The following is a 144,179-nucleotide window of genomic DNA, read 5'->3' on the forward strand; positions in this document are numbered from 1 at the left end:
AGCCTCATTTTAAATTACTATTGGTGAAGCTCAGAAATGGTGTTTCTAAATGCCAAGTAATAACATGTCACCTGTGCACATTTAGGTATTCTTAAAATAGGCTCATGCTTCTGGGTGGTTTCTATTTGAGTTCAATTTTCTGGGTCCCATCATACCAATGTCTTATACTATAATATTTTGGAGACCTTCATCTTGCATTGACTGAATCTTTAAGGAATATAAACAACAACGATGCCATGATTAAGTGGCATTAGTGTGGTCATCTAAGCCAATCAGCCAAAACAGGGTTATTTTTTACCTGACTCACAAGTTTACAAGAAAAAATCTAAGTGGGTACCATTTTATTTGAAACTCTATCAGGCAAAAGCTTAAGCACAATGTTCTCCTAGAAGAAATTATTTCTCTTAAGAAAACTGAGATTTAAAAAATAATTTAATGAAAATTAAAGTAGAAAATCTGAATTTAAATGTGTGTACCAGTTATAGAGATATTTACAAAAAAAAGGATATTAAAAAATTAAGATAAAGAAAAAAAGGACACACTTCAGCACCATGCCATATAGACGATAGATTTGTTTTTGGACAGGTTTAGAGAGTTCTAACCTTCTGTCTTCTAAATTTCCAATTAAAATGTGAGCACGGGGAGCAGGGGAATGTGTTTGTTTACACTTGGCAAAAACCGATTTCCTGTTTCTAAGAAAAAAAGCTTTCAAAGCTTTTTTGGACTTCAAATAGCTCTTGCAAAACAATATTTTGATGAGCTAAGTGTAAATGAATCAGAAACATATGGATTGGATTTCTATTGAGATACACATGGGTTTAAACATAAGCTGAAGAGAATGCCTGGTAAGTTATACTTGGAATTGATGAAAACCAAAATGTGGTAAATTTCTCAAAACTTATTTTGAGATACCTTATGTCCTTATACCCCCCCGGTCCAAACACTGGAGGTTTGCTCTCTTTTTAGGAAATCTTTTCTGAAAGGTAGAAGTTACTTGTTCTTTAATGGCGAATAGTTAAGTTTTAGCAAGAAGGCTTCAAAGCGATGTTATCACATACATTTACCTATCTGAGGAGTGAAGAATCCCTCAGGGCCACAAACACGAATAAACTTCCGTTTTCAATAATTTTTTTTGCCCTTGCTTATCTCCATTTCCTTGACTTCAGAACAGAAATACCTAAGGATGGAGAGGATAATGAAGTCTCATGCTGAAAGTTTTGTTAAAACATGTATGCCTGACTACATCTATCTTATAAAGCTGGTTCCACAGTAATTCTAAAATGTTTTCTTTATAGTGAATAACCTCAGATATATATTGTCCTTTATTCTACGTGATATTTAAAACTGCACTGGGATCCATCTTGATCAGAACACCTTGATATAATATAGTATGTATTTCATAGAGTTATAGGGGAATTGTATTGTTATGACAATAACTAATTTAGGCCTATAAATTCTCATCCACAAAGAAATGATTACGTGATTGATGCTTTTCACACAACCCAATCTTTTCAGGGTCTCTGGGGTATGTGAAACAGTGGTATGAGAGAAATCTTTCTTAGTCACTCACCAACAAACTTGCATCAGATATTATTATTGGCTGAATCATGTCCCCTTAAATTCATATATTAAATTCCTAATCTCCAGCATCTCAGAATGTGCCTCTATTTGGAGGTAGGGTCTTTAAACAAATAAGAAACTTACAATGAGATCATTGAGGTAGACTCTAATCCAAGATGACTGGTATCTTCATAAGAAGAAGAGATTAGGACACACACGCAGAAGGAAGGCCATGTGGAGACATCTATATATAAACCTGAGAAAGAAGCCTTAGAAGAAACTAATTCTACCAACACCTTGATCTTGGACCTTCAGCCTCCAGAACTGTGAGACAATAAATTTTTGTTGCTTAAGCCAGCCATTCTGTGGTCCTTTGTTATGGCAGCCCAAGCACAGTAACACACAGTTGTGAAGATATTTGCTCTCCACCATTTACAAATCATTATGACTGGTAACGACAGGTCAGAGTCTAATGTTTTCTTCTGTTGAACCCGGAAGATCTCCTCCTAGATCCTAACATTTTTTTCCATAATAGAAGTCATCAGGCTAAAATGCTGAGTCCTCTGAGATGACCAGCACACATGAAGAAAGTTACTTAAGCCAATGCACAAGTCCGTGCTCCAGGCCCTATCATAATCTGTCCTTGGCATTCCTCTAGAAGTACCTGAATCCTATCCCTTTCCATAGCCAGATTCTATTATTTGCCCAATTCCCTTGTGCTCAGTCATATTAAACTTTCACCTTCATTCCTTTCTGCTTAAGTTAGAACTCCGCTCCTAGTCTTTTCTCTCAGGTATGGCCTGACACCTCTATTGTAACCTCATAGTGAAGCATTGGATTTATGGCAAGTTGTACGCCCATCTGATTGTACCAATCAAGAACATGGTGGCGTTCTTGCCATGTTGTAGCTTAACTGCCACACTTTGTAGGCACATCTCCTTCATCTTCCTTTATTAGCTTGGCTGTATCTATCCATTCAGGGTGCCTGCTGCCTTTTCTAAACTGATCCGGATTTCCTTGCCAGCCAGTGTCACCTCTACTGCATATCAATGGCAGCCTAGACTACTGGCTCTGGTATCAGATTGCCTGTGTTCTTGTTCTAACCTCTTCCATAATTATTCTGTGCCAAAGTTCCTCCATCTGAAAATGAGGATAATAATAGTAGTTAGTTCATAGCATTGTTGGGGATTTGAATAGGATGGTATATGTGAAGGAATTTGAACAGAGTCTAGTATATTATAGAAGCCAAGTGAATGTTAGCTAAATTCTTAAAAATTATAATGGCTACTCTAAGATGTAGAAACATATTTGATCTTTACAACAATCCTAGAAGGAGGAAATTATTTTAATCTTTTACAGATGGACTGAACAGAATCTAGTTGGATTTAAAACCCAAGGTTTTTATGTTCTTTCCAGCATAGTTCCACCTTACAAGGACCAAGGAATTTGAGCCAAATCTAAGGACTCACTGCCACCTGATGGTTATAGCCATCAGAGCCATTGGGGAGAAAGATTCATTTTGGAGAGGGGATTAACATAATTATAACCACCACAATAGAGAAGCTTCTATACTGTTCCTACAAGGATAGCTGAACCAAGTTTCCTATATTTAGAAGTAAACTCATATATATCATGGAGGTCCAAATCATAATCTGAGTAACAGATTTGCAAAAAAAAAAAAAAAAAATTCTTATCCATATTACACACTGAATTAACTGACCAGGACACTGAGGATATATCAAAGGCTTTGAGTCTTTGACTGAGTGATCTCACAATCGCAGCATTCTGAAGAGGTTCATTGGTACACTCATATCACATGTGGGAGCCTTGAACTGAGAAGCACAGCAGTACATTAAATTATCAAGGCCCTAAGCAAGCTGTGTTTGGGGTTCATTCTTCTTAGTTCATGCTTCTTACTCCCTCCTCATTGTAGTTGGCTAACCACAGTATCATCTCTGTTGGGATTGGGTGTGGGGCCAATAAGCCACAAAGAGTATAAGTAGGGGTTGATGTTTCTTGGGGTTAGAGTGATTGGAACTGTACCTATGAAGTGCAACTTCTTGTGCTGTTGTCACTTGTTTTACAAAGTTCTAACATACAAAATCATGTAGAAACTCAGTCAAAGACAGGTAGTACTATATCACAAGAAACTATAAGATAGGAGGAACTGTCTTCTCAAGAGCTAAGTGTAGGACAACATAGAAAGCTGATTTTATTTTATTATTTTATTTTATTTTATTTTATTTATTTTATTTTAGATTTACCTTATCTATTTTGGAGAGAGAGAGAAAGAAAGCAGGGAGAGGGAGAGAGGAATATAAGTAGACTCCATGCTGAGTGTGGGCCTGATGTGGGGGTAGGGTAGGGGTTCGAGCTCATGACCCTAAGATCAGACCTGAGCTGAAACTAAAAGTCAGCTGCTCAATGGACTGGGCCACCCAGGTACCTCTAGAAAGCTGATTTTAAATATCTTCTTCATCTATTTTCATCTTCTTATCTAACTGATCTTTATTGTTCTTCAAAATTGTAAGGGGTAAGGTTGGTAGCAATTTCCATATATTTCTCTAAGAAGGACACTCTCACAATGCAAAAATAAAAAGAAAGAGAAAGAGAGAGAGAGAGAGAGAGAGATTGTATTGAGCTATCTATCATTCAATAAGACCAAAATAAGAATTATTTGCAAGAAGGTGTGTCTGTGTTGGATGGAAGGGGAAGGAGGCTGACAGGCAGGGACTCACCTTCAGGAAAAATAGATATATAATCAAGTGTATGTTTATTCAAAAGAATTTACTAACTGACTTCAACAATTTGCACATGAAGGTCACAAGACCTTGTGCTGATGATTTAGTTTCAGCTCAAAGTTACCACATACAGAGGCTGTCTTGTCCCTGAGCTTCTCAGTTAAAATAGCCTATATCTCTGACCTAACAATACTCTTTTCCATTGCTTATTTAAATTTTTTCATAGTACTTGCCATCATCTGCAAGTGGCTTGTGTGTCTGAGTACAGTCATCCCCCCTTGCCTTTCCAAAACCACCAGTGAATGCCTGAAACCCCAGAGAGTACCACACCTTATATACACCATGTTTTTTCTTAGACATACAAGCCTCTGATAGAGTGTAATTTATAAATTAGTCACAGTAAGAGATACACAACATAACTAATAATAAAATAGAACAATTGTTATAATATATATTCACATGATGAGATGAAGTGAGGGGTATGATGCAGGCATGTGACATAGTGTTAGGCTACTATTGACCTGCTGACATATGTCAGAAGGAGGACCATCTGCTTCCAGACTGTGGCTGACTGTTGGGTAACTGAGACCACAGAAAGCAAAACTGCAGATAAGGAAGGCTTTGTACTTATCATCTGATTTTCCCCACTAGAACATTGTGGGCTGCATGATCCAGGTACTCAGTTCATTGTACTTATGACTGTGCCCTTAACACATAGAACACCATCTACCACCAAGGAGATCAACCTAATGGTTGCAAAATAATCAATAAATGATTGAATATCCACATCAAGAGAAATGTTTTCAAAGCAAAACACAAACCCGTATTTAATGAGATCCACCATTGGAATTGAAGCTAGTTCTGTAAATTAACACACAGAATATCAGATAAAATGCATGGCTTTTTACTTACTCCATTGATTCATTCAACAAACATTTCCACAGCTCTTTTTGTGGGCCAAATGAGTACTTTGGAATTGGGATAGCAACATGTTAAGATACAGTTCCAGCTCAGAAGTAGGAGCTATATACTCATTATAAAATTTAAAAAAGGAAAAAAAAAAAACCTTACGTAGAAAATGTATGCACCTAGTAAAAGCTCTTTGCTAGCACACTGTCATCTTAACCACTACCAAGGCATGTGAGAAAGCAATTTTTAACATACGCAAAAAAATTACTGCCAAAAACATGACAAGCTTGAGTATATAATGAAGTTCTAGAATACAAATGGTTTTTATTGACTGATAGTTGAGTATCAGATCAGATATGATCCAATTCCAATTATGTTTTTTAATGTTACTAAGAAGATACTTATTTCATATGGCAGGAAGTTTTGGTAGGAAAATTATGTGAATTTCTTGGCACTCAGAAAAGTTTCACAGAACCAAAGATATCTTTTGTTAATTGAAATATTATTCATATTAGTGGTTTTTCTATATATTTTTTAAATCTCATGGAATACAAAATGATATTTTCTAAAATGGGAAGTAAATTTCCTGGTTTGAATTGTGTCCCTCAAAAAAGATATGTTTGGGTCCAGTACATCAGAATGTGACCTGTTTTAGAGATAGGATCTTCCAGGGGTAATCAAATTAAATGAGGTCATGAAGGTGGGCCTATGATAAAAAGAAAATCTGGACACAGACATGCACTCGGACACAATGCCATGTGAGGTTTAGAGTTATGCTACTACAAGCCAAGGAACCACCAGAAGCTAGGAGATAGGCTACAAGAAATCCTTCCCCAGAGCCTTCAAAGAAGCATGGAATGGGATGCCTGGGTGGCTCAGCAATTGAGAGTCTGCCTTCGTCCCAGAAGGTGATCCTGGAGATCCGGGATCCAGTTCCCCTTCAGGCTCCCTGCGGGGAGCCTGCTTCTCCCTCTGCTTGTGTCTCTGCCTCTCTTTGTCTCTCATGAGTAAATAAATAAAATCTTAAAAAAAATAAAATAAAATAAAAATAAAAATAAAAAGAAGCATGGACCTTTGATTTTGGACTTAAGTCTCCAGAACTGTGAGACAATAAATTTCTGGTGTTGAAGCCACGGAGTCTGAGGAACTTTGTTACATTAGCCCTACCAAATCAATACAATAAGCTAGATTGGAATTAAGACAACTGATACAATTAATTCCTTATTGAATGGTTTTTCTAGCCTTAGTAACCATTTATTTTTCAATTGGAAAAGACTAAATTGCTGAAATTTCATAAAATGCTTTCAAGATAAAATATACTATTGCATTAGAGTATTACTATTATTTGAGAGACTCAGTGAATGTAACTTCAAAACAAGCGGGTCATGTAAACAGCAAAAGAGTTACTTAATTATTACCACAGATGCCAAAAATGTATTTTTAACATCTCAAAATTCTGTTCTGATTATTTAAAAATTCTGAACACAAGCCAAATAAACACGCAGCAATCAAAGAGTAAAACTTCAACACATAGACTAAATCTAATATAAAATATTTAAAGTAACAGAATATTTTCCTTAAAATCATGAGAAAGTAATCATTCAAACATAACTGACATTATTTAACATTGCTTTATGATCAGAATCAATGTAAGAAGGTAAAGAAAATAAATAGGGTGTGTAGGTATTATAGAGGAGAAACCAAAAGTCATCACTTTTTCTAAATAGACTTTTCTATGTGAAGACTGAAGAAAATCAACTGAAACACTATTAGAAGTAGCAACAAAACTATCACTATTATATCACTATTATATTTAAAATAAGTAAGCCTATATTGTATATACATATAAAATACCTATTATATACAACAAATATAAATATATAAATTAAAGTAAAAACAGCAAAGTAATTCATTTCATAAGAAATATACATGGCCTGGGGCACCTGGGTGACTCAGTCAGTTGAGCATCTGACTTTAGCTCAGGTCATGGTCTCAGGGTCCTGGGATCCAGCCCCATGTTAGGCTCTGCACTCAGCAGGGAGTCTGCTTCTCCCTCTCCCTCTGACCCACCCCCCTCCCACCCCAGTAGCTCCTGCTCTCTTCCACATTTATTTGTCTCAAATAAATAAATAAATAAAATCTTTTAAGAAAAGATGCTGGTTTCTTAACTCATTTTCCCCATATTTAAACAACTATACAGTCGAATAACTGGATATGTAGATAAAGTAAAGTAAGACAAATATTATTTTTCTAATTATCTGAAGTCTTACAAACTCCAATAATCTAACCCACTACTACATGTCCTTTCAAATATTTGTCTAGAATTTATTTAAATATGTATCTTCTTTCCAAATAGGATTACACTACATATGCTTTTGAAATCTGCTTTATAAGAAGAAATTCTGCTTTATATTTAATATAACAAGGATGTTCATGTATACTATCATTTTCATGCTTTCATGGTATTTTACCACATGAATGCACCATTGCTTATTAAGTTTATCCCTTCATTTTAGTTATTCAAGGTAGTTATTTTTTAATCATTGCAAACAAGTTTCAAAAAGCAACCATATGCGGATACATGTGTATCCTAACAGGAAAAACACATCTATCTTAGTTCCTAAAGATAGATTTTTGGGAGTGAAGTTAAGGAACCAATAGAACAAAATCCAAATTCCAGAATTCCCCTAACACACTCACCTGCACAGACATTTACAAGCCTACAAAGATTTATCTATAATGCAGACTCAGGGAAGCATTTGTATAACAGCAAAAATTGCTAATGTATAAAATACACAATAATGCTTTTTTTTGCTTTACTAAATAGCACTGTTACTGAATACTGCATTATAGTATCATGGTGTAGAAAGCAATTATATGAGATGGTTGTGATGTTCTTAGTGTCAAATCAGGTTACAAAGAAAAGTAGCAATATCGACTGTGAGGGATTTTGCTCGGAGAGATGATGAATACCTTATTTCATGGATTGTGCTTTCTTCATTTGCAGCAGTTGCTTCAATGGACCTTTACCTAGTTACGCCATTCTTTTATGTGTGGTGGCCAGTTCAAGGTCTTGAACACCCTCTTCTCCCTCTCTCTTCATGCAGTGGACTTTCCAAACCCTTCTTTTCCTCAAAATCCAGACTTATCCCTACCAGCTTGATGAAGTCCTTTCCGTGTACTGCAGCCCCAGCCAAGCAACCGCATCCCTGGGTTTTTCATCACTGACTCCACGCTGCCCTTTGCAGATGTGCTGATTGTCACTTCCAGTCAGTCCCCCAATGCTTCCACATCAGTACTTGCACACTGCGGAAGGCAGAGGCCCAGCAGAGAGGATGGGCAGGAAACATGTAACGCAATCAGAAATCTCAATGTCTTGTTGATTTTAATATCCGTATGAATTTTATTAAGACACCCAGCTACAGTCTGAAAGGCAACTTCTGCCTTTTTTAGTAAACCTTTGGAATAGAGGAAGAGAGAAAGAGATGATAGTTTGTCATGTGAGGCGTAACTTCATTTCCTGTTCTCTTGCCTTGGGGGTTCACATATCTAAAGGCTATAAGTGACAGAACTAGAGAGCCAGTGTAGAATTATCATTGAGATGTCAACTACTTATGGTACAGGATGACATGTGAATGGCAATTCCAACTGCAGCCTCTTCTCACCTTTTTAAAATGCCAACAAGTTCATCAAAAGGATAAGTGCCATCAAGACTATCACTTTAATTTGTAAAGAATTGATGCAAATTATAAGGCAGATAGAACATGACTGGGAGACTATCCAGAGTTTTTAAAAAGATGACAGTGGGTTCTATTTAATTTTTTAAAAAATACCATACAAAAAAGAAGAAAAAAAAATGGAAAGACCTTTTGTGCTCATCCTGTACCTGTCTCAGTTCTTGTTTGTATGGCAAGCATCAATCTGAGCACATATGTCCCATTCCCTTTGATCATTCTGGGCTCTGCAGTAATGATTCTTTTTCTCACTTTCCATCATCCCACTTATTCCATATCTAGGTTGAAACCATAGACGTTGGAAACAGTGGGGTAGGAAGTAGAGGAGTGCGGATGGTGGTGCAATACTATCCTAGGCTTTTCTTCCTATGGTTTAGGGGCTGGGTGTCCATTCTTTTATTTTATGTGAATTAGTAACTGATTGCTGATTTGCTTAAAGGGGCGTTGTTACATAAACAATGCCCTCTTCATTGAACTGTTACCCCTTTATAATTTGGAAAATTAAGGAAGGGTGTTGAAGAGGATGTGAGTGGGTGAGAAAGAAATGTGACAGGGTGAAAAACACATCAATTCCTGAATTTCATAACATATGATAAAAGTTGGTATGTTGTTCATTTCAATAAAACATGAGCCAAACGTTAAGCTGCTTCTGAGTTACAGAAAGGTAATCTGTCTTTTAGTATTTAAAGAGAAATGGCAGACTTTTGGAGAGACACATCAGCACTAGAATGCAGAATTCATCCTGTTGAAACCTCCTATCAGTGTACCATTCTCCAGGGAAATTTTCGACAATAATTTAATACATCTATAATAAAATGTAAAGAAGAGGCAAGAAATGTTCAAACCTGTATGCATAACATCTCATAATTTAATCATAAATGTACGATGCCAGAGCTACACTGATAATAAATTTGTACTTGACTTAAAATGTTCTGATGTATCTCATGAAAGATAGTGCATGAAGCATGTAGTTTATGTGTATCCAAAATAAAAGTTTACACTGCACATTCTTTTATTCTGAGGCATTGGAAAAAAGTGATGTATTTTTAGTTTTATCTCTTAGCTATAATTATGTATAAATAGTACTTTTTATTTCTATAATTTGGTATAACTAACTGTAAAAATGATCACAAGAGATCCCAGAATATGAACACTTGAAAGTTGAAAAGATAAAAATAATATAGAGTTTCCCTACAAATTTTAGGAAACATGTGAAAGAGTGATGATTGGTTTCAATTTAACACCATAAAAAAAACTAAGAAAAGGAGAATTAATTTCCATTATATTCTGAAGTTAAATTCTATAAACATCACCCAGTGGATAAAAGAGCCATTTAATGGTCAGGAAGAAAAACAAAACAAAAAACCCTCAACATTTGGCATGAAAAGTTCTTTCATAATTTTGAACTAAATTGGAAGATTCTTGACTTTATTCCTAAATGACTCTGTCTCTTTCTCTTCTCTATGTCTCTCTATTACACACACACACATACACACACACAGAGTCATTTTATAAAGGCAAATAAAGTTATCATGTGTAGCACGTTAATAAAGACAGAAGTACATTGTGAGTATCCCCAAGCTAACGGAGTTAGGATGCAACCCCCTGTACTCTTTGTTAGGTAAGCATCTCTGCTATTTTGGCAAAAGTAATGTAACACCATTTAACAACTACCTAAAAAGAGAGTGAGTAAACTGATCAATGAGTATATGAGATCCACAGTTGGTCTTAGAGCAAAGTTATAATGAGAGCTAAATTGTAAAGGTAATTCTTAATTAATATGGTACAGAAACTCCCTAGAATCTGGATAATTTCAGGGCCTGGCAACATTACTGTAGAGAAGTTGGCACACTTGTATCCCGAAATACAAATAGTCATTGTTGTAAAACTCCTAGGCAACACCAACCCAAATGTCAACCATTGTTGAAATGGGTAAATAAATTGTGATCTACTCATAAGATGATAATGAATTTCAGCTCAACACAACATAACCTCCCAACTCACTATCCTGAGGGACTCTTTTTCTTTTTCTTTTCTTTTTTTTTTTTTTTTTGTTTTCTGGCCAAAAGTTGAGCTCTTCTCAAAGATAACACTGTCCACGGGTGTGATGGGGCTATGGAGGTAACCCTCTGGTCAAAGATGGAAAATGAAGTGTGAAGGGAATAAATAGGAGACTCACTACCTATTGGTCATTCTCTGAATTTTAACTTCTGCTCAATTTGCCTTCTACTGGTTTACTTTCCAGGGTCCTCAAGTGTGCCCAGAGGTTGATTTTTCTTCATTGAGAGATAGTGGGCTTCTTCCTTCTTGGCTGATGATAGAACTGATTTTCCTTTAAGTGCATGCAGATTCTGATGTGATGTTCTCATTTTTATTTCTGTCACCGTTCTGTGAATTTGAGGCATCTTTGTCTCTCTTTGTTTTTTTTTTTTTAAATCAGTCTTGTTAGAAATATATCAGCTTAATTAATCTTTTCAAAGAACTGACTTTGATTTTGTGATTTTCTTTGTTGTGTGCCAGATTTTTTATTTTTATTATACTTATTTTTATACTTTCTTACATTTAGGGAAAAAAATGTTTCCAGCTTTATTGAGGCACAATGAACAAACAAAAATTGTATTCATTTAAGGTGTACAATGTGATGATTTGATAAGTGTATACATTGTGAAACGATTACCACTATCAAAATAATGAAACAACCATAACCTCACACAGTTACCATTTGTGTGTGTGTGTGTGTGTGTGTGTGTGTATGGTAAAAAACATACAAAATTTACTCTTTTAAACAAATTTTAAGTGTAGAATACTGTGCTATTAACTATTATCACTATACTGCATGCATGTTAACCCCCTCAGAGCTTATCCATCCTGTAAGTGAAAGTTTGATTGACATCTCTCTCCCCATTTTCCTACTCCCTGGCCCTTAGCAACACTATTCTACTCTCTGTTTCTGTGAGTTCAATTGTTTTGGGTTCATGTCCACTTTAAGTGAGATCATTAAATATTTGTCCTTCTGTCTCTGGCTTATTTAACTTAGCATAATGTCCTCTAAGTTCATCCATGTTGTTAAAAATGGCAGAATTGTTTCTTTCTTTCTTTCTTGGTGACTGAGTAATATTCCAGTGTGTGTGTGTGTGTGTGTGTGTGTGTGTGTTACATTTTCTTTATCCATTCGTCTCTTGATGGACAGTAAAGTTGTTTCCATATCTTGGCTATTATAAATAATACTGCAATGAATATTGCAATGAGATAATGATTTCATTTCCTTCAATATATACCCAAAAGTGGAATTGCTGGATTATATGGTAGTTATACTTTTATTTTTTTGAGAGATATCCATGCTATTTCCATATTGGCTGTACCAATTTATATTCCCACCAACAGTGCACACAAGTTCCCTTTACTCCACATCTTCAGCATACTATTATCTCTTGTCTTTTTGGCAATAGCCATCCTAACAGGTGTGAGGTGATATCTCATTATGATTTTGATTTTGATTTCCCTGGTTAGTGATGTTGAGCACATTTTCATGTACCTATTAGACATTTGACATGCCTCACATGATACACAAAATTAACTCAGAACGAGCTAAAGTTACTTACCTAGCATTCTAAAAGAACATAGGATAAAAATCTTTGTGATTTTCAGTTAGGCAAAAATGTCCTCAACTAGACATAACAAGTCCAAACATAGTGAAAAACATAATAAAATTAGACCCCATCCGTATTACAAGTTTTGCTCTTCAAAAGATATAGTTAAGAAAACAATAAGGCATGTCATAGACTGGCACGATATTTTTGCAAAACCCTTGTACAAAGTACTTTTTTACCAGAGCGTATATGGAATTCTTACAACACAATAAGAGAAATAACACAAAAAAGGTTAAATGATGGGAATACACACTTGCAAAATAAAGTGTTTGTCAATAAACACAAGGAAAGATGTTCAGCATTGCTAGTCATCAGAAAAAAACACAGAAGAAAGACATAATGACATATCACTGTATACACACCAGAATGGCTCATGTTAAATCTGACCATACCAAGTCATGTTAAATCTGACCATAGCAAGCACTGGTAAGGATGTGGAACACCTGGAAATCTCATTAATGCTCATGGGAATGCACAATGGGACCCAGCAATTCCACTTTTAAGTAGATACCCAAAAGAAATAAAACCTAGTCCCACAAAAAGAAGTCTTTGCAAATCTTCTTAGAAATATGATCATAAAAGTCCAAACTGTAAGCAACTCAAATAGCCATCAGCTGGTGAATGGATAGACAAATTGTGGTAAGTTCATACTGCGAATGCTGTTCAGTGATGGAACAAGAGAAATATTGACATATGTAAGAATGTGGATAGCTCTCAAACAAGCATGTTAGGTGGGGGAAGACAATCACACACAGACACACAAAAACATATTGTATAGTTATATATCAATGATACTCTAGAAGACATAAATATTGTTACAAAAAATCAGTGTAGAAGACATAAATATTGTTACAAAAAATCAGTGTTGATGCTGGGTTTGGTGGGTGTAGTATAGCAAGTATTCCATAAAGATATAGGAAAAACAAACCATCCTGTATTTTGATTATGGTGATGACTGTGGGATATAATTACTAATATTCTTCTGATTGTACACTTAAGATTGGTAAATTATGCTGTATATAAATGATGCCATAACAACAACAAATATGTCACAGTGACTGCTGATGTAGAAAGAACTATGCTAGTACATGCAAACAAGTGTCTTTGCTTGGATTTTAGGGTACATCTGTCTACAGGAATAGGGCTGTCATAACAAAGACTACAGATGAGATGTCTTAAACAAAAGAAATTTATTTTCTCATGGTTCAGGAGGTTGGAAGTCCAAGGGCAAGTTGTAAGCCAGTTTGGTTTTTCCCAAGGCCTCTTACCTTGGCTTAGAGCTCATTGCCTTTTCTCTATGTGCTTGCATCCCTGGTGTCCCGTCCTCTTCTTGTAAGGACTCTGGTCATATCGGATTATAGTCTCACTCATATAACCTCAGTTAACCTTAATTACCTATTGAAAGACTCAATCTGGGGAGGAGCAAGATGGCGGAAGAGTAGGGTCTCCAAATCACTGTCTCCACCAAACTACCTAGAAAACCTTCAAATTATCCTGAAAATCTATGATTTCGGCCTGAGATTTAAAGAGAGACCAGCTGGAATGCTACAGTGAGAAGAGTTCGCGCATCTATCAAGGTAGGAAGACGGGGAAAAAGAAATAAAGGAACAAAGGCCTCCAAGGGGGAGGGGCCCGCGAGGAGCCGGGCTGAGGCCGGGGCGAGTGTCCCCAGGACAGGAGAGCCCCGTCCCGGAGAAGCAGGAGCTGCACCGACCTTCCCGGGGGAAAGGGGCTCGCGGGGAGGTGGAGCAGGACCCAGGAGGGCGGGGATGCCCTCGGGCTCCCGGGGACAGTAACAGCAACTGCGCCCCGGGAGAGTGCGCCGAGCTCCCTAAGGGCTGCAGCGCGCACGGCGGGACCCGGCGGGACCCGGAGCAGCTCGGAGGGGCTCCGGCAGAGGAAGAGGCTCCGCGGAGGGGGCTGCGCGGCCCGGGAGCGCGAATCCAACAGCGCAGGCCCCGGAGCACAGGGCGCCGGGACACAGCCCAGGATCCGGCCTCCCCCGGGACAGGCAGAGGCCGGGAGGGCCCAGGACAGCGAGGACGCTCCTGCCCCGAGCTGAGCACATCAGCGGCCCCGCCCCGGAGCCTCCAGGCCCTGCAGACGGAGTTCCTGCCGGAGCTGAATCCAGGTTTCCAGAGCTGCCCCGCTACTGGGGCTGTTCCTCCTGCGGCCTCACGGGGTAAACACCCCCCACTGAGCCCTGCACCAGGCGGGGGCACAGCAGCTCCCCCAACTGCTAACACCTGAAAATCAGCACAACAGGCCCCTCCCCCAGAACACCAGCTAGACTGACAACTTCCAGGAGAAGCCAAGGGACTTAAAGAACACAGAATCAGAAGATACTCCCCGCTGGTTCTTTTTTTGTTTGTTTGTTTTTGTTTTTGTTTTTGTTTTGTTTTGCTTTTTGATTTGTTTCCTTCCCCCACCCCCTTTTTTTCTCCTTTCTTTTTCTTTCTCTTTTTCTTCTTCTTTTTTTTTTTTTCTTTTTTTTTTTCTTTTTCTTCCCTTTTTTTTTCTCTTTCTCTTTTCTTTCCTTCTTTTTCTCCTCTCTTTTTCTCTTTTTCCCAATACAACTTGCTTTTGGCCACTCTGCACTGAGCAAAATGACTAGAAGGAAAACCTCACCTCAAAAGAAAGAATCAGAAACAGTCCTCTCTCCCACAGAGTTACAAAATCTGGATTACAATTCAATGTCAGAAAGCCAATTCAGAAGCACTATTATACACCTACTGGTGGCTCTAGAAAAAAGTATAAAGGACTCAAGAGACTTCATGACTGCAGAATTTAGAGCTAATCAGGCAGAAATTAAAAATCAATTGAATGAGATGCAATCCAAAATAGAAGTCCTCACAACGAGGGTTAACGAGGTGGAAGAACGAGTGAGTGACCTAGAAGACAAGTTGATAGCAAAGAGGGAAACTGAGGAAAAAAGAGACAAACAATTAAAAGACCATGAAGATAGATTAAGGGAAATAAACGACAGCCTGAGGAAGAAAAACCTACGTTTAATTGGGGTTCCCGAGGGCGCCGAAAGGGACAGAGGGCCAGAATATGTATTTGAACAAATTCTAGCTGAAAACTTTCCTAATCTGGGAAGGGAAACAGGCATTCAGATCCAGGAAATAGAGAGATCCCCCCCTAAAATCAATAAAAACCGTTCAACACCTCGACATTTAATTGTGAAGCTTGCAAATTCCAAAGATAAAGAGAAGATCCTCAAAGCAGCAAGAGACAAGAAATCCCTGACTTTTATGGGGAGGAGTATTAGGGTAACAGCAGACCTCTCCACAGAGACCTGGCAGGCCAGAAAGGGCTGGCAGGATCTATTCAGGGTCCTAAATGAGAAGAACATGCAACCAAGAATACTTTATCCAGCAAGGCTCTCATTCAAAATGGAAGGAGAGATAAAGAGCTTCCAAGACAGGCAGCAACTAAAAGAATATGTGACCTCCAAACCAGCTCTGCAAGAAATTTTAAGGGGGCCTCTTAAAATTCCCCTTTAAGAAGAAGTTCAGTGGAACAGTCCACAAAAACAAAGACTGAATAGATATCATGATGACACTAAACTCATATCTCTCAATAGTAACTCTGAATGTGAACGGGCTTAATGACCCCATCAAAAGGCGCAGGGTTTCAGACTGGATAAAAAAGCAGGACCCATCTATTTGCTGTCTACAAGAGACTCATTTTAGACAGAAGGACACCTACAGCCTGAAAATAAAAGGTTGGAGAACCATTTACCATTCGAATGGTCCTCAAAAGAAAGCAGGGGTAGCCATCCTTATATCCAATAAACTAAAATTTACCCCAAAGACTGTAGTGAGAGATGAAGAGGGACACTATATCATACTTAAAGGATCTATTCAACAAGAGGACTTAACAATCCTCAATATATATGCTCCGAATGTGGGAGCTGCCAAATATATAAATCAATTATTAACCAAAGTGAAGAAATACTTAGATAATAATACACTTATACTTGGTGACTTCAATCTAGCTCTTTCTATACTCGATAGGTCTTCTAAGCAAAACATCTCCAAAGAAACGAGAGCTTTAAATGATACACTGGACCAGATGGATTTCACAGATATCTACAGAACTTTACATCCAAACTCAACTGAATACACATTCTTCTCAAGCGCACATGGAACTTTCTCCAGAATAGACCACATATTGGGTCACAAATCGGGTCTGAACCGATACCAAAAGATTGGGATTGTCCCCTGCATATTCTCGGACCATAATGCCTTGAAATTAGAACTAAATCACAACAAGAAGTTTGGAAGGACCTCAAACACATGGAGGTTAAGGACCATCCTGCTAAAAGATAAAAGGGTCAACCAGGAAATTAAGGAAGAATTAAAAAGATTCATGGAAACTAATGAGAATGAAGATACAACCGTTCAAAATCTTTGGGATGCAGCAAAAGCAGTCCTAAGGGGGAAATACATCGCAATACAAGCATCCATTCAAAAACTGGAAAGAACTCAAATACAAAAGCTAACCTTACACATAAAGGAGCTAGAGAAAAAACAGCAAATAGATCCTACACCCAAGAGAAGAAGGGAGCTAATAAAGATTCGAGCAGAACTCAACGAAATCGAGACCAGAAGAACTGTGGAACAGATCAACAGAACCAGGAGTTGGTTCTTTGAAAGAATTAATAAGATAGATAAACCATTAGCCAGCCTTATTAAAAAGAAGAGAGAGAAGACTCAAATTAATAAAATCATGAATGAGAAAGGAGAGATCACTACCAACACCAAGGAAATACAAACGATTTTAAAAACATATTATGAACAGCTATACGCCAATAAATTAGGCAATCTAGAAGAAATGGACGCATTCCTGGAAAGCCACAAACTACCAAAACTGGAACAGGAAGAAATAGAAAACCTGAACAGGCCAATAACCAGGGAGGAAATTGAAGCAGTCATCAAAAACCTCCCAAGACACAAGAGTCCAGGGCCAGATGGCTTCCCAGGAGAATTTTATCAAACGTTTAAAGAAGAAATCATACCTATTCTCCTAAAGCTGTTTGGAAAGATAGAAAGAGATGGAGTACTTCCAAATTCGTTCTATGAAGCCAGCATCACCTTAATTCCAAAGCCAGACAAAGACCCCGCCAAAAGGAGAATTACAGACCAATATCCCTGATGAACATGGATGCAAAAATTCTCAACAAGATACTGGCCAATAGGATCCAACAGTACATTAAGAAAATTATTCACCATGACCAAGTAGGATTTATCCCTGGGACACAAGGCTGGTTCAACACCCGTAAAACAATCAATGTGATTCATCATATCAGCAAGAGAAAAACCAAGAACCATATGATCCTCTCATTGGATGCAGAGAAAACATTTGACAAAATACAGCATCCATTCCTGATCAAAACTCTTCAGAGTGTAGGGATAGAGGGAACATTCCTCGACATCTTAAAAGCCATCTATGAAAAGCCCACAGCAAATATCATTCTCAATGGGGAAGCACTGGGAGCCTTTCCCCTAAGATCAGGAACAAGACAGGGATGTCCACTCTCACCACTGCTGTTCAACATAGTACTGGAAGTCCTAGCCTCAGCAATCAGACAACAAAAAGACATTAAAGGCATTCAAATTGGCAAAGAAGAAGTCAAACTCTCCCTCTTCGCCGATGACATGATACTCTACATAGAAAACCCAAAAGTCTCCACCCCAAGATTGCTAGAACTCATACAGCAATTCGGTAGCGTGGCAGGATACAAAATCAATGCCCAGAAGTCAGTGGCATTTCTATACACTAACAATGAGACTGAAGAAAGAGAAATTAAGGAGTCAATCCCATTTACAATTGCACCCAAAAGCATAAGATACCTAGGAATAAACCTCACCAAAGATGTAAAGGATCTATACCCTCAAAACTATAGAACACTTCTGAAAGAAATTGAGGAAGACACAAAGAGATGGAAAAATATTCCATGCTCATGGATTGGCAGAATTAATATTGTGAAAATGTCAATGTTACCCAGGGCAATATACACGTTTAATGCAATCCCTATCAAAATACCATGGACTTTCTTCAGGGAGTTAGAACAAATTATTTTAAGATTTGTGTGGAATCAGAAAAGACCCCGAATAGCCAGGGGAATTTTAAAAAAGAAAACCATATCTGGGGGCATCACAATGCCAGATTTCAGGTTGTACTACAAAGCTGTGGTCATCAAGACAGTGTGGTACTGGCACAAAAACAGACACATAGATCAGTGGAACAGAATAGAGAATCCAGAAGTGGACCCTGAACTTTATGGGCAACTAATATTCGATAAAGGAGGAAAGACTATCCATTGGAAGAAAGACAGTCTCTTCAATAAATGGTGCTGGGAAAATTGGACATCCACATGCAGAAGAATGAAACTAGACCACTCTCTTTCACCATACACAAAGATAAACTCAAAATGGATGAAAGATCTAAATGTGAGACAAGATTCCATCAAAATCCTAGAGAAGAACACAGGCAACACCCTTTTTGAACTCGGCCATAGTAACTTCTTGCAAGATACATCCACGAAGGCAAAAGAAACAAAAGCAAAAATGAACTATTGGGACTTCATCAAGATAAGAAGCTTTTGCACAGCAAAGGATACAGTCAACAAAACTCAAAGACAACCTACAGAATGGGAGAAGATATTTGCAAATGACATATCAGATAAAGGGCTAGTTTCCAAGATCTATAAAGAACTTCTTAAACTCAACACCAAAGAAACAAACAATCCAATCATGAAATGGGCAAAAGACATGAACAGAAATCTCACAGAGGAAGACATAGACATGGCCAACATGCATATGAGAAAATGCTCTGCATCACTTGCCATCAGGGAAATACAAATCAAAACCACAATGAGATACCACCTCACACCAGTGAGAATGGGGAAAATTAACAAGGCAGGAAACAACAAATGTTGGAGAGGATGTGGAGAAAAGGGAACCCTCTTACACTGTTGGTGGGAATGTGAACTGGTGCAGCCACTCTGGAAAACTGTGTGGAGGTTCCTCAAACAGTTAAAAATATACCTGCCCTACGACCCAGCAATTGCACTGTTGGGGATTTACCCCAAAGATACAAATGCAATGAAACGCCGGGACACCTGCACCCCGATGTTTCTAGCAGCAATGGCCACGATAGCCAAACTGTGGAAGGAGCCTCGGTGTCCAACGAAAGATGAATGGATAAAGAAGATGTGGTTTATGTATACAATGGAATATTACTCAGCTATTAGAAATGACAAATACCCACCATTTGCTTCAACGTGGATGGAACTGGAGGGTATTATGCTGAGTGAAGTAAGTCAGTCGGAGAAGGACAAACATTATATGTTCTCATTCATTTGGGGAATATAAATAATAGTGAAAGGGAAAATAAGGGAAGGGAGAAGAAATGTGTGGGAAATATCAGAAAGGGAGACAGAACGTAAAGACTGCTAACTCTGGGAAACGAACTAGGGGTGGTAGAAGGAGAGGAGGGCGGGGGGTGGGAGTGAATGGGTGACGGGCACTGGGTGTTATTCTGTATGTTAGTAAATTGAAAAAAAAAAAAATAAACATACTTCAATCCTAAAAAAAAAAAAAAAAAAAAAAAAAAAAAAAACAAAGAAAGACTCAATCTCCAAATACACATTAGGGGTTAGAGCTTCAAGATGAATTTTGAGGGGCCAGTAAATCTTCAGAAATATATTTGAGAAAAAAAGTCTGTACTTTCTAGTACTTGCATAATGGGTGCATCAAAAAAAAAAATGCAGATGCTAACCTGGTAATTACATTCCAGCTAGTATATAAATTCTGTAACTCTGGAAGTCACTTGAGAAGTCATCATGGAACCACATATTTCAAAAGATAAGATGAAAGCTAAATTTGAGATTTTATAATGAGGAATCTTGAAAGTTAACCTAATTATATGGTCTCATTTGACAAAAATGAAAAAAAAAAAGCAAATAAAATCGTTGAGTAAAGGCTCATAACCTCTTGAACTCAAAGCAGGATCTAGGAGAGTATACTTAATAGTATTATCACTATGAGATTAGACATAGATTTTGGTCTGTTCTTCTAAATATTTAATTTAGTAACCATAAAATTAGTATTAATGAAAGAAAATAATGTCTTATATTTTCATATTTTTCATACTGATTCCCGACTTTACAAAATAATACTTTCCCAAGACATGTAACATCATTCTAAACCTATGAGAAAAAGATTTTCAAGGAATTACTCTTCGGATTACTTAGGAAAACCAATCAATCTTTTCAGGAAACAACTATACAGTAAAAAAGGAAATGAAATTCCAGATAGCATATTTATGATGACATTACAGAAGTTTCAAACAATTAAAAATATGAATTAATTGAGTGTCAATGGTGAATAGCAAAGGTAAACAGAATTCTTGCTGGGCTAAGATAATGAGTTTGATGATATGAATACACACTGCATGTATTATTATATTGTGGAATTTTAGCATTAAAATTTGACATTTACAAACTCCAGAGAAATATTAGAATAGTAGTAGTGATGCTTTGAAAGATACCTGTAGACATTATATTCTGATCTAAACACATTAGTCAAATGATAATATTCCACTGGCAAGTTTCTCAGCAAAAAGAAAAAAAAATGGTTTCATATGTGTTATAGACTGAACACACAGGATGATTAAATTTACTTTTCACTCCAACTACTTCATATTGGAAGGACACATTTACTATATCTCTTAACTTCTGCACATTAATATCGAAACAAATGTAAAGGTCAATTTAGTCACATGATACATCTCATTTATAGCATCTCTTCTTTATTAGGAAGATTAATTTTATACAAAATTCATTGAATTCCAAGAAGATTTAGTACTGCTTTTTTGCAACTACGTTTGTTTTCCAACTGAAGCTGAGAAAGAAAGGAAAGATGAAAAAGGCAAAGCAACTTTTTTTTTAAACCTTATGAATACTAGTAGAACTTACTTAGCTTGATAATCCACTTTTGTGCTGTCCAATAAAGTAGCTATCAGGCACACATGGCTATTGTGCACTTGAAGTGTGCCTCAACCTAATGGGGATGTCCTGTAAGTGTAAAGTTCACACTCAAATTTGAAAACTTCTATAAAAAGAGTGTAGTCTATTAATCAATTTTTTTTCATTTTGTGTTAAAGTGAATATTTTGGACATATTTGGATATATGTGTATATAGCACATACATTGGATTAAGTAATGTATATTACAAATTGGTTTCTTTTTAGTTTTTTTCTTTTAATTTAGCTACTAGAAAATTTTAAATTACACATTAAGTTTTTTTTTTTTTAAACATCTTAAAACCAATTAGTTATCTGATAAATGAGTTTGAGAAAGGAACTGGCATGTGGAGTTAAGGGACTGTATCATTTGGAGCATAAGATACCTGCAAGAAGGCTATATCCTTTCTTCCCATCTGGACACCTCACAGGCTCACTGACCCGGGTTCAACACTGTATGCCTAATTCTGGAGGTCAGTAGGAGGCTCCTTCTGCTCTCTCTAATTTAGATTTTTTTCTATTATAAATCTGTATTTTGGTTTGTCAAAATAGGTGAAAAAGAAAAGAAAGTCCATATAAAGAAATATAAATGCTTTTAATATTTAATATTTATAGGAATGAGCCATAATGTATTCCTAAGTTTTGTACATATTTGCATATAAAATGCTTCTGATATGTAGAAAAATTTTTCTCTATTCTGTACTAATTCCATTTGGAACCATAGCCATTTTCCCAATTTTCAAAGACTTCTTAACTGAAAAGCTTTAGCACTGCTTTGCTACATTGAGTTTTTTATTTTCTTTATCCCAAGTATTGTGATCATCTGCTAGGGTTTCAGAGAATGGAGAGCTTGTTAGGATATATGACAAGATATGCTGAAAGCAAATGACTCAGATGTTGAAAAATAAGATTAGTGCAAGCCTATTCCACTCTTAGTAAATTATGTATATTTTTTGCCCACTGGCATAACTACCTCTTTTTCATACCTGATTTGACACATACAGAGAGCATATTATTCATTGAGCTTCAGTATCTGTCATCTCCAATTATGTGAAATTGAGTGGTGCGTTTGCAGCCAAGTCTCCCAAGCATTTTCTTGATCTTTACATTCTTGTAATTCTAGCTCAAATTATAGACAGATTTCCCCAAAACATAAATGGTAAGGTGTTTAAATAGATAATAGTGATTCTTAAAAATATAAGAATGGACATGATTAAGCAGTAGGCTTTTTTTAAGTATATTAAATAGGTATTTCCTTAGTCTACGGAAGTTTTTTGACCTATTGTCAAAAAGCAATAATGTTTTATGTTTCCAGAGTATATTACACTAGATACTGAGTCCTGTAGTTAGAACAGAGTCAGAGTTTCTACTGAAATATATTATTTGATGGGTGAGGATAAATCATGGTCTCACTACATCTGTGATATCTGTTGGCTTAAGAACATGTGACACTAATAATGAAAAATGCTAAGATCTGACAAAAGATTTGGTTCATTATTATCCTTTATGTTCTTCTGTATGCTAGATATATTTCATTTAGCAATCCTATTTAGAGGTTTGCAATGTGGCCATAAAATTTGTTCTGAATTGGATTTTCAACACCATTTACTATATACAAATATGAAATATATATTTTCCTTAAATGTCTCATGCTATTAATTCAGCTCAATTAGTGATTATGTCTTCCAAAGCACTACAATTAAGCAAATGAATATTTCTATAAGGAGGTAAGACATATTACATTTCATGGGGCCTGCTGAGATCCACGTGGGCAGCAAGAAAGTCAGAAATCTCAAAGCATATACTATAATATCATTGGTCTTCTTGTCCCACATATCTCCTCTGTCACAAAAATGCTAAGACTAACTGACTATACAGGGCTTTACAACATAGATCTGGGTGTACTTGTCCATCCCACAAAGCTTAAACTAAATTAGACAAATATACATTACTTATCGCCTGAACTAAGTACTAGGCACTACATTAGGAATGAATGGAAACGTCAATATGAGACATTCCAACAATGAAGTAGGCGATGAGTGGAACAATGATAAAGAAAGAAATGCAGAAATAAATAATAAAAGTCAGGACTATTTGTAATTGCAAAACAGGAGTCAGGATGCTATAGATTTTCAGTGGAGGGATGGTTGATAGATGTCTGGGACACTCAGAGCATATATTCTGCATATAGCTGTCCTTTGGAATTTGTTGAAATGTGCTTTATAGCCCAATATATGGTCAATATTCATTGATATTCTATGTGGGTTTGAAAAGAATGTATATCTCTCAAATGTTGGATAAAACTTTTCACACATGTATATCAGATGAAGCTTGGTAATTGTGTTCAAATATTGTATACCCTTCTCCTCTCGGGGCTTTCTTTCCCTTTTCCGTTGCTCTATTGATCAGCCACTGAAAGAGGTGCATCCGTTCATTTGTCATTACAGTGTTGTGAATTTTTGCTTTAAATATTTTGAATTCCTGGCAGGAACAGAATAAGACTGAAGATAGAGAGACACTGCAGGAAGGTTTGCAAGATTTAATGCAAGGCTGACCCAAGGGATTGTTGATGACAGTAAAGTGGAGGGAATTCAGGAGAGGAGGGTGCTTGGAGAGGTCTGGCTTCTCTAGAGGAATTTAATCAATGAAAACACTTGATTGGTGCTGTTTTTTTTATTATACCTGCTTTATCCTGGACCATGGAAGAATTCTGTGAAAAGGCCCAACAATTTAGAGAGACATTTGATCAGACACAGGTATTCACAGGAAACATTCTGTATAGTTAATGATACCATGTGTATGTCTGAGACCTAAAGGGTCCTGCATATTAACATGTTTCTAAGAAAATCAAAGTTTATTACATGTAATAATTAAGTAGTGGAATGAAGGTACTGAATTTATGTATTGTGATTATACTATTCGATGTAAGCTATGAAAAAGATTCCAAAGATCTATTGCTGTAACATCATTCATAAGCTATAGTTTATAATGTGTGAGCCAGATATATGTGGGCATTTATTCACATACACAGGTGTACATATATTTAAATTACATTAACATGTATAGATTTTATATATACACAATAGGTAAGCTTTTCATCTACAGTAAATCCTAACCACTTGAGGCATCCAGTCATCTCCTTATTCTGGGAAAATGGCAGATTAGAAGAACCAGCCTATTACTAGATTCGTGTTTAATGATCCCTTAATACAGTTCGGATAAAATACAGAGTTTAGAGACCTAGTCTTTGCCCTCAAGAGATTTGTAGGTTACAGAAAGGAAGCTTCATACCAGTTTCCCATGTAGATATTCATACTAAATCACTTAATAGGATTTTTATTCTCAAGTGATTATGTTTGTCTCATAGAAAGTAGGCCATATTTTGCTTTCTTCTTAAGGATCATTCGCTTTTTGATATGAATGGTAGACAATGAAGTCCGTCTCCTATATTCTCTTAAGAGAAGGATCATTGCTCTTGTTGTGGTGCTGATCACCAGTAGCCTTTAGCTGTCAACTGTTTCAGGGTCCCCCACAGTGACAGGGATCCCTGGCTGACATAATGCCTTTCCTGGGGTAGCCCAAATCCAGGGACTGACCTCTGGGGGGTGCCAAAGGCTAGTCATTTTTTCTCACTGAGGGACAAGTCTGACAGACTCGTCACCTGTACTCCAGAGCTCTCTACATGCTTGGTCAAGGCTTTGCTGAGGTTGCCCCAAAGGCTGACTTCTCTTTTTCAGCCCAACCAACCTGCTAGCCCCTCCACTTCTTAGGCATTGATGGCCTGATAAAAACCCTTCCCACCACACTCTGCTTGCCTTCTATTCCTAAAGATTATAATCTGCAGCAATCTAAAAATTGAAAGTAGAAAATGCTTATAAAATGGGAAAAGAAATGGTTTCTCTGTGACATCTGTTTTTCTGGGTTTCAGGTTATGAGGATGTAAATAATTCGTTAAAAGTCTCTCTCATGCTTTTAGATGTTTATTTCTTTAAAGCTACACAACTGAACATAACCTCTGTTGGCTTTTGCAGCCCCAGGTGCAAATTTGCAAGTGACATTTCACCCCTTGCTGCTACTGTGGCAACCTCTTCTCTAGTAAATCAGAATAAGGGGAGTGGAGTGCATCCTCTGTAACTGTCAAGTTGGCTCTGCTGGTATTATCTCCTTTGAAATTCTTGCAAGAAGAAGATCAAAGGTAGCTCAGATCTTCATCTTAAACCAGAGATTATGAGTCAACCAGGGCTGGCCCTAGACAAATATCTGGTGTGTATTGAGTCATACAGTCATACAGTGAGTCAGTGTTCTAATCAGGGGCAGAGTAAATCAGTCGAAGTTCCTTGCTCACCATGGCAAATTTGCAAGTGCTCTTTTCAGAAAGCACACAGATGTGCACTCTTTTGGCATATTTGGTTTTGTTTGTACATTATTATGTTTTTCTTCCCATTACCACAAGACAGAAATATTAATTGTAGTCAAAAATAAAGTTATAATGGGGACCCTGAGTGACTCAGTTGGTTTAGTGTCTGACTTCAGCCCAGATCATGATCTCAGGTTCCTGGGATGGATCCTTAATGTCCTTGGGCTCCGTGCTCAGCAGGGAGTCTGCTTCTCCCTCTCCCTCTGCCATTGCCCACCCTCCTTCTCTCTCTCTCTCTTTCTCTCTCTCCCCCAAATAAATAAAATCCTTAAAAAAAAAAAAAGGTTGTAAGCCCCCTGGCAGGCTAAAATTGAGAACAAGACATCAAAGGGATGTCTGTCTCTCTACTTTTAGAGGTAAAAGTGGCTATTTCATAGCTAGGGAAGGAGAGAAACAGGCACATGAAGTGCTTTACCTCAGATCATAAACCAAGGAGGTGGCAAAACTTGGGCTAGAATCCAAATATAGTGGCTAATGTTTAACCACATCATACTGCTTTCATTCAGACTTCTTTGGTTGGTTGGTATTGATGTAACCAAAAAAGACTTTTCTTCAAAATTCAACATTCCACTGATATTTATCAAGAACTTACCACGTGCCTGGTACTGTTTCAGGCAGTGTGTAGAATAGTAGATTAGATGGACAAGTTTTTGTTGTCAAGGAGTTTACTTTCTAGCAAAGATCAATTTTCCTTCCTGCTGAAAGCCACTTACAACATATCAATTTTAAAAAGGTGCTTAAATACAAAAGATAATGACAGAGACAACTTTGGCTACTTTTCTATTGGCTCTTGCTCTACCAGGCTAGCATAAGGACTTGCCACTGATGGTTAGCAATGGGCGCAGGATGCCTGGTCACCATTTTTGATAACTGTACTTAAAGGTATTGTGCCATCCCGTTCCAAAACAAACAAACAAACAAAAACAAAAAACAAAAACAACAGCAACAACAACAAAAAAATTTTTTTTTTTTTTTGTTTTTTTTCAAAAAATGTTTTTATTAAACGCGATTTGAGGTAGAAGAATGGCAATGGACTGGGCCATGTTTTTTTTCTAAATTTAGGCAAAATTTGCATTATAATACTTAAAAAGTAACTTCTTGTTTTTTTCTTTGCAGAAGACCTCACAGTTCATTTGTCAGAGCAGCTGATGGCCAGTTCCAGTGCATAATGAATTGTCAATGGTGAGAAGTATTTGGTAAGGAGGCTCAAAAATTCATGGACTCTATGGAATATAGAAAATAATGGGTCCTCAGAAAGGTCATCCGTTGACCGATTTTGCTCTTCTCGTTTTACAGCACCCTGTGTATCTCCTCTTTTTCATATCACTTATTACAATTAATATTCATCATATTCAATTACTTATTTAAAAGATTTTTAAAGCACAGTTACATAGTTTCCAGTGAGGACTCAGGGCCAATCTATTATGGCTCATATCCTGCTGGCATAACCGACTAGCAGTGCAGACCTGGAATACCACTAACCTCCTCTGCATCAATTCCTCATATGTAAAATAAGAACACCACCTCACTCATAAAGCTATTTGAGATTCAGATGAGTTAATACCTGTAAAATGCTTAAAACAGTGCTTAGTATATAATAAGGATTATATAACTATTTATAAAATTAATAAAAATAGAATATTTTCTTTGAATAATAGGAAGAGGAAAATTTATATGTTAGTGACTGCTAATATTTTCCTTTCCTATAACTATGGTTGCATGTTGAGTTGTTCAATACATCACTGTCTAATAAATTAATGAATGAAAATTTTGAGGCCAGAAATGGTAAAACAATCTACTCAAGATCACTCATCTTAGTGCTATAGGTTCTTCGGTGATATAATAGGGCCAGTGCTACTACTGATTCAATGTATCTCCCTCGGTGCAGCACAAATATTTCATTTGACATGAGAGCAGTCCTAAAATTTAGGAATCTACTCTCTAATTCACAGATTAGCCAAAGACATTTGAAGATGTTAAATAACTTACCCAAAGGAAAGAGTTCAAACAGAGTCTAGGATCAAATCTGAGACATTGTGATGCCAAGTCCATGTTCTTGCCCTGCAACACAGTTGTATGTTGAGAGAACATTTGGTGATAACAGGTAGGGAAGATTGAAATCTGCAGGGGAAACTTGCAGAGGCATAAGAAAAAAATATATATATATAACAACAGGACATATGCTAGAAGGATTTGTCTTTCAAAAGACATCTCATCTCCTGGATTCCTTTCTAAGCCAATGTCAAGCCCAGTGATTTTAGCAATATTCCACATGATTTGCTGATATCTTTTACTAATGTCAATTTATTGCAAAACTAGAGACAAAGTCAGTGTAGCTCAGTCTGTAAAACATACTTAAGCAAACTATTAGTACTTTTAAAGTCCAGGATTCACAAAAAAATATATGCTATCTTCTCAATGAGAAATTTAAGAGGAATAACTTTAATTTGATATTGCATAAATGTATTAAAATCAAGTAAAAAATCATTACATTCGTAGTCATAAATCATGGTGTATAAATCATAATCCATAAGCCATGTTCTCAGATCTACAAATTTGGAAAGTAGAGTAAAATTGGGAAAAGAGCCTTTTGGACAACTGTCGACAATGATGCTAAGCTAATCAAGGAATCCTCTGATAAGGCTAGGATAGGAATTCTGTGCCTGAAGAATGAAAGCAGCAAAATTTCTAGAAGGATGGAATTAACTTGTGTGAGCACATTATCTATTCTTCCTAAGGTACTGGGTACTGTTAGACTCCATTTTCCATTAAAAAACAACAACAAAAAATATTTTATTTATTCATTTGACAGAGAGAAAGAGCATGAGCAGGGAGTGGGGAGATGCAGAGTGAGCAGGAAAAGCAAACACCCTCGTCCCCACAGCTGAGCAAGTTGCCTAACGGGGGGCTCGATCCCAGGACCCTGAGATCATGACCTCAGCCAAATTCAGCCACTTAACCAACTGAGCCACCCAGGCGCCCCTGTAATTGGATTATTGCAAGGCATATGGAGCAATAATAAATATGATGCAATATAATCATAACGAACTATTCCTGAAAAGCACAGAAAGTTGCTCTTATTTCTAACCAAGATCCTGGACATAGAGACACAGGATTTTGAGAAAGATCAATGTGCCGGTTATGGCAATCACTTGAGCTTTCATATCATCTCACTGAATAACACTGATCTACTCTATCATTTCATAAGATATCTCCAAGCAAATAATTTGTGTTTAGCTGATCACACCCGGAGCTTGAATGCAATCTTCTGTGTTTAAAAACACTATTTTGGATCCTTTACATGGGACACTCACTCCCTAAAACCTGAAACAAACAAGAGACCATACAAGAGGCAAACCCATAACCCTTGTTTCTTGTTTGTCTTATTTACAGCTGGATCCACTTTTTTGTCTTGTTTGTCTGCCTAGCTCCTATATCTTAATGGGGGATAAATTTAAGCTCACTGACTATGGTATCAAAATACATTTCATATTATCACTGTATAAAATCAACCCTTCACAGTAACCAAATTGCACAAAGAAAATTTCAAATTTAGTTACAGCAATTAACCAAGAATTTTTTTTTTTTTTCAGTTCCACAAAGTTCCACTCTTATTTATTCATAAGTCCTCTGGTAGGTCTTTGAAATAGAAACACGATTATACAGAGGAATGAAAGGCCTAAGACTGGGTCTGGTCTAGAGGATGGGATTTTTGTCTCGCCTGCTTCACTAATTATTCCTGAACATTAACGGGAAGACGGTGAAATTTGACTAAATCTCCATTCCTTCAGCCATAGAAGAGGGAGCCTGAACCAGATGATAGAAAGGACACTTTCCAGGTTTTGCCTTTTATGGCAACACAGAAGGCTGATGCATTGTGTGGTTAGAGCTGATAAATGTAAGAGCGACTCCACTTGCGAATGACCTAGAACTTGCTGTAAAACCCGAGAAGATAAACAGACTTAGCAGGGAAGGGCAGTGGAAACGGCAGCTGTAATTGAGATATTTTAATCAGGAAACCATCAGGGATGGACCTACATGGAGTTTCTTCTATCCAGAGAGCATTTGGTCAGAGTGTTTCAAACCCTTACGCTGCAGCCCTGCGAGGAGGTAGGCGCTGGCCCATTTTACACACGAGGACAGTATTTTTTAACAATGTCAAAGTCACATTACTGGAAAAGACAGATTGAACCCAGGGTCTGTCCAATGTCAAAGCAGATGGAGTGCCTAGGAGTCAGACACTGCATCCTGAAAAACAAGGAGGCGAATTCAAACAAACGAAAAACAGACCCTCACTCATAATGTTTTATCAAAAATCAGCAAGACCCTCTTCCACAGGACGAAGAGCACATACTTAAGCCTTTTTGGAAACTCTTCTGAGCAAACAAAAGTACGTGTGAGCTCCCTGGGGCTGAATAGTGCGGCCACGGTGGAATGTTGTGGCAATATAAATTACAGAGAAGATGCTTGGCTTTTCATCTCGTGCCCTCACCCGCAGATGTCTGTGGGATGAAAGCAGAATCCCTGCCAGCCACCCCGGTCCTGCAGTTCTGACACCCTGTAATCGGCCCGCTAGTCGCAGCCTCCCTCCTCATCCACCAAGCCTCCTCCTAGGGCTGCTTTATTGTACACATTTCACTTGAAAAACCTAAGTCACATCACAATTAATTTCGGGCCTCGAGGATTTCACAACATCCTTTGCGATCACAATAACCCCCGAGCATATTGTGCAATGGGGACTGGAATCTCTTGCCTAAGTTACAACTTTGTGAAAGAAAGAGGGTAAAAGTGGGGAAATGATCTTGCTTAAAACAATCAGGTTGGGCTTAAGTGGGCCGGAGGAAGTTTAAAAGTGACCAGTAACCCTGGTAAAAAATGTATCTCACCCGAGTTATCATGTTCAATGTAATCATATCTCCTTACAGACTTTTTCCAGGCAGTGCGCTTTTGCCTGCTATTTTGTGTGTCCCCCCCCCCCGCCGGGACATGCCTTTTGTACACTATTCTGACTCATCATTGTTCATTTAATATAATATAAATAAGCAAATACATGACTTAATAAATGTGATGAGTAAGGAGAAAAGGGTGTTTGACTAGCCAGCTCAGTCCCACATTTTAATTAAAAAGCACGTCTCACACACCATCAATAAGTTTTCGAGTGACCTGTCATGACCGGTTCTAATAGCAAGCATGTCATTCACTCTTTCCTAATAAATTGGCAGATTATGCTAATATAAAATAAGGGAAGCTATCAATTTTATGTGTGCCAGACAAGCTATGCCATTGATTTCATAATTTATGATACGCGCTTGGAAGAGGAAGACTGCTAGGGACAGGGTTTCACAAACAGAATAAAATGTTACAGGAGGGTAATCAATTAGATGTAGTTGACAAATAGGTGGAGAAAAACATTGCAAAATATTATGCTTTCCTAATGGCCAAACACTCATATATTCAGTGTCACTTTCTATCTGTATTCACCTTTCAACAGAGGGTCTATGATAAAGCAGATCCTTGTCAATTATTAAGATTAGGTAATTGACATTGTCTTAAAAGTATTTAACCTAAAAAGCCATAACGATTTAGTTAATTGGGGGCCAAATTTTCTTCCACCAAGAAATAGAGAAAACAGCATTAAATAGGGTAATATTAATTCTACCAGTAAAGTTTTAAAAATCACTACATGACTTCTTGTATATCATTCCTACATAGGATCTTCTATAGAAAAATCATTTAGGTTATTTCACACTCTTATAAAAATGAGAATTTGCAATAGCTGTGGGAATTTAGGGGCTCATAAGAAAATCTGGGCATCGATGTGTGGTCAGATAGGACAAGATGATTGCTTAGTATACACAAAATATACATTATATCTCACATTTAGAGTCAAATTAGTTGCTTCTTGGGATCCCTGGGTGGCGCAGCGGTTTGGCGCCTGCCTTTGGCCCAGGGCGCGATCTTGGAGACCCAGGATCGAATCCCACATCGGGCTCCCGGTGCATGGAGCCTGCTTCTCCCTCTGCCTGTGTCTCTGCCTCTCTCTCTTTCTCTCTTTGTGACTATCATAAATAAATAAAAATTTAAAAAAAATCAAATTAGTTGCTTCTTGTTAGTTAATAGATTTTGTCCTTAATTTTCAAAAACATGAAAATCCTTCCATAAAACTGGAAAGTATATTTGTGCTATATTATTTATGAACACAAGCAGAAATCATCAATTTATCTAGAGGCATTCCTCACCAATCTGAAAGCAGAAATATATAGCAGAAAAAGCAAAGTAAACATTTAAACCTTGTATTTGTTTTGCCTATGTCAACCTATGGGATTCAGGTGATGGGTAAAGATGAGTAGTATTGCTCCATCTGTTGTCCATTGATTTTCTCTTCTTTTTTCATAAGCGAAACAATAGTTTAGAATAAAATGCAAGTCAGGGCGCCTGGGTGGCTCAGTCAATGGAGTGACACTCCTGGTTTCTGCTCAGGTTGTGATCTCAGGGTTGTAAAATTGAACCCTGCATCAGGCTCCATGCTTATCATGGAGTCTGCTTGAGATTCTTTCTTCTGTTCCTTTTGCCTCTCCCCACTTCACTCTCTCTCAAATAAATAGATAGATAAATCTTTAAAAATCAAATAAAATACCAGTCAATAATATGTTATCTGTAACTATTACCAAGTAGATTCACATCCCTCAAAGCCACCTCTTATTGGCTTTACTGGCTTCCCAGTGGGGGATATTTGTAATTTTGGATCAAAGGACCTTTTACGAAAGAACCATTCTTAAATGGTCACCTCTTAAGTTAGTTCATGGAAATGCATCCTGTCTGCATAACACCTTTTAATGCTCTCTTATGGTTGGAAGTTTTAAACAACCCCTTCCAGATACATCTAGAGTCTAAAACTGGGTTTCTTTTTCTTTTTTTTTTTTCTCTCTCTCTTTTTCAACTTTGAAAAGAGTAAGTAATACTACTAATTGACTGTGATGTGAGCCTTTAAAAAATATGTGGCATTAACCTGGTCTTATGGAGGAAAAGTAAAAAGAAGGTTAAAAGAACAAGCGCACAGGAGAACAATCACATTTGCTCGGGTCTTGAGTTACATTGAACTTTGGTGGAATGAGTCCAAGACAGAATTAAATCCAAATGTTTCCTGCTTTCTTCCGTCTTAATAGCTTCATATTTCCTTCATTTCATGTCTTCCACAGTTTTCACATTTAAAATTGTCATCTTTGAAGACACTGAGCATATTTATGGCATGTCTTTTTCGTGATACATATTCCTGCCTATTGGATTGTAGCAGTTACTAGACAACAAAAGAGATTTGGGGTTTCTGTATAATAGAGGAATTTAAATTAGGGAGGAAAGGGGACTATATCATGCCAGCTTCAAAATAAATCTTCCCTCTTACCCTCAAATATATGACAATATTGGTAAAGAATTTCCCATGCCTTTATAATACACTTACCCATTAGATTGCAGAAACAAATCAAATAGTCCAAGTTCATGCTACAGAGACAATGAAAACACAGGGTAAAATGACAAAAATAGAAAAGAAGAAAATACTATGACTATGGTGATGGTTAAGATTTCCATGGCTAGGAGTCACAGTAAGATCTTCACTTATACCGATCATTTAAGTCTTTCATAATATGAGGCGACGGGTACTCTCAGCCCCTGCAGGTCACATATGTTAAATAACTGGCCCAAGGTTACATGACTAGTAAGTAATAGAATCAGAATTAAGTTCAAGCAACTGGATTCCCAGAATCACATTTTTCCTTTCTTCTTTGGGTGATCTCTGCAAATGCTATACCTCCGTGCTGTTGCAAAAGAACACGTAGAAAGGAAGAAGCAAAAGAGGAGGAGGAAGATGAAGAGAAGAAGGAGAAGGGAGAGGAGGAGTAAGAAGGGGAGAGGCAGTTGGCATTCACTACCATTTGTGTGCAGCTTCTCACTAGAACCAAGTCAGACTGGCACTCTCCGATTTAATCACTATTATTTTGAATACATGGCTTCCCAGCAGGTTTCTGTACAAAGACGAGAAAAAAAAAAAAAGTGGAATGAAAAAGTGGAAGAGAAGGAAGAGCAGCAGAAGAGAAATGACCATTTTATCTAAATAAACACATCTACCTAAATCATACATTATTAGCAAGAGGATGTTTATAACCTCAGTACATTTCTTTTACTGCAGTGCGGAGACAATTGTCCCTTCTGTCTCAAATTCAAATGCCAGTGTAATGGCTAACTGAAGTCAAGTCTTTGTTTCCCAGTGATGAGCCAGCCAAACAATAAAATTAAAATGAAAAAAAGCTTCATGATGTTCATTTGTGGTACTTTAAGTAGTGCCAACTGCTTCAACAGATGAATCACATAGAGTAGTAAGAGTAAGAAATCAATTGGGTACAATATTCTCATTCGTTTTCTCTTTGAGAAATATTATTTTGCCTTGATGTGAGCTCCCTCCTTCACCCTTGACTTACTTTGTCGATCTCCCCCCAACCCCCCATTTCTTCTCATACCTACCAAGAATGGAGAAGGGACTGTCTATGCCTTGGCATTAAGTTTTTCTGCAATGAGAGTAGTAATTACTTTCACACTTGTCTCATCAGTGATGGAATTCTCGAGAGCTTTTGGACCACTCCTGGCATACGAAGAGGGACTCTTTCTGCCAAAAGTTAAACTCTAATCCAAGGCAGGTAAAATGGCTATAGACCAGATTCCACAGGATAGTCCCTATTTCCAGACTGTAAAATGTCCTTCCTTATCAGTCAGCCTTTGTTTGGGCATATCTGTTCAGACTTGAGAAGTGCTATTTTTCTCCAGCCTAATTTTGTTATTATAGTGTATGGGTTCAAATACTTTGTGAAACTACATCCAAATAAATATGTGGCAAAAAATAGAGATTTTTCTTTACAGGACAATTACCACATTTTACATTGCTTCTGAAGATTACTCACCAAAGATAATATTCAGTCATTTGCTAAATTATCATAAAAGGAAAATTATATTAATGTTAATTGAAGCATAGGTTTCTCTGAGGAATGAAACATGTGTTAGTCTAATAATCTAGTAATCCATCCTTAGGGTTTGACAAAGATTTTCGTCTCTAGAATATCAATTCCTTTATTTTTAAAAAATATTTTTTAAAGATTTTATTTATTAAAAAAAAAAAGATCTTATTTATTTATTTATTGAGAGAGTGGGAGCAAGCACAAGCAGGGGGAAGGACAGAGAGGAGCAGAGTCCCAGCTGAGTTGGGAGCCCAACAAGGGGCTGGATCCCAGGACCCTGAAATCATGACCTGAGCAGAAGGCAGATGCTTAATGGACTGAGCCACCCAAGCACCCCATCCAATTCCTTCATTGACATAATATTTTCTCAGCTACTCTGTTTAATCTACATGGCCCCTCTCTTAATGTTACTATTATCAGGAATATATAAATTTGTATTTGAATCTAATCTGTACTCTGGAATAAAATTGTATTTATAGCAGACCTGTGAGAATTATACATTCTCAGGGTAATTAAATAAGCAGGGTTGCCTGAGTGACTCAGGTAGTGAAGCATCTGACTCTTGAAGTTGGATAATAATCTCAGGGACCTGGGCTCGAGCCCGACGTCAGGCTCCTCACTGAGTGTGAAGCCTGCTTAAGATTTTCTCTTTCCCTCTCCCTTTCTCCTCCCTCTAAAAAAAAAAAAAAAAAAAAAAGACAGATTTACATCACTAATTGCCTTCATGAGATATCTCCATCTATATTCAAGCTTTGCGAGGACTAGGAAAATACAGTCAATATTACTTCTTTATGGTTGAGTGTCCTTCTTTGTTCTTACTACATCTCTGTTCCCATTTCATGGATTGTGACAAAGCTTTCCCTGAGAGTTCTGAAGTAACTTAACTTCAAAGATCTGGTGGAAATGTCACCACTTCCTGAACTACCCAGGAAACCCCTCTGAGCCCGAGCAGCCCTTTCATTGTGGAAAAAGCAGGGGGTGAATGGCATTCAGATGAAATTTAAAGAAACCTGCTGCTAGGTCCCACAAATCTCATTACAGATGTTGGATGGAGGCCCTGTACTGAATCTATCAGCCCTCACATTCTTCTTTCCCTTTTTAAAAAGGATGTTCCAGATGGTCTGTATTAATGTGTGTTTGCAATACTTTTGGCACAGCGTAGTGGCTAGATAAGACAATGCGAAGTAAACAGAGACGAAAAAGACAGCTATCAATGACACAAAACTGGAAGCATTTAGGTTCCTAACTAGTTTCAGAGAATCAGATACACAAAAGGCTAATTCATTTGTCTATAGCAGGGTCCCCCAGCTAAGAAACAAAGTGAAATGCCACAGGACGCAGACTTCTGCTTTTTATAGTGGAGTGGTTTAATAAACTTAATTTGGTCAACTTTGCAAGGACACGTTCCTTCTGTCATTGGTCTTAATTACTTCTGATTCTGTACTGCCATCCATCATTTTATTTCAGAACTTTGCACGACGTAACTTAGTTCCAGGCAGTTTGTAGATGGTACACTGAATTGTCAGGCCACTGCTGCAGACCTACCTGTCTCCCAAACCTGAGACAAAGGTCGACTTGCAAGATAGTTAGCTTTGACTTTCCTTCTATCGTAACTTTTGCTCATTTGGAGGTCAGAGCAGTAGGAACCAAATACATTATCAGGAGTTCTGTATACAAATTTTTCAACTTATTGAGCTTAAACATAATCCATATCTGGCCCAGTCGCCTGCAAAAAAATAAAAACAAAAAACAAAAACCCTAAGCATTTGCTGCTTTGTCTTCAAACTTCCCATTTTTTTTTCTTTTCTTTTTTTTTTTTTTCCCATTTTCTTTTTTCTTTGAAGCTTTATTTAGTTATTCCTCCTGAAATATCATCATCCAGCTTGTTGGGAGACGTTTCTCTGTGGATGTCCTGTGTTTCCACACATCTTAAGAGCAGAGACGCAGACTGGTTTTGTTCCAGACTATCTTCAAGGACATGTGTCCGTATAGCCAACAGCCCGGGAAGGCAGAGGTAATGTCTCCTGGAGCAAGATCGGGGATTTTCTGTAACATAACCTACTACCTGTACAAGCATCACATGGTTCTCATTGTATTGCTCTATGCAAATTGGAGCTCAAGGAACTAGCAGAAGAAAATTCTGACCCTTTTAGTACTGCTGTTGCTGTGAATAATAAACCACCCTTTGTCTCTGGGCGAGTTGTCTTGTGTTTGCTGCTAACACCCATGAAAGTGTGAAGCTTAACTTGTGAGCTTCAAGCAGGATTCAATCACAGTTCCTGACACGGTTTCCATTCTTTTTTTCCTTATAAGAAATTTTCTCTGATCTATTTTGGTGCACATATTAAGAATGATAATTCAATGGTTCCCCAACTTTCTCTGGAAACAGCTCCCCCTAGAACTGTATTTTTGTTAAATAATAGACTAGTAGGGCCTCTCCCAGGATATTTGATTCAGAGTTCTGAACTGGGACATGGATTTTTTTTTTAAAACAGTGCTTGAAATAATTATTATTTATGGGAAGATGATTTATCTAAAACACGTTATCACCAGGCGCCTGGGTGGCTCAGGCTGTTAAGTATCTGCCTTTGGCTCAGGTCATGATCTCTGTGTCCTGGGACTGAGCCCTGCGTTGGGTTCCCTGCTCAGTGGGAAGTCTGCTTCTCTTTCTTTTCTCTCCCTCTGCCCCTCCCTACCACTCATTCTCTCTCTCTCTCTCTCTAATAAGTAAATAAAATCTTAAAATACAACACAATACATTATCACCAATACAGGAAAATAGTAAACACTCAGGAAATGGCAGCTCTTGTTGGGGTTTTCAAAAAGTTCTCAATACGTACTACTGCTTTTCCTCACCTCACATCTGAAAAAGGTGAAAAATTTTAAAGAGAAACCAAAATATCACTTTCATTACCAACAAAGACCAGACTAGAAAATAGAGCTTTGGTCTACTGCCCAGGAGGGGCTGCCAATTAAATCTGAAAAGCAGATAGATTTATATCTTCGGTTTCAGGCAGATCTTCAGAAACACAGAGAGCTTCCCATGTGGAAGAGTTTCACTCAGATAAGACTTCAGACACTGAGGGTTTGGGAAGTTTCATCATGAATTTTGACACAAACAGTAAATGGTAGAAAAAAAACTAGGTGAGTGTTTGAAAGTGTTTAAAGTAAGAAATGGAATAATCTGATCACATTGCCAGTATTTCTTTGTCATTCTCTGATAAGTATCTAGGTTTTTAAAATCTCCTCTTCCAACAATCTTATGACTCAGAGAGGTCAAGGGATTTGCTAATGATCACATAGTTAATCAATGTCAGAGCTAAAATTCCAACTTCCAATTCTAAAGCTCAGCTACCTTGTACAATGACACTTAGGGGTGATGAGAGGCGGTGAGGCTGGAGGAGGGAGAGTCAGGGAAAACAGGTAGGAAGTTGCTGCAATAGTTGAGCTGAAAAAGAACAGAGCATATTGTGAGGTTCAGTCAACAGAGTAAAAACAAGAGAATTTGATTCTACAGAGAATTTGATTTTCATCCTTTTTCATTTTGATTTATTGAAACCTCAGCATATCCTGGCCTGATGGTATCCACCAGAGTAAAAATACAATAAAACATGCATCATACATTGAAAGACTTTATAATTTAGTGAGGGACACAAGGCAATATAAGGCCACAATAAACTTGCTCATTGTCATCCCGAATTGCACATTACATATACAATGGGGACTCCTAAGGGCAATCAATTATTCAGACATGGGAGAGAAGGAAGATATGTTCAGAAGTAGATATCAGGGATTAGTGAGTCACTTGATACACAAAACTCTATTCTAACATAGAACTGATATATTTTAAAGTTTAATATATATGATAGATTATAATTATATAAAATAAAGAATGGAGATGAAATGAAATTCATATAAGTCACCAACAACATATTCTAAGCCATCAATAGCTATCGTTAACATTTGGTATGGGTTTTACCAATGTTTTTTAATCAGTAGCAGATCTTGAGTGGGAATCGTTAAGGGGAAGCCATCTTTCCCTAGCCATCTCTTTGGTTCTTACCTGTGGCTTGATGACACGCTTTCCTAGTAGTGGACCCTGGCGACCTGAATAAACCTTCTCAGGGACTGAGTTTTCTTCTCCTTTTTCTTCTTCTTCTCCTTCTCCTTCTCTTCTCCTTCTCCTCTCCTTCTCCTTCTCCTTCTTCTTCTTCTTCTTTCTTCTTCTTCTTCTTCTTCTTTTTAAGATTTATTTGCTTATTTTAGAGAGAGAGAAAGAGCATGCAAGTAGGGAGAGGGCCAGAGGGAGAGAATCTTCAGGTAGACTCCCCACTGAGTGTGGAAAACAACTAGGGGTTCAATCCCATGACCCACGAGATCATGACCTGAGCAGAAAGCAAGAGTTGGACGCTCAACCAACTGAGCCACCCAGGCTCCTTATGGGACTTTGAGTTTTCTATAAGCTATCAGTCATTATCAGATGGATGAGATACCTAGGAGTTTTCATTCATTAATTTCTTTACCCTGCATTGAACTTTCCAATGTCCACATTCTGAGTTGGCTGCTTGGAGAACTGGACAATTGGAGAATAATACTATTAAGGAGTAATCCAGTAAAGTAAAAGGTAGCCAGTCTAGTAAAGGATAATCTAGTAAATTCTAGTGTCTGGAGATGTGCATTCTAGGAGATATTAGAATTCTTACCAAGGAATCAATATAAAAGGTTTACCATGGTTCCAGACTTACCAAATTGAATGTTCTAACAGAAAAAGTATGTGAGTATACTCGCCTAGCAGTACAGTCTATAATTTTTATTATCCCTCTTTCTGGAATGATCTATGCCTCATTCTCCCATGGTTAACTTTTTTTCAAGTCCCAGCTGCAATGCCTGTCCTCCTCAGAAAAGTGAGCATCCTGATTAAAGAAGAACTTGTTAATCAAATAAATCACTCAATCATGCCATTCTATTTATATCTATTAAAAGATTAATTATAATCTAATATATTATATCTAATATATTTATTATTTCACTATTTATTACTTGTCACATCACTGGAATGTAAACCATCGAGGGCATATATTATTTATTTTTTCACAGCTTCCCAACATTTGGAACCTCACATGTAATCATCACTTACTTCACATTTTATTGAATAAACTAGTCATAGTCTCAGTGTTTGCACCAAAATATAAGATGGTAGTCACATCACTTAGAATTTATTTAGCTTCAAAAAACTGAAACCAAGAAGCCAAGTAGCTTAGTCACAAACTATTCTATCACATCAAGAAATTCAGAGGCAACACCAGAGTAAGTTGGTAACTCAGTGACATCATTAAGAAGCCAGATCCATTCAAGCTTTCAGCCTTGTTGTGCCTAACAGGTTGGCTCTTCCACGGGCCAGCTCATCTCATGATTGCAAGATTCTGCAGCAGGTCCAGCTTAGCATTTCCATGCATGCGTGAAAACATACAGAGGAAGAAATGAGATTCTCTCTTATCTTGAGATTCTTGCAATCCAAGAACAAACTTTTCTGGATGACACTTAGAAAGCTTCCTCTCAAAGCTTATTGTTCAAAATTCTGTTGCTCACCCACAAATAAGTCATAAGGGAAATAGCATCATGATGATCAGTTCACACCAAAGGTTTTCAAACTTTCTGACTGTGACTCACAATAAAAAATATGTCTTCATATCAAGGTACATGAGTATGCATAATTGTTAAAAGATACTTTTATTGATCCTGGAGTCCCAGGATCAAGTCCCACATCAGGCTCCCTGCATGAAGCCTGCTTCTCTCTCTGCCTGCGTCTCTGCCTCTCTCTCTCTCTGTGTATCTCTCATGAATAAATAAATAAAATCTTTAAAAAAATACTTTTATGAGATTTTTATTGCCCTTAATTTGTATGAAACACTTCCATGTGTCCTATTCTGTGTTATTTGAAATAAAGATAATGTAAGCCATTAATTTAATTTTATTATTGATGAGTGCTTGCAACAAACAAAATAACACTGTTATACCAACTGAGACCAACTTTTAAAGTTAGGTTCTAAATCAAATGAAGGAAAAGTGGATCCTCAAACTAAACTGTGATTAAGAGAAAATGGAAGATGCCCTTGACATAGGCAAATGGTATCTGCTAAATATTTACTGAGTTATTTTTAATATGCACAGTTAATCAGAATCTTCATATTACATTGTTATAAATATTGAATGATATAATTAATATTAACTCGAAGAGAGACTCTAACTACATATAGCTACCAAAAATAACACATCAGGAATCAAATTAGTTCTGAGAGCCATATCAAAAGGGAAAATATGTAAGGATTTGTCTTATAATTGTTTGTTTAGGAGAGGTGATTTGTAAATGACAAAAAGTGCAATTTATTTATCAGACCAGCCTAAAACACCACATAAGTGGGACCTTTAAAATTCTTTGGAGGTTTTCATAAAGCATCCCAACTTTTTCAGGATTTCTCTGAAATCCCTCCAGTTGGCTCTCTTGTCCATAATGAAGTGCCCTCCATTGACGTTCGCTGTCCAAGGTATTCTCACCAGAATGCTACTGAGAATGGCCACCTACCCAGCATCTCTAAAATACAGACACTCAAGTCTGGCTGCTTCTCTGAACTAGAAGCTGCCTTGCTCTATGTACTCTCTCAGTCTTCTCTTGATTTACTTCTGGAATATGTATCTGTATTCTCTTCTAATGGTAATTTTTTTTTTGAATCCTGTGATTCAGTTATAGTATTGTCTCATCTATCTGTCATGGAATAGAATCAAAATGTGCTACAAAATTGGATTTTCTAGATAACTGAGTGTGATTACTTTAAACCCCTACACTTTATCTAATTTTTATCATTTCGATGAGGAATATCCTAAGCTGTATTATAAAACAACCTGTCCTAAGAGAATTACTGAGGATCTAAATGTTTGTTGATAATTCAAGATGATTATTAGGAACAAGATTCATTCTCAAAAATATACTACAGAGAAGACCTTAGATGTGTTCTACCTATAAAAAAAAGTAGGGGAAAAGATTACTAAAATAAGAAAATAAATGCAGAACTCCATACAAAAAAAGGTGTGACTTGAGGAGAAGAAAATAAAAGAAAGGGCGAAGAAGCCAGAGGGAAATTTAGAGGATTGGCACCATCTCCAAGGAGATCTAGGACTTCTAATTTCCAATCCTCAAATTGTTCCCAATCTCCATCAGTAGACATGTATGTTGCATGCAATATTATAGTACATACATAATTATGGTATACATAATCATACTATAACACAGTGTTTTTCTATGTTCTTGTAGCCTTCACTGTAAAATGGGTAAACTGAGGCATGGCTTATTTAAACAATAATGTCCTAAAGCCAGTGACAGTTTGGAAATTCAAAAAAGTATCTTACATCCAAATCTACTTTTTGTGTCCTTGTATATTCCCTTTGAATCAGGTCTAAGAATAGTCTGGAAATCATAGAGAACACCCTCTCTGCCCACGTGATAACTGGAACAAGGAAAAACCAGGCTCACCTTGAGAGGAATGTGGCTCCACACCAGGCAGTCAGGGTCACATAGCAGGAGTATTTTTGCTATTCCTCTGGCTTTCCTCCCTGGCCATGGCCCAGAGTGCTCTGGGCTCTGTCATCGCTCTGCCTGCACAGGACAGCTATGCTCTCACTGCCCCCATTGGCATTATTACCCAAAGGCATAACTTCACTATAGGATCTTCCAAGATCAACCTAAGATTTTATGGGCATCATTTTTGTTTTTGTTTTTGTTTTTGTCTTTTTCTCTCTACCATTCACATAAGGTTACAGAAGGCATCCTCATATCACCTTCTGCTTTTGAAGACAGTGTGATGAGCTATGTAATGATCTCAATCAGAGCTCAAGAAAGCAATGGGTTAGACCTTCAGAGATGGACTGTCCAATTTTCTAGAAGGAAAAACAGAACTTATTCTAAGACAGCTGGCCCTGGGGAGGTAAAGGGATTTGGCATTCTTCTAAGACAAGAGGACGGTGTAAAGCTCAAATTTCTGGTGCTATAGAATGAGGTAATAAATACTAGTAAACATAGATGAATAATACAGTGGTTCATATTGAGGATAATTTTAAATGATAATTTTAAATGCTACAATGATATGAATAAGAATACAAGATTCATAAGTTCATGGTGCCAAAGCTCCATCATTTTACATGAAGATAGATGCATTTTCAGGGCAGGAGTTGCAAATCTTCAAATTACAACATTTTTTGTATTATAATGTACCTTATATATAATAATGTGTCTTGTATAATTGAAACAAAAATTGGGCTGAGATCAGAAAATGTGAATTTTAATCCTGGCTTTGCCACTAGACAGATATTTGGCCTTTGGCAAAAATCAGTTCTCTTTCTTGATCATTCAGTATCTTTGCTACAAAATGGGGAAGGAGACTTCATACTGGGTGATGCAGGAGGTCCCTTCTAGCTCTGGAGTTCTTAGAACTGTAACCTGTAAGGTTTCACCATCTGCACATATATATGAGGTCATGTTTGCACTAAGCTGCCCTCACAGCTTTACTATCCTTGCCTGCAAGACTACAGACCTCAGGCTCCATATTAATTTCTCCAATGTCAGCCCTAGCTATTTCTTGGGAAGATGGCATAACAAACACTGGTAAGGCTCAATCTGGATCCTCTCAAGTCCCTCTTATTATTTCTTTATGTACCACTCCGGCTCACCACTGCTCCCCCAGTTTCCAAGAGCCTTGCTTCTAAGGACTCCCAACTGCAACTTTCTTCAGAGGGCTATCCTTGGCCTAGCCAAGCTGCCTGACTGCCCACCAAGTGCCAAGAGGCCCTTAGACAATGGCTGATATGACAGACAAATGAAGGTATCCCTGAGCTCCACTTCTTGGCCTCAGGCAGTACAGACCAGAGCCATGTAAGGTATGATCTGTGACTGTCATTGCTTGAGATGTCAACTTGCCAGACCGGCTCTTCCCACTCCCTGGGTACTTCACATATGCTTAGGAGTAAGCCCAATCCTGCTCTTTTGAGCTAGCCTTTTTTGGACATTCACTGCCTGCCAACCACATGAGGGATGTGCCTCGCCAGGATGTGGCTGTAGGTGACCTCACTGGGCACACTGTTCCCCTTTGGGGATGCAGTCTTCTGGGGCATCCTCGAACTGCAATATGCAAAATGTCAATGTCTCATCTCTAGTCTTTCTGCACCACCTGGATCCCAGGGGTTTGTCAGAGGTGTGGGGATGTGTTCCTCTCCGACCATGCTGAGCTTTGTGCCTACACTACAGAGCTGAGCTGCTGGCACCCAGGACGTTGGAAAGCCTATGGTGCAACCAGGATCTTCCTCTTCACTGTGATTCTTTCAGTGGTCGGTCTTAGTCACTGAGGTGAGGCAGATAAAAGAAACATCAACCTGGTATCTCCATTCCCTCTCCCCTCTACTCCTCTGCACATCAAGTGTCACAAGTAGATTCCTAGAGAACCACTGGCATCATGCTCACAAATTCATGTTGCTGACATCTGGAATTGCGCACTAGCTATAGATCGATCCCAACTCCAAATCCAGCACTTTGTGACCCCTCCAAGTCTTTCTTTCTCCAAGATCATCAACTTGATGAAATCGGTCCTACCAAAACAAGTGAGGAGCAGAACTGCTTATTGTAAAATAGCTATTTACTAAAATTCCATTAACAGAAAGTGATTAGTAACTAATTTGTTTTCATAGGTTTTTAACTAAGATTCCCATCCAGGTGTGCATTTTCCTTCTTCTTATCTTCAGCAAGAATCTCAAAGTAATAATGTTGGTTAATTTTCATATTTTTTATTTGATAATCACCAGCAACTGTTTTGTTTAATCACTCCATAAGAGAAAAGGCTTTACTTAATCTGGTAGTGAAATCATAACAATAGTCTTACTTGTCCTGGGATTCTTCAGGCAAATTTGGGCCTAGGAGAAGCTGTCCAGGGCAGTGGAGTAAAATCTAGGTTAAGAACAGTCTCATTGGCATGCAATAAGCACAAAAGACATGTCTTAAATCACCATACTTGACCCTCCTTTTAAATAGGCCACCGTACGTAGGGATGAAAGAATTATCATATTTGCCTCTTGTTCCAATGTGCAATACATCCATCACATAAAATTGGCTTCCTTATTTAAGTCAATAACATCTTATCAGTTGTTTCCTCTCATCCATCGTTTTGTCTTCCTGCATCTAAAATAATTACACATGTCTGTCAAAGTTTATTAACTAGGCAGTGGCATAGAAAATTCAATTTTTATTTCTAGTATTGCTATTGACTTCTGAGTGAACTTGATTAGACACTTCATCACCAGGAACCAATCACATTTTTAAAAAAATTTCTCTCTCCTGCCTGGGAGCTGGTTTGGGGCATTCTGACAGAAGAAGATTTCCAAGAAAGAAAGACATGGTTTCTGTTTTAATCAAGCTTATAATCCAAAAAAGCAACGTAAGAGACAGACAGAACCAGCATTGTTCAAACACATTGTTCAAACACACTTTTAAAAATACATCCTTCATCTGGCTTTTATAAAATTTCCCCTGGGTAATAAGTCTTAAGGAAGACTTTTAAGGAGGTGAAAAAAATTGGCAAGAGCAGGACTAAATCAAAATGCCCCAAATAACATGACCAAAGTAACTTTAGAGAGATTCGTTCTTAAACTTTTGAGGGGTCTTGAATTGCAGAAAAATATGTGTGTGTGTGTGTGTGTGCGCAAGGATTGAAATTTTGTGGAAAATGTTCAATAAATCAAAACCTCTGGAGCTCCTTTTTGAACCCCAAGTAAACAGCCTTCCATTTTGGGGCTTTTCAGAAAGAGTTCATGAAATGTTCGATCTTGCTAAAATAGAGCAATATTTACCCAAACTGTCTGACCTTTCCCTTCCCTTTCTCTTCCCCCACCACTTCCCTGCTCCCCCTTTGGATCTTCTGTGAGTCAGTTCAAAATACTAAACCACCCACATTCCCCTGCATCATGAGAGTTTTGTAGTGAGGAAATAGGGGGAGAAAAATGAGAACTTACAAGGCTTTTCGTTCTTTTCCTCCCTCGTGATGACATGGCAAAGCTGGACACAGGGAAGTCCCCAACTCAAAGTCATACCATTTTATCCCCTCTCTCTCTTTGCCTTACCCTAAGAGGCCACACCTCCCTGGGATACCCTGGCTATTGCTCTGCAATATGCATGCTTTTGATTTTGGATTTTAGACCTTGCCAGACGTGTGGACAGTCTCCATGTGGAGTGTGTCTCGTCTCAGGGTTTTAAACTATGCTCCTGTATCCTTGTATTATTTAGAGTAACGCTAGCTGCTGTAACAAAAACTGCAGGCCCCAACATTTTAGTGGCTTAACCCATTAAAAGTTCATTTCGTGTCCAGAACAGATGTTGGGTTTATAATAATTGAGAACAAATGTTTCTGTCCTCTGAGTAAGCCAGCACTGCTCTTCAGACTCCTTTGGGAATTCAGCTGGGCACATGCAGCGAGACGGTCCACACACACATCTGTGTCCACCTCGAGGCCTAGAAGGGCCACACCTACCATTCCCACGCATGTCCCAGGGTGAGAACGAGTCACATGGCCCCACATATGTGTGGAAGGGTGGAGGTGGTGCTGGAAAATGTAGTCTCTGGCTTGGCGGCCGCTTCCAGCAACGATCCTACCCTAGAGGAGACGGTGGTGGATGTGGGTGGGACCCCAGCCATCTTTGCTTTAGCACCTTTTTGGTAAGCAGAGCGTTCCTCACCCTACCCTGCTTGAGAATTACTGATATCCACTGTCTGGGGGTGCAGGAGTAATCCACTGCTGTGAAGGAAAACTTCCCAAGTCCTAGTGGCTTTACACAGCGAATGCTTCTTTTCTCACAATTTCTGGGGGGTAGGGACACAGGTGTGGTTTAGTTTGGTGCTTGTGTAGGCATCAGCAGGGCTGCCGGGAGCATCCGTTTCCAAGCTCAATCTTCTGCTACTGGCAGCCTCACTTCCTTACTGGCATTTGGCTGGTGGTAGACACTGGCTCCCTGCCACACACGTGGCCCTCTCCATAGCGCAGCTCATGGCTGGGCAGCTGCTTCCTCCATCACGAGGTAGCAAGAGAGTGAGATAGGGAGCTTAGGACTGAAGTCACGTTCTTTCTGTGGCTTAACCTTGAAGTTCCATCTCCGCACTTTTGCTTGCTTGCTTGATTTATCGATTGATTGATTGATTGATTGATTGATTCATGAAACAGAGAGAGAGAGAGAGAGAGATAGGCAGAGATGTAGACAGAGGGAGAAGCAGGCTCTCCCTGTGGGGAGCCTGATGTGGGACTCGATCCCAAGACCCCAATCACGACCTGAGCCAAAGGCAGATGCTCAACCACTGAGCCACCCAGGTGCTCCCATATTTTATCTATTTGGAGCAAGTCATAGGTCCAGCTCCTGCTCAAGGGGAGAGAAATTACACAAGGATGTGAGAACTGGGGTGCGGGGTGGGGGGGTCAGTCATCAGGAGCCGTTGTAAAGGCTGCCTAGCAAAGGTATGAACAGAGAAGGGGAAGGGCGACCCGATGTGCTTCCTTTTGCCTGTGTCTCTTCGTCTGTAGTCTCTAGCATTTATAATTACACAAACAAGCATCTCCGCGCTCGCTCTGGTAGCCAGAGCGTAGGGAGATGGCTATACATCATTTTTCTGACCAAAAGGTAGGAGGCAGCAGGTGGATCAAGGGTGGCCAGTTCCTACCTTTGCTCACAGCCTGTACAGAGCAGATCCTCTCCTGAAGCATGTGCCCTGAACAGGGGTCCCTGCCACTCTCCTGAGCATCCCAATCTCACAGGGTTGGGTTTTTTTTTCTCTATATTATTTGATTGCTGTTATCATTTTACCTGTTTTAATTTCCACAGTGAAAATTTCAAGAGCCAAGAATTGGTCTCAGACACGAGTACACTGGCAAAATATGTACGTTCATCATCAACAAGTTTCCCAAAGCTGCATTCTTTTCGCTCACTGACTGTAACAATTGACAGACACAAATATGTAAGACACGCGCCGTGATTGCTTACGTCTTTGTTAAATTTTTAAAAAATTGTTTTTACTTTGATCAAATAGATGTACCACAAAATTTGCCATTCTATTTCTTTAAGGTGCGGTTCTGCAGCATTAAATGTATGCACATCGTCGTGCAACCATTACTGCCATCTGTGTCCAGAACTTTTTTATCTTCCCAAACTGAAACTTTGTACCCATTGCTCTACCCTCCACACGTACTGTCATATTTGGTCCACACCAAAACTGAGAAGGAACAGAGATTCCCCATGCCCCCTGTCCCCACACTTGCATAACCTCTCCCATCCACTTGCTCACCAAAGTGTAAAATATGGTATGACCAGTGCACCTACAGTGATATAATATAATCACCCAGTGGCCATACTTTTTATTACTGTTCATTATTGGTTTTGTACATTATATGGGTTTGGATAAATATATAATGATGTTTGTCTGCCATTATGGTATCATACGGGGTATTTTTACATCCCTAAAAGTCCTCTGTGCTCTCTCTATTCATCTCTTCTTTCCTCCAACCCTGAGCAATGACTTATCAGTTTACTGTCTCTAAAGTTTTACCTCTTCTAGAAAGACATGTAAGTGGAATCATAGAGAATGTAACCTTTTCGGGTTGGCCTCTTTCACTTAGTAAAAGGCCTGTAATTTCTCCATGTATTTTCGTGGCTTGATGGCTCATTTTTTTTTCTTTTTCTTTTAATTTATTTTTTATTGGTGTTCAATTTGCCAACATACAGAATAACATCCAGTGGTCATCCCATCAAGTGCCCCCCTCAGTGCCCGTCACCCAGTCACCCCCACCCCACCCCCCGCCCACCTCCCCTTCCCCCACCCCTAGTTCATTTCCCAGAGTTAGGAGTCTCTCATGTTCCATCTCCCTTTCTGATATTTCCCACTCATTTTTTTTCTCCTTTTTCTTAGCACTGAATAACATCCCATTATGCGCACGTACCACTGTTTTATTTACCTGCTTATCAATGGAAGGACAGCGTGGCTGCTTCCAAGATTTGTCAGTTATGAAAAAGCTGCTATAAACATTCATATGCAGGTTTTTGTGTGGACATGGGCTTTCAGTCCATTTGGGTAAACACCAACGGGCATAACTGCTGAATCATTTGGTAGAAGTATGCTTAGCTTTGTAAGAAACTGACCAACTATCTTCCAAAGTGGTTTTTCCATTTTGCGTTCCCATCAGCAATGAATGAGTCTCATTTTCCACACCCGCAATAGCATTTGGTATTGTCAGTGTTTTGAATTTTGATCATTCCAATGGGTCGGTAGGGGTATCTCATTGTTGTTTTAATTTTTATTGCCCTGATGACATTTGATGCAGAACATCTTTTCATATGCTTACTTACCATCTGTATATCTTGTTTGGTGAAGTGAAGTGTCTGCTAAGGTCTTTGGTCCAATTTTTAATCAGGTTTTAAATTTTCTTGTTGAGTGTTAAGAGTTCTTTGTATATTTTGAACAACAGTCCTTCAATCAGATAGGCCTTTTGCAAATATTTTGTCCAAGTCTGTGGCTTGTCTTCTCATTGTCTTGAGATTATCTTTCACAGTGCAGAGTTTTTCATCTCAATGAAGTCTGGTTTATCGATTATTTCTTTCATGGACTGCGTCTTTGTTGTATCTACAAAATAATCACCATGCCCAAGGTTATCTGTGTTCTCCCATGTTATTTTCTAGGAGGTTTATAGTTTTACTTTTAAAATTTGGGTCTATGATCCACTTCGAGTTAATTTTTGTAAAGGATATAAGGTCTGTGTCTAGAATCACTTTTTTTTTTTCACGTGAATGTCCAGTTGCTTTAGTACCATTTGTTGCTCAGAAATGTTTTTTAATTGATTCTTTTCTTCATTTATACCCTTTGCCTACCTGTCTGAAAAACAACAATCCAGTCTTCAAAATAACCCAGAGATTGGAGTTTTATTTAAGAAGCTGAGATGGGTTAGCTTCTTGGCCCCTTATCGTTCCTTAAATCTGCAGCTGGGCTTATTTCAATGACACTTGCAGGTTTAACTCACCTTAGCCTGTGGGACTTTATTAAGCCCCTAAGAATAAAAGCTAACAAGAACCTACATAGTTAGCAGGGCCATGCTGCGTTCATCTCCTTTGTAGGTGATCTAAGTCTTTCTTTTCATCCTGATTGCAGTAAATTGACTCTGGGCAGTCATGTGTCAGGGTTCTGACAGCCAAGCATTATTTTCCAGAGGTAGGTTTCAGCCTGTTGCCCTGGTTGTCAGCTCCAGTTCCCTGCCTGCCCTTCCCAGATTTCGTAGGAGCTATCACGATGTGAACCTCAGCTCTGGGCTTCATGCCTGTAATTCCTACTGTTCTCTATCAGAGCCCTCTCTTACCCTCTCTACTACCTTGTGCCTGTATCTTCCATGATCACCTAATTGTCCGAATGGGACTGACTTATCTCTGGGTCCTGATCATTCTCTTTTGTCTATTCTGCTGAAACCCAAACCCATGTTCTGTTAATTTCTTTAAGTGGCTTTCACATTCTTCTCAGACAATGAGGCTATTTTGAATTTACAGTACTCGAGATTACTGAATGCCTCCAGAAGGAAGAGAAACAAAGAATCCATTTATCAAGTCCCAAAAGTAGTTGGTTTTGCCCAATTTTGATGTGTGTGTCTAAATCCCAATTCTGCATAGCCAACAGAGGTTGTTACATCTCACCCAAAATCTTTTCTGCTCTTTTAGGATAATATAGTGTATCTGGGTGCAGAGCTACTCAGGCATACTATGTCTTCCTGCTTTTTGGTAGCTAGGTATAGACGTGTCACTAAGTTTTCATCAGTGGAGTATGAGCGGAAGTAAAATGTGCAACTTCTCTCACTTGCTTAGAAAATACTTGCTCTGAAGTTGTTTTTCACTTTTCTAGCTGCTGGCTGACAACAAGAATGAAAAAGCACCCTTAGAAGCTACATGTTGAGGATGTCAGAGCTTTCCTACTGTCAAGGGCATGACTTCTGGAAAGGGAAAGCTTCTCATGTTCTGTGCTTTTAGGAGACACAAATTTAACCTGTATTTTGCTGAACTATTGTCTTTTGGGTCTGTTTCTCAGCCTTTAGTCTAATTAATACAATATAATTAATAGGAATCTTGTATTTGAGCATTTTCTTAAAAAAAATCCAAAAGTTTTTCATTATTTTATAGATTTAAATAGCCAATAAAAGGTCAAATGCATTTACATAGAAAATAATGAAAATACTGCATATTCTAGGAAGCAGTCAAACTTTTTTGCTACTTTACCACTCCTGAGAGGTGAGGTGGGGAAGAGGGAAGACCTTAGATGACATTTATGCTTCATCAGTCAGACAAATAACAGGTTACAGGTAATTTGAATTTTGTAGATATAATAATGATTAATTATCTCTCAATTGAAAAGACTGATTATATGCTGACATAAGAACCAAATAAGTTGTTAAAGGAATCTGGTTAACCATACTGTGGGCTCATGGGCATATATTGCATATGTAATGTTCACAGAAAGTGTTTGCATTTCTTTAGGCAGCAGATATTGGACAGATTTGAAGAATCAAAGATAGAAGGAGGCCAGTCTTAGATATTAGGCACATTTAATCTGGGGCTATTATCATTTTAAAAGACTAATGACTTTTTTAAATAATGTTCATAGAAAAAATATAAGGAGATTCTATATTAATAGTTCCCAAGCTATTTAGGGCCACAAGCTGCCCTGGAAAGTTGATGAAACTACAGAGCCCTTTTCTGGCAAAATTCACAATCATAATTAATTTTTCATACAGTGTGAGATGATTCACAAATTTCCTGTGCACAGGCACATCCACTGATCACAGATTAAGAATATAATTTTGTAGGAGAAAATACGAAGAATAAATGTTTTTCTTCCATTCAATAATAACTAATTAAGCCAGAATTTATTGCTTATTTATTTGCCAACAAAACCTGGGCCCAATACTATGAGCTCTAAAAGAATACATAGTTTTGCGGTTTTTTTTGGTCATTGCATAGCTAACTGTCCAGTGAAGAAGATAAATATGACAACTGATACTTTACAATGAAATGTGATAGAATGGGTGTCTGAATACCATGTAGAGAAGACAGAAGAAAGATAAAATCTGCATCAGAAAGAGCTAGAGAGGGATGTCTGAGTGTCTCAGTGGTTGAGCCTCTACTCTGGCTCAGTGTGTGATCCCAGGGTCCTGGGATTGAGTCCTGCATCGGGCTCCCCAGAGGGAGCCAGCTTCTCCCTCTGCTTATGTCTCTGCCTCTCTCTCTGTGTCTCTCATGAATAAATAAGTAAAATCTTTTTAAAATAAAAAGAAGGAGGGCAGCCCGGGTGGCTCAGTGGTTTAGCCCCACCTTCGGCCCAGAGTGCGATCCAGAGACCCGGAATCGAGTCCCACATCAGGCTCTCTGGATGGAGCCTGCTTCTCTTTCTGCCTGTGTCTCTACCGCTCTCTCTCTCTCTCTGTGTCTCTCATGAATAAATAAATAAAACCTTTAAAAAAATAAAATAAAATAAAAAGAAGGAGCTAGAGCCAAGATTTGTGGTTCTTGCTTCATTTTGCCTGGGTAATATTGGAGGGAGACCCAAATAAACAAAGAGTGACCAGTCCTATGGAAGTAGGATTTCTAAGTCTGCATCGATACATGGTGATAATAATACTGATTATGGATTACATATTACATATCAGATATTATTCTAATAGATGTTTAATCCTCACAACAGTTCCGAGGCACAAGGTAGATATAGTTCTCATCTCCATGGTAGGCTCAAATTCACTGCCTTGTTCTCATTACCCAGCTAGTGGGGCCAGATTTAGTCAGGTGTCTGCCACACTGTTGGCTACCATGTTATATGAACTATGAAACCACCATGCTGTCTTAGATCTATACTTAAAAGAGTGTATTGGAGGACAATCGAGGGTATGTGACTTATTTGCCAACTGATCATAAAGGTTTAAGTAAGGTAGTTTGTGGACCAAGCATTTTCAGGCACAATAACCCAATGGGATGAACATGACTTCATAAATTTTGTAGGTGAAACACAGGGTTTAAATTGGTGGTTGGAAGCCACACAGCAATGGCAGAGAAGGCTGATTTGTGAACACCAGCCTCTGACACCTGTATACTACATCTCTACTACATCCCACTGCTCTCTTGTCCCTGGAGAACCAGATACCATCTGAGGTTCAAAATTTTTATGACTGATGCGAGAATCAAAATGGCTACACCAATCGCAGATCCAGAAAATTTGGCTCCAGGTCGATATAATACAGTTCAAACCCAAACACAGTCGTTTGACCAAATGAAGAAAGCAGCAAACTTCTAGCAACCTTCTCATCCTAGCCTCCCTCAGCAAACAGAACTGGAAATAGGAGGTAGGGAGGAGATATGGCATAAGATAATGGTCACCCTAGCTGATTGACTAAAAGCAGACATTGAATATCACATGAAGTAAAGCAAGTTACAAGTGCCAAGTTTGCAAAATCAGTTCCCGAAACGACATATCAAAAATATGCACAAATATTTTCTGCATAAACAATCGTTCTGCATAAAGTCTCTATAATATGTACTCTAATGTTTGAAGGACATGGTCAAGTTCTATAGGAAAAGATGGTATAAATAAAGGTTGATGATGCAGCATAAAACATAGGAGACACAATCCTTTCTTTTGCATTTGCGCTCTCAGACCTACTGAGATGATCCTGCCAATGTCAATGCATAGTTTAAGAAGTTCACGTGGAAATTACAGATTTCTAGTTATCAAACCAACCACCTCTTGACAAATACTTTTAGATTTCCACTCATTTAACTCACAGTTTAGGTTTTAGGCCAAACACACTATGCCCACACTGTTAAATGTACATTAACACTTGCAATAAAGAAACAAACATTAGTTGGTCCCATCATCTCCCATTGACAGACCGTCATCATTCTGGTACACAGAGAAACATATATTTCAGAAGCTCATGGCACATGGCGCATTTCTCCCCCGATTCAGGTTTCTTGTTTATTACCACATGCACATTTCTCTGGTATATTTTTAGTACAACGTGTTATCCTAGACTGATCATATGTTCACAGATTGTGGGGAGCCTGTGAAAGACTTTCCACTGTACTTGCTATTGGGCAAAACCGCGTCTGCTACCTGGTACTCATGCAGAGTAAACTGTAATGTGGAGACAGATGGTATGACCAAGTGGGAGAGAGACTCTGTCTGCAAAATCAGGAGAGCTTTGCTCTAGCAGGGGATGAAAGAGGAATGATCAAGTCCACCCCAGCGTGAAAATAAGATGAAAATATAAAAGAATGTCAGTATTGAAGGTCATTCCTTTTAATTTTGCCAAGATCTCAGCACCAAGTGAGCATGTGAACATTCCAAGGAAGGCGATAACTCCAGGTTCTCCACATGGTGAATGGGGCCTGACTGTTTGAGCCACGGGGGGTTAATATAGGGTTCAATACATGATACGTTGCATGAGCTGATTTGACAAACACAGTCACTCAAGGACACGTTGCCCAATATACTCTGTTCTGCATTAGACAATACAAAGAACTAATGTTTTTGCCCGAGGTTGTTTGTCAAATTGTAAATGAGACCTCACTAGTTTTATATACTGTGTGTTGCTCATGATGTTCTCATTTTCATCTGATCACTAAAACCAAGATCAAATTGGTTTTCTTCTTTCGAATTAGAAAAAAAATCAAATCAGTTTTTCCTGTCTCGTTTTACTGTGGTTTAAGTACCTTCCATGGAGTGAGAAGAGGTTAGCCAAATTGGATTTTGTTTACCTTTCCCACATAAACTGCTCAAGGCGCTTTTCCCCAAGACACTTACTTATTTTTACAGTTACAACGCACATGCTTATGCTCATGAAACAGGCATACGGGTTGGATTTTCAAAACACAAAAACATCTCTCTGATATAAACCAGCCCAATTCCAAGGAAGTCTCTGTTATATTTATGCATTTTCCATTCCCCCAATTATACACCCAGGTCACTAATTTGACGAAATATGGGTCATCGACCAGAGCACTGTCAATGGGTGCAAACAGATCAAGGGTGAAAAAGAAATGTTTGTTTTGGTTATAGGGCATTCTAAATGAACGCTTACTGCTGAAACAATTTACACTTAATTAAATGTTGTTTCTTACACTCTCCAAAGGCATATACTACATTATGCTGGGCAACAAGAGGCTGCTAAACTTTCAGCCTTAGCTGGTGGGCTGATGCTTCTAGAACAGGCATGGCATACTGAAAGCAGCTCCAGGGGCTGCTGGAGTGGCTCAACCTGGTCATTCTGGAAGCAGCTCTACTTGTTGCTGGTTCCACCAGTGCCAACTTCGTTCATGAACCCCCAACGATCTTACATAACAGCTTCTATAGAGATTAAATAAACGTGTGCGTTCTGATTGCATGCCACAAAGTCCTAAATTCTGTCAAATTATTACATTAAGATGAAACAAATTTGTAGGTACAAGATAACATTAACTTCTGCTATTCTGTGGGGTCAAACAGAATAGCAGGGAGTTTTAAAGAACTGTTAACCATCTGTTATTTGATATGGCCATCCTGGTTGGGTGAATGGACTGGTTATTTGGGAACTGTCCAAAGATGCAGTGTTGAAGAGTAGAAGAGCCCAGACAAAGAGGCAAGACCCCATGTCCTTAACTGGGATCTTCCTCACATAGCTTTCTTAGGGCTGGATCCATTTCCAATGCACCCAATTCCTTCATCAGTAATGACCTGTTCTATTTTTCAGAGATATTACGAGGATGTGTGTTCTCCCAGCATTTTGTTATACTTCTTAAACCAACAAATTTTTTAAAGAATTTTTATATTGCTTAATTATAAAGTAAGTATCCATTGTTAGGATATACAAGGACAGAAAATCATAAACTAAATAATCAAATTCATCCTGAATCTTATTGTCTCAAAGTACTGGATATTAAATAACCATTAAAAAAAACAGTTAAATTCTTAAAATATTTCTTTCCAGTTCTTTTTTGCCCCACATGTACAAATATTTTTAGGAAGTTAGGATTGCATTTCCCATATTGAGCCTTTCCCTATACCTATGAATATTTCTCAAAAGCCTGATTTTTTTTAATGTTAGAATGATATTTGGCATTATTTGATGTACAGCTTCTGAAGTAACCATTCCTCTATTTTATTTACTCATTTATTTTAAATATTTTATTTATTTCTTCATTAGAGAGACACAGAGAGAGGCAGAGACATAGGCAGAGGGAGAAGGAGGCTCCTCCGGGGAGCCTGACATGGGACTCGATCCCAGAATCCCAGGATCATGACCTGAACCAAAGGCAGATACTCAACCACTGAGCCACCCAGGTGCACTCTATTTCTCTATTTTGAATGGGTACATTGCTCCTTCTTTTCCAAAATTAGGAAAATCTTCTAAGTGCTGGGGTTTGTGAATTACTCTCCACCTTACTGCAGGGTTGTCCAAAAGACATAATATTTTTATCAAAAGGCAAGATTTTTTTTTGTTTTTTTGCAAGTTTTATATACACACCACAATATTATATCCAGATAAATGACATTGAGTTTTTTCCCAAATGAGCTGTGTATATATTCTATCAACATTGAATATAATCATTAAAAATATTGCCATTTTGGAATAGTGAAGTACTACCTCAATCATTTTGGTCACATTCGTGTGTATTAGTTAAGTGGATGTGATGTGTTTTTTTTTTTTTATTTGTTAACCCCTTTTGCAAACTTAATGGGTTTTAAATCGGAAGAAATATTTATATTACATGAACATGACTCCTTCATCATATTATTTTCCATATATATTTTTGACTAATGATTTGCTTAAAAGTCTTTTATTCCGTATCATTTCAAGACTTACTATAAGAATACACTAATAAAGATAGTGTGGTACTGGCAAATGCTCAACAATTAAATCAGTGAAATAAATACAGAGGACAGAAATAGACTCATACATTACGATCGTTTGATATTCAACAAAGGTGACAAGACAATTCAAGAGGGAAAAGAAAGGAAAAGGTTTTCAACGAATGATATCAGAACATCTAGATATTCAAATAAAAAAAATAAATCTTAACCTCTAACTCACTACAAACATTAATTTGAGATGGATCCTATACCTAAACATAAATTCTGAAACCATGAAACTTTCAAGACAAAATGTCAGGGGTGCCTGGGTGGCCCAGTCAGTTGAGAGTCCGACTCTTGGTTTCAGCTCAGGTTATGATCTCAGGGTTATGGGATCAAGCAACTCATTGGCCTCTGTGATCAGCAAGGAATCTGCTTGAGATTCTTGCTCTTCCTCTGCCCTTCTTGTTCATGTTCTATCTCTTTAAAATAAAGAAGTAAATCTTTTTAAAAAATGAGAGAGAAAGCATAAGGTATTTTTGTGGCTTGAAGATAATTAAAGGCTTTAAAAAAACAGAAAGTAAAATCCATTTTTTAAAAAAATTGATAGATTATACTTCAAAAAAAGGAACAGTGATTCATCCAAAGACGCCCTTAAGTAAACTCATAGACAAGCTATAGACAGTGGGAAAATATTGGCAACTGACATAGGACTGGTAACCTGAGTACTTTAAAACACAAAACACAAAAACAAAATTAAAAAACTTTTATAAGACAATCATAAGAAGACAAACTACCCATAAGGAAATGAGAAGATGTAAACATATGCCTCACAAAGGATAATATGTAAATGGACAATTAATACATAAATAAGCACTGGATATCATTGAACATCAGGACAATTCCGCACCACTATACACCCACTAAAATAGCTAAATCAAATGATAGATACTGTTGAATGCTGGGAAGGATGTGCAGCTACTGGAGCTTTCATACACTGTGGGGGGAGTATAAAAATGCTATAATTTTAGAGAAATCTCTCCTACTTTCTTAAGAAAGTGGGAAAATACCAAGCCTATAACTCAGTGATTCAAAAAAATATGTCCCCCCAAAAAACTTGCACAAAATTGTTCATTGCAGCTTTATTCATAACAACTCAAAAAAGTACACAACTTATACATCCAGCCATAGAAAGATTGATAAATAAACCATGTTATATTTCAACAGCATGTTGCTGCTCAGCAATAAAAAGAAAAAACTACCGATGTACAATGTTAACAGGATGAATCTCAAAAACTGTATGCTGAGTGAAAGAAGTCTGACACAATAAAGTACATATTCTAAGATTCCATTTATATAAAGTTCCATATAGACAAAACTAATTAATGGTGGACATGGAGGAGAGGATTTACTGGCAAGGAACATTATGAACTCTCTGGAATGAGAGTCATGCTCTGCTTATTAATAGGAGGTTGGTTTGCTCAGGTCATCAAATCATCATTTATTATTTGTACATTTTATTGTATATAAATATTCCTGAAAAGAAGAAAAAAGAGCCATCAATAAGCATCAAATCCTAGTTAACAATAGGCATACTAATGACATGTGTACAGTGACATGTAAGTCCGCAACTTAGTTTGAAATTCATTTTAAAAATAAGAAAGCCCAAATAAATATATGTGTAATAAAAATGAGTATAGTGAAATGCCAATTGTAGGATTTAGTTGGTGGGTGTATGGGTGTTCATTCTGAAGTCCTTTCAGAGTTTCTGTATGTTTGCAAACTTTCACTATAAAATGTTGCTGGAGGAGGGGGTACCAGCAGAATAGGGCAGAGGAACCATTCCTATCCTTTTTTTTTTTTTTTGGTGGACCCTTTGACAGGTTGAAATCAAAGACATGAACCAAATAGGAAGGACTATTTTATATACTAAAAACTTTGTGATTCTTTTAAAACATATCATATTTTAGTTTTTTAATGAATAAGCTGTATTTTTAGATCAGTTTTAGGTTCATAGCAACATTGGATCAAAAGTATAGAGAAATCCCACCTATTGCCTGTTGTCAAGCAAGTATAACCTTCCTCTATCAACACCTCAAACCGGAGAGGTACGTTTTTTACAACTGGTCAACCTCATCATTATCACCAAGATCCATAGTTTATGTTAGGGTTCACTCTTGCTGGTATACGTTCTATGAGTTTTGACAAATGTATAATAATAATATGTATCCACCATTACAGAATCGTACAGAGTATTTTTGCTGCCTTAAAAATCCTCTGGGCTCTGCTTATTCATCCCTTCTCCACCCAAACACCAACAAGCATCGATTTTTATTTTTATTTTTATTTTTATTTTTATTTTTATTTTTATTTTTTTTTAGTACTCTATAGCTTTACCTTTTAAAGAGTGTCATATACACAGAATTCTATAGTATGTAGCTTTTCAGATCAGCTTCTTTCACTTAGTAATAGGCATTTAAGTTTCCTCCGTGTCTTTTCACGGCTTGATAGCTCATTTCTTTTTAGTGCCTAATAATACTCTATAGTTCGGATCCACCACAATTTATTTATCCGCTCATTCACTGGAGGTTTCAAGGAATTTTGGTATTTGAATCACTGGGAGTATCAGCTATTACTTCTGGTAATCTGTACTGGAATAAGCCCTCAAGGTAGGCCTTTATCTTTCTACTGTACATATAGAGAGGGGAGGGGATGTGTCCCAGGGCAGAGAGACCCAAGCCCCACAGAATTACGTTACCTGGTATGTAAGTTTTCTAATCCAAGATTCACTTTTAAACTATTTTATTTATTTATCTATCTATTTATTTATTTATTTATTTATTTATTTATTTATTTAAGAGAGAGAGAGATTGAAAGCAAGTGAGCATGAGTGCAGGGGAAGGGCAGAAGGAGACCAAGAAACAGAATAGGGAGCCTGACCTGGGGCTCTATCTCAGGAACCCAGGTTCATGATCTGAGTGGAAGGCCCATGCTTAATCGACTAAGCCATCCAGGCACGTCCAGTTTTAAACTATTTTAAATAAGAAGAAAGAAAGTTTGGGAAAAGGCCTCTTATTTAGTTTATAAATCTGGCCTAGAGGTTCAGAGGAAGAGAACTACAGAGGGAATGTCCAGGGGCAGCAGCAAGCCAAACATTAATTTATTTATTTGAGAGAAAGAGGAAGAGAACAGAGTGAGGGGCAGGAGCAGAGGGAGAAGCAGACGCCCCGCTGAGCAGGGAACCCAATGTGGGACTCGATCCCAGGACCCCGGGATCATGACCTAAGTTCAAGGCAGATGCTCAACCGCTCCTCCTCCCCCTACAATCCTACTAATCCACAGCACCAGGGGCCTACACTGACCCAACATCTCTCTGAGCAATGGGACAGATAACCTCCTGATAAGGTAATGCATCCAAAAGTCAAAGCAGAACTGAGAAGCTTTCCTCCAACCTATTCTCTCTGCCATATGCCCTGACACAAAAGTATCAAGACCCTCCCCACATAAGCACTGCTTCTTGGTGATATTCACTCTCAACATTTTTTTTTCTCAATTTCTGTTGCTTTCCCTTATGCATACCTTCCATGTGCTTCTGTAGTTTGTCTAGAATTGATTCTAGGAGAACACAGCCAGCAGCCTAGCCAAGGTCACTGTTGTAACAGGTCCTAGATGCTCCTGTTTCACATTCTATGTCTGGCTATATACATTATTTTTTTAACTTCTAACTGATTTTTTTTTAATGAAAATTTAAGGTATTTGTCCAAGTGAAAATTTAAGGTATTTCTCCAAATTTGGACAAATAAATAAATAATTATAGGATTTATTAGACCCAGTATTTCCCTTTTGTAAAATACATTCATTTTTACTTCGATCCTTATTTCTCTTGTCATTTTTCTTGTCATTTGGAAAGATTTGGAAAAGATTCTTAAGTTACAGGTTAAGGTCATTATTTTCTGTTTTTCTATATGGTTAGATTAACATATAGAATTTTACGAAGTGAATTTTCCTTTTAATCCCTCTTTGAACAGATTTCTTGGGTTTTAATATCTGTCATTTTTTAATCATAAAAACCTAGCTTTACTGCAGATTTTCTTCATTGTTCCAAAAAAAAGAAAAAACTAAAACATTTTGCTAATTAAAAAAAAAAAAGTTCCCCAGCACTGATAGCTGGGGTACCAGCTCTTACCTAAAAGTTCACCAATTATCAATACTTTAAGCATAACTAAAGGAAAGAAAATAACCACCATAGAGGTGAAATCCCCCCAAAAGCGCAATTTCCTAAACAGTTGGTTTTCATTCTAAGTGACTTTTCCTATTTTAGTAAAAATCAAGCAGTTTTTCACAAAGGATCTGCGGAGTTGTGTTCAAACAAGCGAACGTGTAGGTAACACTCCTGCTCCTGTAGCGACGTGTCAATCACTTTATATAATTAATTTCCTAATGATCCTGAAACATTTGCTTTATACCTGAATGATCTTATTCTAGCGCCAGGCAATTTTCTAGAACATTTTTAAATGTGAAATTTATTGGTAAACCCAAGCAGATACGTTGCACACGGCGTGGACTGGAAAAACTCAGGATTAAACCTTTTGCCAATGAAGTGTATAATATTTTCTTTGACAGAAGCAAAGTGATATATTGCATGTCACAGCTAAGCTGTAAAAATACCACGACCTTTCCTCAGTCTCAATTACGAGGGGTAATAGCTTCAGGCTGAAACTACGTGGGAATCCCTGACCGTATTTAACACGGAAAAACCATAGAATCGAATGCAAAGTGCATGGCCAAACTGTGTCGTGATAGGGTTGTCCAGTGGTCCATTTATCATTTTTTTCCTGCTTACTCTGGGGCTGACATCTACTTATTAAGTCTTTCCCTGGGTCATTTCACACTGCTGAAGAGGCAAAGTAGAAATCCCATCAGGAAGCCAGCACTTCCAGAGGGAAGGGAGGCGTTTTATTTGTGATGCCATCATCATCTTATTAAGCAAAAGGAAAACTGTTGATCCTGACAGTCCCTTCCTGCTGCTTCAACAGTGTGGATGATGCCCCAATGTGTGGGAAAATTCTAAGAAAAAGTAAACTCCTGTGAAATGGCAATATTTTTGAGTGGCCAGGGACCATGCCTCGCTGGTGGAGGAAGCCAGGCCCAGCTGAGCAGTGTAAACAGCCTGTGACCATCCCCCAGAGAAGAAGCAGGGGTGGGGTGGAATGAATAGGAGAAGTGATTCAAGAAAAGGGTAAATCTTTCATTGAACTCCATGGACTAAACCACCTCCATAGGGCAACTGGCCGTGTTTCACTGAAACGGGCAGTGACAATATGCAAACAGATTGCTTTTGATCGGGATGGCCTTCAGAAACCTTCATTTTCCCTATTCTTTAACTGAAATTTAGTGCCTTCCTTAACTAGGAATTGATGAGACAGGTTAGAGCCATATTCAAAATACCTCTGACTGTGTCACCAGCAGAAATCACAAATACCACATTTCAGCTGTAGAAATCTTAAGAAACATGGTTTATACCCACCACTATTTGAAAACTATAATACTCTTGCACCTGCCACTAGTTCATATTATGTAAAAAAAGAAGCATATACCTTATTGTATCACTTTTTAATCATTTGATAACTGATTTCAGTAAAATTAATCAATTTTACAAAATTACCAATTCCTCTGGATTCCATTGTATTTTATTTTGGGTATGTAAAAACTTTTTTTTTTTTTTTTTTTTGAGAGGGTTCTATACGCTTCACCATACTACAGAGTCCATAGCACAAAAAAACCTTGAGAACTTTTTTCTTATTAGGGTTGAATCAATAGGCAAAGTCCCTAACAGTGTTCCTTCGGGATTTGTGTGTGAGTGTGTGTGTGTGTGTGTGTGTGAGATCTCAACGCACAAGCATAGACCTATTCAGATCACTATGATGGGGCAGCCTGGGTGGCTCAATGGTTTAGCACCTGCCTTCAGCCCAGGTGTGATCTTGGAGACCCAGGATCGAGTTCCACATAGGGCTCCCTGCATGGAGCCTGCTTCTCTCTCCCTCTCTCTCTCTCTCTCTCTCTGTATGTCTCTCATGAATAAATAAATAAAATCCATTAAAAAAATCACTATGATGAACGCAGGCAACTTGCAAGAATTGCTTTTCCCACTTTCAGAGGTGTAGATGCAGCACTGGAATCTAAAACCAATGTCATTTAAAATAAGATGTGCTTTTAAATATGTCAGAGGGGCTCCTGAGTTAAACCTCTGCCTCTTGGTTTTCTGCTCAGGTCAGGATCTCAGGGTCCTGAGACTAAGTCTTGCCTCAGGCTCTGGGCTCAGCAGGGAGTTGGCTTGGGCTCCCTCTTCCTCTGCCCCTCTCCCCACCATTGTCTCTCACTCTCTCTAAAATAAATCTTAAAAAAAAAAAAATGTCAGATATCAGGACACATTCCAAATACGTAATTTACTTAAGTGTGGAGGCATCACATAGACCTAAGACTTCCTGAGGCCCCTTTTTGGGCTGTAGAAAACTGTGCCAGGGAGACAGAGGCTCACGATGAGATTTATTTCCTTGAAACCTCTGAGTTACTGGGGACTCCCTAGAAATGAGTGTCCCTGCACCATGAACGACTGGAGTGACGAGACCAAACTGAGGAAGTCTATGAGAATAGACAGCGACCGGGTGAAAGTGGTGGAAGTGGTGGCTTGCGTCTGTGCAGGAGAGTCACCAGTTTCCTATGCGAGCCTTCAAATAACCCAGGTAGATGCTTCCAAGGGAAGAGGCAGCTTGAAACACCTGCCAGACCCAGAGAGCACAGAACCATCTTGCAACCACGAGAGTCAGGTGAGACCCGCCTCCTCCTACCCAACCTTGATGATGGAGGGAGAGATGGAGGTGATGAAGCCCATCCGACTACACACATACTCTCTTGACTTCCTGTCTGCAGCAGTCCCCACTGGGGGAGGTGGGAAAAGTTAACTTTAAATCAAGTCTGGAGTTGTGCATATTAAACACATCTGGACATTCTAATTTCTAAATCAAGATTCTGACTGGTGACTTAAGATTCTGTAGAATTCCATAGTAGCTTCATCATCTCATAGCTCAAGACACAGCTCAGGCAGAGAAAAATATCGCCCTCTAGAAGTGTAAAGGCACCTGGGAATGCAAAATGAAGTGGAGGTGTGCTTGTGCTCCAGAAGACTGCCCGTTCAACATAACATCTCAGACCCCCTGTCAGGTCTTGCTTCCCAGCTTTGTGCTTGCCTGGAAAGGCTTTTCATTTCCCTCCAATGCACTGTACACCCCACTCACCCAGCCGGACTGCCTGCATACATTGCTTCGCAATGTCTTATTTAACTACAAACCCACATTGATTCTGTCCTCCAAATTTCTATTTGCCCTTTTGTAATACCATTTATTTGGCTGATCATTACCATCTTCTATTTTTTTACATAATTTGACATCTTTATAATCTGTGCTTATCAATGAGCTGAGGACCTCCAGGAAATTATATATCCCTGAGCTATACATCTATTAGCTGCATAATGAAATTGCCTTTGAATATATTCCACAGATACCTTATATGTGAATGTCATTCTATAAACCAATTGTTTTTCACTTTTTCACTTGAACATTTTTTTTTAAGATATGACCCTTTATAATGTGCTTGCCTTTTAGTATCTACAGAATTTTTCAATCCTCTCCTAAAGTAAACAATAAATCATATTGTTCTTGATTTCTTCTTTTTGGAGACTGTAGGCAATTTCTGGGCTTAGAAAATCTGGAGATTTGGGATGCCTGGGTGGCTCAGTGGTTGAGCATTGGGCATGATCCCGGGGTCCTGGGATTGGTCCCGCGCAGGGAGCCTGCTTCTCTCTCTGCCTATGTCTCTCTCCCTCTCTGTGTCTCTCATGAATCAATACTTAAAAATTTAAAAAATAAAGAAAATCCGGAGGTTCATTTCTGCTCATTTCAAATATTAGTGTGAATAAAAATCTATTCCCAATCATATCTGTATGATTGTACAGCACATAAATCTGGGAATATTATCTGGTTACATATAAATATTCTAGGGGTGTGCTGGAAAGATATCTCCGGGTTTGATTTCAAATACATGATAGTTAGGAGGCAGCAAAATGATGTCTCAAGGGTCTTGTGTATCTAGAGAAGAATTTCAAGAATGTGAGCTTCCCAGCTTCTGAGACAATAACTTCTTTGATTGGATGTTCAGTTGGGCTTTGCCTGGCATTTTCTGTTTTTAAATCGAAAGGTAAATTTAACAAGAGAAGATGCTTGTTTGTCAGTTTTAAAAGCGGTTTGTTTCCTTGTGTTCCTTTTTTTAACCAGCACAGCTTTTGAAATTTGAATTCTTTCCTTGTTTAACACTGGATTTTGCTTTAGAAGTTAAAGTTTATAATACAGCCCTTTCTCTATCCCTGAAAACTGGGAGAAGAAAGACCATTTGGGAAATTCTGCTGTTAAGACTATTCCCAGTGATCCTATTTAAGGCAGATTATAGTTTTCAAAACGTGCCACTAATCCATATTTTCTTAATATCAGAACAGAAGTAGCTGTCACCAATAAAATATTCTCTTGCCACTTGACCAAACCTCTATCAAAAGAATATTTTATTTTTGAACTCACATAAGAAAAACATTCATAGTGCCTTTCTCAAATGTCTAACTCAAAATAATAATTCACATACTCTTGACATTTTCTCTATTTTTGTCCATTTTTCAGTACATCTTTCAATATTTAAGTTAAATCTCTTCTGTGCCACAGTTCTAAAACATTGAAAAACCACTGAGAATTCTTGGTATCTGTCATGTAGGCTGATTCTGTTATTATTTGTCTAACAACAACACTCAGTATTCCTTCTAATTTATAAAGTCCATCAATTTGTACTTTTTTCTTATTGTCTTGTACTGAAATTAAAAACAAACAAATAAATAAGATATAGTCTGTAGGCCAAACTGTTTTTGTGTGTGAGCTAATATTTTCTGTTTTTAAGTGGTTAAAAAAAGAAAAATAGCATTTCATGAAATGTGAGAAATACATGAAATTAAGTTTCCAGTGTCTATAAATAAGGCTTTTATGGAACACAGCCATGCACACTCATTTTCATACCGTCTATATTTACATATTTTCTTTGCTTATCACTTACATATTGGTATTTCTATATTGTCTATGGCTGCATTCATGCCACCAGGTACAGTTGTATAGTGACAATAGAGGCTGTAAGGCCCACAAAGCTTCATATATTTATTATCTGGTCCTTCACAAGAAAAGTTCAAGATTATGTCTGGTTTCTGGAACAATTCCACCGATGGACTATGGGCCACTAAGTTGTAATTAAGCATGATTGCCAAAGGTCAAATCTTGAAATATCACTTGTCTATTCCTCTAGCAATGATTACTTTTATAGTTCTTTGGCACAATAAATAGAGATTCTTCTTAATTCTTTTATTTAGTTGCTGTCTGACAAATAATATGTTTCTTTTCAAAATGGGCAAAACTATGAAATATACCCTTGAGCATGGTAAAGCAAACCCCTGACATGGCATCATCAATCCCATGCACTGACATACTGGTAGGTAATTTGGTCAGAATATAACCAAAGTCTGATATGACACACACCATAATTTAATATATACCTAAACTTGAACTCCAGAGAAGTTTATTCTTTCAACTAATTTCTCCCTTAAAAAAGACCTAATAAAAAAGTTCCTGCTAAATTTCCCAAATACATGCTGTTGGAATTTCAAGAACTTCACTGTAGTGCTATATGATATATATATATATATATAAAAGGGAGACATAAAATATTTATTCACCATTTCATTAATTGCAAGAAAATAAACTCAAACTGAAAAAAAATTATTGGCTTAGGTAATTAAAAAACTTAAGGCTAAAAATAATGCTAATTGGGATAAGGTTTGGTTTAGGTTGTGTCTGCTCTAACAGAGTAAGAGCATCTATTCCCAGTTGCTATAGCACAAAAATATAGATTCACTATGATTAGAACAATTTGGGAAATATTAAATACTTAATGTGACTAAGGGAGATTGGAGATTGAATCAGATAAATCTGAGGGACATATTCTGCCCTAGTCAGTATTTGTACCCCAGCTAACAGCTGACACAAAGAAATGGGAAGAATGGCTCCCCAAAGGAAAGTTGAGGTTTTCTGGTCAGAAGAGAAAAGAAATAGAAGGCAAGCAAAATTTACTATTAGAATTTACTGATTCTAACTTCATTTAGAACTCTTAGGAAAGTTGTAAATGCTATTGTCTATTGCCAATTCCTATTTTTCATGAAGAAAGTTCTAAAGTGTTATATATTGGGCAGGACTGAAAAAAGAGATAAAAGTAAGAGGATCTTAGAGGTGGTGCTTGACTGTTTCACTTAGGCCTGCTCCTTACCCACTTCCAAACATGGGGCCACCCATGGAACACAGCTGTTATTCATGCATTTATTACACTTGCCACATAACACATGGTGGGCAGATTACCTTTCTGTACCTACCTTTCATCATTTCTAATACAAGAATGGTATTAGTGCTCACTGGCTAAGTGATGTGAGACTTAAATGAAAGGACCTATATCAAATACGGCTATGGTGCCTAGCAAAAAGTAAGTCCTCAAAAAATATTATCTTATTTAATATTTTTATTAAATTGTTATTTTAAGAAGTAAATTCAAGAATGACTTCAAAATGGCCGTCCATGCTCAGTGTCTGATAAGGCACACCTACCTGGATCCATCACAGTAGACTTGCATTAGGAGCTTATTTCACATTCCACTAATCTACTTATGAAATAGTCATGCGAGAAATGTAAAAACTATAAAATTCTTATTATCATGAATTATCAAATAAACCCTGGATATTTTACCAATGAGTTTATTAGAAGAGTTCAGGAGTAAGAAAAGCACAAGGTTTTAAAAAATGTCTAAAAAGATTATTCATTGTGTTTTATATTAAAATTTCCCCACAATCCTTTGGATGTTTAACCAATTGAAATCTTTTTCCATTTGGACCACAAGCTTAAAAAACTGACCAAAAAGATACCAATGATCACCAATGTGCTAAACAGACATTCCTGAATTCATATCTGACTTCATTTCTTGGTCTTTATGGTCCTTTTCTGTCACTCTTTTTGTTACTGAGTCAGCTGAACTTAATACTCATTGATCACCAATTCTGTCAGTTACACTGGATCTGAATTTTTTAAATTCTTCTCTCTCCTAATTTCCTTCCTACTTCCCTGATTATAGCACTCCAGACTTCTCTATAGATGCCTCCTCCTTTGACTGCTTTTCAAATAAATTTTCCTTATTTGAGATCCAATATATGCTTCTCTGTTCACTCTAGATGCCTCTTACCTAAAAATATGATTTATTAAAGGATGATTTACCAAGGAATCTCCAAAATATATATAACGATCCCAGATCTTTTTATTGAGTTCCTTCTACATATTTCCTTGGATATCCACCTGCAAAGTACTTTTGAATCATGATTTCAGCATACCTCAACCTGAATTATCTTTTTTCCATTTTAGTGCTTGTATTATTTATTTTCCTAGTTAATATATAGTTAACATATTGTATTATATTAGTTTCAGGTGTACAATATACTGATTCAACAATTCCATATATTACTCAGTGCTCATCATGGTAAGTATACTCTTGATCCGCTTCATCTATTGCACCCATCCCCCCACTACCTCCTCTCTGGGCAACCACCAGTTTGTACTTTATAGTTAAGAGTCTGTTTTTTGGGATCCCTGGGTGGCGCAGCGGTTCGGCGCCTGCCTTTGGCCCAGGGCGCGATCCTGGAGACCCGGGATCGAATCCCACATCGGGCTCCCGGTGCATGGAGCCTGCTTCTCCCTCTGCCTGTGTCTCTGCCTCTCTCTCTCTCTCTCTGTGACTATCATAAATAAAAAAAAAAAATTGAAAAAAAATATTTAAAAAAAAAAAATTGAAAAAAAATATTAAAAAAAAAGAGTCTGTTTTTTGTTTTCTCTCTTTTTTTGTTTGTTTTGTTTTGTAAATTCCATATATAAGTGAAATCATATGCTATTTGTCTTTCTCTGACTTATTTCACTTAGCGTTATACCATCTAGATCCACCCATGTTATTGCAAATGGCAAGATTTCATTCTTCTTATGGCTGAGTAATATTTCATTATATATATATTATATGTACATATGTATATGTATATATAATCTTGAACAAGAAGGACAAATCTTAAGGTATCACAATCTCAGATATCAAGATATACTACAAAGATCTAATCAAAACAGTGCATTACTGGCACAAAACTAGACACATAGATCAATGGAATAGAATAGAGATCCCAGAAATAAACCCATGATGACATGGTTTATGCATCTGTTTTAATGCCAATACTAGCGTTTTGAGTACCATAGTTTTGTAATATAGTTTGAAATCAGAGTGTGATACCTCCAGCTTTATTTCTTTTTCATGATTGCTTTGGCTATTTGAGGTCTTTCACTGTTCTGTGCAAGTTTTAAGATTGTTCTACTTCTGTGAAAATATGCCATTGCAAATTTGATAAAGATTGCATTGAATCTGTAGATTGCCTTGGGTAGTGTGGACAATTTCAACAATTTCAATTCTTCCAATTCATTAGCACAGACTATCTCTCTATTTATTTGTGTCAGCGTCTTAGAGTTTTCAGTGTACAGATATTTCACTTCCTTGGTTAAAATTCCCAGGTATTCTATTGCTTTTGATGCAATTGCAGATGGGACTGTTTTCTTATTTTCTCTTTCTGGATAAGTCATTAAAACTACTTTTTATCATGCTTGGATATTCTCTGCCTTGTCATCCACATGTTTCACAGCCCAAGCTTCTTAAAAGAGTTACAAAGCATAATTCATTTTTTTTCTAGTTCTTTACTTTCTATTCTCTGATAAATTCACCATAAAATCTGATTAGTCTCACCAAGATCATAAATGAACCAATTGTCAATTTCAATAGTGACTCCCAAGTGTTGATGTTGCTTGACTTACTGGTATCTGTGCCGTTGACCACTCTTGCTTCATGAACTCTTCAAGACCCACAGTTTCAGGGATATTTCTTTGTCTTTTTTTATTTTGCTTCTATTTATTCTCCTACATCTTGCAGTGATACATCTTGATCGCTTTCCTAAGTCCCTGTTTGTGCGCCAACTCTTAAAATCATTTTCATTTCTAGGGTTCTTTGGCTGGTCATCATGTATCATTCCCAACCCAGTGATTCTCAAGCACTTTCAAGCCCAGCACACTGAGGACCCCAATATGCAGCAGTAAAATTACATTTCTAAAGCTAAGTTGGAGGAAGGAGATTGTGTCTAACTTGAAGAAGCACCTCGAGTGATTCTGACATGCTGCTCTCAAGTCAAGATTTTTATTCTTCCTGGCTGACCTCATCCCTGCCCAGTACTTCATTACCACCTCCAGGCAGATGACTCACAAATTTTTACCTTCAGTTCTTATCTATTTTCTCCGTTTCAACTTCACATCTTTAACTGCCTTTTCCCACCTCAAACTACATGTCCTGCTAGCACTTTTACTCAGACTGTTTGAGTTGAATCCATTATTGTGTTCTCTCAAACTTGTTCCCCATCCAGCACACCTACATCCATAATTATCCAAGTAAAAGCCTGGGCTTCATTTTCCCTTCTTTCCTATACACTGTTCACCACACCCGATGAGTCCTAAGGAGGCTATTGTTTTTCTTTCCTCAGCCACTCGCATTATGTTCCACTTTCTTTCTCACTGATATTCTTATTGTTTAATCTTTTGTCTGGGCTATTATTATCATCTTTTAACTAATTACCATGCCTCCAGCTCTGCTTTCTACAATCTATCTTCCATTCGGCTCCCAGAGTACATTTTTAAAATGCAGCTCTTATCATGTCACTCTCTGGATTACAACTCTTTTGAACCCCCATCACCTACAGGATAAAGTCCAGATTCTTCAGCCTGATGTTAGATCTCCACTGTCAGCTGAGCAGGAGCAAAGTTCCCTGACATAGTTTCACATAGTTATTCAACAAATATTTATTATCACCAGGCAATATTCTAGACACCAGGGATATTGAAAGGAAAAGATAGGAAAGCTCCTAACACTAATGGAGCTTACATTTTAGGTGACAGAAAACAATAAACACACACATACACACACAAAGTGGTAAATTCTATGTGAAAAATTAAAATGGAATGATATAATTGATGTTAACTAGATGGTTTTTGAGTAAACAAACTTGCCAAGTTTGTCTCTGCCTTAGGACCTTTGCAATATTGCTGCCTCCACTAAAAATATTCTTCTCAGGGCTTTTGGCTCCTTTTGTTTACTCAGGGGTCACCTTCTGTTTGATGCCTTCCCTGACTTCTAACCCCATTACAGAGGAACCATCTACTTAATATCAATTATATCATTCTATTTTAATTTTTCACATAGAAACATCTTTCTCTTTTCTCTTTTCTCTCCCAGTTACCTCACTTAGTATCTTACCCATTCCAAAACCAGTCGACACTGATACTTGCAAATGCTTCTGAGTGAGTACTCTCAACTTACATTGCTGAAACTTCTCCTGTGAAGTGCTGAGGCTGCAAAACTCAATAAGATTTGTTCTCTGCCTTGGAGGGATTAAGAAGGAAGTGTGAGATGCAGATGTTTGAACAACACTAACAGTGTTTTTGTCCCATAGAATCTGTTCATCTGCAAAAAGTGGGCTTCGATCTTTCATGTGCTTCAGTTCTATCTTAGCTCTCTACTTCTTTCTGATGATGTAGTTCTTATTTTATATATTTATTCATCAGGTTATATAACATTAGCTGCTGCAATATACCCCTCCCTAAATACCAATGGTTTAATAAATCCCTGTTGTTTTTTTTCTTGCTCATATCAAGTCCAACGGGTATTAGCAGGGGACTTAGTTTTGTACAGTCTTTCCAAGACCAGGATCCTTCAATTATATGGCTCCTTTACCTTTTAGGCCTTTGGTATTTTCCACTAGATCCCATACAGTTAACAGACAATGAGGAAAGGTGGAAGAACAGCCAAGAGTTTGTAGAAATCAGTCCTAGAAATGATGTATGACACTTCTGTCAATATTCTAGGCCAAAGCTCAGTAACATGGCCACAAATGACCTCATGAGAACATCTGATTGTGTGTCCAAAAAGAAGAGGAAATGCATGGCTACTGATGGCCAAGAGTTGAGTAACTTGTCCAAGACTGACTCTTTGCAGATTAGCCACTCACAAAGTGATCATGGTTATACCCACGGTCAATTGTTAAAGACACTCAGTTTAGGAAGAGTTTTTGAGGTGGTGGATTAGGTTAAGCATCCACTAGTTCACGTGAATTATATCCACAAGGCTTGTGTCTAGTCCACTGATTACACCACAGTAGGAACTGGGATTGCTGCAACCACACAGGCTGAGCCTGTGGAATTAGGCAGGAACCAAAAATCTGCCACATGACACTGATGTTGCTTCCAACCTCTGATCATATCAGAGGGAAGCTAGTGCTTACAAACTTCATGGGCCAAAGTTTAATGTTCTTCTTTTAGAGTCTAATGCTAGATCTGCTAACTGCAAGTTTGCAACACAGGACCCACCCTCCTGCTAATGCTCCCGTTCCTTTTACTTTATCCTAGTAAATGCTGTTCCAGCAGACCTGCTGAATGCTGTCTAGGCTTTTGCCTTTGTTTACTCAACATTGGCATTCTGTGTCACAATATTTATGATTAATTCTTAGGCTTCCATCTAGTGTCTGGCTAAATCCACCTCCTGTGTCTATGTGTCCAGTCAGATCTACTCAGCCTCCACTTTTCTCCAGCATCAGATACCAACCAGTCTCATTCAGATCCTGTATGACCCCACTGGAGCATCAGATACTTCCTCCACTATATTCTATTTCTTTTCATCTAAAGGGTCACCAAGGTCTCAAATATAAGTGAGTCAGACTTGTGCAGACAAGTCACCTAACTGATTGGAATTATCATTTTATGAGTGCTTTGATAGCTTGTAATTCATGTTTATACATGTCTATTTAGAGGTGAAAGACAAGAATGCCTGACAATTGAAAATCACTTAAAAGATTATACTTTTTAGTATACTGCTGGCACTAGGATGTGCTTATTCCATTTCAGTATTAAAGGAACAAGTTATATCACAAATTTATTTATTTGATCATTTTCCCCACATACTTAACAAAGATGTATTATGCATTTATAGTGCACCAAATGCACTCAGGATAATAACTCTAGCAGGAGAATTTGAATCTTAACAGTTTTTTTAAATGGCTTTTAAAATTTTTCAGTTTGTAATTAGAAGGGCTATTAAAGGGAAATTCAGGGCATTTTGGAAAGAGAATAATATAGTACCGATAGTTGAGGTGGATTGGTCAAGGGAGAACTTTTGGAAGAAGTTGCATGTAAGTTACAATATGAAAGGTAAATGTGAATAAGCCAAAAAACCAGAGAGAAGAGTATCCTACACAGAAAACAGAGTATATGCAGCAGTCTTTTGGAGAACTGAAAGAATCAAAAGATGACCAGTAGGGCTGAGCCAAGTATGTAGGTATGTGGAGGGTGAAATATGAGGCTGGGGAAGGGGCAAGTCTTGAAACACATTGCAAGTTGTATTTTTAAATTTGGATTTTTTCTTGGAAAAAGGTCAAGGTCTTTGAAGGGTTTCACACAAGAACCACGAGTGATCAGAACAACATGGCTGCCACATGGGGAATGAATTGACTAGAGAAAGTGTGAAAGTAGTGTATCAAGACTATTGAAGTGGCCTTACTAAGTGATGGTGGAGTTGGGAAGCTGGAACAGTGAGCTAGGGGCAGTACAACTGTGGCAGTAGTGATGGTGAGCTGCACAATTATTTGGGATTTATTCTGGTTATGAGACAGATTATACTTAAAGGCAACAGATCTTGCAAATCGTTGATATGAATCATTGATATGAAACTGCCATTACCAGTTAAAAGCATTATCATAAAAATAATTATATCAGACACACATAAAACATATTGTTTCCTTACATACCTGCAATGTGGTCCTTTGGTTATTGTTGTCCTCCTCTCTAACTAGAAATACTAACGGTTTTCATAAAAATACTATTTTAAGAAAAAAACCACAGATTTCAGAAAATAAAAAGAAATCATATTGTTAGATCTGAATACAATGAAGTGTAATAAAGGGAACTCTCAGAATGATATGCTCCTATGAAAATGTCACAGTCGGGCATTTGAAAGAAAAGCTAACTAAGTGGGCTTGGGATTCAAACCTGTGTTTTCAGGGACAGATAAAGGTGAAACTCTTCCCCAGAACTACAGGTCCTTATGGAGATGCTTCCATGGCTCTATTTAGGGTTAATTGCAAAAGGTATCCAGGTGAGCCTATGATAGCCTCATGAGGTCCTTTGAAGGGCTGTTTAGTCCACAATGATCAGAGGAGACTACTTTGGGGCATTTTCAGAATTTCTAAGACAAAAGATAACATATTGTCTTATTATCTTAGCTTAGTATATGAGAATCCCAAACCCTTCAGTTCCTGATAATATGTTTCATTACTTTTTTTGTTATTTCCGAGAAACCTTCTCCCTGCTAGTGGTTGGCTTATGCTCACTGAGGCTGGGTGAGGACCTGATTGTAATAGGTTGGGTGTTTCCTGTTTTTGCAGACTCTGACTCTCTGTGACTCACTTTGCCCCCAACTTTGAGCCCTAGATCCTGATTTCAGGAAAACAGGAAAAATCCTATCAAAAATCCTATGAAGATGGAACAGGTGAAAGGAGTCTGTGAGGTAAGACTGTTGTTAAATTTAACAAAGAAAGAGGTTCTGAACCAGAGAGACTCCTCAGTAGCAAGAAGCATCCTGGCAGGGCGCTAAAGGCTTCCGAGAGTCCCCGACTCCTGTTAAATCAAGTGGTACCTTACTAGTATTGTCAGAACATCTACTTCTGTCCCTCAGGGAGCTAGTTCACAAGTGTATCTTGGCGGCCTGTTTTCTGAAAGTCCATGAAAGAGATGATATCTGTTTGAAGCGATCACTCTTTGTGTAGCACTTTTATTTTAGCATTCCCACGGAGAGAGCAAGCAGGGCATCTTACTAGTAGACAGTGAAAGCAAAGGAGAGAGAAGATGCTATTCTCTCTGAGTTAGTGAGGATTCTGTGTTGATTGGTTCAACACCAAGAAACCTGACCTTCAGACTGGGGTACTCTAAGGAATCCGAGTTTGTGTCTTTTGTTTTACAAGCACAAAGGATTTTGCAAGAGCACATACCCAATAGTTATTAGTGTAAGATTTTATCTCCTTCTTACGATATGATGTGCTATTGGCCCCAATTGTTAGTTATAAAATTCCCTCATTGTAGAATTTTATAAATGTGTATTTCCCTTGCAATGGGTCTTAAAGGGCACAAATATTGCATTTCCATCTATTCATCATATTTGTAAAACTCTACCATGTTTAGTATGTTGCTTACCTTTTTTTCCCCAAAATATCCAAACACAGTTGTGTTGTAATCTACCCCATATATATCTGGATTTGTTTTCTAGCAAGGGCAAATTTCACACTATAGAATTATGCAGTTAAGGGACAGAAAAAGGCAGTGCATATATTTGCTAATCCATATATATGTATATATATATCCCTAAATATATATATTTTCAGGATGGAGGTATCAGTTAATTGATTAGAGCTGACTGGTGTCTTATTGATTATTAATAATAATTATTATTAACTCCTTCCCTTTAACAAATTTGGTAAGTTATTTCTTCTAACCATAGACATTTATTTTCATCCAAGTCTGTTCCAGATATGACACAAATATAGAAAGGCACCATTCTTTTTGCCCTTTAGTGTGTCATATTCTAGTGTCTCCCAACCTTGGCATTATTTATGCTTGTGGCTGAATAATTCCTTGTTATGAGGAACTCCCTCATTCATTTTTAGATGTTTGGCAGAATCTGTGAATTCTCCGCACTAGTTGACAGTAGCATCCTCAAGTCATGGCCACCAAAAAAAATGTCTCCAGACTTGCTAAGAATCTCCCATTTAAAAACCACCATTCTAGGAGCAAAAACAAACATGGACATAAATAGGTAAAATATAAGCAGCAAGTGCAATGGAGCAGGGTAGACACGATGTCTGGAGCAATTTGGCCTGAACTTGGAATTCTGGGTCTACCGAGCAGGTTACTGCATCTTTTCATTCTTTAGTTTCTTCCCCTGTACAATTGGGCTGTGCTTTGGGTTCTTGTGAGTATTAAATGTCTTTATTTGTGTGTGTGCGTGAGAGAGAGAGAGAAAGAGGAAAACAAATTAGAACAGGTGTCTGCACATATGATCAGCACTAAGTAAATGTTAGTTCTGATCATTCTAATAGAGAGATATTTTACAGTTTGGATTTAAAAGAGTTATGTTGGAAATGCCAGCAGAGAATCTCTCAATACAGCTGCATCTTCAATTAAGACATTGGATTAGGGAGTCTCTGAGTACCTTCAACTTTATAAATGTATGGCCACATGAATAAATGATTCCAACCAATCTTCTTCTTTTTTTTAAAAGATTTATTTATTTATCATAGACAGAGAGAGAGAGAGAGAGAGAGAGAGAGGCAGAGACACAGGAGGAGGGAGAAGCAGGCTCCATGCCGGGAGCCTGACGTGGGAGTCGATCCTGGGATGTGGGCCAAAGGCAGGCGCTAAACCACTGAGCCACCCAGGGATCCCCCCAATCTTCTTCTTTTAGAAATGTGAATGGAAACTGCTTGAAAGTGTTGTAAGTTTTCTAAGGACTAATCCCTAAGCTTCTCCTCAAATGTCCATCCATCCCCACTACTTATAGATTACAAGAAGAAAGATCATTCTTCCACATTGTTTGTGAAAATCTTCAGATCTACTTTACCTAACAAGGTAATTCAACTGTGTTCTTGTCAAACTCAACAAAGAAATCACTCTTCAGTTTTGTGTGTTCCTTCTTGCCTTATTCCCCCATTCCTTCCTATCTCCTTCATTCTTTCTCATCCTTTTATTCCTACCTCTCTTCCTTTTTCCACTTAACAAATGTTTATTGAGCATCCACTATGGCTACTGTACCAGGAAACCTTGTGACCAGGAAAAGCAGGCTGCCCACCAACCTCTTGCCATCTAGTATCATATATAACTTTAAAAATATCAAAGAATAACACTATAAAAATTAATTAATATAATCCATGGGTTTATTTTCTTCTTACATTTCTGTAACTCTACCTTCTGATTCTTTGCTGCTACCCTTTCCTATAATAACTGAAGACTTTTCAATTTTTGATTCCTTTTCAGTTTTGATACTCTCTGGACTATCTTCCCTATTCCGGTCTGAGTTCTAGGTTCTGGCCATCTTCCATTTGATTTGTTCTTCTATCAGTAAGACTTCCATGCCTAAAGACAATATACTATTCTTATCAAAATTCAGAAACCAGAACCTGAGAAGTACATTTAAGATAAATACTAAAACTCATTGGAACTTGATTTTTAAATGGACAAAACATTTGAATAGATATTTCACCAAAGAAGACATAAATATCACTTCTGGATATATATCCATAAGAATTGAGCACAGAATCTGGAAGTGTTACTTGCGTACTTACATACCCATGTTCATAGCAGCACTATTCACAATAGTCTGGAGGTTGTAGCAACATAGTGTCCATCAATGGATGAATGGATAAACAAAATGTGGTCCACACCTACAATGAAATATTATTTAGCCTTGAAGAGGAAGGAAATTATGACACATGCTGACAACATGGATAGTCGTTGAGGTCGTAATACTAAGTGAAATAATCCCGTCACAAAAATGTAAATACTGTATGATTTCACTTATATGAAGTATCTAGCATATTCAAATTCAAAGAAACTAATAATTAGATCAGTGGTTAGAAAGGGCTAGAGGGAGAGGAAAATAAAGAGTTGTAGTTTAATGGGTATAGAGTTTCATTTGTATAAAATGAAAAAGTTCTTGAGACTGGTTACACAGCAACATGAATACACTTATCGCTATTCACCTTTACACTTTGAAATGGTTGAGAGGCTAAATTTTATGTTATGTGTTTTTTTATCACAGTTAAAAATATCAACTATATTCAAAACCAAAATCTTTAAAAAAATTTAAAGAGACGATTATAACTACTAAAAATAAGTATATTGAAAAAGTAGATGGTTATAGTAAAAGTTTAAATTACTAAATGGATGGTAGATTTGCAAAAAAAAAAAAAAAAAACGAGCATAACAATAGAAGCAGTTTTTGTGGTATCATCTTCACTATTCTGTATTGTCATTCTAGAAAACAGCCATGCCTGTTCCAAAATGTTCCTTGGTAACATCCATGGATTCCGAATTCTTGATTGACACATCTCCATTCTGAGCATTTTTCTATATCAAATATTTGGAGAGGGTGTTTCAGCCAATCCAATGCTCTATTAATTATTTAGATCTTTAGTTTCCTTTTTTTTTCTTTTCATTTGGAAAATAATTGCCTGGAAAACTTCAGAATTCTGGCCTGTGCTCAACATAAGATACTTATCAGATAATTTGGCACCAGCAGCTCAGAAAAGAAAGAAATTCCTAAATTAGGGTCAGAAATAGAGAAACTTCACTCTTGACTCATCTCTGAAAATTACTCTGCCACAAATTTGTTAATACATATATATATAATGTTATATTTTGTATTATATATATCATATTTTAAATTAAATATACATATAAACTGGGTAAAATCTAAATTGCCTTTCAAGTCTTTACAGCCAATTTGGCCACCTGCTTTCAGTTCTTTCTGACCATTTTCTGACCAGTAAGTCTGACAAAGAAGGATCCGAAGTTCTCATTCATTATAAGATGTGTATTGCTAGTTACCAAAAAAGGCATCATCTTCTATAGATCCACCATGAGATATCCATTGATGGACACTGTTTGGTTCTGTGGGCAAGCTTTGATTTTTGTCCTCTATGGATCTAGATATGTTCAGATGGCAACAAAACTAGGATCCAGAATTAAGATGAGGTGAATTATGTACTCACTTCAGATGAAAAATAAGGAGTCTTCAAAAAATTCACTAATCAAGGTAAGTAACACTTTATTGCAGTGTTTTTGAAAATCCATGTTGACTCATATATCAGAATTTTAAATCAAGACAGGCTGTCGTTTGTTTTATGACCCTGTATTATTGGGCAATGGGAACAATCCTTTTCCAATCAGCCCCTGATTCTGAATTGCTGGCTTCCACCACTGGCTGGTTTCTGAGGATTGACAATGGTGAACAAACAGATTGGGCAATTCAGAGCTTTATATATAAAGTCATTGTTTTGATTGTAGGGCTTTTGTTAACTTTTTCCCCTTAGTTCAAATCATGGGAGAATATCTTGATTAAGATATATAAGGAACAATTTTCCTCCTGCTGCAGGTTCCGATGTGGTTCAGCAGGGCAAGGAAGGACAGATCCTTTTTTGGCATCCTACATTTTACCAGCTTGTAGTGGGAAAGCAGTACAAGGAGGAGAGAGTTCATCTTGGGACTTTCTCTAGGGAGGAGCCACATCATAGGGACAAGACCAGATGGAGTTTTATCAATTCTTGGACATTCTTGATCCCTTTTTTTTTTTTTTTTTTTTAAGTTTTGGACATCTTGTCCCTAGTTCAGCAATACATAATGAGATAATTTCTCAAAGTGGAAAATGGACTCAAAGCTAAAAATATTATATCCTAAAAATTCAATATCCTGGGGGTGTTGGGGTGGCTCAATAGATTGAGCATCCAAGTCTTGATTTGAGCTCAGGTCATGATCTCAGAGTTGTGGAATTGAGCCCCACATCAGACTCCCTGCTTGGTGTGGAGTCTGCTGGAGATTCTCTCTCCCTCTGCCTCTTCCCCCCAGAATAAATAAATAAATCTAAAAATAAATAAAAATAAAAGCAACAACAACAAAAAAACAACTTAAGGGTACCTGAGTGGCTCAGTTGGTTAAGCATCTGCCTTCAGTTCAGATCATGATCCCAGGGTCCTGGGATCAAGTCCTGCATCAGGCTCCCTGCTCAGTGGGGAGTCTGCTTCTGCCTCTAGCCTTCCCTCCCTGGCACACTCAAGAGCTATCTTTCAAAGAACCTTGGTTTTCATTTTTATGCTGATGCTTTGTGTCAATGTCCCAAAGTACCAACATAAGATTTAGATGTATTTCTTGAGTGAGGGGTGGGGATTAGCTAATACTCATAGTTATTCTATCAAAAAATCTCCATAGCTGGCTTTGCTATCATTGCTCAACTGTTTATCTAACCAAGTCCTTCAGGTTTAAGGACATTTTAGGGGTTTTGCATAAAATGCAAATGTTATCCTGGGAGGTTAAGGGAAACTAATGTCAACCATTAACCTTAAAATCAACAATTAATACGTCAATCCAAATGAGCTTATAATGTTTTCTCTAATAATGAATGGGCCAGTGGTTGCTAAATTTTCTGAGTTACTAATGCTGGAATTTAAGATGATATAAGGGATTAAAAGGTAAATAACAATTCCTTAAAAGAGTGATTTTTAGTATATTCCATTATATTGATACAATATAATAATAATATAATCCATGATATTGATATCTTGATAGATAGATAGATAGATAGATAGATAGATAGATAGATAGATATAAAATTTACTTGGTAGTAGATACAGCTCTTCCTGATGAACTGTACCAAATGGGGGTTTGTGTAGAAATGTTCATGTCTTTGATGTTATGTCAGGAAAGAAAATACAAATACCAAGGAGTTAAAAATTCTCATGGTTTGTAGTAAACAAGGATCCTTTTGGGGACATTGGCTTATCTGTGACTTAAAGGAGCATGTTCTTCCCTGTTCCACTCCATATACTTCCACTCAATCCTTAAGCTTAGTTGTTCTGACCAACATCATTTTGCATATATATATAAATATATAAAATACCCAGCTCTTACAAACAATAAGTTTTCATTAGATCAAACATATTGGCAAAACCATGCATTGCTTTGTATTCTAATAAAAATAACTAGAATAAAACCTTGAACTCTTCTGGTACAGGGAACTGCTTTTGTCACCTTCTGCAGTTAGAACTCTACACAGTGCTGGCACAAGAGGGACACTCAAGAGCTGTCTTCTGGCTTGTGCAGTGGTGGGTCTTTTGAGTAAGTGTCTTGTGATAAAAAATTTTAGTGGAGATAAAAGGTTTAGAAAGTCTACTGCTTGAGGTCATGGTGGTACTGGTGATTGCACTGTCTTGTGTTAGGCATCATGAGTTCTATCCTTTCTGGTGAAAAGAACTAATAAAAATGAGAGGTGGATGTGTCAATGAGCATATGGGAAGGCCAAGGACAGAGAACACAGAAAATCAACTTTCTTTTCTTTACAATTGTATGTATGCACAATTTCTTTCACAAATTCAACAGAAAGTTAAAATGGGGGCTTTTCCTGACAGAACTTGAATGAGATCTTTAGAAAATTAACATCAGATAGCGAAGTATGTGTGAAAGCGTTTACCATAAACAGATTTTGTAAAGGAAATAGGTCAGAAGCTGTGGCATGATCCTTGCATCTCTTTGTTAACTTCGAGAATAAAAAAAGTTTTTACGGAGGGGATAGAAAAAGAACATACTTCAAAACTACCTTAGGAAATAGGCTGGGGATACCCTGTTTGTTTCAAGCCTACTTAGGGATGACCACATGATGACGCAGATAGCTCTGAAACGTGTGAAATGTGGGCTCTGCTTGACTCATGAGTGAGGAGGATACGGCAGCCTGAGGCAGGAGAACAGGTGTAGTTGCCCTGAGGTGGACCTGCTTATACTCCAGAGTTTTGGGGTAACAGTGCACATGTGTCTCACTTACCCATGTGACACGGAAAAGAGAACTAAGGTGGAGCCCTCAAGTCCTTCTAACAAGGCCAACTAGATGGCTGAGGATACCTATGGGGGAAGATAGAAATGAATGCCATGTTCCTACGAATCACAAAGCTTTACAGTCTACCATCATAATGAGGAAAGCATCCACCCAGGTCGAGGGGATTTTAGGAGTGGGCTGTTCTGCACACCCGTACAGAAGACTCTTGAAGTAAAAAAAAAAAAAAAAAATTCAACCTTAATCATCTGTTAAACCCAGAAAACTTGAAGCATGCTAAGGAAAGCCGAGCTCAAGACCACCTCTGTCTTCCCCACTGCTGCGACCTGAGAAATAGACACTGGCTGTTGGAAGAAGGATGCACTATAAAAAATAGAGATGCATCAGATGTATTCCATGCCCTGCCTACACTGGCATTTTCCCTTTGTTTCCAGTCTGAAGCAGATCCAAGCTGGGAAGGAAGATTTTATATTTGCTGTGGATAACGAGCTACAGTTTTGATTAATCTTTTGTGTAGGATGTTCCATTTTTCTAAATTAGGACTGCATGATATAAAGTTACCAAAGGACCAAGAATGAGTAGAAGATTCAAGGACTTCTTGGGGTTTTCATTGAGGATAGATGGCATTACTGTCACTAATTATACTTTTGAAATATGAGTGGGCAGCTGAATAAATCAATAGATAAATAAAGGTAAAACTGCATTTTGATCACACTATGAGCTGTGCTTGAGTCAGTTCATTGCATAGAGCTACTCTAGCTAGTGGCAATAACATTTAATATTTGTATAATTACTCCTTGTTGTTATGCTATGACGACATATGCCCTTCCACCTACTTCTCAAAGGTGTGTTGACACAGCTCTTTTTGGTGTTATATTAGTCATTATTTTGGAAAAATCAAGCATGGTGTGGGCTTTTGATTTTGGCTTTGAATATGAGGGATGAAGAATTAAGCCCTGCAGATGAAAACAATCTCATCCAGGCTCTTTCCCCCATGTGCACTGTGATCTCCTCTTCAAGGCAGGGCTACCTTAGCATGTCAGACTTGGCATAGAATGTCATCTGGTAAACCACCAGTGATGAGCACGAGCTAAGACCCTCAGCAGCAGGAGCTTCTAACCCTCTGGCCTGAAAGATTTAATTACAGTATCCCTGTAAGAGAAGGAAGTTAGATTTGCTTCCATAGAGTTGCATTTTCTGCATTTGGATGATTTGTCTTTCCTATAAAACCATTTCCTAATACCACTCTGAAATCCTCAAACTGTTTACTTAGAAGCTTGTGCGGCTCACTCTCAGACCAAAGGCCGCTCAGTGTCCTTGTGTTTACATTTCTACCTTTCAGATGCCTGGCCTTTGTGAGAACAGAATACAGTCCTCAGGGGAAAGCACTCAAGGCTCCTGTTGTCAACTCTGCTCTCTGGCTCTGCTGTTGCATGCTCTACAATATTCCTTAAGTCCTGTGATACTGATGTCAAGGACCTGGTCTTTTTGCTCAACATCCTGCACAAAACACAATTCTCATCTGACTCTCTGCCCTACCATGTTTGGGTGCAAAGCTGATTCTCTGATGATCTCTGTCATGGCTTCCTGTGCCTTCTGAAAGAAACTTGCCCTCAGAAGTACACATTTAAGGATGAGCAGTATGCCTCTGATATTTACTTTATATGGGGGTCTGTGTTAAAAGTGTTGTCAGTAAGATTACTTTCAGATTGACCAAAGCTAAGGCAGAGAGGAGGTCCTTATTTCAGGTCTTCAGAACTCATCTGGTTGTGAGTCAGAAAATGAGTCACCAGGCTTGACAAAACCAATGGAAAAAGAAATGGATAGCTTAAGATCTAGTTCTTAAAGAACCTCCATATGGATGATTTCATGCTCAAATATACCATTTCTAGAGCACCTGGAAAATATTTGTTTTGCATGTGAATGAATTTTTGACATCACATCTTTGGGGGTTTCCAAGTATTCTCAAATTGTAGAAATTCCAGGCATGTGGGTATAAACCCAAGCTGTGAAAATGTGTGTTTAGAAAAGAGGAGGCCATGCTATAAGATGCTATAAGGTCTGAGGATCTAATGCATAACATGGTGACTATCATTGATAACACTGTATTGTATTACTGACATTTACAAAGAAAGTAGAACTTCAATATTTTCTCTCTCTCTCTCTCTCTCTCTCTCTCTCTCTCTCTCTCACACACACACACACACACATACACACACGCAAACACAAGGTAAATATGTGAGGTGATGGCGGTGTTAACTAGATGGGAAGACTCTACACAAAGTCTACATGTATCAAATCAGTATGACATACACCTAAAATATCTTACAGTTTTATTTGTAATTTATACCTCATTGAAGCTGAATAAAATTTATGAGAATTATAAAAATGTAAAAAATGAGAATTATAAAAAAGTAAAAAAAATATAGAAAAAGAAAAGGGGGACGGACAACACGCACTGCTATCCTAGTCACAGCTCTGGTCTCCAGTGGATATAGCTAGATTTTCCTACTTCCTCTCTCTGCTTCTATATTTTTATATTTTTCCAACTTTGGTGCCCTCCATTGATTCACAACCAGAAAAGAATTTGCCCCAAGGAGACACTTGACAATGTCTACAGATGTTTCTGGTTGTTACAAGTGGGTTGGGGTTGCTATAGCTCTATAAGAAGCCATGAATGCTGCTAGATATCCTACCATGCAAACCCTCTACAGCAAAGAATTATCTAGCCCAAAATGTAAACTATGCCAGAAAAATGCTGGTATACTCATTCCCACACTACAGCAGGACAACTACTACAACTACTGCATTATGTATTGCTCCTTTCAAAATATACAATATATGATGTTACTCCTACTCAGAACCTTTCAGTGGCTTCCGTTTCCTTTGGAGTAAATGTAAAAGTGCTTTTCATGGCCTATAATGCCCAAGATGACCTGCTTCTGCTACCTCCCTGACTCACCTCCTGCTGCTGGTCCTCTCTCTTACTCCCCCTTCCCCCTGCTACAGCAGTACCCTTGTTCTTTAGGCTTCTCTCCATTAATGTCTCTGCTCAAATGTCATTTCCTTACAGAGAACTTCCTTAACAACTCTATCAAAAAAACAAGTAAACAAACTACAAACAACTACCCCATAACTCTCCCCAACCCTTACCTCAGGAGCATAAAATCAGATTAATCATAATCCTGGGTTCATGACATACACTCAATATTAATTCATGAGAAGGCCTCCCTCCCTCCCTTCTTTCTTTCCTTCCTTCTTTCCTTTCTTCCTTCATGTTTTCCTTCAAAATAACACAATTAAATGAATGAGTCCAACATGCAACATGAAAGCTCTCCCTTCATCCAAAATAATTACAATCCCAAATCTTATATTAACAGCTTTAAAAAGTTATTTTATATTATTAAACACATCTATGTGTTTCACCTTAAAAGTATATGGTTTGGTTGTATGAATTTGACTTCGTGAAAAATGCATCAGATGTTTTTAATATCTATGAACTTATTTTCACTGATATTGACATTGCTAAGATCCACCTACAATGTTACATTGAGTATCGCATTCATTTTCATTGTTGCATAATATTCCCTGATTGAATATGCCAGGACTTGCTTTTCCAATCCCTTCTTTTCAGACGTTCATTTATTTGTAGGTTATTTGTCATCATAAGCTGGGTTGTTCCTGGGGAACATGTTCTAGAGTTCCTTTTGGGTTTCTCTCAATAGAACTTATCACCACCTGATATTTTATGTATACTTGGTTAATTTGTTGATTGTTCGGATCTTCTCGGAAGACTATAAAGTTGAAGGAAGAAGCAGGAGGACATTATGTTAGGTGAAATAAGCCAGACAGAGAAAGACAAATACTGCATGGTATCATTCATATGTGGAATCTAAAAAAAAAAAAAAAAAAAAAAAAATTGAACTCAATATTGAACTTATAGAAGCAGAGAATAAAAGGGTGGTTGCGGTGGTTGCCAGGAACTAGTGATAGAGGAAATGGGGAGATGTTGGTCAAAGTATACAAAGTTTCAGTTAGAAAACCAGTAAGTCCTGTGAATCCAACATACAGCATGGTGACTACAGTTAAAAATACCATATTGCATACTTTAAAATTGCCAAAAGAAAAGGTATTATTTAAGAATTCTTACCACACATATAATGAAAGGTAACTGTAAGGTGATGGATGTGTTAATAAACCTGATTATGGTAATCCTTTAGAATGTATACCAAATCTTCACATTGTACACTTTCAATGTATACAAATTTGTCAGTTATTCCTCAATAAAGCTGAAAAAGTTAAAAAAAATATTTTCTGACTGAGTAAGTAGGATGAGGACAATTATTTATCACATAACTACTTATGTTGACATTCACCAGACCATATTTATAGTTTTGATGGTCTAATGGTTATCAAAATAACTTAAAGCTTTAAAAATAAAATCTTCTCAAAGGTACTGATATAATCATCTGAAGAAATAGAATATGAGGTAAAATGGACACCTGGATTAGAGTCTTGCTACTAATTCCGATGATCCTAATTCTCCAAGCTTGCTGAAATATAATAAATAGAATTTTTACTTTTTACAAAGCTGGAAACAATGATTTCCTAGAGGGTGAAATCAAATGTAGACTCATGAGCCAGGTCCATGAGGAGGAAGCACAGACCCCCTCTCTGTAGTTGGCCACACGTGGAGCTTCTAACTAAAGACTTCAGAAGAACAAAAGTACTTCTTGACTGCTGCTGTGACTCTAGTGGTTCCGAAGGAAAGCAATTGTTTTGCCAATGTTATTATAAATTTAGAAGTCATTTACTTCCAAGTTCTAGTATGAATATTTTAAATTTCCTCACATTGGAGTCATAAAATTTCTGAAGGAATTTCTAAGAAAAACCAAAAGATTTCTGGAAGGGGAGCTAGATAAGAGGGGCAGAGCCGAAGAGAGGTTGTTTCTGACAATCAGGTTGTTACTCACTGTTATTAGCATAAAGGGAATAGGCAAGTAATAAAATTAATGCCCCTCGAAGATATAGATACATTTTAGCACCGAAGGATTTGGGGCTCTGAGTAACTATTTTATAACTTCAGCTAAATCTTAAATTCTCTGAATCCTTAAAATGTCAAATGAGGGATATTCGACTTGCAAGCATAGTCTATCATGCTTCCAACTTCTTTGAATTTTGAATTTTCATATAAAGGGAACATTCATTTTGCTATTATCCTTCTGATCAAATTAGCTTTATGTGTTGTATAGAACTAGGATTTTCATTTACACACAGGGATTTGATTTGCTTTTCTTCACTACAACTGTTGCCATATGTGTGTGTGTATATATATATATATATATATATATATATATATATATATATTAATAAAAGCTCCAACGCGAAGTATTCTAATGAGTTGGAAAAGTTTTGCTTTAAAAATGATCCTCTTGCAATGATTCCCAATGCCATTTAGGGAGCTGCAAGGGCGGAGATTCCAAGGGTGGTATATTTTATCCACAAATGAAATGATAATGTGAACACACACGTGTTTGATCTGTGCCCCAGAGCTTGGCATAGCTGAAGGGAAAGAAGCATCCCTTGCTATCTTTTGAGTCCTCCACCCAAACCCAACCATCAAAGCAGAAAATTTACATGCTCCAAAAGATAGAACTAAGATAAGTGAAAAGCTCTTCAGATATTTGTCTTAAAAATCCTGTGAGAGCATGAATTTGGATCATGAAAGAAGAGCTCAATTTGTACTTTTGATTTTTCCCAGTTTCGCATTTTTTAAAAATGTTCTTTCACCACCTCCATGTGCAGAAGGCGATGAGCTTGCTTTGTTTCCCAACTGACCTATTCATATCAAGTTAGTTACACCCACTTAAGTCCCCCCCCCCCCAATTTTGGCTAGTCCCACGGAGCCCTCCTATGGAGCTGGAAACTGATATAGAGACTTTGGCTTTTTATAGAGAATTCAATCCCTCAGTACCACAAGACACCCTTTCTTATTAAAGAACAAAATGCATGGAAGTTGTTAAAAACAAATCATTTTCCATTAGAAAAAAAGTTACGATTGGAAAAAGAGAAGAGCACATTGCTGTAATTACCGGTGCATTAAGCAGGGAATGAACAGCTGCGTGAACTTGGAGTCCGTAGAATAACAGCCACTGAGCCAGCTTCCCCATATGGTCCAAGGGAGGAGGTGGGGCCTCGAGCTGCTTGGGGGTTGGCGAGGTGAGGAGGGGGCAAACTGGAATCCCATTCAAGTGAGAAACTCAGGCCAAGAAATGTCTGGCTTCCCCATCCAAGCCCAGCTTCCTCTTTGCGGCAGTGGGAAAATCCCCCTGGCCTCCATAACAAAAGCCTCTAAAATCAATGTTGTTTTTTCCTAAAGAGAGCAAAATGTGAGCCGGTTTCAGACTTTTGGCTACCCTGATACTAATAGAAAAGATGACCTCAGAAAGACTGAATCACTTCCTCAGCTTTCTTGGGGTGTGGCTATATTCCTTGGAATGATTGATATCACTTCATAAACACTATTCGATCTAGCAGTTTGCCTTCTTTCCCAATTAGAAGTAGGGTCCAGCCAACAGCCACGGGTCCTCGCCACCAGGTATTGGTCTCAATCTGTCGCAGCGAGAACCATGACCGCTTTCTAATTGGCATTCCCTTCAGAATTTGGCAAATTTGGTAAAAGCAGACCGGTACTATGGTAACCTTTCATTATCGATGCAAATCCTAGCAGAAAAGCATTCCATTCTTCTTACATTGTATGTCATAAATTAAACACAATAAATTTGATTGTGAAACCTCCTCGGAAGACATTCCTGAATAGACAGGGCAGAAAATGCTTGCATTATGCTGAACAGAGCCAAAATTTGATGGTCGCTGGAAGGGTTGGCTATAAGGAATCTAGCTATTTACAGGGGGAAATACCAAATAAGCTACATCATGTGCAAGGAGATGTTTTTGTGAGTACCATGTCCAAAACCATTCAAGTTTCCACTATATGAAGGTTATTATCACAGAGGATGGTGGCCAGCTGTTCTTCATTGCCACTGAAACAGAATGAGAGAGAAAAAAAAAAGGGAGGGGGGCATTAAAATGGAATTGGAGGAATTCAAGCTTCCTGAAAATTTGAGTTAACAGGAGAGGGATCCACTCCAGGGAGTTATATAATAGATGCCTTTCATTTGCTATAGTGTTGTTTTTTTTTTTTTTAATGAAAAGAAGCACTTTTAAGATAGTTCAGGTACAATTTTGTTCATCAGTAAAATCATGAATTTGATAATCTTACAAGATTTCTCCTACTGAAAAAAAAAATCTGAAAAATCTTTCAGAATTAGGACTATGGGAAATTAGGCTGTGTCCAGAAGGTAATTTATTCAGTCATGCTATGGTGCCATGGAATCTCATAAAATGAGAGAGTATTACTAAAGGAATCCTTTCAGAAATGGGTGCATTTCATGCCATAGACTTAGGCATATTCCAAGAAGGAGTGTAATAATTTCCCCATAAATTAATTCAGGTCATCTTTAGAAATATCTAAATTTAAAAATAAAATTGAAATGCAGCATTCTACTCAAAGTAGGCACAATACTCTCAGGGAATTATTAGATTATAGCTAAACATATAGATACATGTTAAAACATCATTTGATGGGCACTAGAGTGTCCATTTGTATTTGATTTGTGGACTCGCTACTTAGGAATTTATAACTCTATTCAAGCAGGTAGTGAAATATTAACTTGGAGGACTTTCTTAATAAACCAATTAATAAATCAACCGTGGGAAGAACACTTATTCCAGTCTTTCACACATGGAGTAAATCCATCATTGCCAGACCTCTGAGTCCCATAGAACACTCTCTTTTATGTTTTCCATTCAACTTGAATGAAACTTTCTACTAGATCTCATTCCAGATCCCCCAGGAGACAGAGCTACCTTTCAGCAATCAGTACTCTACCAAGGTCTGCACTCAAGTTTGAGCATTCTCAGTAGACATGAAATCAGAAATGCAGGATTACTGGATTTCACTCTGATGGCCTCTCTTCTCAGAAACCATTATAAAAGAATATCACCTTCCTTTGCGGCTCTTCTGACAGCTGACGTGTATCTCTATGACCTCGGCTTTCTAGGGACAAAATGACATTTTGTAGATAGCTTTAAACTTTAAAAGTTCTCCAAGCAGGAAGGAAAAGAGTAAAACAACAAAAGAATAGTTTTACTAGGTAAGTGTATCTTGACTTAAACTCCTGGGCATTTAGGCCTCATGCCATGGCCCTCTGCATGAGTTAAGTGGAGTCAGAGATTTTTTTCCAAGTCATAGAACTGGTTACTTACTTCAGAAAGTACTCAGTTATTCAGTTTGAGCTACAGAGCATATGAACATGAACAAGTTTACCAGGGTCTGGAACTACAAGTGAAATTATTAATTTTCTCTCCTTTTTATCCTTTTATGGAGCATTACCAAGGGATCCAGTAAATTATCTGCTCGGTTTCCCTCCTTATAAATAATTTGTCCTCCATAGAGTGTGGACACTTCTGAGTATGAGATAGCTTATCACGGCAGTTGACAGCAGAGACTCTGGACCCAGGCTGAATGGGCTTGAAATCCAGCTTTGTCACTTGGCCTGCTTTGTGCCCTTTGGGTAAGTTACTGACCTCCGAGCTTCTCTTTCTTCCCCTGTAAAACTGGGATTTCATAGCACCCCTTTCTATATGACTGTTCTGAATATTCCTGAAAATTGCTGGAATAGTTTGCCTATAGCTCTGTGAGATGAGCAGAGGGAGAAGAAAGATAAAACAGACCAGCACAAGAACACCATGGGATCAAAAATAACTACTTTCTGCCCAAGAAGAAAAGCACCATGCGCCTTGATATGTGTCTCTGGTGCACCAATATATTAATCCGCATTTTATTTAGAAGCAAAGGTAAATCTTTTACTTGTAAATGTGAACTACTAGATAAAATGGACCATAGTCAGCAATTTTTAGGGGAGGTAAGATGACATTGCTATGAACATCTTACATTGTCGCACTTATCGTGAGCCCTTCCTGAACACAGTAGCAGTAAATAGATGGAAAGGAAGATGATGGGTAAAGGGTGACACTAGTCCATTTTAGTCTGTTAGTGCAAAGTCCCAGAAGACGGGCTTAGGAGCCTCCTCTTCTCCATGCCCCGCATTCACTGTCCCCTTCACAGATTTAGAGACTGCCTTGGTCCTCCCAAACCTTTTAAGATCAATCATAAGTATGGCTTTATCCACTCATGTCTTCACTCGTCAATGTAACCAAGACTAACTGAGCACCTATGTGCATCTGGGACTGCCAGGTGGCAGCATGGAAGATAGGCGGGGGTGGGGGGTGTGAAGAATGACTTACCTTCACAAAGGTGAATAAATAGGACACCATCCTGATCCTCAAAGAATGCATGGTCTAGTGAGACACATAAAACAAATGATCCAAAGCAAACAAAGATCAGAGCAAAAAAATCACATGGCACATGATGACAAAATGATGTGTGGGAAAGAGACCAAGTGAGAAGGAAGTGTCTAGCACTGCTTAGGAAAGGTTGGGGGGTTTGATGTAGGGCTACAAGGAAAATAGGAATTAACCCAGTGAAAAGGGAGAAAGGAGGGCAGCAGGAAGCACAGGGACAGAAGAAATGTCACAGTGTAGCCATCAAGGCCTGCAAGAACTCCATGTGCACTGAGTGTGTCTGGCAGTGTGTATGGTTGGAATGCTGGGCCTTCTGCGGCCGCATGGGTTTTCCAAGCATGGGAGAAACACAGTGTTTTCAAAAGGCCACAAGTGACAGGGTGGTGGAAGGCCACTTCCGAAGTCTTGCTACCATCCTGGGTAATCTGATTTCCTACAAGAAGAAAGCAAGGCAGGGTCCAAGCATGCTGCCAGGGTTTAAATGAAGAATGCACCATTTTCTTTAAAGACCAGCTTCCAGGAGTCTGGGAAGACAGTAACAGGATACTCTCTCCCATGTGGCCCGTGTCCCATCCAAACATCTTGAAAGAGACAATTCTGAGTGCCAGGAAGGAAGTATTGTAAGTCACAGTCCTCTCATTATCTTATGGTTTCACCCATGGGTAGGATCTACTTATTACACGTTCCCTAAGTGACAAACGTAGCAAACGTAGCTGTCTTCCGTTAACGATGGCCAATACTGATTTGTGTTCAACAGTCTTTGGTCTAATTATGGAAAACATTCCTCATCACCTCAAATCCTGCAAAGGAGAGAAGAAAGAACCAGATTACCCAAGCCCAGGTGAGCAGACCCAGGAGGGTTTGAACATGGGTGTGGCTTGTGGAAAAACAACACCACCACCACCAACAACAACTGATGCCCCTCAAAGAGGGATTTTCACAGCTAAACTTCAGATTAGGAGGAGAAATAAGCGCCTCCAGCTTCCTCAGTTGCCACGACGAGGAGACCTCATGATGGATCATGGTGATCCAGGCCAGACAGGCCACAGGTTGGCACCTCCTCAGCCTATAAACTCACTCTCCGGGGAAAATCCCGACCCCCTCCAAAGGGACGGTCGAAGCAACAGCAGAGCTTGCAGCAAGCCCTGCGATATCCGACCCTTCTCATTTAGATAATCGCGCCCTAAAAATTGATCTGGATTTGCCCTTACCGGCCTTAAATTTGATAGGACTCCACCGGGCCTGGTTTTCACGGGCCCTGCAACACGGGCGAGAAAAGGACAATAATCACCGCATTTTCTCCACTTCTCCAGTTTCTCAGAAAGCAGCATGAGTCAGCCCTCGGCAAAGAGCAGGGCTGGAATCCGAGTCGGTAAACACGTCGTGGGGTGGACCGGGAGCGACCCCGCGGCCCCCTGGCTCCTTAACGGGGGGACGGACCGCGCTGCCTCTGCAAGCCCGGCTCAGCGAGCTAAGCCACCGAGCAGGTGCAGCGCGGGCATCCCGCACCCCGCAACTAGAAAGTCTGCCCGACCCCATCGGCGGGGCTCCACAGCCCCCGGAGAGGAATTCTTAGGACAAATAAATGGGGGCGGGTGTAAAGTGAGGGAGCGCAACACCTGTCTCTGCAGCTGGCCCGCAGACCTCCCTTTAATGTGCTGTCTGCTGGGAGGTGGGGGCGGCTCGGGTTACGAGGAGGCCTGAGCCTGCAGTGGGGCCTGCGGAAAGGAATTCCACGACCAGGAGATGTGAGGCTTGATCTGCGGCCAAAAACAATGGTGAAAAGGTACAAAATGAAAAGCTCCCGTCAGGACAAAGGCACTCAATCACCCAACAACACATAGCCCAGGGCCCCATAGCCTGGGGTGGGGGGGAGCTTTTGAAGAAAATGCACCCCAAACCCAAGTCACAACTGGATTAACATCCTGGTTGATCCCCTTTTACCTTCTAAGGCTTCTCTGGCTGGGGCTACTTGTTGAAATCGAAATGAGAAGACTACAGCCGCCAGCAGCGCACAGTGTCTTCCTTTAAGGGCTGGTTCTGGCCGGTCTCGGAAAAGCAACTCGCAAGATTTATGCTCCTCTGCCTTCCGTCCATGTTTTTCTTTTTTTTTCCATTTAAGAGGGAATTTAGAGCAAAGTTGCCCATGGAACTCCAACCCGGTGCTGGAGAAGTCCTCGCTGACTTGCAAAATAACTGTGGCTTCAGCAGAATTGTGTGCCCAATAGTATCAGAGGTGAAGACCATAAAAATTGTGTGCACACATAAGAGAAAGAAGAAAGAAGAAAGAAAAGAAAGAAGAAAGAAAGAAAGAAAGAAAGAAAGAAAGAAAGAAAGAAAGAAAGAAAGAAAGAAAGAAAAAGAAAGAAAGAAGAGAAAAGACCCTGGGATTAGGTAACCACATTGGATCTAAAGGGTTGTTTTGCCACATAGAACGCAGAGATGTTTGAATAATGGGAACAAATAGAATGGAAGGGACGGTCTTTCCAAGAAAAGCTTAGAAGAGAGAGATGGATTTACTGGTGGTCCTCCTTCACATTGCCTCCAAAGCCCATGGAATGGGAGTCCATGCTTAGAAATCCTACAATGGGAAGCAGAGTCATTCATGCCCCAGGCAGAGCCTGAATAAAATGCACTGACTTTGGAAAAGTACCAGTAAGATAAAATTCAAGATGAGCCTCAAAGATCTCTCAGCTCCTTGAAAGTTGGAGCTTTAGCAGGGACCCGCCCAGTGGGGGTCAATGAAGCAGGAAGTGAAGCCCTGGACACCAATGCCAAATTTGTTCTCTTTGAATTTGACTGTATGTGGATTCTGACTATAACAGATGGAATTGATTGGGTCAACAGTATGTGAAATGAGAAGGATGCCTGGCCCCAAGAAGGAAACAAGTGCCCCAGGTGTCCAGTCCCAAATATTTTGGCAGTGAATTTAGACAGGGGTGGGGGGAGGAATCATTTATTCATGGAAAACTTTCAATGAACTATTTTTAAAAATGCCTAACATATCTATGGCCAGTTTCCACTATAAACAGATATAAGCAAAGTTTCATTGTTAGTTTGAAGAAATGATTCCACTTTATTGAATTTTTGCTTCATATTCTAATTAAAACATTAGTGACAGAGAACTCAGTAAAATATGTTATCAAGACCTTAACACAAGCAAGTATTTGGTTTTTCGGTGACACTCTCTTCCTGTTGTAACATTTGAAGAAACTTTCATCATTTCTAATATGTAAATATAGCTTCTTCTCTAGAATCATCTCCCTTTGTCCTTCAAATACACAGTCTCTCTCATTCTCTCTCTCTCTCTCTCTGTCAAAAAGAGAGGACACACATTTGATTCATGTCCCCATTTACATTTATGAACAAACCCCACCTCCATCACCATAAGAAATAATTGGAGTCTAGCCCTTACTCTGCTTCACTGAATATACTGAAGAAAACAGTCCATTATATCTATACTCTATTGAATGAGATGTTGATCTGCTTGGGCATTTTCACTGAGTTTGAAAATGCACGATTATAAGTGTTCCTAACTGTGGTGAATTATGAATCTGCATTTGACATCCATCATATCATTTGCTCTATGCTCTGTCTGGTGAGAAGAGGAATGGGGTCAAATAGAAATTAAAGTGTGGGTGCATTTCAAGAATTCGAAGCACTTTTCAATATTACTTATTTTCATCAAGTCTGCCAAGTATCAGTTTGCTCACAGAAAGGCAATATTTTGGATCGAAAGGAAAAATATCTAAGCAATTCACAATTTCTTTACGGCTATTGACAACATTGTGAAGTCACATAAATTTTTAGTCAATATTCATGCACATTGAGAATCCATTTGACACTTGATTTCAAATGTTGCCCTACTACCGAGAAACCATGACACAAATCCCACATTTCATTCGCAATAATCAGCTTAAAGTACTAAACATTACTTTTCTAGGTCTGAGACCATGTAAATAAAATTATATATTTTTAAAGGCAGAAGATTGGCAGGAAACATAAACTTCATTTAAGCACTAGCTTAGCATTTCTTTATAGGAGCAAGATTCAGCTCCAAAACGTTCTTGAAGGTGAAGATGGTAAATTAGACCATCACTTCCAGAAGCAAGTCTTGTATCTGTCATATAATGTAAGCTGTCTATCCAAAGCAAATCCAGTTTAGAGGCAGATTCAAGTTTACTGCATACTTTTCAGGGATACCACTCATATGCTATAGTCACAAAATACTGTTTTCTGACTTTCTTCCTTCTGCAGGCAGGAAAATATTAGGTAAACCTTTCTCAGACACAGAGTAGCACTCTACCTCTATTTAGAACTACACTTGAAGGTAGTAGCCATCATAGTACAAGATAGGATCAAAAGTAATTTCAATTGTCTCGTGTTTATTTCTTTTCTCCACAAAAATGTAGTTCTCCTAAGTCTGGACCTTTAAAATAATTTATTGTAATTAGACAAGCCATGGTATGTAAACATTTCATGATCATGGTATCTCCCCTGCCAGGTAAGTATTATGTAAACATTTCAATTTGACTTAATAAACAAGGATTAAATACCTCAATTTACTAAGTGAAATCTAGGGTGCAAAGATAAATAAGACAGTGTCCCAAGAGGGGAAAGAAAGCAGGCCTACATATATAACTGTATTATGAAGGAGAATGTTTTAAACACTTAATGAATTTGTGTACAGAATCCTCTAAGAACACAGACGAAGAACAATAATTCTCTTGTGAGGGAAGGATGTCTTTAGGGGAAAGTGAAATTTGATATGTTTCTTGAGAATGAATGGAATTTCAACAAAGGAGATAGCAGGTAGTTATATCCTTAGAAGAGTGTGGGACAATCAGCTATGGCAGAGAGCCTAAGATAATCACGCTTTAGAAGAGGCTTTGCTGCCACTATCTTTCATAGGCTACTTGGGAGTTCAAAAAATGGAAATGTCAAAATTGACTTTTACTTATGGTCAAAAAGAGAAGTAGTGTTTAGTGGCCTGTAGTCTTTGCCCCTTCCCACAACCACCACCAAGTGCACAGCCAAGACTGTTGCCTACTGTCCCAGTCAAGAGATGAACATGAAGGCATGTTAATGAACAAAGCAAAGTAGCCTCTATCTCAATTCTCTGCAGAAAGTGCTTGTACCAAGTTCACTAATGATATCCTTGACACTGAATGCTCCCTTCCCCAACCCCAAACGATCCTATTTCTCCTCTTGGCTGCATTTGACTATGTTGGACTCCTTCTTTATTGAAACAGCTTTTCTGACCTTCCTAGAACCACCATTGCCCTCTTCTTTCAACCATTCTTAAAAGTCAATGTCATTGATTTCCATAGCTTTCACTAATCCTATATGCTAATGAATTACAAATCTATGTCTCAAGAGCTGATCAGTTCTGAGTTCCAGACTTATGTATCCCCTACCTCTGACCATCATTTATTCTACTTAATCTTATACCACTAACAATAAAGCAATCACTAAATCCTCATTTTTATTCCTCATAACCAATCCACCTTTCTCTGTTCATGTAACAAAGAATCTAGTAAGGCCAAAGTGGCTGCTCCCAAATATTTCTTTTTTTTTTAAGATTTTATTTATTTATTCATGAGACACACGCACACACACACACACAGAGAGAGAGAGAGAGAGGCAGAGACACAGGCAGAGGGAGAAGCAGGCTCCCTGCAAGGAAGTGCAATGTGGGACTCGATCCCGTGACTCTGGGACCACATCCTGAGCCAAAGGCAAACGCTTAACCGCTGAGCCACCCAGGCATCCCATGTTCCCAAATATTTCTGCAACAGTTCCTGAGCACTCCCACTTCCTCTGGTCTTTTCTTTCTATTTTATCATTCACGCTGTGGCCAAAATGTTTCTCCTCAATACAAATATGATTCTATCACACCTGTGCTTAAAACGGACTTCCAATTGTTTGTTGTATAAAGTCCAAGGTACTTCATTATCTAGTGTTTTCTTGCCTAACAAACTTCAGCAGAGTGAGCATTCTCCCCTTCATATCTTGTGCAATCACTATACTGAACATCATTAGTTGTTATATTATGTGTGGCCATTTTTTCTTGCCCAGAATCAGCCCACTCACCCATTTCCCCCCATCTTTAATTGACTCAGTTTATTTATTTTTTTAATTGACTCAGTTTAAATAGCGCCTGCCGCTGTAACCAACTTTCCCAACATGCCATCATCACTACCACCACAACCATGAGGTAAGGCGCCTTACTATGTACATTTAAAATCTCACACTTCCTCTAGAATAGCATGTAGTATGCTTTTTTTTTTTTTTACTTACTTACTTTGTTATGTATTTATTTTATCTTCTCTGCTCTAGAACTGATCTCTATAAATACTAAGGGAAGATTTTTTCTTAATTATTATGTATCCTCCATACACATCATAGAATCTGGCATACAGAACTGCCTAATTACTATCCCTAGACAGAGAAATAGCATCGATATGTAAAGATCAAGTTCTGAAACAATTAGTGTTCTAATAATTTTGAGATATAATTAGAAAAAAATCAAGGCTCATAAAAGAGATTGATCCAGATGATGACAAAGTGATCTCTTTAAAATTTTTATGTTTTAATCTGATCTTATTAACAATAGGAAAAGAAAACAGATCTGTAAGCAAGAAAATGTGAACAGACTGTGGCTTTTGGAAACGGTAATGATGGCAACAGATGGAATAGGTTAGAGAGAAAGGATACCAATGAGGCATCTATTTTAAAAAGCTTAAAAGAATATAATGTTTAGGGGCTCAGACAGTTAAGTGGCTCAGGTCATGATCTCAGAGTCCTGAGTTCAAGCCCCACATCCAACTCCCTGCTTAGGGGGTTTCTGCTTTTCCCTCTCTCTCTCTGCCCCTCCCACCACTTGTGCTCATGTGCATGTGCACACATGTGCACCTTCTTTCTCTGACTCTTTCTCTATCTCAAACAAATAAATAAATAAAATCGTAAAAGCTTAAAAAAGAGGCAGTGAACCAGTATCACGGCAACAGGGATGAAAAGGAGAAAAAGGGTGTAAGAGGCAGTGTGGACATAGGACTGACAACACTAGGATTTCCTCTGAATGTGGAAGGTGGGGAAAGATGAATGTAAGGCCTAAAAGAGTTGATATGGAGGACACAGGAAAACAAAAAGAGAACAAGGTAAGACTTAATTAGATCCTTTTGTCCATTCTGATTCTGAGAGATACTCAATAGGTAATTAGAAATAAAGATTTGAAATCCAAAAGAAAAAAAAATAAGTAGAGGTTAAGAAACACATTTGGGTTTCATTTGGAGTGAAGTGATGGCTGAAGGTCCAGTGTAAGAAAAAAAGGAGAGTAGGAAAAGGGATAGTTACTTAGTGGGGTTCTTGTGTCTGGGACAAGCAGAAGTCAAGTAAATGAAGGAGGAGGAGAAGGCAGGCTGGTAGATACAGAAAGAGAAGTAGAATGATGTCTGTAGTTTAATCACAGTAAAAAGAATATCAGAGAAGAGAAGCATGCATTTATCTCAATTAATTTGGGGGGACTGACTAGGATAAGGACAAAAATTCACTCTTTGAGTTTAAAGTCAGTAGATAATTGGGGATGTTAAGAAAACAGTTTCAACTATGGGTTATGATTTGAAATGACATTACGGTGGGCTGAGCTAAGCAGAAGGTAAGAGAATTGAAGGCACACTCTTCCAATATGTGTAATGATAAAAGAAAGAAAAGAGGGATGCCTGGGTGGCTCAGTGGTTGAGCTTCTGCCTTTGGCTTAAGGTGTGATCCTGGAGTCCCAGGGTCGAGTCCCGCCTCAGGCTTCCTGCACAGAGCCTGCTTCTCCCTCTGCCTATGTCTCTGTCTCTCTGTCTCTCTGTCTCTCTCTCTGTGTGTGTCTCTCATGAATAAATAAAATCTTAAAAAAAAAAGAAAGAAAGAAAAGAGATGCAGGTAGAATCAGAGAAAGACTTTCAAAAACATTGGAAGAGGAAGTCAATGTGGAGGCTGAAGGGAAATACGCAGTGGAGCTGGAGATCGTGTCAGTGCGTAAAGGCAGGGGATAATTTCAGAGGCCAGATTGCAGAGGAGAAAAGAAGGGGAAGGCCTAGAACACAAGTAGAAGTAATGAGTCATTCATGGGAAAAAGCAAGGAAGAGAGCAAAATGATCCAATCTGTAGGTGAATGCAATAGGATTGGAAATAAGACTTCCTGAGTCTTCAGAGAGAGGTGTTAATGTCAACTAAAGCATAGACATAAAGCTCCATATTGGGCATGCTAATTAAAAGTGGCGCACCATGGATGCTGATTAAGTATGGGATGGATGGTGGAAGAGATGACATAGGAAAGGAAGATGGGGCTAAATTATATTGAGATGTTAATGAGTGTGGACTTTACCCTCTTGTAGTGAGAGGGAACTGTTGAGGAAATGTAGGTAAGGGAGTGATGTGGAAGTGATATGCTGAGGATAGATGTTTCTGGAAGTTCTGGAGAGGAGGGATTTTACAGGTCCAAAGGAAGACACATAGTCGGCTGCAAGTGTGCACAGTAGTCTAACAAGAAGTACCACAGGGCAGAGAAGGTACAATAGAGTCAACACATATTTGGGGGGACAATTGTACAGGACCTTGTGATTGCTTGTGACTTAGGAAAAATGAGAAATCAAGGAAAACTATTTTGAATGATTGGACAGACTTTGATTTCCTAAAGGAGTAGGGGTGTCAAGCAGATATTATAAGGAAAGATAGCTCAGTGTGTAGGATGGCAGGTTCTTGTCTGACTTTTGGATGGAGAAATTTAGTGGGCTGTTAGATGTGTAAGATTCATAAATGTGATAAGATTGAGGTGGTAAGTAAGCTGGTGGGATAAGAATATAGCCCAAGAATGTCAATAAGTAAGAGAATAGACAGAGGAAGATTAGACAGGGGATTAGTCAGAGGAGAAGGCAGGGAAGGAAGGAAGGAAGGAAGGAAGGAAGGAAGGAAGGAAGGAAGGAAGGAAGGAAGGAAGGAAGGAAGGAAGGAAGGAAAGGAGAAAGGAATTCAGTAGTATAGGAAGAGCTCCAAAACAAGAACATAATCCACAAAATCCAACACAGCAGTTGTGCTAAGTAAGCTAAACTGCAAAAAGGGGCAATGGATTTAGCAGAATGAAAGTCATTTGGGGTTTTAGAAAAAGTACTTTCAGAAAATTAGCAACAGGAAAAGCCTGAATACAGTGACCTGAGACTAAATAAGACATAAGAAAATGACCTAGCAGGACAGTAAGATTAGATTGTCTTGAGCCTCACTCTGTGTGTTGGGAAGACCCACAAGGAGGTGAAGCCTAATAGCCTTTGAAGGAAGACTAGATACCCACCAGCCAGATTGGGAAGGGACTCAAGGATGGACACCTGCAAAGCACAGAGGTCTGAGATTGGTTGGTTTGCTTAGAAAACACAAGGAGTTTTCTTAAAAGACACAATCATCTACAAGGCATTAACATGAATGGAACAAGTGGGTAGAACAAAAGTCATGAGGTGAGACAAAGACAGGTCAGATCAGAAGAGCCTTTCAGGCCTTCTTGAGGAAAAGGAATTTTATCCTGAGGCAGTAGGGAGCCATGGCAAGATTGTAATCACCCTATTTGTGATTTATATTGACAGAATGAAGAGTCAGAAAAGGTTGGAGGCAAGATGAACATAGCAGGAAAGAAGATTTTACAACAGTATAGGAGGGAGATATAAATTAATAGAAGTATATAGGAGTATAAATTAATAGAAGAAACGGGATAGGGTAAGAATTATCAAGACTTGGTGATTAAGTGGATGTGAAGAATAAGGAACAGAAGAAATAGGACTCAAGGGAAGGACCATAGTTTCTGGTTCAGTTGATTGAGGCGAAAGTCAATGTCACCAATTACATAAGTGAACAGAAAGATTTATTTGGAGAGGGGGAAAAGATCATGACTGCAGTTTGAAATATTTTGTATTTGAGGTTTCTTTTAATGTCTCCAAGGGTTAAAATCCAGACAAGTTCCTGGACCTGGCATGCCTGGTGTATTGGATAAGTCACAGAAATGTAGACTCTCAGAGCAAGGACAACTGAGGATCATCTTGAGTCTGAGCTGAAATTCACTTACACTGAAGTGACTCCCAGAAAAAAGGGAGGGTGGTACAGAGTTACCTTCACACACTTCAAGGTGGTTCAGACACTCCATCTTTTAGGCAGAAGTGGTTCTGGTAATTAAGCCTCCAATGGAGGTGGGGGGTACAGGGTATGGTTGAATGAAATCAAACTATATGGGCTGGAGTCATTCAGAGACTGGAAATCAAACTGGATCTGATGGATCCTTAAAATCACTTTTATGTACTCCCAAGGGCTGCTTACAACACGAGTGTGGGAATGGCATGGGTGGACCTAAACCCAGTGCCTTCAAGAACTCTCTAGAAATAGAGGATTCAGAGGCACCGTGGGGAGGTAGCCTGTTGAAAAGAAGCCCGCATTGACACAATATATGGCCAAAGCAGCTTAAGATGAAAATCTATCTGCCATGATGTGACCCAAACAAAGCAGGTCACTCTGTCCCTTGCAATTTCATGTGGCCTCTGTGACCCTGATGTTTATATTAACCTGATTGCAACTGTACACTCATTTTGAGAACGATGGCTAGCATAATGAATTGGCTTTTATGCGATATCTCTCTTTCCCCTTGGCCTTGATCCCTGTAGATTGAATTGTTTCCAGGTCAATGTGAACCCTGCAGTGAATCTTCAGTCAGAGGGTATGATTTACATGGAGCATAGGTATTGTGCAAGAAAGCAATCTCTTCTCCATTTTAAATACAAAGTGTCATTTGCTCCAGAATAACTCAAGGCAATTTCTCATGTATAGGTGTGTGTGTATTTTTTTTTCCCTAGGCACCCCCAAGTAGAATTTCCAGTGGGAATTTCAGAATAATTTTTCATTTAGAAGGATGGGAATCCTTGAAAGATTTCAGGTTATGGAAGACTAAAGAACAAGCAAGGATCATGTGGCCAAAGTAAAAATTTCCCAGGGAAAAGTTTCAGGTCACTAAACAGAATGGAATTCATTTCAGGTTTAAGCTGTTTGCCTTGTGCTTTTATGACCTTTGTAGTAAAAAAAAAAAAAATAGGAAATGAAATCTCAACAAAGATATAGTCAGAATTTGTGAGCAAGCTGATGAAGGCAAGTTTATCTGTGCTTTTACCTGCTTTAGTATAAAATTTAATGTATGTATCCAAAGAACATCATTATATTTTATGTTAAGCATAACAACATGAAATTTTACAAACTTAAAGCACAATAACTGATTCTGGCAAGGGCTAAAATTTATCATTGCCAAATACTTTCCACTCTAACCTCATTTCTTCTTGGTTGAAATTTGTACAAAAGCTTTCCCTCTAAGGGGTAGGGGTTTCTCTGCTCAGAGGTGAGGTGACTTTCTAAAAAGAAAATTTAAAGTCTTCTGAGCCACTTAAAGTCATAAGCACAAAAAGCAATAATCCTTATTGAACCTTTAAAATGTCAAAATTCTTGAACTTTAAATACAAAGACCCACAGAATGAGAATCAGTTGATTTTTCAGGTAAAAATTTAAAAGTTTTACGAATGGTTCAAAATTATAGTAAATTTAGTTATGATAACTAAGTTTTAACAGCTTATGGAGATTAACATATACATATATTTAGAGAAAAAACTGTGTGAAGCAGATATTTAGATCAAAATTTTGATAAAATGAAGAATCATAATACTAAATCAGAGTAGCATCTTTTATTAAATTATTTTATACACATGCAGAGTTTTACAAGTCAAAATGTCTTACAAACTTTTTCCTGAAATCAGAAGTCCCCTGTTACAACTCCATTCTTCACCAAACCACAAGTGACTACTGACAAGTGACTTTTAGCAGTTTATTCAGATCCCCACGTCCACAGTTCTAAGTAAGAAACTTTTCCTGCTGCCTCTTGATTTATAATTTGTAGGCATCATCTATTAACTTCCTACTAGAAAATAGGAAGCATCTTTACATCCCCTCACATCTTGTGTCCCTTTCTCTACATTCTTCAATGCAATTTATCATACTTTCATTATGATCATCTTAAGCATGATTGACTTTGTTTTTCTCAGCTACTAAGTGTATCTTTTTTATTTGCGTTCATGATTTTCTGTCTTTATCATTAAAGCCTTCAAGTTCTCCAAGTGTATTAAAAAGACTCTTGAATGCTCTTTGTCACATGGTCAAGCATGTCAAGGAGCTAGCAATTCAGCTGTATTGTGTGTGTGTGTGTGTGTGTGTGTGTGTTTTCTTTGCAGCTTCTTCCTTGAGTTCTCTGTCTCTGTCCAATCTGGAAGTTGTGCTCTATGACTGCTCCTAAGTTGCTGTCCTGAAAAAAAAAAAAAAAAGTTGAAAGTCAAGTAGGTTATATGATATGAATTATGTAAAAACTAATGTATTAAATTTTAGTTTCTTTGCACTAATTATGGGATAAGATGAAAACTGACTATGAGCAGATTCTACACATGCTGGGGTTCTTTGGTTTAAAGGAGGAAAGTTTTGTGTAGACTGAATGAACTCTTGGTTTTACTGCAAAATAAAATAAATAGTTGATATTCCAAATTCTAAAAAAATATAGATTAGGTAGTCAGGTTTGCTTATTTGTTTGATATCATTGATATATTTAATTCTTTAATACTCTCATGTAAAGAAGGAATGCAACATACTTTATAGTGGCAGATAAGCTTCAAGAAGTTTTGCAGACCATTATGACATAATTTGTAATTTAACACAATTATCAGTGAAGTAGGTGATAATCTTCATAATGCATTGGGGAAAGTCATCACTGAATACCTCATAAGTATGATGAACTATTTTTATTATATATATATATATATAATATATATACACACACACACACTCACATATATATATGAAGTTCATGCAATAGGATATGTATGAATCTGAAATCCTTTTCTTCTACTGAAAGATAATTTAAACTTAATTAAAACTTTACAGGCTAGATTGTTAGAACTAGCTTATTGGTAAAAAATTAAAGATAAATGTTCAAAATATATTATCATCCATTTTAAATAAAAAATACAATTGAATATCCTGGTTAGGCTGAAATTACTTTGAAATCCTTCTGTCACATATTTTGAGAGGTTAGTTTTACTCCTACAAATGTTATTGAAACAAAAGATGGAAATATTTCAGATATGCAGTATACTCTGGGGTACAATTGTGACCAATGCAGCATAGAATGGATCATTTAACCAGCAAAAAGTAAGCACATTTATGACATTAAAAACTTTAGATATTGATAAAAGCTTGGTGTGTTAAACTATGTATCTGTTTAAAATAGAGAATCGCTAAAAAAAATAATAAAATAGAGAATAGCTGTGTTACTAAGAATGCTTGTCAAGTTACATATGTGGAACAATTAAATTTTTGAGTGTAAGAAACATTCAATTTCATCATTTAAACACTCCCTTTTAATGATAAACATGTACAGATTTTATAATTCTTCTTTTCCTTATGTTGGTTTTCCACAACATATTTATGAGAATATAATTTTATTTCTGTTGAATCTAATAATAATCTGGGATGTATTTCATTTTTTCTTGTAATTCATTTTTAATTATATTGTACAAAGGAATGTTGCATGTGAAACACAGCTGCAATAATTATGAAGGGAAGAAGGGTACACATTGCTATATTTGGAGGACAGGCAGATGATAGAGCAGGGGTCACATGGGATTGGGTGAATTTTTGGAGACCTTCCATGTCTAAAAATATTCTATCCTCATGCCTTCTTAATAGTTTGTCTAGGTATAGAACTCAAGGGGAAAACAATTCTCCTTCAGGATTTTTAAGTGATTGTATTATTTATTTATTTACTTATGGTTTTGTTGTTGTTGTTGTTGTCATTGTTTTATTATTTCCAGTGCTGCTCTTCAGAAATCTGAAGGTAGGGGCACCTGCATGGCTCAGTTGGTTGAGGTAGAACTTTTGATTTCAGCTCTGGTCATGATCTCAGCTGGTGAGAACCAGCCCCGTGTTGTGCTCCATGCTTAGCAGGGAGTCTGCTTAGGACTCTCTCCCTCTACTCCTCCACTCCACTCCCTCTCTCTACAAAACAAATAAATAAATCTTGAAAAAAAAAAAAAGAAAGAAAAAGAAACCCAAAGATAGTCTAAGTCTGAGCTTATATATATCTCCTGGTTTTCTTTCTTTCGTTTTTCTTTCTCCCTCCCTCCCACCCTCCCTTCCTTCTTGAAACAATAAGGCAGATTCATTATCTCTGTTCTGCAAATGAGGAACTCTATTTTAAGGACATTATTAGACATAGTCACTTAACGAATGAAAAAGGGTATCAACCAGTCCAATGCTAATAAGATTAGAGAAAATGGAAAATCAGAAAGTTCAAGTTATTTGCCTAAGTTTGTACTGTATGCTTCAATTTTCTCTTTTGTAATAGGCTAGCAGGGCTCTTAGAAGAAATAAATAGTGTAACGAATCTCAACATGTCTACTACACTACCTACCATTTAATACACACTTAGTAAATATCAGTGTATCATTTTGGCCCATCCTGAGATCCACTAGCCTTCAGCAGTGTAGATAGGACTGGAATGAATGTCTCTAGTGCAATGCCACATTTTCTGCTGCCTCTGATAAATGATACTGATAAGGCTCAAGAAGCTATTTGTAGTGGAATCGGCCACCTGTGCAATGTGAAACTTGTCACTTATCAAATGGTAAAATGGAAAATTGTTAGAAGGTGACAGGATATTTTATAAAACCAAATGTTCCAAGTTTCAACACATTTCACAAAGTTTTCTTTGTGTGTCTTCGTTTCCTTTTACGTGGATCTGATTTTTTTTCTTTCCTTTTTCTTTTTTTAACTTCTGTGTCCTCTGTCAGGCTTGCCCTGGTTGAGACTTGAGAGCCTCTCAGCTTCCTCTCCTGACCTTCTAGTGACAGCGTCATCATTGTTCCTAAGACTGTGATTAGGACTCGTGATGGTTGCATGACAGACCTTCCCAGGGGAGTGACGGTCACTTGTTACAGACCATTTGTTTTACTTCAGTGAACACAACATGAATGACTTCAGAACAAAGCTGACTATTACCTGGAAGTGGGTTTTTTTTTTTTTTAATTTGGTTTGGTTTGCTTTTATTTATGAGGGAAAAAAAGGAAGATTTTTCCCTTAAATAATTATTAAGTTAATTATTTAAACCAAATATGCAAGAACTTTCTATATACAGATAAATCAAAGGCTTTTGCTAGAGATGCATAGATCAGTAAATCATAAAATTTAAAGATTAAGAGTGACTTTAAGAAATGTCTCGTTCAGGAGCATTTGGTTGGTTAAGAGTTCGACTCTTGATATCTGCTCAGGTCATGATCTCAGGGTCCAGGGATCAAGTCCTGGGTCAGGCTCCATGCTCAGCATAGAGTCTGCTTGAGATTTCCTCTCTCTCACCCTATGCTCCTCTCCCCACTTGCGTAAACTCTCTCTCTGAAATAAATAAAATTTTTATTAGTTATAAAATGGGATGCCTAGGAGACCTGGGTGGCTCAGTGGTTGAACGTCTGCCTTTGGCTCAGGTCATGATCCCAGGAGGTGCTGGGCTCAAGTCCTTCATTGGGCTCCCCACGGGGGCCTGCTTCTCCTTCTGCATGTGTCTCCACCCCTCTCTCTCTGTTTCTCATGAATAAATAAATAAAATCTCTGAAATAAATAAATAAATAAAAATAAAAGGGATGCCTGGGTGGCTCAGTGGTTGAGTATCTGTCTTTGGCTCAGGTTGTGATCACATGGTTCTGGGATTGAGTCCTACATCAGGCTCTCTGCAGGGAGCCTGTTTCTCTCTCTGCCTATGTCTCTGCCTTTCTCTGTGTCTCTCATGAATAAATAAATAAATAAATAAATAAATAAATAAATAAATAAATAGATAAATAAAGAAATAAAGTCTTAAAAAAATCTTTACGTTAAAGAAAGAAATGTCTAGTTCAAGACTGCAAACTCAAATGTCTATGGGAGCCAAAGAAGTAAAACAAGTGAAGCTGAGTATGTGACAATCACAGCCTCCTGGGGATGGTGGGGATGAATGCTAATGGCATACATAATACCCAACATAGCCTATTCCTTCCGTAAATACAGAAATCTTATTTTGTTCACAATGGCTATTTGCCTGTTTAAAATACTCGTCTTTGTAGAATCCTCGGAAACTCATAGTCAAAGCAATGAGATATACGCAGAAGCCTAGAGGGTGAAACCACTCAGAAACCACTCTGGTCTTCCAGATGGGAAGGACAGCACCAGGAGGCACATGACTCATCATTTGCTTGTCATTCTATCTAGAACATTGTTATGACACCTGAAAGTAGAGCAGCCATCTTGTGGCCGTGGGAACCAAAGTCACTCACTGAAGATGGCAACACAGGATCAATTCAGTGAACACATATTTTGAGTATGTACTGTGTGGCAAGCACTGAAGAGAAGCAAGGCTCTATGGTAGCAGGGACCTTAAGTTCTAAGAGGGAGTGAGAAACACACAGAGAAGGAGAACAAAAACAAGGTGAAAGGGTAGAAATTGATGTAAGCCTGATGTTCATTTAGATAGGGTGGTTGGCAAAATCTCTCCGATGGGATGACATTTGAAACATGGACTGTTTTAAGATATAGCTGGAAAAGTCAGAGGGCTATATTACTGCTAATCCTAAGGAGGAAATAAAAAAGTCCACAGCACTTTGTGTTTGAAAAGCCCTGAACAAAATACCCTCTTCTTGGTGAATCACATCGTTCACTAGTATATTAAAGCTTCTAATTAATCCTGAGGTAAATAAACATATGTAACTTCACTCAATCCATAATTCCCCAGATTCATGTGACTTGGAACCTTCTGTTGGTGTTAGGCCTATCTACCACCTCTGGAGAAGTTCCAAGTTCTAGTCTTGGGAAATGCTGGCTATCATTGCCCCAGGATGGAACCAATTAACTATTGCTGCAGCCTCTGGAGAATTCACTGAAACTGACCCATTTGGTTTTTTTTAAGTTCTCATAAATAAACATTTTAATTCAAAAACAGTGAGACTCCCAGATCGTGGTGTTCTGTTATTTAGCAAGCAAAAATAAGCAAACAAAGAAGAAAAAATATATAAGTAAAGACTAGCAATATTGTAATATAAAATTAAGAATTGTAGGGAGTTTACCACTGTAAAAAAAAAAAAAATACAGGGGGGATCCCTGGGTGGCTCAATGGTTTAGTGCCTGCCTTTAGCCTAGAGCGTGATCCTGGAGACCCGGGATCAAGTCCCACATCAGGCTCCCTGCATGGAACCTGCTTCTCCCTCTGCCTGTGTCTTTGCCTCTCTCTCTCTTTCTCTCTCTCTCTCTCTGTGTGTGTCTCTCGTGAATAAATAAAATCTTAAAAAAATATAGAAATTTAACTTTTCAGAAGGAATAATATTCTTCCCTATTTGTTACAAAATACCCTATTTCCTTTCTCTACACTACTTTCATCATGGTCCCATGTTCAGGTTCAATGTAGTCACCCCGTGTTTGCCTCACTTCCCATTTATTGTGCAGTGTGTTCCATCAAGGCCGACTGAATCAGCTTCAGCTTTCATGTGTCTAGTGTAGGACATGGCTCATGTTAGGTACTGGGTTAATGAGTAAATTATTCAGAATGAATATCATGTTGTGCTCAGGAGCTTCCCACTTGAGCTCACTGTTTAAAGCTAGTCCAGGGAATACACTCATGGCAAACTTTGCTTCTATCTCCTCACCTTATTTGTCAATATTGAATTTCCTTTTCCAGCCATCAAAGCAACTTCCACGTTTCCACACAATCCACAATGGAGTATACTACATCCATTCATTGAGAGAAGAATTTTAACATGTCAGTTGTCCTCCAAGCAGCACAACAAGATGGAGAAGAAAAGGCCGTTTTTTTAGGAAGGCTTCACCAGCGAACCCATCCCATGTTCATCTCTAGTTATATTTGAGAACTCAGGAAGATATTCAAAGTACCAATAACTGGATTCTTCACCAAATCAATTAATTCTCCTTTTTTTTTTCAATCATCCATAGCCTTTTTTTTTTTTTCCATGTTTCCAAATAATTCAAATATGTCACAAGTGTTAGGAAACATTTTATGTTGATTGAAGTGAATGAAAGCTTTAGAGACCTTCTGATTCAAGCAATGAAATGAAGAGGGGATACTTGTGGGTAGAATATTCAAACTAATGTGCAGGATAGCATCATCTTTATTCAAGAGAGCTTGCAGGACCAGTAAGCTAATACAGACTCTAGAAATGCTTTCATCTTTTTTGAAAAAAAAAATTATCCCAAGATCCTCATGAATCTAAAATAGCAACAGTGCTACTTACTTACTATGTTAAAGACTAGATTTGAAGGAGGTGGGCATGATAATATATCACAGTGCTGCTCCAAAAATCATCTAGAACACGTTATATCCTACAGCTAAGAAAAAAGAAAAATCCTTTAGAAAGTGAAAGATATTGTTTCTTTTGTCATGACTTGTGCCCACAGACATGCATATATACACACTTATTCAAATGGCAATATATCTGCAACTGAAGATGTCTCAGCAGAAATCTAGGTGGCCATTAATTAACATTTGGAGCAGAGATCATGCATTAGATGTATCTTCCCTCCATTTTTCTAATGACACATATGACTTCATCAAGATTAGTGACTCTGCATATTTGTTTTCATATTCTCATTCCTATTTTTCTTTAATTTCCTCTGGAAACTAGGATACCACTAATGGGTAATTGGTGATGCCCAGAAAGGAAGCTCAACCAGTGCAATGTGGTTGAGGCAAAGGATGAAAAAAATAACCTTAACGTGGTTTGAAAGAATAGAACTGATTATCCCAGAAAACTTTCAGGAAGTCAGGTGGGATCAGTCACTCTTCCTCTTTACAAAAATAATGTAAGCATTTAAAACCTGTTTTATTTCTCATGTATTTATTTATTTAGTTGATGTCATTTTTCGGTACATATTACTTAATTGTTGGCATACAAAACCCTCTTTTACCAAAGTCTCTATGTTAGAAAGAAAAATGAAGATTTGCCATGTGCTTTATTTCAATTTGGAGGTGGAATGTTGGATTTTGCTGACTCTATGCAAGTTCCTATCCAGAGCCTAGCTCCACAACTGGTAGCTCAGCTGACAATCCTCTGCCAGTCACCCATTCTCACCTACCCAACATAATCATCACTTTTTGCCCCTTGCTTCTCCACAGTTCATTGATGCAAGCAAGAGAAATATCTTCTTAGCTCTTAAGGAATGTTTCAGGCAAAATATTCCTTAAAGGCACTCTTTTTTATTTCAATATACAACAGTCAACCTCCAAATCCCTATCAAACACATGAGAATTTTATTAGCCTTAAATAATTATATTTCAAATATGATATACTCAAGTAGACCGTAAACGCTTCAAAAGCAGCAAGCATATCTTAAATAATGACCACCCATCACCGATAGATCATGGCAAAATGCTAGCAACATTGTAGGAAGTTAGTAGCTATGCCTTAATAGTTTGCCTATCAAGTTATGCTTAATCATTTCTTATCTATTTTATTTTGAAACAAAACAATCTCACACTTACAGAAAAGTGTTGGATACTGTAGAAATAACTCTCCTTTTCTTAACAATTCTTTTACTTTTTGAAAGTAAGTTGCCACCAGGATACCCAACCCAATCATCCCTAAATGCTTACTGTCATATTCTACAAATAAGAACATTCTTCCTTATAGTCACAATACTACCACCAAAACCCAGGAAATTAGAACAGATATATCATTGCCATCTAATTTTCAGTCTTCCAGTCAAGTTTTCCAATTAAACTAATAAAGACAAACAAACAAAAATATAGAAAAACAAACAACAAAGAAACCAACAAGACCTAGTTCAGAATCACACATTGCAATTAGTTGACATATCTCTCCAATCTCCTTCAGTTTGGAATTATTTCCCAGTCTTTGCTGATTTGCAAAACCTTGACATTTTTGATGTTTTCTCACAATTAGATATCCATTCCATCAGTAATATTGTAGAAATGATGCTGGTTTCTTCACATCAGATTATATTAGTAATTTAGATTTGTCTCATTCCTGTTAGTATTTGCTTTGATCACATTAATAAAGTAGTAACTTTCAGACTTCTCTTTGGTTATGAGAACCTGTTCAAATGGACATAAAATTATTTTGGAAAAAAAAAATTGGACAGTTAAAATTTCTCTAAGCAAATATGTGTATGTTCACATAAAGCACTTTAATTTAGGTAGTATCTTACCTCAAAATGATACCAAAGACATTTTGCATATATTAGAATAGCAATGAAGAAGACTGTTTCCTGTATACCCCATTCATCATCGCTACCTGAGATTTCTTCATGAAATAATGGAGAGGTTTTGCTGCCAATAGTGGTGATGATGATAGCAGTAGGGGTAAAGGGGGTAGGAGGAATTGGAGTGTGTATGGAATAAAAGATCTCTAGATCCACTCCAATATGCCCTTCAAAATGTTTACTGCTTATGTTTGAAATGCAGCCAGTCTCTGTGCCCCTAAGTTGGGTCCTCTGGGCCCTCTTGGAAGCTGCTTTCTCTCCTCCAACATCAGCCTTTCAATTCTGTCTGCTGTGGCAAGAAGGGGGAAGAAAGGAAGATATTACACAGTTTAACTTGTGTGTATTTATTATTATGCTGAAAATTAATGTTGATTGCTCTATCAAATTATATTAAATAATAAATATATACTATATGAAATATATATTACAGTAAATATTAATTATATCAAATTATATTAATTCCTATCAAATAATGATCACATTTCATAACAGAAGGAAACAGACTAATAAAATTATATTCCCTTCTTGTACTTGACACCATAATAAATCTAAATGGATTAAAGATTTACATATGAAAGTGAAATCACCAGTTTACAAGAGAAGTATAAATGGATATAAGCATGGGGAAGTTCCCACTAAGTGTGACAGGCACAAGAAAAAGATCAATACATCTGACTACATAAAAATTAAAATTTCTTTGTGATGAAATGCATTATCAATAATTAAAGGACATATAGGAAAATGTTTGCCATGTGTTTGAAAAACAAAAATCTAGCAACATTATTATGTAGATATAGTTTCAGAAACCAATTTGTAAAAAAAATTAACTCAAATTGGAAAGAAAAATGGCCTAAAAATATAAATATGCAATCCCCAGAAGAAAACACAAGTAGTTCATAAATGCGGGCAAAATCTCAGACTCACCAGTAATTAAATATAAAATTTAAGGAATAAAATACTAATCTTAGCCCTCATGTTGTCAGTGATGAATAAAGAAGAATATCCTAGGATGGGTAAAGGTATATATTTTCTAATTTGTCTCTAAACGTGCATTACCTATATATATTGCTTTAAAAATATTTCAAAATTGTAGAACATTTCATTGGTTGTGAATTGTATGAGTTTTTGCAGGAAACAGAAATAAAAAATTAACTCCTTTGACATTAAAAAGTGGTGTTTGTTTCCATCTACATAACCTTTTCATCCATATCAAGAAAAATAGCTGGTTGAACACAATAGCAAGAACTGTACATTTGCCAGTGATGATTGGTTATATATATCTACATGATAATGGCTATGAAGTGATTAATAATCATGCCTAGGAAATGATGTTCTGCTTAACATGTACTCAGGGAGTATTGTAGTGGTAAAAAAATTAAATACAAATTCCCCTGTTTCTTTGTATTTATTCCAGTGCCAGAATCTTCTAATGACCATGACTTTACAATGCATTTTAGATCCCCTTCAGTAGTCATATTTTCCAGAAGATGTTTGCCCATGATCCGCTATTTACATTTCCATATCAACTTCAACATCATTTGAATCATAATCTTGAAACAAAGATTTTTATCAGAATTGAATTAAATTTATATATTAATTCAAAGAAAATTGACATCCTCCGAAAACAATTGCCCATATCTCAGGTCTTATTTGAGCTTCAAAAAATTTGTGTACAATTTTATTCATAAAGATATTACATATTTCTTGCTATCCTTAGATACTTTAGTTTTGTTTCTATTATATTTTAACTGATTACTGTCAAATAGAATAAAAAGGTTTTGTAAATTAGTTTTTAAATGGCTTTGTGCAAAAAGCCCTCCATCCACCCAATTGGTTACCCTGAGGTATAGATATACAATCAAAAAATCGAATATTGACAATTTAGCCTGCTTTTTCTTATGATTACACCTCATTTTTGGTTGTTTTCTTCTAATGTCTAAGCAGGACCTCAAAGGATAGTGCTAGATAGTGATGGTAATGGTGAGATTCATGTCTTATTCTTTATTTTAATGAAAATTCACCCACTGTGATGCAGGTCATGGTTTAGTTTTATTATTCCCATCCTATGAAGAAAATATACATGATCATTTCAAAAATTTTTTCAACAGGAATGCTATGAAATTTTATCAGATGTCTTTTATATCGATTGTGTGAGTCACATGTCTTTATTTAACCTATTAACATGACTAGCTATATAAGTAGTTAAGTAGATTTCCTGATATTAAAACACATTTAATGAATTTTACATACTCATGTTTTATGTTTTTTAATGTAACACTGCATTGTAGTTGCTATAAATGTTGATCATAGAATATATGTTCTTTGCATTGTCTCATTTCTTTGGCACAGTTTCAATGCCCAGGACATTGCACAAAGTTCTTACATGATCGTTTTATGAAATTATTGAGACACAGAAAACTTACCCTGATGAGACCCTAGATTGGCAGTAACATCTTGTTCTATCAGCAAGTTCCTATAAGTCTTGGCCCATTCTTTTACTCTTTGACCATACATTTCAGATGGAGTCTCCATGATACAAATTAATGATCTATTTAGGATAATGAGAGAACTCCTGGATTGAGATGTACTATTTGGTTTATACTGATATGTTCCTTCCAAATTATCCTGGTAGCTTCCAGCAATAAATTTAAAGGAGAACACATTAGTGCCAGTACTCAATATTGGCATAGAAAAATATTTTTATAAACTACTCTGAACGATGAAGAAAAGAAAGTTGGCTAACAACCAAGGCATTGTGTTCCAGAGCTGGAATGTGATTCTGTAATATTTCCATTGTGGTTTTCACTTCTGAGTAATTTGTATAATTTGGAGAGCAGGTCATAAAACTCTATGTGGGGATAGGTTATCCAAGGTAACTTCTCTGTCAAAGGAGAAACAATATTAGTAATCGTAGACTCATAAGAGATTATGTGTTACCAGTCATTAAAGCTAATAAGGAAAATAGAAGATTGTTTCACATTTATGTACATGTGAATTACATATATGTGCATATGTATATATGTGGATATATCACATATATGTATAATAATATGATATATTATTCATTGGTTACAAAGGCACCTTATATACCTAGGCTTAAAATACTCAACTATTAATGTGATATTAGTGAAGAACAAAGAACAACTCAGCCTCATCTAAAAGCTTGTTTTAATAGAAACATTAACTATTTATATTCTGATACTGTTGTGGAAAAGCCTTACCTGCAAAAGAGTGAGCAGAGTTTGAAGGAGGAGATGAGGTTTGAATTAAAGAAATTCATAATTGTATCAATCCAGGACTGTCATTTATTACCCTAGCTTCTCAGGAACCAACAGTTTGTTATTGGATGCGAGGTGTTCTTATTTAAATATAAACATGAGTCTTAGCTGTAATCTGAAAGTTGAGCTGTGGTTAAAATGTGGGTTGAAAACTGTAAACAAGTTGGGTGAAAATAAATGAGGGCTTCTGACAAAGCTGTTTTAGGCATAACTGTAAAGCTGGGCGACTTTGTGTGTGTTCAGTGTTTTTCTCCTCCGGTGCCCTCTCACCATTCACTGGCATCACCATCTGCACTTCAGGTACTTAAATTCACCCCCGAAGCTCTTATTGCTTTATCAAAACCTTCTTCCAGTTTCTTCATTTGGAAGGTGAATGGGATTCCATGTTAATGAAGCTACATCCTACGCAGGCAAATCTGAGCCAGATAACTCTTTAAGGTAATATTAATCATGTTCACACTCTGCAGCAAACCTAGTGCTACCTCTGCAAAGTAAATACATTAATTTCTTATGAAATAATAACAACAAAAAGATGCTCTTGCATTTTAATAGAATTTAAAACTATAAATTAGAAAGCTGTAACTCAAGAGGCTCTTGGGTGGCTCAGCAGGTTAAGTAACCAACTCTTGGTTTCAGTCAAGTCATGATCTCAGGGTCGTGAGATGGAGCCTAGCATCAGGCTCCATGCTGGGCATGGAGACTGCTTAAGAGTCTCTCTCTCCCTCTTGCTCTTCCCCTCTGTTCTCTCTCTCTCTCTCTTTAAAAAGAAAAAAATAATTGTAACTGAAGTGGAGGAAATAAAGGGTTAACTCAGGATGTAGACTTGGTTCTAATAAGGAGGGGTAGGAAGTGTTTAGGGCAGAGTCAGGAATCAGATTCTTGTAGAATTCTTCAAATCCCTTCACATGTTGGTAACTTCATCAACCCATTTTCAAAAAGTTGGATCTATAATTTTATTTTCTTTTGTTTTCATAAGTGTGATAAATATACAGATTCCTCAAGAACAAAACAATAATTATAACTCAAGCTACCCCTTCAAAATTGATAGGAATTTTTTCTATCTTGTGGGTAGAAGCAGTGTGGCAAGTGGCTAACATTTCAACTATCCTGATAACAAATGACCATTCAGGGCAAGAATGAGAAGCCCAATACATTTCTGTTGCTTTATTTCACAGGGAGAGAGAAACAAATATTTTATATCAGTTTTTTTCATATTTTCATGAAGGAACAATTACATTTTTCTAGCATCTTGATAATTTTATCATTCCTGGGAAAATTGAGAGACATAACAAAAGCTGATGTCTTGAAATTATATAATCAAGATGTTCCAGCTCAAAAAAGAACAATACACAATCTTTTGCCCTTCCATAAAGTGGAATCAAATGTTCCTACAACTAGAGAGTATCAGAAACTCTTAAATACAGAATGTGGAATGAAAAAAAAAATTTAAAAAAATGTGGAATGAGGAAGTGAGTTGCTATAAAGAAAGTGGACTCAAAGTGGTATAGAGAGGAGGGCATGCTAAGAAGAATAGGCCACTTAAAAAGGGACCATGAGAATAGTTTAGAAAGGCCCCTTAAAACTAACTTAGGAAGAGTTGACCAGCCATCCAGCTGAATGATTGGAAGAAAGAGTCAAGATGATGCTGAAAATGAAAATATAATAAAGTTTAGAAAATCAAATTAAAAATTCCAATTATTTCCAAATATACTTATTGCCCAAATTATACATTATACATACACTGATATTTGGGGTCATACAACTAATAAGTTTGATGCTTCATTTCAAACTACAACATATTTCTCTCCATTCTCAGTCTATCTTCCAACTCGTTCTATTTTCATCTTTCTTCAATCATCCTGATATTTATCTGCCTTGTCATTCCAAATGAATGCACGCTACAGTCATCTCTGATTGGCTCAAGAATAGTGAGAAGGGAGGAAGTCAATCCAGTTTGGGATCTCTGACTAAAATGTCATTTTCATGGCATTCTTTATTTGAGAGCTTTTAGGAAGTGCAATTCTCAGCATAATGCCAACTGGTTGATCTCTGTTCCATGGAATTCTTCAGGAATGAGATTTGGAAATTCAGGAATACAGCCACATGGCTCGTGTTCCCTTAAGACCATAATGAAAGAGCAATTTGATTTTGGGGTAAGAGAAACCAAAAATAAACTTTCCTACATTCCTATTACTAAGTGTTAATTATTACATTTGGGGGGATATGACTGTTATCACAATAGTGAACTTGCAAGAGGAGAGTGTGAGAAGAAACAGGAGCTGTTCTAAATAAGTAGGCAGAGGATGTTTATGTAGGATATTCTAGCCAAAGGCAAATAGAAGTTTCTCAAAATGTTAAATATGTGCTCAAAACCATAAGAAGGCTGAGAAAGTATTTCCAAATGGAGACTGTGGGAGAGAAGAGTGCTGGACAGAATAGGAGAATAGAGCTAATTTTTTTTTCATTTTTCTTTTGTTTATCTCATTTCATTGAGATTGGGTTACATTTGAGATTTCCCCCCTGTAATGCATGTGCAAGGGAAATTTTCCTCAAATAATCCGTATGCTTTGGATATGATATTCTCAGAACTAAATAGGTTCTTAGGTCCGTGCTGGGTGGGAAGCTGTGCTTCAGAATGCAAGGACACTGAAAGGATTCATCCCACTGAGATAGAATTGATGATTTATCAAGAGACAGGTTCACTTTCCTCTCCACTTTCTCTTCCACATGGTGAAATCAAACTAGGATTATGGTAAGACTTTTTTTTTCTCTCCTCAATGCAAATGTCAGCAGACAGTGTCAAAAAAACTAATTTCTATATGTGGCCAGCCAGCATAGTTAACCCAGTGGGTTTAGAAGACAGACAGACTTGGAGAATCCTACCGCCATTCTTTATCAGCTGTGGGACTTTGGATAAAGAACTCTACATCTTGGTGCCACAGCATCTCATCTATAGAATGAGAAGAGTAACGATGCTTATCTCCTGTGGCTGTGGTGAGCATTAAGTAAAATGACTTGGAGACAAGTGTTAGACACTGAACTGGTATATCCTAAGTGATCAATAAATGGGAGTTATCATTATTGTTGTTATTATCATTATAATTATGGAATTTGTGTGACTTTAATTATTAAAGTGAGAAATGAACAGTATTTTCCCACATCCCAATTCCTTATTATATTATAGCTTACTTTTTTCCAAGGAACTCAGAATGTTGCATCAATAGAACTTTCTTAATTCTAAGTAGTTTTTATTTAATTGTGAAATATGAACTTTTTGCAGAGGAATATAATTAAAGTTCACTTTATAACCGTATTTTTTTTATTAAAGGTTTAATAAAAATATTCCTGGTGTTATAAATCTCTAGTTCCAATTTGCAAAAACCGATCAAAAAGCAATTACCATAAAAAGCCAGTCAACAATATGAACTAACATTAATTATCTTTTACCCAATTATAAGTGGGTGATAGATGATTTAATATAAAAATCTTATACTTCTTTTTATCATTTTGTTATCATTCTTTTTATCATTCTGTTATCATTCAGCGACAACCAAATTTAGAGTGTCAGCTCTGTATCATCATTATTTTTTTTAATTCATAATTTTTAAAGATCTAAAGCCTGTTCAGGACATCGATAAATATATGCCAACATTTGTATGTATATATTTTTATATTATATATTAAATATCATATATTTTTTCTAATGTATAAAATAACTTAAAAAGAATCTTTATATTTCTATATGGTTCCTTTACAGAGACAGCTATGGCTCAGATATTTTTAATATATCATCTCTGGATTGTTATAATCTTTCCAATATTTTTACCTCTGGGATTTTCATTAAGAGCTTCAAAACAACTGAGATGTGTATCTCAATTTTTTTCTTGTCTATGATATAGAAGAATAGATAGAAGGAATAAATAGAAGGAATAGAAGGAATAAATAAGTGACTGAGGGATTAGCGAATGAATAAAAGAATATTCTCTTCTAGTGCTCTAAGCCTGTTTATGTCTTAAAATTATTGACTTCCTGACTCTTTCTTGCCCACAGTGGCCCAAGAGACATAAAGAAATATCCATACTCAAGAAGAAACAAATGAAGTAATTCTTGAATTTTTATTTAATTTTAATTTTTTACAATCTACTCCGTTCAGCAATGGTAGTGCTTATCAGAAGGTAGCCATTCACTGAGACAACATTTGCCATCTGTCATAGCACCTCCCACCTCTTGCTCTCCTCAGGTTAGGCTGTTTCCTTGCTTTGCTGCATCTCCCTCAAGGGGATGCTATCTGGTTCAGCCCTGCTTTATCATTTTGCAACACCCAGTGCTTTCCTAACCTATCTTGAATGATTCAAAAATCTATATGTACAAACCCAAAGTCACACATCAGGGAGGTATATGACTTCATTATTCAAAAGTTAAGTAGATGTTAATTCAATTTACCATTACAGATGGCAGTATGTATAGGGATGCGGGGTGGATTAAAATATAGCCAACATTTCTCAGGATACTTTTCATCGTTTTTTTTTTTTTTAAGATTTATATATATTTTTAGAGGGGGGATGCAGGGAGTGGCAGAGGAAGAGAAAATCGTAAGCAGACTCTATGCTGAGTGAGTCTGGAGCCCGGCTTGGAGCTCAGTCTCATAACCCTAAGATCATGACCTGTCCAACCAAGAGTTGGACACCTAACTAACTGTACCACCCAGGGACCCCTACTTTTCATCACTTAAATATAGTATGTTCAATTTTCTCTATTCATATATATAGATTCCATCCCTTAGCTAGTTGCTATTGTTATCTACATTTTATTTTCTCATTTAGATAAAGGGTAGGATCCTAAGATTGATACTCCTTTTGATAATAATTGAATGGGCTGCATCTTAGTATTTCATCATTGGTGCTTCTGGGATTCCATGACACAAAGGAAAAAATAGCCACATGGAACATGAAATCCATTTTATTGATAGCTACTGCACACTCAATATGCCTTCTCATGCAAGACTTCTCTGGAAAGACTGGGACTCGGGCTGAACTTGAAAGTGCTGTTTCATTCACCCTTTATTTGAATCAGGAACAATTGGCCTGTAGGTGAGGTTCCTAGTCCATTTACCCAGCTACTCAATGGCTCATGCCGTGCCCCTATGGCAAAGAGGAAAGGAAGGAAAGGCACCTCTGTTTGGATGCTGGAAGCAATGAGTGGCTTGCCTAGCATACCTTTTAATACTTACAGCATGGTAATTCTTCCAAAATCCTGGGGTTTGGTCAATAAAAGTTTCTCCATGGGCAAAATGACCACGTAAGTTAGAAGCATCCTTCCCACACAGCTCACGATTATTAAGTGCATACTAAGTGCCAATCCCAAGTTCTCACCTATCAACTCACTTGCATTATTTTCTTTAATCCTGATAAGAACTCTAAGAGATAAATACTCTCTTATGACTTTTTAACAGATGCAGAAGTTGAGGCTCAGAGAGTTAAACAACTTGACCAAGGTACCATGGTTCATAACCATCAGAACTAGAATTTTCATTCAAGTCTGGCTGACTGTGTGTGCTATTTCTAAACATTATGATGCATGCTCTGTTTGGCCAATGGTTGTCAAGAAACTATGTTGCATGTCATTTTCCTTTTGAATATTTCTACTGTGTCCACACTGGCAAATCCACTACTTTATTTCATCATTTGACAAATACATTGATTAAGGATTTCCTGTTTGACAACTACCACATGAGTCCTCAGGGAACCAAGATTGAGCAAGGAAGAAAAGAATCCTGTTCTGGAATCAATCTGAGAAGACAGGAAAATCAATAAAATAAAACAATAGCATTCAATAATTGTTTTCCCCATAATGGGAAAACACAGGTATCATCTGGGTGCTTAGTAGTAGTACACTTTGTATCAATCCACTACGCTTGGAATTCATCATTCTTAAGGTTCATAGAATATTGTTTCTTTAAACACTTGAATAACCATGCCAGGTACTGAAATGATATAAAGATGATCTCTTCTCTACAAAAAACAAAAGTTAGTTGATGAAAGAGAAACACAGAACAGCATTCTAGGAGAAATATTAGAAAGGAAAAACAACCAGTTAACGTGAACCAAAAAAAAAAAAAAAAAGGAGGTTTTGGTTCTAGAGGTGAAAATGGAAGGCTCTTCCTGATAACTTCTGGATTTCATGCATTTCCTAGAGAAATTGTGTTTAGTAGACATGGGAATCGGGAAATTTACTTTCTATTCCTATCTTGGCCACCAGGAACTTGGTCAAGTAATTTAACCTTCATATACCCTGTTCCTTTGTAAAATGAGAGGACTGTATAAGCAGATCCTAAGTGGGCCTTCTGGCTCTGATGTACCATGATACTAACTATTCAAGAAAGCTGATTAAGTCATCATTGTCACTGTTTCTTCATACAGTGGTTTAAGCTCCAACTACCTTTTTATATAATAAGCTTTCCCTCTGCCTGGATTAGAAATATCCCTACTGAAGCATTTCTGGAACTTCTCAACAAGTCAGTGTCTTAGCATTCCAGGTTGCTTTAGTCTTCACGGTTCCATGTCCTGAAAAATATCTACCTTTCCTATCTTACATGCCACTACTCTATCAAAAATCAACTAATCAAGTAAAAGATAAATATTAGTTCTAATCCACTTAGTAATAAAAACTCCCATTTTTCTAAAAATATAGAAATTCATAGGAATTCTATAAATATTAAAGTTATAAAAACCCTTCGTCCCACTTAGATCACAACTGTAAGCACATACAGCTGTATATATCAATCAACCTCAACCAGGGATGGTTTTGCATCCAGGAGACATTGGGTGATATCTGGAGGCATTTTTGGGTATCACACTAAGGGTGCTACTGGCATCTAGAGAGAAGCTGGGAGGGCTGATCAACATCATACCATGCACAGAATAGCCTCCTGCAACAAAAAATTATTCATTCCACAATGTCAATAGTTCTGAGGTTAAGGAACTCTGGTTTAGATGGTACCTGGACTTCTAATAGAAAGCCATTATTCTAGACCATGACAAAATGCATAACAGGTTTCTTCACTCCCCCTGCTCAAGTTTATTATTAAGAAAGTCATGACTCTGTTCTGATGAAGCTCTCCTTCTCCATGCTTGGGCAAAGGTCAATGTTGACTTCTCTTCCTCTCTCCCATCACAATATTCATAAAAGTAACCTGATTGCCAGCATCTTCTACCAGTATAGGACACAGGATGAGAGGGCCAGACCCTCATGAAAGATTCCAGAATAACCAGGGAAACTTTAAGCTGAGAGTATCTTTCCAGCTTCTCAAACCAAGGCAGATCCTGATAGCACTACCAGCTAGAGAGGGTGTCGCAGTAATCAATTTCTATTCCTAGTACCATACTGATTATATTCCTATATAGATTAGTAGTGAAATGCAGAGTCTAGAGTCAGAGGTACCGGGTTCAGATTCTCTCTCTTCTGCTCCCTCTTTTTTTTTTTTAAGATTTATTTATTTATTCATGAGACACACACACACACACACACACACACACACACAGAAGCAGAGACACAGGCAGAGGGAGAAGCAGGCTCCCCACAGGGAGCCCAGTGCGGGACTCAATTCTGGATCCCAGGATCACACCCTGAGCCAAAGGCAGACGCTCAACCATTGAGCCACCCAGGGGTTCCTTCTGCTCCCTTTCTGTCTAGTCTTGGACACATGATTGTACTTAATCTCTGCACCCCAATTTCATCATCTTTAAAGAGGGATAATAGGTGTGTCTGGTGGCTCAGTCCATGAAGCATCTGATTATTGATTTCAGCTTAGGTTGTGGTCTCAGGGTTCTGAGATTGAGCCCTATGTCAAGCTCCTTGTTAGGCATGGAGCCTCATTAAAAGTCTTTCTGTCCCCCACCTCCCTCTCTAATAATAATAATAATAATAATAATAATAATAATAAAAGGCAAGAAAGATAACAGTAAACCTCTCCTGGTGAATTATTGTGAGGATGAAATGAGTTAATATACATAAAGTGTAAGCCATAGGTACAACTTAGCAAATCTTTCCCTGTTGGAGCAATTCCTTTCATGTTATGGTATCCTTGGTCCTCAGCCATTCATGCAAGCTTTCTAAGAGTCAATAGCATCAAAAATTGTGGAGTTTTTTTCCTTTGAATTTTAGGTGGTTTTTTTTTTTTAATTTTAGGTTTTATTTTTTTAAAAGATTTTATTTAATTCATGGGAGACAGAGAGAGAGAGAGGCAGAGACACAGGCAGAGAGAGAAGCAGGCTCCATGCAGGGAGCCCAATGTGGGACTCAGTCCTGGGACTCCAGGATCACACCCTTGGGGGAAAGTAGGTGCTCAACTGCTAAGCCACCCAGGCTGTCCTTGAATTTTAGGTTTTAAAGTATATCTCCGGGGATGGGGTGGCGAGGCAAGATGGCAGAAGAGTAGAGTCCCCAAGTCACCTGTCCCCACCAACTTACCTAGATAACTTTCAAATCATCCTGAAAACCTACAAATTTGCCCTGAGATTTAAAGAGAGATCAGCTGGAACACTACAGAGAGAAGAGTTCACACTTCTAACAAGTACAACTTGTTTTTAGCCACTCTGCACTGAGCAAAATGACTAGAAAGAAGAACTCACCACAAAAGAAAGAATCAGAAATAGTACTCTCTCCCACAGAGTTACAGAATTTGGATTACAATTCAATGTCAGAAAGCCAATTCAGAAGCACAATTGGAAAGCTACTGGTGGCTCTAGAAAAAAGTATAAAGGATTCAAGAGACTTCATGACTGCAGAATTTAGATCTAATAAGGCCGAAATTAAAAATCAATTAAATGAGATGCAATCCAAACTGGAGGTCCTAACGATGAGGGTTAATGAGGCAGAAGAACAAGTGAGTGACATAGAAGACAAGTTGATGGCAAGGAAGAAAGCTGAGGAAAAAAGAGAAAAAGATCATGAGGAAAGGTTAAGGGAAATAAATGACAGCCTCAGAAGGAAAAAAATCTACATTTAATAGGGGTTCCAGAGGGCAGTGAAAGAGACAGAGGACCAGAAAGTGTATTTGAACAAATCATAGCTGAGAACTTCCCTAACTTGGGGAGGAAAACAGGCATTCAGATCCAGGAGATAGAGAGATCCCCCCATTAAAATCAATAAAAACCATTCAACACCCCAACATTTAATAGTGAAACTTGCAAATTCCAAAGATAAAGAGAAGATCCTTATAGCAGCAAGAGACAAAAGATCCCTAACTTATATGGGGAGAAGTATTAGGCTAACAGCAGACCTCTCCACAGAGACCTGGCAGGCCAAAAAGGGCTGGAAGGATATATTCAGGGTCCTAAATGAGAAGAACCTGCAGCCAAGAATACTCTACCCAGCAAGGCTCTCATTCAGAATAGAAGGAGAGATAAAGAGCTTCCAAGATAGGCAGAAACTGAAAGAATATGTGACCACCAAATCAGCTCTGCAAGAAATATTAAGGGGGACTCTGTAAAAGAAAGAGAAGTCCAAAGAAACAATCCACAAAAACACAGACTGAATAGGTATTACGATTACATTAAATTCATATCTTTCAATAGTAATTCTGAACGTGAATGGGCTTAATGATCCCATCAAAAGGCTCAGGGTTTCAGACTGGATAAAAAAGCAAGACCTATCTAGTTGCTGCCTACAAAAGACTCATTTTAGAATTAAGGACACCTACAGCCTGAAAATAAAAGGTTGAAGAACCATTTACCATTCAAATGGTCCTCAAAAGAAAGCAGGGGTAGCAATCCTCATATCCACGATAAATTAAAGTTTATCCCAAAGACTGTAGTAAGAGATGAAGAGGGACACTATATCATACTTAAAGGATCTATCCAATAAGAGGACCTAACAATAGGTTAGGCATGAATATTTATGCCTCTAATGTAGGAGCTGTCAAGTATATCAATCAATTAAAAACCAAAGTTAAGACATATTTAGATAATAATACACTTATACTGGGAGACTTCAACATGGCTTTCTGTAATTGACAGATCTTCTAAGCACAACATCTCCAAAGAAACAAGAGCTTTAAATGATACACTGGACCAGATGGATTTCACAGATATCTACAGAACTTAACATCCAAACGCACCTGAATGCACATTATTCTCAAGTGCAATAGAACTTTCTCCAGAATAGATCACATACTGGGTCACAAATCAGGTCTTAACTGATACCAAAAGATTGGGATCGTCCCCTGCATATTTTCAGACCATAATGCTTTGAAACTAGAGCTCAATCACAAGAAGAAATTTGGAAGAAATTCAAACACGTGGAGGTTAAAGACCATCCCGCTAAAAGATGAAAGGGTCAACCAGGAAATTAGAGAAGAATTAGAAGGATCATGGAAACTAATGAGAATGAAGATACAATCATTCAAAATCTTTGGGATACAGCAAAAGAAGTCCTGAGAGGGAAATACATCGCAATACAAGCATCCCTCAAAAAACTGGGAAAAACTCAAATACAAAAGCTAACCTTGCACCTAAAGGAACTGGAGAAAGAACAGCAAATAAAACCTTCACCCAGTAGAAGAAGAGAGACAATAAAGATTTGAGCAGAACTCACTGAAATAGAGACCAGAAGAACTGTGGAACAGATCAACAAAACCAGGAGTTGGTTCTTTGAAAAAATTAATAATATAGATAAACCATTAGCCAGCCTTATTAAAAACAAAAGAGAAAAGACTCAAATTAATAAAATTACGAATGAGCTTTGTGCAGTGGCAGTATCATAGCCAATGAGGTTTATCCGAGGTACAATTGTTGCTAATTGAAAATAAAATCACGAATGAAAAAGGAGATATCAACAACAATACCAAGGAAATACAAACGATTTTAAAAACATATTATGAGCAGCTATACTTCAATAAATTAGGCAATCTAGAAGAAATGGATGCATTTCTGGAAAACCACAAACTACCAAAACTGGAACAGGAAGAAATAGAAAACCTGAACAGGCCAATAATCAGGGAGGAGATTGAAGCAGTCATCAAAAATCTCCCAAGACACAAAAGTTCAGGGCCAGATGGCTTCCCAGGGGAATTCTATGAAACGTTTAAAGAAGAAACCATACCTATTCTACTTTAAAGATAGAAAGAGATGGAATACTTCCAAACTCGTTCTATGAGGCCAGAATCACCTTAATTCCAAAACCAGATGAAGACCCCACCAAAAAGGAGAATTATAGACCAATATCCCTGATGAACACAGATGCAAAAATTCTCAACAAGATACTCGTCAATAGGATCCAACAGTACATTGAGAAGATTATTCATCATGACCAAGTGTGATTTATCCCTGGGATGCAAGGCTGGTTCAACATTCGTAAAGCAATCAACCTGATCAATCATATCAACAAGAGAAAAAACAAGAACCATATGATCCTCTCAATAGATGCAGAGAAAGCATTTGACAAAATACAGCATCCATTCCTGATCAAAACTCTTCAGAGTGCAGGGATAGAGGGAACATTCCTCAGCATCTTAAAAGCCATCCAGGAAAAGCCCACAGTAAATGTCATTCTCAATGGGGAAGCACTGGGAGCCTTTCCCCTAAGATCAGGAACACGACAGGGATGTCTACTCTCACCACTGCTATTCAATATAGTACTAGAAGTCCTAGCTTCAGCAATCAGACAACAAAAAGAAATAAAAGGCATTCAAATTGGCAGAGAAGAAGTCAAACTCTCCCTCTTTGCAGATGACATGATACTGTACACAGAAATCCCAAAAGACTCCACCCCAATATTGTTAGAACTCATACAGCAATTTGGCAGTGTGGCAGGATACAAAATCAATGCCCAGAAATCAGTGGCATTTCTATACCCTAACAATGATACTGAAGAAAGAGAAATTAAGGAGTCAATTCCATTTAAAGTTGCACCCAAAAGCATAAGACAACTAGGGATAAACCTAACCAAAGAGGTAAAGGATGTATACCCTAAAAACTATAGAACACTTCTGAAAGAAATTGAGGAAGACACAAAGAGATGGAAAAATATTCCATGCTCATGGATTGGAAGAATTAATATTGTGAAAATGTCAATGCTACCCAGGGCAATTTACAGATCTAATGCAATCCCTATCAAAATATCATGGAGTTTCTTCAGAGAGTTGGAACAAATCATCTTAAGATTTGTGTGGAATCAGAAAAGACCCTGAATAGCCAGGGGAATATTAAAAAAGAAAACCAGAGCTGGGAGCATCACAATGCCAGATTTCAGGTTGTACTACAAAGCTGTGGTCATCAAGACAGTGTGGTACTGGCACAAAAACAGACACATAGATCAATGGAACAGAATAGAGCATCCATAAATGGGTCCTCAACTCTATGGTCAACTAATATTTGACAAAGCAGGAAAGCCTATCCACTGGAAAAAAGACAGTCTCTTCAATAAATGGTGGTGGGAAAATCGGACATCCACATGCAGAAGAATTAAACTAGACCACTCTCTTACACCAGGCACAAAGATAAACCCAAAATGGATGAAAGATCTAAATGTGAGACAGGAATCCATCAAAATCCAAGAGGAGAACCCAAGCAACACCCTTTTTGAACTTGGCCACAGCAACTTCTTGCAAGATACATCTATGAAGGCATGGGAAACAAAAGCAAAAATTGGGACTTCATCAAGATGAGAAGCTTCTGCACAGCAAAAGAAACAGTCAACAAAACTCAAAGACAACCTTCAGAATGGGAGAAGATATTTGCAAATGACGTATCAGATAAAGGGCTAGTTTCCAAGATCTATAAAGAACTTCTTAAACTCAACACCAAAGAAACAAACAATCCAATCATGGAATGGGCAAAAGACATGAACAGAAATCTCACAGAGGAAGACATAGACATGGCCAACAAGCATATGAGAAAATGCTCCACCACTTGCCATCAGGGAAATACAAATCAAAACCACAATGAGATCCCACCTCACACCAGTGAGAATGGGGAAAATTAACAAGGCAGGAAACCACAAATGTTGGAGAGGATGTGGAGAAGGGGAACCCTCCTGCACTGTTGGTGGGAATGTGAACTGGTGCAGCCTCTCTGGAAAACTGTGTGCAGGTTCCTCAAAGAGTTAAAAATAGACCTGCCCTACGCCCCAGCAATTTCACTGCTGGGGATTTACCCCAAAGATACAGATGCAATGAAACGCCGGGACACCTGCACCCCGATGTTTCTAGCAGCAATGTCCACAATAGCCAAACTGTGGAAGGAGCCTCGGTGGCATCAAAAGATGAATGGACAAAGAAGATGTGGTCTATGTATACAATGGAATATTCCTCAGCCATTAGAAACAACAAATACCCTCCATTTGCTTCAACGTGGATGGAACTGGAGGTATTATGCTGAGTGAAATAAGTCCATCGGAGAAGGACAAACATTATGTGGTCTCATCCATTTGGGGAATATAAAAAATAGTGAAAGGGAATAAAGGGGAAAGGTGAGAAAATGAGTGGGAAATACCAGTGAGTATGACAGAGGGTGAGAGACTCCTAACTTTGGGAAATGAACAAGGGGTAGTGGAAAGGGAGGTGGGCGGGAGGTTGGGGTGACTGGGGCACTGAGGGGGGCACTTGACGGGATGAGTACTGGGTGATATGTTATATGTTGGCAAATTGAACTCCAATATAAATAAATAAATAAATAAATAAATAAATAAAGTGTACCTCCACCTCTAAGAAAATTATATTTTAATAAAATCTTACTAGCCTTACATAACTTCATGTATACTCCTCTTATGGCAAATGAAATCAACACAATTAGAAGATAAAAGCTATTTTTTTAAACTATTTCTTCCTTGGATTCACAGAAATTGTCAGGAATTTTAACACTTGCCCACAGTGTAATTCTTCATGCTGTCATCAGTGCTAGGAGCGTATCCTGCATTAAATCTTTATCTGAGGGCAGCCCCGAAGGCTCAGCGGTTTAATGCCGCCTTCAGCCCAGGGCATGATCCTGGGGACCCTGGATTGAGTCCCATGTCGGACTCCTTGTGTGGAGCCTGTTTCTCCCTCTGCCTACGTCTCTGCCTCTCTCTCTGTGTCTCTCATGAATAAATAAATAAAATCTTAAAAAAATAAATTATTTATCTGAGCTAAGAGATCCTACATAATAACGTACATCTCTTGATTAATAACTCTGTTAGGTGGTGTGTGGCAAAATGGCAAAAGTCAAAGGGTCCTTACTGGCTCTTTTCGCCAAATAATTGGGCTGGAAAGCAGATATCACCATTCCCCCTGGTCTTACTCCAAACTCTGTGATTAAAGAGCTTGCTGTTTTCACAGAAAATTTAGGTGTTAACGAGTTCATCTCAAACATCCACAGAGTCAAATCTTAGAAATAAATAAATTCAATGCTAACCCAATAGGAGTTTATCAACAAAGCGCCTGAAATAATGTTCCTGAAATCATTTAATCAAGGAGAATAAAATCAGCAAATGAATTATTTCCCATTAAAGATAAAACCAAAAACTACTTGAATCCAGAATTCCCGTTTAAACAAAGTGAAATTATGTCCTAGAAAAGTAGAAGGTATTTGTTACTAGAACAGCACAACTGTGAAAGGCTTGTGAATACATATTTTAATAATAAGGAGGTGAACCTGAATCTCTGCAAGCTAATGGATAATTCAGAACAGAGGACTGATTTTGAAAGATAGCCTAAAAATGTAGGTTTTTCCTTTAGTAAACTTTAATCAGCTGTGCGCATCTTTTTAGTTAAAATTGGTTTTCTCTTAGCCCACCCCTCACAAAAAAAAAAAAAAAAAACAGAGAGCACAATCACATGCACACAAAGGAGCCCCCGACTCCCAACTGCTACTCAAGAGAGCCATGCTCTATCCTCCCCCAGAAACAAACTTTATTGTTGGACTATTGTAACAATCTCCAAACATATAATTTCAAGAGCACTGTCATTAAATCAATGTTCATAAACAAACAAACAAACAAAAAAACACTTAAGTCGACCCACAAAATAGTTCAGTTATATAAAGTATTTTGCAAAGAAATTAATACTACACTTCAGTTTGTTCATCCTTTTGCTTCTTCATCGAGCTTTGAGAGCATTGCTAAATAAAGCACTGTTTCCACAAATGAACGTTTTATGTTTGGACACAACCTCATCAGTACATACTCACTTTGATTAAAATGATTGGTTTCACTAGTGGACATTTCCCAACTTGCAGGCATTTGTTTTCATCATTGTGGCTGAAACAAATATTTTGTTAGGCCTTACCAACTCGCCTTGCCACACATATGTAACATGAGAATATATTTGGTCATCTTCTCTAATGGGAAAGCAATGGGAAATATGCCGAGGGAAAGCACCCTTGGCATATTTGCATAAAGTCAGTGAACCTTTTAAGGTGATACAGAAAATTCTATATCATTGTTTTAAATATCAGCTTCCAATTAGGCTGGCTACTTCTCTGTCAGCCCTTCTGAAAGGGTTTGCCTATCATTGTGTCAGATATTTTGCAAATCATGCCAGTGGTGGGTACCAGCGTGGTCTACTAATAAGGAGATGTATCTCAAGAGGAGGATTGGCTTCATCTTTGTGTTAGAACTGTGGGATGGGCGAGGATCAGTGATTCAGCAAGCAGATAGCAGAAGACCTAATGAAAAATCCATTTTTGATGAGAGATACAAGCGGTAACCTTATCTAAATCGTCTTTAACCTCCAATTAAAAGTTAAAGTGCATTTAGCATTTAAGTTTCTAGATTCCTGAAGGCATCACAAATTTTGATTATGATATTATATTATGATGTAGTCTCAGTTCAGGTTTTTCCGCCTTCTACCTAATATCTGCTTCTGACATGACTGGGCATACCTGATGAGTTAGCAGGGCCAGTCGCCAAGAAATCTGTGAAAGATCTAAAACTTTCTGGGAGGCCTCTTACACTTAGGTAAGAAGGAACCACCCAGGATGAACCTGATTTAGTAAGGAGATCTTTGGCAGTGGGAGAAGGATCTATCTTAATACACCTGGCACTCAAATTTTCCTTCGACCTCAGCCCTACCTAGACCTATGGTGAGCAGAAGTATCACACAAAAAAAGCTAAAATAGCTGTCCTACAGACCCCTGCTTGATCTAGCCTCATCTTACTTTCTAATCTTTTGTTACCTCCCCCCATCCCATTCTTTAAGATCAAACCATATCATATCTTCCGTGCACCAAATTCCATCAGGTAATAGTAACTTTACTCTTATTATTGACATCACTGAAACTTCTTTCCCTCAGGCTTCCCCCATCTCCCTTCCTCATAGCTAAGCACAATCCCTAAGGCTTCTAAGAAACATCTTCATGCTGAGAAGAATGGTGTTCAAGAAGACAGATTCAGGAATCAAAGGAAAGCTCCAATAAAACTTGGGTACTCTGTGACTCTGACTTCATCCGTCCTCCCTAGTAGGCAAGGTCTGGCAAACTAGGGTTGTGTTTTTAAAACTGGGTTGTGAAAAAATAAAAAAATAAAAAAAAATAAAATAAAACTGGGTTGTGTTTTTTTTTAAAGATTACTGATGGGGGTGCCTGGGTGCCTCACTGTTGAGTAACCCACTCTTGGTTTTGGCTCAAGTCCTGATCTCACAGTCATGGAATAGAGCCCCTTGTCGAGCTCTGTGTTCAGTGTGGAGTTTGCTTCAGATTCTCTCTCCCTCTTCCTCCCCCTTGTGCTTGCCTCTCTCTCTCTCACTCTCTCTCTTAGATAAAAGAATAATTTTAAAAACAATTAAAAAAATAAAAGGATTTCTTTTTTAATATTTTATTTATTCATTCATGAGAGACACAGAGAGAGACAGAGGCAGAGACACAGTCAGAGGGAGAAGCAGGCTCCATGCAGGAAGCCCGATATGGGACTTGATCCCGGGACTCCAGGATCATGCCCTGGGCAGAAGGCAGGCACTAAACCACTGAGTCACCCAAGGATCCCCAATAAAAGGATTTCTGATATAGAATTCTCTCTTTCTCCTTACCCTTTCTTCCTCCCTCTCTTTATCAGAAAGCTATGTATTAGACTTAGAACTAAAACACTTCTCACCTAACTTCTTTCTAATTCCCAAACTAGTTCCCTTAATAAATGATGATACAGAGCCATTACATTTTTGCAGATTTAAGGAGGGACATTAGAAATTATGTGGGTCAAGCTAGGAAAACTGAGAGCCCAGGAGTTCGAGTTACTGGCTCAGAGTTGCATATTTAGCTGCTGGAACTCAGGTTGACATTCAAAGCTTAGTGCATTTGCACTTTTAGCTTTCAGTTTAAAGAAAGAAGGGTGAAGTGTCACATTATGGAATTAAGCTGAGTTGACCTATAATTAAAAATCAAAGTCACGTCACCCAGACCTATCTACCCTGCTTAACATTCATGACCATCACAAGTGTATCTCATAAATTACAATTATTTCTTTGGCCCCAGAAATCAATTTGGTAGATAGATGCACCATTTATATACAGAACCCCACTTTTACATTTATCTCAGGACTAGATGTGAAGGACAGGGTTAAATATAGCTAACGGGCATACATTGAGGGAAATGAATTACATACGATATTGCATATCTTACTTTAATATCAACAATAATCTTTCATTTTTCAAGCATATTGCATATAAAGTGGGCATTATGAACTCCTTGCACTACAAGCAAACAACAGAAGCTTATCATATGGCAAATGATGAATGCTCCCACCTCTAAGTTACCTTGGGCATAGTCAGGAGGCAACTGAAAGATGTGTTAAATATCTATCAACACCTTCTGAATCATTGCTATAAAAAGAAGGTAATCATGAAGGCCCTACGCTTGTCTTTCTTCAGGGTTAGATTCACAGGGAAAAAAAATTAGGAGACTTTCTGAGAAATTAGGTAACTTTCGACACTTTGAAATTCCTTCATCCATTTATTTGTTCATTCACATAGTAAACATCTGTTTTAAAAAAGGGAGGGGAGCTATAATATATCAGATACTCATCTGGACTCTAGAAATAGATCCAGAATAAAGCCCTGTCTTGTTAAAGAGTTAAGATTATCTTGGAGAAATTAGAGAAATGAATGTAAAATATTGGGTGTAGATATGGGCTGTGAAGGCTAGTCACAAGTAGAGGGAACTAGTAAAGAGGACTAGTTTGTGGGTGAACAGGGAAGGAAGGAGCATGGTTCTGAGTATCACTGCTGATAATCTACTTAAGAAAGTGGCATAACTCAGGAAAGTCCTTTATAATGAGATGCCATTTCTGCAGAGAAGTGAAGGAAATGAACATGAGCCATGCAGATGTCTATAGGGAGAAGATTCTAGGCAGAGGCAATGGCCCATGCAATGACAGGAACACAGGAATGCACTTGGCTTTGGCATGTTCAAAAAATGTCAAGTGGTCAGTGTGGCTGAAGAATAATAATGTGTGTGCATGTGAAAGAAATGAAATGTTTTTAAAAAGAGGAGGAAGATAGATTATTTAGGGTCTTGAAAGCTATAGTAAAAATGCATTACCACTGTGTGGGAAAAAAAAAAAAACCATAAGATTTGCTAATACTGGTCTGGGTCATCTGGGAAAAATGGAACCAAGATAATATATAATATTGTTTTAGAGATAAAGGAATTTATTATAGAAGTAAGGTTATGTGATTATGGAGACCAAGAAGTTTCATGATCTCCTGTCTCTGAGCTGAAACACTGGGAGAGCCAGTGGTATAATTTAGGTGAGTCTCAAGGGCCAATAACCAAGAGCACACATATCTGAGGACAAGAGAAGAGGGATGTCTCAGCTCAAGCAAAAAGAGCATATTCATTCTTTCTCTGTCATTTTTCTCTACTCAGGCCCATCATCACCAGATAACAACTATTTGCCTTAGTGACGATTATCTTCTTTCACAGTTCAAGTTAAGTGCTAATCTCTTCTGGAAATGCCATCACAGACATACTCAGAAACAATGTTTTACTGGTTTTCTGGACATCATGTAACCCAGCCATGTTACGTATAGAATTAACTGTCACACTTCCCAAAGTGATATAATTTCTAGAAAAATACAAATTCATAATTTTTAATATACAAGACTTCACAGAGCAACACCATCATTTCATATCATTTTCTGAAAACATTGTAATCAGTAACTGTTATTTAATAATTTAATGTATGGAACTATAGTCTTGAATCAAATTCCCTTACTCTGAATCACTGTCTGTTTAGCTTTAATCATTTATTTAAAGTCTCTATACCTCAGTTTCCAAATCTTTAGTGCAGGGATCAGAACATAAGAGCAATCTCATGAGCATAAATGCAAATATATGCATAACAAACTAAATGATAGCAATCACATACAAGATAATGTATTAGAAAAATTAGGTGTATTCAGGAAATGCAAGATTAGTTAATGTTCTAAAATTGATCTACATGATTCATTATATCATCAGAAAAATAAAGAAAGATCATGTTGTCATCTCTATATTTGCAGAAAAAGCAATCAATGCCTATTGATTTTTAAAAACTTATAAAACAAAAAAAATATAGACAGAAATGTTCTCAATCTGATAAAATACAAAACAACAGCAACGTACAGCTAACACTACAGATGAGACAAGACTGTCCGTTATTGTTACATTTAGTCAAAAATGTACTGGAGATCCTAGACAATTCAAAAAGGAAGGTTTTTTTAAAACACACGCTATCAAAATCAGAAAAGGAGAAATTGAAGGACATTATTTTCATCTAGCATAATTGAGAACAAAAACATTTAGTAAATGTAATTAATAATTAATTGGAGAAAATTATGGGGTGAAAGATCGTATATAGTTCCTACATAGTAATGAAACTATTAAAGATTCTTAAAAAGGAACTATTTCCTCCTATAGCATCAAAAACATCAAACACCTAACAATAAATCAAACTAGCAACCTGCATATTACTTCTGGACCAAAAAATTAAAAATAAAGAAATTAGAGAAGACTTTAAAAAATAGAGGAATACATCATGTTCATAGATTGGAAGTCTCAATACTTCAAATGTTGATTCTCAACAGATCATTTCCTACATTCAATGCACCCCAATCAAAGCCTTGACCAAAATTGGCAAATGAATTCTAAAATATATATGGAAAGGCAAAAGGGCAAACTAGTGAAGACAAAAAATTTAGAGGACTTCCATTACCAAACATCATGACTTCCTCTTAAAGTACAAAACTTCTATTCTATTCCACTCTATGTACAGTTGCCTGTTTTATCACCCATGTGACAGAGTAATTCAGTTGAGGAAAGGTTGTTCTTTCTAAAACATGATGCTCAATCAAATGAGAATCAATATGGGAAAAGTATGCATTTTGGTGCTTATCTTAGACCACATATAAAAATCCATTCCAGGTAGATTGTAGATCTGAATTTGAATAACGAACAATAAATCTTCAGTAAAATAAAATAGAATAAAATATCTTCATCATTTTGAGATGATACTTAGAAGGCAAAGTAAAGCAATGGTCATATTTCTTACACTCTGAAGCCAGCCCGGGGCACAGGCACAAGGACTGCAATCAAACACTCAGATCCTTCTGCTGCCAGCAGACCTCCTCCATTAGCTTCTTTGCAGGCATGAGCCAAGTACTTGAGTAACTCCTTAGCAAATACAGTAGAAAAGTTCAGATGAAAACTTGTAGAAGAACTGTGTCTATTTACCAAAATATAAAACAAAACAAAGAACATATTCTTGGAGAGTTTTCAGAGATAGTTTCTATCAACAAAGTTTTGAAAGGTATGGTGTGATGATCCCACCACATTTTCCTTGGACTTCCCTACTTAACCTGAGCAGAAGACAGATGGAACCTAGAAGATGGTAGTGTTGGGATGCCTGGGTGGTTCAGCAGTTTGGCGCCTGCCTTCAGCCCAGGGCATGATCCTGGAGTCCCGGCATCAAGTCCCACGTCCGGCTCCTTGCATGGAGCCTGCTTCTCCCTCTGCCTGTGTCTCTGCCCCTTCTCTCTCTCTCTCTCTCTCTCTGTGTGTGTGTCTCTCATGAATAAATAAATAAAATATTAAAAAAAAAAAGAAGATGGTAGTGTTTTAGTGTAAACTTAATCAAGCAGGGAAATCCAATTGCAGCTGCCGGTCCAGGTGTAGCATCAGTACTAGAACAAATCAACACAGTACCAGCATCTGACCAATCAGACAGCATCTGTCATCTGTTTCCTTCTCTTAATCTCTCTGTCCCTATCTCTTTCCTTTCTCTCTCTCTCCTGCCCCCTACCCCCTACCTATCAGTAAAGATTATCAGAAATAATTGACTTTCCTCTGCTAGGGCCAATAATACAAAACCATATTAAATGTCTAGCCCTAGGGGTACCTGGGTGGCTCAGTGGTTGAGCATCTGCCTTTGGCTCAGGTCATGATCCCGGGGCCCTGAGATTGAGTCCTGCAACAGGCTCTCAATAGGGAGCCTGTTTCTCCCTCTTCCTCTGTCTCTGCCTCCCTCTCTGTGTCTTTCATGAATAAATAAATAAATTCTTTAAAAAGAAAGAGAAGAAAATGTCCAGCTCTATGCTATCATATAGTCTACAGGGACTTATATGTCATCTCATTCCATAGGTATCATTATATTGACAACCTATTACATTTGTGATAACATGCTGATTAGGCCAGATGAGCAGGAAGCAGCAAGTGCTCTAGACATTTTGTAGAATACATGCATGAAAGAGGAAAGGGAAAGAAATCCCACAAATATTTAGAGACCTTTCACCTCAATGGAATTTTTAGGGACAAAGTTGGTCTGAGGCATATTGAAACATTCCTTGTAAAATAAAAGACTAATTGCTGCACCTGCTTCTTCCCATTGTGTAATAAAAAAAAAAAAGAACCACAAATGCTTAGTGTGCCACTTTAGAATTTGCAGAACTATAAACCTTATTTGGGCATTCTACTTTGACCAATTTACTGAGTATATTGATAATTTGCTAAATCTGAGTAGGATCCAGAAAAAAAAAAAAGAATAATTCTTCAGTTTCCCTACTCCTTGGATATGACCTTGCATGGTCTGATGATGCTTGACACATTTATGGCACATTGGAATAATTTACAGAGACTTTGGCAAGACCCTATAATTAGATCAAATAGTAAACATTTAAAATTTTGGATCTAAACTCTGTACACTACTATTATCATTTTGAGAAACAGCTTCAGGCTTACTACTGGGGTCAAGCAACAAATGAACGCTTGATCATAGACCACCAGATTATCATAAGACCTTAGCTGCTCATTATGAGGTAGGTGTCATCTGACCCTCAAACCATAAAGTTGGGCAGCACAACAACACTTCATTGTCAAGTGGTAGTGGTACGTACAAGATGCAGCTTAATTGAGCAATTGGCCCATATGCCACAGGCCATATTCAAACTGCATAAACTACCCCACCCCCTTCTCAATCTTCCCTCATAACAATTTGGAGATCTCCCTATACCCAGTAGACTAAGAAAACAATGGCTTCTTTTAGAGATGAGGGCATTGATATAGGCCTACTCTGGAGTGGCCCTGGAGAATGGTGATGAAGGAAAATCCTCCCATAGACAAAGCTTTGCACTATCCACCCAGTTGTTTGATTGCCTGAAGGAGAAAGAAATGACTAGAGATACGAATCTATACTACTAAATGGAGAGCAACTAATGATTTGATGAATGGTGGAAGATTTTAAAGGAATATAATTGGAATATGGGTTCTGTTATTGGGGATGATGGATTGTGAAGATATTTGTTCTTCATACGAACACTTACAAAGAGTAACCTCAAACAGGAGGATTTTAACCATCATCTAGACAAGAAGACCCACTCAATAGAGGCCAGTCAGTCATATTGCCCCCAGACACTGCTGCCTTTGTCCAATAGATCCATGAACAAAATGACTATGATTTTAGGGATAAACTTTACACACAGGCTTAGAAATGGATACTGCTATCACCAATGCAATATTGGCTAAAGAGCTGATGACTGATCAAACTGCCACCAGTAGTTCTAATGCTGACTCCCCAGTATTGCACCGTGTCCCCCATTTCCTGAGAACATCATTCAGGAAACTGGTACAGGTTGATTACATTGGATCATTCTATAATGGAAGGAGCAGCACTTTGTTCTCACTAGAATAAACATTTACTCTGATTATGGATTGTCCCCTTTTTGCCTGTTAGTTGTTTGCCAAAACCTTCATTCAAGGATTTATAGAAAACTTCATTCAATGTCATGGTATTCAACATGGGTCTGTTCTGATCTGGGACACAGTCTCTTACCATGTCCCCCACCATCCTGAACCAGCTTTACTGATAGCATGGTGGAATGGCTTTTTGAACACTCAATTATGGTTTCAATTGGGTAAGAACATCTGAAATAAGGTCCTCCAGGATGCAGTGTATGCTGTAAACTTAGCAACTTCTATGTAGTACTGCTTTTTCTAGTCAAAATTCATTGGTACAGGGATCAGTGAGTGGAAATGGGGACTCTTCTCATCATTAGCTCTTGTACTCCTCTAGCAACATTTTTTGCTTCTGTCAACAAAATTTTAGATTCTACTGGTCTCTAGACTATCTAGTGGCAGTTCCATATCTGTGTAGTCCAATGTGGTAGACATGAGCCACATTGAAATCTTGAAATATGGCTACTGCAACTGCAGTAATAAATTTTAAAGTGTATTTCATTTAAAGTAATTTAAATTTAATATAAACCTTCCCATGTGACCAGTGACTATAACATAGGTTAATGTATATCACAAAGTCTAGAGCTCCCAAAAGATGAATACTTATACCAGGGGGCATAGAAATGATTCCATTAAACTGAAAGTTAAGATTGACATCTGGGCACTTTAAGCTTCCATGATCATGATTTAAGAGTTGCTCTACTTTCTGGGATAATTGATCCTGATTATTAACAGGAAATTGTATTATTACTAAATAATGAGGGTCTGGAATACAGAATATCCTCTGAGTGCCTTTTAATACACCCATGTCCTGGCTTTAAAAGCAGTAGATAGTATAGACATTTTAATAGTAGTTGTTCTTTCAATGCATGAGAAAGGATTTTTTTTTCTATTTCTTTGTGTCATCTTCAACTTATTTTATCAGCATTTTATAGTTTGCAGAGTACAGATTTTTACCTCTTTGGACAGGTTTATTCCTAGATATCTTATAGGTTTTGGTGAAGTCATAAATTGGATTGATTCCTTGATTTCTCATTCTGCTGCTTCATTATTGTTGTGTAGAAGTGTATAGAAATAGAACAGATTTCTGTATGTTGATTTCAGATCCTGCAATTTGACTGAATTTGTGTTTAATTTCTAGCAATCCTTTTGTGGAGCCTCTTTTTTTTTGAGAAAGAGAGAGAGAGAGAAAGAGAGAGAGAAAAAAAGAAAGGGAGCATGAGGAAGGTGGGTATATTTGCAGGAGAGGGAGAGAGAGAATTTCGATCAGGCTCTGTACTCAGTGTGGAGCCTGAATACGGGGATTCATCTCATGATCCTGAGGTTATGACATGGGCCAAAATCAAGAGTCAGATGCTTAATTGACTGAGCCACCCAGGCATCCCACTTTGAGTTTTCTGCATAAAGTAGCATGTCATCTACAAATGGCAGAGCTTTGACTTCTTCCTTGCCAATTTTGATGCCTTTTATTTATCTGTGTTTTCTGCTTGCTGCAGCTAGGACTTCCAGTACTATGTTAAATAACAGTGTTGAGAGTGGACATCTCTGTCTTGCTCTTGACCATAGATGAAAAGCTCTTAATTTTTCCCCATTGTGGATTATATTAGCTATGTCACATTAGAGGCAACAATAAACAAAAATAAAGGCAACCTATGGAATGGGAAAAGATATTTGCAAATGACATATATGATAAGATTCAGTAACCAAAATCTATAAAGAATTTATCAAACTCAACACCCAAATAATAATAATAATCCAGTTATGAAATGGGCAGAAGACATGAATAGACATTTTTCCAAAGAAGACATAGAGATGGCCAACAGACACATGAAAATATATTCAACATCTTTCATCATCAGAGAAATACAAATCAAAACTACAATGAGATATTACCTCACGCCAGTCAGAATTGCTAAAATTAACAACACAGGAGACAACAGGTGTTGGCAAGGATGCAGAAAAAGGGGAACTCTCTTGCACTGTTCATGGGAGTGCAAACTGGTACTGCCACTCTGGAGAAAAGTAGGGAGGTTCCTCAAAAAGTTAAAAACAGAACTACCCTGCAATCTGGCAATTGCACTACTAGATATTTATCCAAAGGGTTCAAAAACACTAATTTGAAGGGATATATGCACCCTAATGTTTATAGCAACATTATCAACAATAGCCAGATTATGGAAACAGCCCAAACGTCCAGTGACTGAGGAATGGATAAAGAAGATGTGGTACACACACACACTCACTCACACACACACACACACACACCGAACGGAATATTATTCAGCAATGAAAAAGAGTGAATTATTACCATTTGCAACAACATGGATAAAGCTATAGAGTAGTATGCTGAAGGAAATAAATCAGAGAAAAACAAATACCATATTATTTCACCCATATGTGGAATTTAAATAAAATAAATGAACATAGAGGGGAGAAAAAGAGCTACAAAAACCAAGAAACACTCCTAACTATAGAGAACAAACTGGTGGTTACCAGAGGGGCGGGTGGCAGTGGGGGGGGGGGGATGAAATCGGTAATACGAATTAAGAAACACAATTGTGATGAGCACCAGATGATATACGGAAGTAATGACTCACTAAATTGTACACCTGAAACTAAATTTACACTGCATGTTAACTAATTGGAATTTAAATAAAAACTTGGAAGGGAAAAAAATCAATAGAAAATTATAATTCAATATAGGCAAGACTGTGAATAGCCAGGTAGCCAATATTATCTTTGGAAAGAATGATCATTTTGCAGCAGGTGAAAAGTTGGACTTAAAACCATAACACTGGAGCACAAGGTCCATTGTTTATATAATACCACTACCTCATATTTTAATTTGACAGAATATTTTACAACAAACAGAGACAGAGCAACTGGAGATTTATTCAGGAGAGTGTCTCCCTGCCTGACCTCCCCATCTCCATTTTCTCAGCCATAGTTCTCTGTATTTCCTTCACAGAACTCCTCAAAATTTTTTTTTGTTTATTATTTATTGCTTGAATTGTTTTATTGGTATGTATGCTCCATGAGGACAGTTATCTTCTCTGTTTTCCTTATCTTTCCTCAGTATTAAGGAGAGTGACTGGCACACAATAGGTTCTTAATAAATATTTATTAAGTAAAGCAGTACAGAGAGCATGAATGACCATGAATTGGGCATAAATAATTGGCAACTATGGCATGTGGGTCAGCCATCTCAACACAAGTGATATTCATGGCTGACCTCTCCCCTAGTTCCTTTCTTGTAGAAAGCCGTCTGCCATAGTTAAATTTTTGCTCTGTAGAGTTGTAAGGGTGATTGTTTCAAGGTCGTCAATTTCTGAATACTTGACATTTCTGATCCAATTGCCCTTGCACTTTTGTTAATGAAATGACAACACCACAAATCCTTTCCAAAATGAAGTGGAAAATGAAGGTGAATAAATAAATAACTAATGAAGGGACTACAGTCCAACTAATTATAATCACAATATCAGAAAGTTCATGTTAATAAGAAGTGTGTGTCATTTTACCTTGCATTTATTCATCATCTGGAAAATGGTGACAAGAAATCCTTGTGTCATCAAAAAAAAAATCTCTCTAATAATCACTGAGACATAACCACTATAAATAATTTAAATGATATCAAGTAAAAACAAAGATTTAACTGAGTTTTGCCAACAAGGCTTGGGGCACTTAAATATCCCCGCAGCAGATGGGAACTGTCAAAGCCCATAAACATTCCAAATTGTAAGACATGACTTTTAGACTTTTAGATGACAGAAACAAGAAGAATTCATGCAAATCAATGAGCCCAACACACCTTATTTAAAGACAATCCTTGACAGTCAAAAGAGGAGACAGTGTTGAAGCTGAGCCATTGGAGATATCTCAGGTTTTAATTAGTCAAATGTCACCATTTCCTAGATGGAGGCTCCTCTATAGATAACCCCTTTGAAAATCCATTAAAAAAATAGTTTTTTCTTCTATTGGTCTATGTTCAATCATACTTTTTTCATTATTCAAAACCTCAATGATATTCAATGATAGAATAAGGAGACTAAAAAAAGTTCTGTAACAGATCTGGTCAACTTAATTTTAAGCAAATCCATGTGGGGTGCATCCATTTTGATTGATATATGCTTATTGCTATAATAAACTTGCAGGTTACAATAACGATGCCTCTGGAATTTTTTTTTAATAGGAGGAGCAAAAATACATCTGGAATTAGCAACTCAGGATGTATGACAATGTATTTGCATAACAAGCATAATGCTTTTATTTCGTTTGTGTGTCCATTTATTGTTACTGCTGATAGATACTGATAGAGCTTTAGAAGTGACAACTCAACCACCACCAAATGTTACTCACAAAACTTCTGCTGAAATGTGGACAATAAAATAACTGACATATACATGGCATTTCATCATTTTAAAAAATGCTTTCATATGTGTGACCTAATTTGTTCCTGAAGTTAAACTAGTGACAAGAATATTTTTATTGGCTGGATATTTCCAACTGAAGAAACTAAGGGTCAGGGAGGTTAAATAACTCATTACAGATCATGTTCACAGCAAATGCAGGACTCAAGCACCAGAACCTTTTGATTCCACATCTCTTGGTGTTTTCTACCTATCATTTTAAGGGAAGAATCAAATTCATCCTGTGAAAATAATGTTCAAAAAGAAACTATGCGACATTCATCATTATATGTTCACTGCATACCTTTTGTATGCAAGGACCTGATGATGCAATGGGGAATAAGACTCAACTTCTATCTACTACAAGGTTGACAGGTGATTGTACCATCATCACTGTGAACACTGCTGTGGTGTCGTTAGTTCCCAGATGAATGGGATATCTCAGCCAATACCTCAAAGTTGAGTAAAAGCTGGGTTACAAGATGGGGCAGTACATTCTAAGCAAGGGAAGGGCATGTACAAAGGCACAAGAAACGAGATGGTGTGACATAGTCTAGGAATTGAAATAAATCCAGTTTTATCTGAGCATATGGAGGGACAAGAGAATCATGACAGATGAAACAAGTTGGGCAAGCAAGGGCCAGATCACAGAGGACCTTTGAAATCATTTAAGTTAAGATTTTGCTAAAGACCAGTGGAGAGCCTTTTAAGAAGTTTAAGCATTTCATGTGCATTGGCAACCTATTTGAAAGTTTATATGCAATCCTAAATATAAGTGAGGAACTGTTTGGGGAGCATGTTGGATCTTCTTTGGAAATCTGCCAATAGATAAAACTGCAAATGGCTAGATAGACCTTAGAAGGAATAAGATTTCTGCTCCAGGCCAATATAAATTTAATTCTTGGGGTAATACAAATGTGTACAGACATAATTGACCCAAAGAAGAATTAAAAAATAACAAACACATGTTTTGTTTTGTTTTTTTTTTATAATGTAGCTGACCTATTCCTATTTGGGGTAGATTTTTTTTTTAACACTTTACTTGGTTCTATAAACTAGATAAATTTGGTTATTTGAAATAACTTTAAATAATATCATAAATCTAGGCAAGATCCCCTGGGCCATTGGAAGATGAGCTCTCTGCATGCTATACTGCAAGGTTCAGCATATGGTCCCTAACATTTGCACAAATAAAAATCTTCAGAAAACATTTTCAGTGAGGTGTCTTTTATATTTGTCTTTCATCCACATGCCTAAATTGTGTTTCTTTCATAACATACAACATTATTTCCTTAGGAATAATTTCCATAATGCCTACAAAGGCTTTTAGTTTGCCCAAATACTTTTCTTTGCATCAATTTTGTACTTAGTTGGTGGCCAATGATGATTGAAAGTACTTATTTTCCAGTCCTACTATACAGTAAAGATAATTCCTGCTCTTCCAGACTCAAGGCTTTACATGAAAAATATCTGTAATTGGTAACCATTTCTTTTTTCTACATTCTTTTATTAAAATACAGTTTTTCTGGTACAGTTTAACAAGTTTTAACAGGCAAATGCAGTCATATAACCACACCACAATCAAAATATACAATAGTTCCATCACTCTAAAAAATTCCGCCAGCCCACCTTGTAATCAATCCCTTCCCATCTCTAGTAACCTGGAAACCAT

At 37.7% G+C, this 144,179-nt stretch overlaps 1 long non-coding RNA gene and 1 pseudogene across 2 annotated transcripts; one reads left to right on the forward strand and one right to left on the reverse strand.

The window, feature by feature from the left end:
• Positions 1-27,053: 27,053 nt before the first annotated feature.
• Positions 27,054-92,080, reverse strand: LOC112669815 (uncharacterized). 2 transcript variants are annotated; one of them, XR_007405938.1, is made up of 4 exons: positions 87,955-92,080; positions 77,611-77,705; positions 28,034-28,105; positions 27,054-27,267 (listed from the first exon to the last, which is right to left on the reverse strand). It is a non-coding gene; the product is annotated as an uncharacterized LOC112669815 (long non-coding RNA). The 2 variants fall into 2 exon arrangements; XR_004817986.2 differs by lacking the exons at positions 27,054-27,267; positions 28,034-28,105 and adding an exon at positions 48,964-49,744.
• Positions 92,081-125,663: 33,583 nt separating this feature from the next.
• Positions 125,664-125,747, forward strand: LOC112670232 (U4 spliceosomal RNA; annotated as a pseudogene).
• Positions 125,748-144,179: the final 18,432 nt, after the last annotated feature.

The sequence above is a fragment of the Canis lupus genome, chromosome 25, assembly GCF_003254725.2.
Source record: "Canis lupus dingo isolate Sandy chromosome 25, ASM325472v2, whole genome shotgun sequence".
In the NCBI taxonomy this organism is placed as follows: Eukaryota; Metazoa; Chordata; class Mammalia; order Carnivora; family Canidae; genus Canis; species Canis lupus.